At 35.9% G+C, this 142745-nt stretch overlaps 14 protein-coding genes, 1 long non-coding RNA gene and 1 other non-coding gene across 22 annotated transcripts; 7 read left to right on the forward strand and 9 right to left on the reverse strand.

Annotated features, from left to right (window-relative positions):
- Positions 1-657: 657 nt before the first annotated feature.
- Positions 658-1554, reverse strand: LOC131021114 (uncharacterized). Its single transcript, XM_057950203.1, has one exon. It carries the CDS (start codon positions 1552-1554, stop codon positions 658-660), a length of 897 nt encoding a protein of 298 aa, XP_057806186.1.
- A 10901-nt stretch (positions 1555-12455) lies between these two features.
- TRNAI-AAU (transfer RNA isoleucine (anticodon AAU)) lies at positions 12456-12529 on the forward strand. Its single transcript has one exon. It is a non-coding gene; the product is annotated as a tRNA-Ile (tRNA).
- A 4279-nt stretch (positions 12530-16808) lies between these two features.
- On the forward strand, positions 16809-21686 carry LOC131022139 (phragmoplastin DRP1E-like). Its single transcript, XM_057951549.1, has 15 exons — positions 16809-17308; positions 17541-17604; positions 17733-17840; positions 18237-18338; positions 18463-18513; positions 18599-18660; positions 18980-19070; positions 19168-19232; positions 19625-19819; positions 19904-20023; positions 20100-20170; positions 20314-20539; positions 20649-20699; positions 20780-21211; positions 21314-21686. Exons 1-15 carry the CDS (start codon positions 17168-17170, stop codon positions 21440-21442), a joined length of 1908 nt encoding a protein of 635 aa, XP_057807532.1. The 5' UTR covers positions 16809-17167; the 3' UTR covers positions 21443-21686.
- Positions 21669-23544, reverse strand: LOC131022140 (haloacid dehalogenase-like hydrolase domain-containing protein Sgpp). 2 transcript variants are annotated; one of them, XM_057951550.1, is made up of 5 exons: positions 23175-23544; positions 22846-22960; positions 22627-22781; positions 22108-22369; positions 21669-22000 (listed from the first exon to the last, which is right to left on the reverse strand). In XM_057951550.1, exons 1-5 carry the CDS (start codon positions 23285-23287, stop codon positions 21809-21811), a joined length of 837 nt encoding a protein of 278 aa, XP_057807533.1. In that variant the 5' UTR covers positions 23288-23544; the 3' UTR covers positions 21669-21808. The 2 variants fall into 2 exon arrangements, with proteins under 2 accessions (XP_057807533.1, XP_057807534.1); XM_057951551.1 differs by having other exon boundaries at positions 21669-22026; positions 23175-23463.
- A 5266-nt stretch (positions 23545-28810) lies between these two features.
- Positions 28811-34404, reverse strand: LOC131021115 (polyadenylate-binding protein 8-like). Its single transcript, XM_057950204.1, has 8 exons — positions 34191-34404; positions 33331-33449; positions 32602-33246; positions 32415-32492; positions 32184-32273; positions 31912-32082; positions 31752-31837; positions 28811-29324 (listed from the first exon to the last, which is right to left on the reverse strand). The coding sequence occupies exons 1-8, from the start codon at positions 34402-34404 to the stop codon at positions 28811-28813; spliced, it is 1917 nt and encodes a 638-aa protein (XP_057806187.1).
- A 1718-nt stretch (positions 34405-36122) lies between these two features.
- Positions 36123-37274, reverse strand: LOC131021116 (protein FAR1-RELATED SEQUENCE 5-like). Its single transcript, XM_057950206.1, has one exon. It carries the CDS (start codon positions 37272-37274, stop codon positions 36123-36125), a length of 1152 nt encoding a protein of 383 aa, XP_057806189.1.
- Positions 37275-40396: 3122 nt separating this feature from the next.
- Positions 40397-43375, forward strand: LOC131022141 (uncharacterized). Of its 2 annotated transcripts, XM_057951552.1 has the most exons (5): positions 40397-40633; positions 41174-41736; positions 41831-42056; positions 42163-42629; positions 42852-43375. In XM_057951552.1, the coding sequence occupies exons 2-4, from the start codon at positions 41206-41208 to the stop codon at positions 42627-42629; spliced, it is 1224 nt and encodes a 407-aa protein (XP_057807535.1). In that variant the 5' UTR covers positions 40397-40633; positions 41174-41205; the 3' UTR covers positions 42852-43375. The 2 variants fall into 2 exon arrangements, with proteins under 2 accessions (XP_057807535.1, XP_057807536.1); XM_057951553.1 differs by lacking the exon at positions 40397-40633 and having other exon boundaries at positions 40644-41736.
- Positions 43376-43792: 417 nt separating this feature from the next.
- LOC131022142 (uncharacterized) lies at positions 43793-44927 on the forward strand. Its single transcript, XM_057951554.1, has 2 exons — positions 43793-44165; positions 44260-44927. The coding sequence occupies exons 1-2, from the start codon at positions 43827-43829 to the stop codon at positions 44695-44697; spliced, it is 777 nt and encodes a 258-aa protein (XP_057807537.1). The 5' UTR covers positions 43793-43826; the 3' UTR covers positions 44698-44927.
- A 4329-nt stretch (positions 44928-49256) lies between these two features.
- LOC131022143 (UMP-CMP kinase 3-like) lies at positions 49257-53448 on the forward strand. Of its 4 annotated transcripts, none has more exons than XM_057951559.1 (10): positions 49257-49523; positions 50545-50630; positions 50821-50875; positions 51098-51215; positions 51585-51741; positions 51922-52002; positions 52110-52217; positions 52299-52364; positions 52820-52873; positions 53204-53448. In XM_057951559.1, the coding sequence occupies exons 2-9, from the start codon at positions 50601-50603 to the stop codon at positions 52829-52831; spliced, it is 627 nt and encodes a 208-aa protein (XP_057807542.1). In that variant the 5' UTR covers positions 49257-49523; positions 50545-50600; the 3' UTR covers positions 52832-52873; positions 53204-53448. The 4 variants fall into 4 exon arrangements, with proteins under 4 accessions (XP_057807542.1, XP_057807538.1, XP_057807541.1 ...); XM_057951558.1 differs by lacking the exon at positions 49257-49523 and adding an exon at positions 50117-50231; XM_057951555.1 differs by having other exon boundaries at positions 49370-49523; positions 52299-53448.
- Positions 53449-53592: 144 nt separating this feature from the next.
- On the reverse strand, positions 53593-55257 carry LOC131022144 (uncharacterized). Its single transcript, XM_057951560.1, has 2 exons — positions 55028-55257; positions 53593-54336 (listed from the first exon to the last, which is right to left on the reverse strand). The coding sequence occupies exons 1-2, from the start codon at positions 55184-55186 to the stop codon at positions 53938-53940; spliced, it is 558 nt and encodes a 185-aa protein (XP_057807543.1). The 5' UTR covers positions 55187-55257; the 3' UTR covers positions 53593-53937.
- A 1430-nt stretch (positions 55258-56687) lies between these two features.
- Positions 56688-57270, forward strand: LOC131022145 (RING-H2 finger protein ATL63-like). The gene has a single exon (XM_057951561.1). The coding sequence runs from the start codon at positions 56711-56713 to the stop codon at positions 57128-57130; it is 420 nt and encodes a 139-aa protein (XP_057807544.1). The 5' UTR covers positions 56688-56710; the 3' UTR covers positions 57131-57270.
- Positions 57271-58354: 1084 nt separating this feature from the next.
- On the reverse strand, positions 58355-62390 carry LOC131022146 (very-long-chain aldehyde decarbonylase CER1-like). Its single transcript, XM_057951562.1, has 10 exons — positions 62232-62390; positions 61918-62141; positions 61599-61831; positions 60872-61091; positions 60027-60402; positions 59705-59812; positions 59406-59606; positions 59254-59343; positions 58851-59024; positions 58355-58754 (listed from the first exon to the last, which is right to left on the reverse strand). Exons 1-10 carry the CDS (start codon positions 62289-62291, stop codon positions 58590-58592), a joined length of 1851 nt encoding a protein of 616 aa, XP_057807545.1. The 5' UTR covers positions 62292-62390; the 3' UTR covers positions 58355-58589.
- A 1296-nt stretch (positions 62391-63686) lies between these two features.
- On the forward strand, positions 63687-66670 carry LOC131022149 (uncharacterized). Its single transcript, XM_057951565.1, has 2 exons — positions 63687-66088; positions 66167-66670. The coding sequence occupies exons 1-2, from the start codon at positions 65153-65155 to the stop codon at positions 66653-66655; spliced, it is 1425 nt and encodes a 474-aa protein (XP_057807548.1). The 5' UTR covers positions 63687-65152; the 3' UTR covers positions 66656-66670.
- A 30404-nt stretch (positions 66671-97074) lies between these two features.
- Positions 97075-98602, reverse strand: LOC131022150 (uncharacterized). Its single transcript, XR_009101159.1, has 2 exons — positions 98363-98602; positions 97075-97258 (listed from the first exon to the last, which is right to left on the reverse strand). It is a non-coding gene; the product is annotated as an uncharacterized LOC131022150 (long non-coding RNA).
- Positions 98603-115249: 16647 nt separating this feature from the next.
- On the reverse strand, positions 115250-120797 carry LOC131022147 (very-long-chain aldehyde decarbonylase CER1-like). 2 transcript variants are annotated; one of them, XM_057951563.1, is made up of 10 exons: positions 120710-120797; positions 120350-120573; positions 118592-118824; positions 118298-118517; positions 117473-117848; positions 117216-117323; positions 116920-117120; positions 116746-116835; positions 115629-115802; positions 115250-115533 (listed from the first exon to the last, which is right to left on the reverse strand). In XM_057951563.1, exons 1-10 carry the CDS (start codon positions 120767-120769, stop codon positions 115369-115371), a joined length of 1851 nt encoding a protein of 616 aa, XP_057807546.1. In that variant the 5' UTR covers positions 120770-120797; the 3' UTR covers positions 115250-115368. The 2 variants fall into 2 exon arrangements, with proteins under 2 accessions (XP_057807546.1, XP_057807547.1); XM_057951564.1 differs by lacking the exon at positions 116746-116835.
- Positions 120798-130225: 9428 nt separating this feature from the next.
- Positions 130226-133728, reverse strand: LOC131022151 (very-long-chain aldehyde decarbonylase CER1-like). The gene is made up of 9 exons (XM_057951567.1): positions 133364-133728; positions 132814-133270; positions 132523-132742; positions 131606-131981; positions 131417-131524; positions 131134-131334; positions 130949-131047; positions 130705-130878; positions 130226-130604 (listed from the first exon to the last, which is right to left on the reverse strand). Exons 1-9 carry the CDS (start codon positions 133421-133423, stop codon positions 130425-130427), a joined length of 1875 nt encoding a protein of 624 aa, XP_057807550.1. The 5' UTR covers positions 133424-133728; the 3' UTR covers positions 130226-130424.
- Between the last annotated feature and the right edge of the window lie 9017 nt (positions 133729-142745).

Below are 142745 nucleotides of genomic sequence, written 5' to 3' on the forward strand. Positions count from 1 at the left end.
CCAGCAGATCACCTAAATGCATCACTAACTCTAAATTTAGGTTAAAATAATTGAAAATGAGATAAAAAAAATGCATCCAGCAGATCCCCTAAATTAGATGGGGCCCACAAAAAATTTTACACCTACCTAAATTAAATCTTAAATTTACACTCACCCTAAATTTATTTTAAGCTTATAATTAGTAGGGCCCACACATAATTATTGTTTTTATGTAGAAAATAGGAAATATGGCGTATGCATTTATAAAATCGAGATCCTAAAATTAAATAGGGAAGCTTTAGGGAGGAATATAGGAGCATAATTTTGGGATTTCAAAATTAAATAGGGAAGCTTTAGGGAGGAATATAGGAGCATAATTTTGGGATTTCTGTTGGGAGTGCTCTTACTTACCCCTCTGAGGGTATCTTCGTAATTTCAACCCACCCACACACATATATTACGAAAATAAACCATCCCAAAAATATCACTATATTACTGTTTTCCTTTATTTTTCCCATGTCACAGTGACTTTTTTCCAATTTCAAGTGGCAAAAGTTACATACAAAAGAAAAAATGAAAAAGAGAAAAAGGTCACACGAGTGGGGGGCAAAACCGTAAAAGTGGTGGGCGCGTCGCAATCGGCGCGGTCAAATGTCAACGGTCGCCGTGGTAAGTGAATCAATGCCTCGAGTTATACCTCCCAAAATCGGCCAGCTTCCGCGACCGGTTCTTGCAAAACGACGCCGCTGCGGACAAGTGCGGCTTCGCCGGAGCCCTCGATTCGCCGGGAAGCACCGCCTCCGGCGGCATCCCCTTCTGATTCCAGTGCCGGTTCGGGCTGGCCCGAACCAAAGGGCTCAGGCAAAACGCCAATCCCGAAATGTTCCGATTCTGGCCGCCTCCCCTCCGCCGCGTCGCCGCCGGGGTCCTCCGCGGCGTCTGCCTCCACCCCTGCGACGATTCCGACGAGTAGCCACTCGATCCGCCGTGGCAATGCTCGTCGTCGTCGTCGTCGGAGCATCTCGCCGGCGACATTCCGCGATCTCGATTCCGGCAGGCTCTCTGCTGCGCTCCGATCGAGCTCTCGTCCACCGATAACGACAGAATCTGCTTTCTCCGGCGACCGGGGATCATGTTGGAGAACCAAAGCGGAGAGGCGGAGCAGGACTCGCCCGAAACCCCATGATCCAAACGCGAATTCAAATCGTGCTTGTCAGATTTCGATCTGAACAGACCTAAAAACAGAGCGGAGAATCTGCCGCCGCCGTGGCCCTTCCTGTTCTTAACCTCATCCGCGGCGGGCACCAGCTGCGGCGTGCTGTAGAGGCTCCGCTGGTTGCCGTGGATATGCCAGGCGGCGGCGCCGGCGTCCGTCGCCCGCCGCGAGATGTAAGGGGAGACCGATCGCGGAAACGAGAGAGGCGGAGGCTGCTGCTGCTGCGCGTCCGATTTGCGGAGGAGCTGCGACTGTTTCAGCGCCTGCGCCTCCATTATAGCAACGAGGCGGTCGCGGAGGCAGGAGGCGCAGACGCCGACACCGCTGCTGAGGTCCGCGGCGTGCTTCTTGCACCTCATTTATATATATATATATATATATATATATTTACACCTAGAAACCAAAAAAACGCTCTCTCTCTCTCTCTCTCTCTCTATGAATCTAACTATCTACAGCTACAGGTCTACAGTCTACTCCTGCGTGATTTTTGAGTGGAGGAAATTAGGGCCCTCGCATTTTTGTTGTATATATCATGCGCGCGCGTGTGTAAATTGGGAGGATCTTTGATGAGCAGAGGGATTTGTCTTCTTCCTCTTTCTTCCTCTTCTACACTTTTGTGTCTTTTTAGAGAGAGAAAGGGAGATGCAGACACAGAATGAGGGAAGCAAATTGGGTTGTCTTTAAGAGAGAGAGAGAGAGAGAGTCAGTACACCGTACTAGCATTAGTGCGGGGTTAGTGGTGAAATTGTCAAATTGTATCCCAAGATTTTATTATTTATTTAATTCATTAACAAAATAATTAAAGAGGTCTCTAAATCTCATCCAGGAATATTTATTTGAAAAATGCAAAAAACATAGATTTTGGGTCCGAATATTGTGGTGTTGGTGGTCTACGCGGATCAATCCAATATATTGGCATCAAAATCAGCATTTCCTTCTTTGGGAAATACCAAAACTACCGTGACAAAATTCAATTTTATACTATATTTTTTATATGAAGTGGTCTTAAAGCATCCGCAATGAGCTTACTTGATAGCCGACTTGATAGTGGAGGATGACATTGAGTAAGTAGTGTTGCATTAAAGTTACTTGATAGCGTACTTGATTTTTTAATTTTGATTTTTATATTTTTCATTTAAATTAATTTCACTCAAATTTAAATAACACATTTTTCTAATAATTAAAACTCCATTAAATTAAAAATCCTAAAAATTACATAAAAATAAAAACCACCTAAAAACATCATTAAAATTACATAAATAAAAACCTAGTCTAGACCACGACGTTTGAACACTTCGGCGACCATGGACGCGTGCAACGCCATTTGTGCGTCCGACATGTGCGTTGTATCCGCGTTGAGAGACCGAATTCCAAGAAAATGCAACAGCCAAATTTTTTTTCAAAATTCAAAATTTTCAATTTTTTTTTTAATTCAGGCGCATGCTTTGCACGCGCCAATTCTCTCTCTCGCTTGTGTATACTCGAAGACTCGAGCAGGCCTCGAGTAAGCTCTCCCCGCAACGCCTTACTCGAGTGCAACGCTCTACTCGAGTAAGCGCTCGAGTAGGAGCGTTGCGGGTGCTCTTAGGTAATCGGATTGTACTCTTATTTAAACCTTGATTCGTACTATGATTCGAACTCGTATTCTGACTCAAATTTTTTAAATAACACTATTATGGGTGCAGATTAATTCGTTATACAGTACACCCGATCTTATCCAATTTTTTCTATTTTTCAATTCGATAGTGTAATTCACAATCATCGCCAATTTTAGAACAAATTTACCGAGTCAAAATTGTTAGGGAATATCAAAGATGTCATGCTACTAAAGAAAAATCTCTTTATATCAAGTGAAGGGCTCAATCGCATGCTATTATTTGTTGAACAATGATGAAAAGAATCCCTCTCTCTATAATGAATGAATTACCTGGAAGCAACTGGTATATTTGGCTCCCTCAATGTAGAGAGAGAGCCGAAATTTTTAGCCAAATAAATTGAAAAGTTAGACTTGTAATAAATACAAAGTGTATACGTGGACTGGTTCAAAGAATCAAAATAACAATTGAGAAAAAAAGAGAGAGAAACGTATTTGCCTTATCTCACATTAATATGACCCAAACTTAAGCTTATTCATACTTCTAGCTAAGTTCATGGAATAGGAATTGTAAAGTAAATCGACGAAGAAATTGTGATGAACACATATATTTACGTGATTCGGGCTGAAATTCTATATTCACGGGACCAAGAACGGAGCTCTTTGTTATTGATTCACAAACTGAGAATTTACAAATGATACAAGTGTTGTAGCATCAAACACTCGATTGCTCATTATATAGCAAGCTTTGAAAATAACGAACAAAACAGACATCAAAAAATCGTTGTGCAAAACAGATCTGAATTCTAGCTCTGCAAAAGGAACTTTGACTCTGACTCTGGTGTGTTGACTCTGCCTTGGCTACTCTGACTCTGATACGCCTTGGCTACTCTGACTCTGCCCAGACCATGCAGCTCTGAACCTTAGCTCTGACTCTGAAAGGTTAACTCTGACTCTGGCTTCCGGAGTTAGCTCTGACTCTGAAGACTCCACCAGAGCATACTTCACACACTCTGGCTCTGGAATTATCTCTGCTCTGTCAACTCCACCAGAGTAAACTTTACGCTCTGCTCTAGCGAGTTAGCTCTGCTCTGACAATTCCACCAAAGTATATAAAATAGATTATGAACTTATGAAATCACAAACAACAGTAATTATTACTCTCTCCATCCCATTTATCTTGACACATTTACTTTGAACACATATATTATTCTTATATTAAAAATAAATGATTAATAATGTAAAATAGACAGAGTCCACTTATTTTATGTGTGTAGAGAAGATAGGGACCACATACTTTATTTGGAAAGTGTCATTATAAATGAGACAAACTAAAAAGGAAAGTGTGACAAGATAAGTGGGATGAAGGAAGTTTTTTTTTTTGTCAGGAAAAAGAGGATGATATTATTGCTCGGTACCAGAGGTACCAAAGGGAGAGAGTACAACATAAAAAAAAACAGGAGAAAGAAAAACAGCAGGGACAGAAGGGAAGAACATCTGCAAGAGGGGGCTCAAGATCAACCGAAAATATTTGGGTTCCTCAGCCATGAGTGGAAATCCGAGGACGGGATCTCCATCTTATAAACTTTTGTCCAGCTCCAAAGTGGGATGAAGGAAGTATTCTTTTATTTTTTATTTCTTATTTAAAAAAAATTATTATTACTCAAAGAAAGGAAAAATACACTCGCACTCTAACTCTTTAGGTAACTCGAACTCCCGGCCTATTGGTTGGATGAGAAGCGTCTTACCAACAAACTGCGCTTCATCGTATACTAATTGTTATTATTTCAACAATTCTCTAATTTGTTCATTAACTTTTTCTTATGAAGTTATATCTGTTTTGCTATAAACACAAATGTAAGATTATTATTGAAACATTTTATATGGTCTATCACATTTTAAATCAAAATTGAATTGAAATTATCGAAAATCAACCCTTAATTGTAACATCAGAGAGGGATGTGAGATAAGCTTTGAAGTTTGAACTCAGTTGAGCGTGAGTGACAATCATGTTTCTTCGCATGAAGGGCACTCTACGGCGAACTTTCAAATTAAGGAATGAAAGCGAAAAGTAAAATTTTCATATTATTATTACTATAAGTCAATTAGAAGTACCCTAATTAATATTAAAATCTTGATGTCTCCTTCGAAAAATGGATAATTTTACCATGTAGACATGGATAATCTCGAGGGGGTCTCATATGTAATTTTATTTAGATGAAAGAAGACTATGTATTAATATCGGAATGACCAATATCTAGAAGTCACGATAAAAAATCGTACTTTCAAATCATTACTAGCCCTTTTAGTACCTCGTGTGCAGCCGTATTAACTTCACGACGCACATGAAAAAAACCAAAAATAATATGCTTCTTTGCGTGTTCGAAAACTTCCCAGAGATCGTTCAAGAGGGTCTCGTATGTATTAATCGACTAAAATAGCAACTCATAACTTATTATAATTTGTTGTGCATAATCCTCGGTTCGTTTATTGGACTAAGAGTTTTCCCATTTAATTGAAAGATATTATAAGAAACTATTTGAATTAAATAAATAATCTATTCCTATCTCAAATATATATATATATATATATATATATATATTCTCTCTCTCTCTCTATATATATATATATATATATACACTTTACTCTAAAAAATTGAATAAGTTTTACTCGCTGTTTTTTTCTTTTCTTTTCAAGTTTTTACTTGTTATGCAAAATAAATTTATTTGGTCAAGGTCACGAGATTATTAATACAAGCAAAAAATATGGAAGGTGAATATTCAAATCTCTTTCTTTCTAGAGCTATATTGGCTAGGTCTAAATTCCGAGCTCCATGAAAGCATCTTGACACTTCATATTTGAGCTCGTCAAATGATAATGGTAAATTTGCATAATTTTGTAACAACACCTTTACATAATTATTAAATTTGCACAATTTTCTCACAAAGGCACCATTTTTTTTCGAAGTATAGAAAAACTAAATTACCCTCTCTGTCTCATTCTAATAAGCTCGTTTTTCTTTTTGGGATGTCCGGCCCACTAGAATAGACTCGTTTTCGATTTTAAGTAAAAAAAAATGTACTTAATTAGTGTGAACCACATCAATTTTCTCCTAAAACGTAAGTTTCTTAATCTTCGCATTCAAAAGAAGTGAATTTATTAAAGTGAGACGGATAGAGTACTATTCTTTACATGGGTACTAGACAGTCTAGACCTGCTTGCAATGAACAGGTCGTACGCGTACCACTATTCGGAAGGAGTATGATTTAAAAAAAAATTATAGTAGTTCCAAAATTTTGGAAAAATAATTTAGATCTTAATTAATTATAATTAACAGCTAGGATAATCGAAGTTTCTAACAAAATCGAAGATTTAATTCAGGGTAGTTCTGACGTTGAGCAGATTTAAGTATTTAACGCTGACATTCAAGCTTAATTATTAAAAAGTTATTCCCCATTGGATCTGAGCCCTCTATTCTTACTTATTTTTAATTTTATTATAATATAATATGCATGGTTATTATGCATAAGCGTATGATCTCTTTTCTTGTGGAATAAATCACGGAATTAATCTGTTGCTCAACATGGGCTTCTATGTTATTGCCATATATACTTCATAATTAATTACTCTCCCCATCCACCAATTAAAGGCCTATATGAAAAAACACGAGTTTTAAGAAAAATTGTATTTTTATTAGTTGAGTGGATAAAGGGTCCCACTTTTTAAGAAAAAGTGTATTTTTATTAGTTGAGTGGAGAAAGGGTCCCACTTTTTTATAAAGAATCTTTGACTTTTTTGATTAAATAATGAATAAAAACTTACCAGGCCTTGTTTTTGTGGACGGACCAAAAAGACAAGTAGACCTTGAATTGGTGGACGGAGGAAGTAATTATTATGTAAGGGGCGTTTATTATTGAGATTAGTTTAGATGGATAGCTCAACATGGGCTTTTATGTCACTGCAATATATAATTATGTAATGGGTATTTAGTATTAAGATTAGTCTGGATAGATAAAAATATATGTCCAGTTAAAAATATAATAGAAATAGTCTCGTATTTATAAAGATGGATTGAATTTTTGAAATATCCAAACATCCCAATTACACATCAGTTGACCACTTTATCTCATCCGATGTCATCAACGCATATTCATTAGCTTACCGATTCAGCTGACTCACAAATCGATAAGTAACTTAAAAGTATTTAAACAACGCGACTAGCGTGATCACCACTTTCTGCATGTACATCGATTATCTATCCAATTAATAACCATTATGTTGTCAGTAAGTTAGCTAACTGATATCACTTATACAAGATATTTATAAAAAATGTACTCAAATAAAATAATAATGCTCAATAAAATCAAGAAGGAACCATTAAATGGATTGTAGTCTTTGTCTCTTACTACAACAAAATAAAAAACGATTTTCAAACGAAGTTTTGCTGCATTACAAAATTACGCTGCGGCAAACAAGGACAACTTTTACATGTCAATAGGTAGAAGGCAATTAAATATATAGACAATCATTTTTAATTTTCAATAGTCTTGTATGGAATCGAAATAGAGGCACTACCCCACTATGATGGCTGGCTATACATGAAATTGAATACTATAAAATAGAAAAATGAAATTGATGATTGATGAAAATAGGAAAGGGGGAGGCATTAGTTAGTAATTAAAACCTAGTCAATGTGTTGCGCCTTGATTTCCACAACATCACAAATTTCCAATATGCATGCAATGTGTACTTCTCCCACATTTTAGTATCTATTTCTATTCTTAGTAAAAATGGATGAGATTCTTACTCCACTTTACTTATTTTAAGTTTTTAATACTCACATAAAAGATGATAGTCTTATTCCACTCACAATACACCCAATTATTTTATTAAAACTCGTGTCACTCTGAAGTGGATACTAAAAGTTGAGACGGGGAGAGAGTAGGGATGACAGTGGATCTTGGACTCGGTCCAGATCCGTAAAAACGGATCTGGATCTCAATTTTTTGGACCCGACGGATCTGGATCTGGATCTGGATCTCAGTTTTGAAAACGGATCTGGATCTGGATCTTAAAATTTTAGATCCAGATCCGGCCCAGATCCGACCCGTGGATCCGTTTTATTTTATATATATTTTTTATATTTTATATTTAGTTTACTAATAATATTAACTAAATTAAAAATAATAAATAAATTATATTCAAAAGAATAAAAACTAAAAGTAATTAGATAAAAATATTTTGTGTTATATTTTTGGGTTAATTGCCGCTAAATTCAAAAGCTTTTTAAAAATTCGCGATATTCTCACCAACTTCAAAATCGGCCTACGAATACATGAATTGAGAATCCGTTCTTAATGTTCCCAAAATCAAAAAATACCCCCAAATTGAAGGTGATGTGGACTACCGTAAATACAGCGTGGCATAGTCGGCGGTGCAAGAAAACGACGTCGTTTTTTTTAAAACAATACGACGTCGTTTTAATTTCCAACTAAAAGAAAAAAAAAGAAAAAAAAAAGAAAAAGAAAATGGGGCTGCTGAAATCGCCGCCACCGCCGTTACCCCTCACCAGAACCAGGTCAGTGGCCTCACCCCGCCACCACCGTTGCTCCTTCCACAACCAGATCGCCGGTGGTGGACAACGGAGGATCGCACTCGTCTCGAAGAAATCACTAGACTCGAAGCCACGCCCAGCATCGCACTCCTCCCTAAATCGCTGCCACCATCTGCAAATCAGACTCTCACTCCTCGCCTTACCCTAGGACGACCGCCATCTGCAAATCGCCACCCCCAAATTAGACTCTCACTCCTCGTCGTGCCCTAGGACCCAAATCAGACACCACCGCACTAAGCCACCGCCTCCCTCGTTTTCCGACCACCCTCCTTCTTCCCTCTGCAAATAAGACAGCCACTGACCACCTCCGCCTTTCTCCTTTCGATTTTGACCGCCTCTCTCCTCAAAATTAGACACCACCAATTCACGCAGCCTCCCTCGATTTTCGGCCTCCCTATCGCCTAAATCGCTCCCTCCTCATCGCCGTGCCCTAGGTCTTCTTCTTTGATTTTGGCGGCGGCAACTCAGGAGGTGGCGAAGGGGGTTTGGGCTTCGGCTGCTGTGTTTGGGAGGTGGTGGTCGGGGTGGCGTTTTCAGAAAGGTGGCGCTGGGGGTTTGGGGAGGTGGTGGTCGGGGTAGCCTTGTTCCGGCAGATCGAGGAGAGGGATGAGAGATGGGAGAGATGGGGTAGGTTTTTTTTTTTGTTTTTTTGTAAATTAATTTATTAATAAATTATTATATTTTATTAAAATAAGATTATTAAAAAATTAAAAAATGACATGTAATACCTAATTTCCATGTATTTGACACATAATCAGTGATTGCCACCTCATCTCGCCGGAGTTAATAATTTTGGGAACATTAAGAACGGATTCTCAATTCATATATTTGTAGGCCGATTTTGAAGTTGGTGAGAATATCACGAATTTTTAAAAAGCTTTTGAATTTAGCGGCAATTAACCCTATATTTTTCATGATGGAAATTAGATGTTATTGATTTTGTGATTTTTTTTTAAATTTAATTTAAAAATAGTAGATCCATGGATCTGGACCCGTGGACCCGCGGATCTGACGGATCTCGATCTGGATCCAAAATTTTCAGATCCATGGATCTAGATCTGGTATATGAAAACAGATCTGGATCTAGTATTGGCCAGACCCGATCCAGATCCGGCCCGTTGCCATCCCTAGGAGAGAGTATATGAATATAGAAAATAATTTATTGCGAAATAGTTCATATCTTACAAGCATTGTATTTCAGTAGTATTGATTTTTCACTCATATAAAAAAAGAGAAAGAAATTAAGTTACAAATTATAATCCCTCTCCCTCTATTTCCAACTCAAAAGAATGAGGTATCAATTCCATATAGGTAACTATAGTTAATGTGACCTATAATTTTGAACCTTACAATCCTAGTTTTGCAGTTAAGGATTTAACCATTTTTTTTTTTATTATTATCGTTATAATTATACATGTATATATGTTTGGATATTTCATAGTAGGTAGAGGATTATGAACTGCACCATGGAGTCCAAACGAAGATTTTGAGTTTGATGGTGAAAAAGAATTTGTTTGTACATATGTTAGACGTGTTATATTAATCCAAGATTCATGATGAAATACAAACTTATTTACAACTCCACTTTGTGCTATTACTAAATTATTGAGCCCTTTAATTTAACATTTTTTCTTTGCGTGAATGTGAAATTGAAAAAGAAAGAGTAAAATTTGAGTGACGAAATTATGTATGTGGCTCACCTACACAATGAAACTTTGGACTTAATATCAGTTTGTTAGTAGTTGGTTGGTCCCCCTATTTATCATAGGGATAAAATGTCCATAAATATAAAATGAAATATATATATAGGGGTGGGTTAAAATAAAAACACATCTTAAAATATAAAATAGAAACTATCTTCAGCCCTTGGATTATCATGACCTACGATTAATTCATCACTTTGTTGGATGAATTCATGGTCTCGTGTTAAGCACTTTTCCTTCGTGACACGTTATTTTTATTTTTTGACTGGGCAGAAATAATTTATTTACAATGATTTTAGATGAACACAACTTTTTAAAACAATAAATCTATGCAGCCACATTGTGGCCACCCACACACTAGTATAATAAGGAAAATCTGGATTGATTTAATTTATTTTTTAAAATAAAAATAGGATTTATTTATTTTACTATATTCTCTACATTGTACTTATGTTTTTTAATTTAATTTTTAATAAAAATAAAAAAATTATAAAAAAATAATTACAATGTAGAGAATATGATAAAATAACTAAATTTTATTTTTATTTTAAAAAATAAATTAAATAAATTAAATTATTTTTTATTTAATTAAATTGTGAGTGGCCACAATGTGACTGTTTACCATTATTCTTTTTAAAATGTACAAACATGCTCTGATATCCATATCACCAAAGAAAATTGGTTTAAGATATGAAAACATGACCCAAAATTTGACGACTTCAAAGTTCAGAGCATTTTTTTTTGTATTTTTTTTAAAGTTTATATTATTTTTATAAACGACTCTAAAATTTATGTCATTTTTTAAAGTTCAAATCAATTTTATAAACAACTTCAAAATTCAAATTATTTTTTTATATTAATATTTTAAAGCTTCGGTCATTTTTATAAATGACTCTAAAATTCGGACCATAAACTACCATCAACCCTTTATTAATTAATTCAAGTGGTACAACTTCCCCCAAATTTCGCAATTTTCATTTGTTCCAAAAGTTGATTCGATTTAATTTTATGTAAAAAGATTAAAATCTTTTACTTATAATTTTTTCTAGTACAATCCTTTATTTTTTTTAAACAATTACATTGACCTACTTTTCCACTCTAGAAATCGTAAGTTATAATTTGGTATTTTAAGTGTATGTTTTATTCAATTCGTATTATCATATACAGTATACACATCGTTGAAATATTACAAAGGGTTATCTATAGTTTATATTCCTATCTTTGATAATTTTTTCAAAATATACTCGATCTTTTGAATATTATAGAGTCTATCACGGAATTAAATTTCTAGCTATAGGACATGTCGTAGGTTAGGGTTATGTGTTAAATTAATTATCTCGAAAAAAACTAAACTAAAAAATACCCATAGATAATATAACTCAATGTTCAATCTAGATTATTAATGCGAAGCACAAACTAAACAATATAACCAAATTTTTAGGGAATTTGTGGTTGATGTATTATATAATGTGGAAAAAATGGGGTGCATTTATTTTGGAATGTATTAAACTAAATAAGTCTTCGTCAAATTATATATTGCACTCGTGTGTGCCCAGCTGTTGCACTTGTCAAAAGATGGAAAATTACACCAAAGAAGAAGGTAAGCCATGCACACTGCATCGCACCGCACGGATGCAAAATTGAACCTAAACCTTTGAGTAAGAAGAGTCTTTGGGTGCTTCAATTTTGCCACTTAAGTTAAGTCTCATCGATAATTTTTAAAGATTTTATTATTTTAATATGTCTTATATGTAATTATATTTAAATTAATTCACTTTTTTACTTTTGAAATGATATTCTAAAATTGATTCTTATTGTAGTCAATTTTTTAAGCTCATTAATTATTAAATGTTTTATGCATTTTCATTAGGGTTAATAGGGTTTTGTGTCCCGAACTTTCAGCGTTTTTCACAAAATGTCCCGAACTTTCATTTCCTTCTAAAAAACCCTGAACTTTCAGTTTTTTTTTTTTGCATAAAATGTCCCATTATATAAAATTCGGTGACAAAAAGATGAATTATCTAGCCGAAAGAAATATTTTGGGGACCACCATTATTGGAAAATCATATTGGGAACTACCATTGTTGGAAAACGCTGAATGTTCGGGGCTTTTTATTATCTTTCCGTCATCGAATTTTGTATAACGGGACATTTTATGAAAAAAATTGAAAGTTCAGGATTTTTTAGGAGAAAATGAAAGTTCGGGACATTTTATGAAAAACGCTGAAAGTTCGGAATATAAAACACTATTAACCCTTTCCATTACTAGTTTGTTATTAAGGTGGTTTTTGTGTTGTGGTTTTTGCTTATGTTTATTATAGAATATCATCAAATTATAATAACAAAAATGGCCTATTAGCTCAGTTGGTTAGAGCGTCGTGCTAATAACGCGAAGGTCGCAGGTTCGAAACCTGCATGGGCCATTATTTTTTCCATCTCATACATTAATTATTTTTATACAATTTTAAATTACACTTGAATTGTTTTTTTATAAAATATTTTTGTGTATGGATTAAGTTAATACAAAATTAAATTTTATTTTTAGTGTTTTTAATAAAATATTTTGTTTCTACCTATACAATTTTTTTTATATTTTTGTACAATTTTAAATTACACTTGAATTGTTTTTTTATAAAATATTTTTGTGTATGGATTAAGTTAATACAAAATTAAATTTTATTTTTAGTGTTTTTAATAAAATATTTTGTTTCTACCTATACAATTTTTTTTAATAAAAAAAATCTATATATCTCGCTGATTTTACCATTGTCTGTATATTAAGTTAAGGAATTATTGTCGGAAAATACTCATAATTTGCCAATTTTCTTGTTTATAACATGACCTTATAATATGAGTATAAAATACATCAATTTTAATATGATCGCAATTATAATATGACCTTTTAATTTTACCAAAAAATACGCTAAATTTCAATTTAATCATAATTATAACATGACCTTATAATTTGATTAAAAAATAAACCAAATTTGCATGATGTAAAATGATGTCTTTGATTTCATGTTCATTAGGTATATATGACCCAAATTGAATTGGTTATATATAGATGAATTGAATTAATTATATATAGATGTAAAAAGGATGTCTTTGATTTCATGTTCATTAAGCAAGTTATATCACATGAAGTCCGGAACCTTACTTGTTGGACTTACCTCCTATTGGGCCTATTTCTCGATTTGAAATACGACAACCAACGATAACATTTATAAGTAGTAATTCCAATGTAAAATAGCCCAATCCACTTACCTGATTTCATCCATCGATGTAAATTGATGGGCTTACTCATTTTGGAGAACTAGGTCTCATGTGAGTTATAATTTCACTATCATTTCTCATCTACAATAAAAACATAAAATATGATCCACTTAATATTAAAAGAAATCTATATAATATATAAAAGAGGAGTTTTCTCCCTCCTTTTTTTTTTCCTCTTTTTTTTCTCTCTTCTCCCATCAATTTTTTTACTATTTATTTTCTTTTCTTTTTATAATTTTAATTCTTTTTTAAACATTGTCAAATTTAATTTATAAAAAAAATATTCAATGTTCATCTTAAGTTTAAGTTGGTCAGAAGATCTTTAATGTATGATATAAAAATTATAAAAAATGAATTTAAAATGAATAGGTTATTAAAATTTTAAAATATTTTATTTTCTTTCTCTTTGTTAAAAATTTTCAACTTTTTATTTATGTTTGTCTATCAAAATATTTTATTATTATTATTATTATTATTATTATTATTATTATTATTATTATTATTATTATTATTATTATTATGTGAAATACTCTATAATAATAATCTGTAATATTAATTTGCATTATCAAATAATTTAAAATAATTTAATAACTATAATTATCATTACACTTTATACATAATTGAAAATTACGTTCTTAAATTCGAATTTTTATTGAGTAATTAGTTTATTTTAAAACCATCTTTTGCATTTATTATATTTTGTTTCTATTTAATATTTATATTTATTTATTTAAATATATCATTTAATTTCGATTTCGCCGTGCATCGCACGGATGGTCGTACTAGTATACTCATATAATCATCAATCTCATTCATCCAATCCCCTCCCATAAAAAAAAAGGTTATAATAAACCACCTATGACAATTGCTCGAAGGAGTAGGGAAGAGGAATCGGAGGAGAAATGATATTGAAGTAATTTTTTTTTTATTTTTTTTTTGCCTCACATTGCACTCTTCACAAATATTTTATCCATCCCGCGAAACATGAGCCGTTTTTTTTAGCATGAAATTTAAGAAAATAACCAAACAAACAACCATATAACTCGTGGACATTTAATTGAAACTGAATTCTGATAGCGCCAATATACAGATTTCTGATTTCAAATTAATAGAATAAAAACAAATACAAATACACAATATTTTTTTGAAAACTTTCACTACTGATGATGTGAGAGCTTTAAAAAAAAATCCACGGCAGGAGATTTCGCGGGTCAAGGAAACCGAACTAAACGTATGGTCTGGTCTACTTCTAGAACATCTCCACAAAACATCAACCAACCTTCTAGATTTTACCAATACATACGCAAACATTTGGATTTTGGGAAATAAAATTACGAATTATTTTAAAATTATAATTTTAATTTAATTTTTGAAATGTAATGAATTAAATTATTATATTATATAATTTTATCCCTCTAATTATTTCTGATCGCCAAATTGTTGAATTAGCTAGAACTTACATGTAAGAGTGCATATACAGAATATAGTCCCTTAATTATTTGGGAAAATTTTTAATTAAAATTGTACTAAACAACGTCTTCTTTACTAATTCACGTAAGTTCCAGCTCAGCATTCCGACGATCGAAAAATAATAGGGGGAAGAAATTGCAAAAATGAAAAAATGATTTAACTATCCACACTTTAAAAGTCAAATTAAAATTATAATTTCAAAATAATTTGTGATTTTATTTGTCAAAATTCGTTTATTTTTGTGAAAGAAAATATTTAACGCTTTAATTATGTACTTTTCCCTTCTAAAACCAAAAAAAAGTGTACACCTATCATCTATTCTCTCTTTAATTTGGAGGAAAGGGAGTAACGGGGTTTGAAACTATTAATACGAAATAAAATGGCAAGCTCCAAGCCTTCAAATATTATGAATTTTCACTGGTATTTATCAATTGCAAAATCATTTAAATTTGTGTTAAGATCCAAAATAATATGAATGTAGAGGTATCCAATTTATGCATCATCTGCACCCTACGCACACAAGCAAGGCTCTTCTACATTTTCGTCATTTATTCGCACCATAAGTTAAATAACCATTGAAGATTTTCTAAATACACCGTGTAATCGAACCGAACCGAACCGAATAGTGGTGTGCTCAAGTTTGATTTGTTTAGTATCGAATCGAATCCCGAACTTTACTTACTGAATACTTTGAGGCTCGCGAGCCTAATCGAGCCTATGTGAACTTTCTAAATTTATATTTATATTCAAAATATTGATTATTTTATTTTAAAAATAAATTATTTTATTTTAAATAATAAATATATTAATTATTTTCTTATGACAAATAAAATTAATTAGAGATTTAATACAATTATTATTAATTTTAATGGATAAATATAAGTTGTATATACTAATAATTTATATTTTTCAAGGTGAATTACTTGATGAACATGGTCACGAGCTAATGAGCCGAATACTACTAAGCTCAAGTTTGGTTTGTTTATTTATCGAGCTTCTGTAAACGAACTTGAGCGAACTTTTTTCGAGCCGAGCTCCGAATAGTTCGTGAGCGGCTTGGTTTGTTTACACCCGTAACTGTAATACTGTTTTCCATTAAGTTAATGAAAAAATAATATGATAAAATATGAGGTTAGATAATAACGATGATCCTATTCCTACCAACGAGCTCTTGAAAATTTCCCCTAATAAATACTCTTTAACATAAATTTAAATAGCTAGTAGACAGTGGCCGTAACACTAGAATACGAGGTCCCTCGCTGTCTAAAACCTACAAATTATTTAAATTCATCACAAAGACTTTGTATTATAAGCTATTTCATTCTTCTGCTGCTCTCTTCGTCCCACTCCAATAGGCTCACTTATTTTAGGCACGGAAATTAGGAAAATTTACTTTTTAGTAGGAAAGTGGTAGTAAAGTGGTGTTATCCACACCAGTATAACTTTTTTATCAAAAAAGGAAAATGAGCCTATTGAAGTGAGACGAATGGAGTATTTTTTACTAATAATTTATTTAAAATTAATAGTCATTATAAATCATGCTATAATTTATATTAGCATGAATTTCAAATTAAGCTAGAAATTAGTAAGCTAGTCTATTACTTAGGGAGTTCTACCTATTAAAATTTAAATATTCTATTTACTTAAAAGAATAATTATAAAGTATATGCCAACCTTTACTCATTTGTGGATTATAATTCAATTTTCAAAACTTACCAAATATATTTTAATCTTTTTCAATTTGATCATCAAAACTCTTGATTATGAATTTATACATGAAATAATATTTAGTAATATCCATTGATAATAATAAAATATTAGTGAGTCTTCCAACTCGGAACACACCTAATACATAGTTTGACTTTACAACCTATGCAATTTAGACATTGTTGCATTTTTAATACTATTTTCCAATTTCTTTTTAAGTTAATGGAAAAGCAGTAGAAAAAAAAAATGTACAACACCATTGGACCCTTCCTTTTTCCTTACCAATTTTCCTAAGTAAACAAACACCACCGGCGCATTTTAGCACAACCCCCTCGCAATATTACTATCGCCACACGCCTTTGCATAAAGTTTGAAAATTCCCGGTCCATCCTTCCGTCTCTCTCTCTTTGAATTCTCTCTCCCAGTTTCTGCTCCAATTGTTTCTTCTTCCTATTTCTGTTGCTTATGCTCTAAGTTTCGGTAATTTCCCCAGCTTGAATTTCCTCTTTTTGTGTTTGGAGTTGAACGCTGATCGCGATCGTTCCAACTTTGTTGCTGCTGCTGCTGCCGCCTTTCCTTTGGAAGAAGCAGAGTTGAAATCTAACGTTGAGATGGCGACTATGGGGAGCTTGATTGGACTGGTGAACAGAATACAGAGGGCCTGCACTGCTCTCGAAGACTACGGCGGCGACCAGCAGGCCTTCTCTTCTCTGTGGGACGCTCTCCCCTCCGTCGCCGTCGTTGGTGGTCAGGTTAGCTTATCTCTGTTGTTTTTTGGAGAATTTGTTACGTTCCTTAGTTACAATTCACGCACAGAAGAAATGAAAGCTTAGTTTATTGGTGTTTGTATTTGGAGAAACGAGCATATCGACGCTGATCACGAGGGGAATATTACCTTTTATTTTATTACAACAAGGAGTTTGTTGAATTTAGCCCTAAGATTACTGTTTTTCTTTTTAATGGAGATTCTCGTGAAATTAACAGAGTTCGGGAAAGTCATCCGTGTTGGAGAGCATCGTTGGACGAGATTTTCTTCCTCGAGGCTCCGGTTAGTCATTTCAATTTATGCAATTGCGATTCTCGAGTTAGACTTGCATTTTTTGTGCTAGTATTGGTGTTGATTCGATTGTCAGCCCTCAATATCTGATGCGTCCTTTCCGGATTTGATGAGTTTAGGCATCGTTACGCGGCGACCTCTGGTGTTGCAACTGCAGCATATTGAAGAAGGGCAGGAGGAATATGCAGAGTTTGGGCATTTGCCGCAGAGGCGGTTCACTGATTTCTGTATGTGCAGCATTTCATGCATCGTTTTTAAGGAACGCCTGATTGTGATATTTATTTAGTCTTTGGAAGTTACTTTATCTTCTTTGTTTCTGTATATTGCTTGTGTTGCAAATTGTTAATTTCCATTATAGGACAACGTGAGAATTGATATCTTGGAGGGAAATGACAAATGAATGTATAGTTAACGTTTTAGGATTATGTGAAAGCTTATTCATACATACCTGAGTATTTACGATGATGGTTTCGGATACATTTCCTCTGTTTGCTTCTCATGATTGGCTAACTGTTACATGTATACTGTGTACCATGTCGCATAAGCAATTTCAGCTATGACAATCCCAACACCAGTTTGCTGACAAACTGATAATATGTCTACTATCTCACTTTATGTTGCAGCCTTGGTTCGCAAGGAGATTCAGGATGAAACAGATAGAGTGACCGGGAAAACAAAACAGATTTCTCCTATTCCGATTCATCTAAGCATCTATTCACCCCATGGTATTCTTTCCTGGCGCTGAATAAATGTTTGTTGGGCTAAACATCGTTAAATCTCTGACTACCAGATTTCCTTTTAGTGTAGCTAGTTTTCTACCCACTGATGCCTTTTGAATATTTCTTGCAGTTGTTAACTTAACTCTGATTGATCTTCCTGGTTTGACGAAAGTTGCTGTTGGTAAGTGTATATTTGCACCTCCAACTTCTAGTACAATAATCAATTCATGGGGACTTTGTCCAATGTAAAAACTTTTATCTTGCAGAGGGGCAACCAGACAGTGTAGTTGAGGACATTGAAAATATGGTTCGCTCCTATGTTGAGAAGGTAAAGATAATAATATCTTGTTATATTTTCCTAATATGTTTGCCTTTGTTACCCTCATAATATTGAACCCGATTACACATATAAATGTAGAAGTACTTGTAGCAATAATTTATGAGTATTGATGTAACTTAGTTAGTTTGTAACTACAAAGGCTTGACTAACTTGTCAACTTTTTGACTGAGTAACCGTTTTAGTGAAAGTTCATTTTTGTTATGTACATAGTAGATATGTCCGTTGCATTTATCTACTTCATTTGCTATTCTTTCATTTTGTTTTTTTGTTATTGAATTTTCTTCTTCTTATTTTTGGGTCAATGCAGCCCAATTGCATCATACTGGCAATTTCTCCAGCTAACCAAGATATTGCAACTTCTGATGCTATTAAGCTTTCGAGGGAAGTAGATCCTTCGGGTGAGTTTTGCGTCTCATTTGACAAATCAAGAGTGTATAGGCTGATAGTTTGTCTATGTAACTAGGTATGCCTGTCGACTCATTCAAATTCATGTAGGTGATCGAACATTTGGAGTGCTGACAAAGCTGGATCTGATGGACAAAGGAACTAACGCACTTGAGGTAAACTAACCCCACATTCTCTCTCAAGAAAACTCGTAACTCAGATAATGTTGGAAAAGTTGAAGTATTTGCTCATCTGTTTGGGGCACTATCCTTTTGGAAACGAAGAATAACGATATGGCTGCAGTGAAATTTTTCATTTAAAAATCTGAAATCTGAGATGATGATATTCATTTCCATCAAAGTGGGAATAGTTCCTGTTTGTTACTCCAATATATGTGTCGTTTTATTTTTAGCTTCTGTACAGCTTATGTGGTCATTAGTCAGATTCTACTTTCTTGTCTCATTCAGCTTTGTTTCATCACTGCATCTAGTTACACTTCCTACTTGTTAAAATATGAAGAACACATGAGCATTTTGACTAACACTTTTAGTTATGCATTACCCAATAGGTTCTGGAAGGCAGATCTTATCGCTTACAACAACCCTGGGTTGGTATAGTCAATCGTTCACAAGCAGATATCAATAAGCAAGTTGATATGATGGCTGCTAGGAGAAACGAGCGTGACTATTTTGCTACGAGTCCTGACTATTCACACTTGGCGAGTAGAATGGGCTCTGAGTATCTTGCAAAACTTCTATCCGGGGTACAATTTTGTTTGTGAATTGTAACTGATGTCCTGACTGGATTGCTTGAGTGGAACTCATATGGTTGAATTTTTCTGTTTCAGCACTTGGAATCTGTAATTAGAGCAAGAATTCCAAGTATTACTTCCTTAATAAACAAAAGTGTCGATGAGCTCGAATCTGAGCTAGATCACCTTGGAAGGCCTGTTGCTGTTGATGCTGGGGTGAGTTCTTTCTCGAGTTCTTACATTCCCATCATGATTATTGATCTACACTTTGAGCAACTGAAATGTGTTTCAGGCTCAACTGTACACCATCTTGGAACTTTGTCGAGCTTTTGATAAGATATTCAAGGAGCATCTTGATGGAGGGTAAGTTTCTCTCTAGTTCTTTGTCCTGTACTTCCTATCTGCATAACTTTTCTGAGAAGCCTTCTAAATTGGATGTCTTTGAAGTTGCGTATAGCAGGCACGCATTGTCTAAGATCCTAATCAGCTGATGTTGATTATTTCAGCCGGCCAGGGGGGGATCGAATTTATGGTGTTTTTGACAATCAGCTACCAGCTGCTTTGAAAAAACTTCCATTTGATCGACATCTCTCACTGCAAAACGTTAAAAGAATTGTTTCAGAAGCTGATGGTTATCAGCCACACTTGATTGCTCCTGAGCAAGGTTATAGACGACTTATTGAGGGCTCACTGAATTATTTCAGAGGGCCTGCTGAAGCAACTGTTGATGCTGTAAGTAATTCCTAAATTGGATGCAATATACTACTTTACTATGTATAGTAGCTAGATGTCAAATTCTATACTTCAGCATCAATGAATGACCACAAAAGCCGTTGTTCAGGTTCACTTTGTCTTGAAGGAACTAGTGAGGAAGTCAATTGGGGAGTGTCAGGTAACCTTCTGACATTAGTCAATTCGTGATTCCGTTTTCCGGTTTATTGTGCTGGCGCTGAAATATCTCCAACGGAGCAGGAATTGAGACGATTCCCAAGTCTGCAATCAACTATAGCAGCCGCAACCAATGAATCTCTGGAACGGTTTCGTGAGGAAGGCAAGAAAACAGCCATTAGATTGGTTGATATGGAAGCTTCATATCTGACTGTCGAGTTCTTCCGCAGACTTCCCCAGGAAGTCGAGAGAGCAGGAAACCCGGGTGGGAATCCACGGGGAAACCCAAAGGACAATCCAAGGGAAAATCAACGCGACAACTCAGTAGCTGAGGCGGCTATTGATCGTTATTCAGAGGGGCATTTCAGGACGATAGGATCAAATGTATCATCTTATGTGAAGATGGTATCAGACAATCTGAAGAACACAATACCCAAGGCCGTCGTCCATTGTCAAGTTAAGGAAGCAAAACAGAATTTACTCAGTTACTTCTACACGCAAATTGGGAAAAGAGAGGTACAACGACAAGCTCTATTTTCCATTTTCCATTTTCCATCTTACAATAAACATCTCCCTCCAAATTTCCCAATTTATGATGTCGTTTTGGTCGCGTTACAGGGCAAGCAACTAGGTGACTTACTGGATGAAGATCCGGCCTTGATGGAGAAGAGGCTGCAGATGGTGAAACGGCTTGAACTTTACAAGAAGGCAAGGGACGAGGTCGATTCTGTATCATGGGCAAGATGAACTCGACACGAATCATGGACATAATTTTGTATGTTTATATACTTCACTATAATGACCCATAGCAGAATATAGATTGTTTATTTAAGATCAGAAACCTTCGGTTTTGTAATGTTTATTGATCTATTCTTGCATTATTGTGCTTAGCTAAAGCTTTTTCTTCCCCCCTCTGTAATTTTCCATTGTACAGAACCAAGGTGTGAGTTTGCAGTTTTGAATTTAGTAGTAATTTAGCTACAAGAACAAAGAGTGCACTTTCATTTATATAACTAGCTTCATAAAAAGTTAAAAGTGGAGATTTTCTTTTCTCTTCTATTAGAGCCACAAAAACAACAGGCTAATCAGTGCATCCATGGCATTCTTCCCAGCTCATGTAATAACTTCGAATTCCTGTTTCTTGTTGGCTATTTCTTCTAGAATATTCCAGAGCTTCGACTCGGTATAATCCTCGATCACCATAGCTGCCCCAGCTCCTGTCAACAAGCTTTCAGGATTCCTCAGAGCCAAGCCTACCACTGGCATCCCAGCAGCCATCCCAGCTTTTATTCCAGACACAGAATCCTTAAACAAAACATCGGAATAGAAAGCTAATGAGGGTTTCAGTGCTACACCACATTGTTATCCGTCAAAGTTGATATATATATGTTAGAAAAGCTAGCTAGCCGAACCTCAAAGACAAATGCATGATCAGCAGATACTCCGAGGCCCTGCAGAGCATTCAAGTACGGGTCTGGAAACGGCTTTGGTCGTTCACATTCGTTCCCAATCACGAGCAGCTCGAAGAATTCTTCGAGCCCCAACAAGGAGATCAGCATCTCAGCATTCGCCCTCGGTGCATTGGTGACTGCAGCGCGTCTCAGCCCCTTGTCTTCCACCCATCTGCACAGCGCGTCGAGCCCAGCAACGGGTTCCGTTTGTTCTGCTGCCAGTCTGCTTGTTTCCTTGAGAACGTTAGTTGGCACAGGGTAAATTGTCTACAAGCGTAGCATCAAAGCGTTGAGCTACTGCATTTTCATTAAGAAGAAATTTATACATAGTTCAAGTTGTTGTGACATAATAGGATTAAAGAGCACAATCAAACAGAAAACGTAAAGAAAACATAGGATTTACGTAGTTCACCAATTTAGACAGCGAATTCATACGTGTTCTACATAGAATTCATACATTTTAGCTAGTTCGTATTTTACCTCCGGAACATCGCCTCCTTGTCATCGAAAAATTTCCTCGCTCTTTCGAGATCCCAATCTGGGAAGAGAACGTGGCAGAGTTCCTCATTATGCTTGCCACTAATATTGTTGATGAAGAATTCTTCAGTTATGGGGTCTCCTCCATTGAATCCTAGCTGCAAGGTTGTGACATCAAACCAGCATCATAAATGGGAGAGGAGACGAGGAAAGAGAGAAGACCTCTTGAAGCATTTCTCTAAATGCGTAGTAATGGATAGGATCCGAATCAGCTAGTGTTCCATCAATGTCAAATAGGATTGCTTCGAGCGGAGCAACCGATGCAAGTGAGGAGCACCTAGCATATAATGGAGAATTAGTTCATGCTCATCCAAGAACCCTAATTAAGATGTTTCTGCAATCTTGATTAACATTTCTTCTCATTTTTCACCTGCACCAATTGGCACGACAATCCCATTCGTAACAACTTATCCAACAATGTTACAGAAATTAAACTTCAACTAAAAGCCTGAATAAAGAAACACTAAAGGCGAGAGAGAGAGAGAGGATACCTTGGCGTGGAGGAAGACATCCGAAAAGAAAAGGCGGGAGGAGCAGAAAGATTTAGTGTGCAGAAAAATGGAAGCTTTGGGAGAAAAGGGGAGAAAAGCTGAAGCGCCGGCATAACTATGCAGCCAAATGGTATTCGAATGTTTAGTGTGTGAGGTGTGTGAAGGAGCAGAGCAGAGAATCGAAGTCGATGCAATGAAGGATTAGGGAAGGCAGATGAGATCCTCAAGGAATTCCCGTGGTCTACAATGTCGCAGTTTCAACCAACGTTAATGTCACATCACCCCGCCCATCTAAATATTGGAATTGGAATATTAATTTTTTTTAGACAGAATTAGAATATATTCTTTTTAGACAGGATTGGAATATTATTATTCGCACAAGGATGTTTTGGTTCCGGATATAAAACATGATGGTTAAATAATCTTAGGGTGCCTCCAACAATCCCAAAAGCTAGTTTCCGAAATTTAAAGCTACCATTGAAGAAAAGTAAAATTAGTTTCTAAAAAACAAAGTAGAAATCAGCTCCCAATTGGGAACTAGTTTTTGGCTGAAAGGCAGGTCTCATTTGCTCAATTTTATTGATTTTCAGCCGATAGTGTAGGGGTCCATTGCATCAATTTTTTGTTTTCAACCGATGCCCAAGATTTTCTTTGTATTTGTTTTTTTTTTCCCTTTGAAATATATATGGAAACAAAAAATTGATGCAATGACCCCCTCCACTATCGGCCGAAAATCAATAAAATTGAGCAAATGGGACCCGCATGTCAGCTAAAAACTAGTTCCCAATTGAGAGCCGATTTCTACTTTGTTTTTTGGAAACTAGTTTTACTTTTCTCCAATGGTAGCTTTAAATTTAGGAAACTAGTTTTTGGGACCGTTGGACGGTAAAGTCTATCATGGGTGCTTCGCACTTGTGCGTCGCCCTAGGATGGAACACGTGTCGCTGGTCATAAAGCGCCCGGTTTAATACAAACTCACCGAACTCATCGAATCGGTTGGGTTTTCTTGTTTCCAATTAATGTCTGACTTTATTTGTTTTTGACATGCACATATTATTTTAGTAGGTTTTTTATAGGTTTACTAAAGATTTGTAGGACACGTTTCGATCATCTGTTGCTTAGATTTGAAAACAAGAATTTTTTGAACCGTCTAATTACCTTTGTGTTTTTTAGGAAGAGCTTAAGGTTTCATTTTCTTACAAACACGATCTTTTTTTTGTTTCAATGAAGCTATTTATGTTGTTAAAATTTTCGGTGGTTTTTGACGTTGGTGAAACGAGAAACCAACACCTAAACTAGAAAGCAGTAAACGACACCGGATTTACGTGGTTCGGTCGAGAAGACCTATGTCCACGGGGTGTTTGGGGTTTTTTCACTATACTTCGAGAGAATTACATTTTACAAGAGATGAATGAAGAAAATGAGATGATCCTCTTCTAACCCACTACTAAGTCTCTATTTATAAGCATGTAAATAAGCCTTAGGGCCTCAAGCCCATTCCCTAAGATAATTGGGCTTAAGCCCCTTTAATACATTGACCTTGGTCTGAGTCGCCTATGCTTGCTTGACTACGCCGGAAGCTCTATTATTTCTTTTATTATCCCAAGTCTTCAATTAAACCTGCACTGATTAGCTTAATAATAATAATACTAATCATAAGCATAAATAGAAATGTTCCCATTATATAGTGCACAGCGCTGGTGCATATTTCAGTCCTCATCAGCTACTCCCCTCCTGGTCTGGTTGAACCGGGTATTCTTCGTGTTCAGCCAGCCAAGTATTGTTAAAGTCAGCGCTGTGCTGTTTTCCTTAATCCCTGCAAATCATGAAGACATAAGAGTTTTAATATTATAAGAAGGCAGAGATAAGCATTTTCCCCTTGACTTTGGAATTGTAGTTCCAAATTAGATTTCCTTCTTGTTTATTAAATGTTGACAAAGATAAATAATTTCCATTTCTTTGGGCGCATAAGAAGACCAGCGCTGAGAATACCCCATATTGAATACTTTGCATAGATAGGCAATATAAATGCTTTGTGTTGGATGAACCAGAAGACTGCTGCAAGAATACCCAAATAACATAGGAAGACCCATGTCAAAGTTGAGAAATATGATACTCTGATCATGTGAGAAAACCCGTCACAAATATTTGTCGAGTCTGAACAATATACCTTGTTGAGCGCGTAAGAAATCCAGCGCGTGAAAAGACCAATAGATGACAATAGCACGCCAAAAGGCGGCTTATTTCTCGCTGAGCAGCGATTAAAATAGATCAAAGCAGCCCATAGAGCAAAGGCGCAAAACAGTGTAGCCCGTAGAGTAGAGCAGAGAAATACCCGGTCAGAGCAGAGAAATTGCTATCAGATCAGAGAAATGCTCGTCAGAGCAGCCCGATCAGAGCAGAGAAATGCCCTTTCAGAGCAAAGAAATGTCCCTCAGAGCAGCCCGGTCAGAGCAGAGAAATACCCTTTCAGAGCAGAGAAATGTCCCTCAGAGCAGCCCGGTCAGAGCAGAGAAATACCCTTTCAGAGCAGAGAAATGTCCCTCAGAGCAGCCCGGTCAGAGCAGAGAAATACCCTTTCAGAGCAGAGAAATGTCCCTCAGAGCAGCCCGGTCAGAGCAGAGAAATGCCCTTTCAGAGCTGAGAAATGTCCCTCAGAGCAGCCCGGTCAGAGCAGAGAAATGCCCTTTCAGAGTAGAGAAATGTCCCTCAGAGCAGCCCGGTCAGGGCAGAGAAAGGCCCTTTCAGAGCAGAGAAATCCCAGCAGAGGATTGAAATCCCGGCAGAGCATTGAAATCCCGGCAGAGCATTGAAATCATGCCAGAGCATTGAAGTCACGGACGGCGGCAGAGCATTGGGGTCCCGGACGGCGGCAGAGCATTGGGGTCACGGCAGAGCATTGGGATCACTACAGAGCAGTGAAATCACGGTAGAGCAGTGAAATCACGGCAGAGCAGTGAAATCACAGTAGAGCAGTGAAATCACGGTAGAGCAGTGAAATCACGGTAGAACAGTGAAATCACGGCAGAGCAGTGAAATCATGGCGGGGCATTCCTCAGCTGCTTCCCTCCTTTGTATGCATTCCTTTGCTGCTTCCCTCCTTTGCTGCTTCCCTCCAAGCTTGAACACTCTGCGCGGAGCATGGAGGACCCGGGGGGTGCAACCAACTTTCGCTGCTTACGATTAAATAGTAACCCTCTGCGCGGAGCATGGAGGACCCGGGGGGTGCAACCAACTTTCGCGGCTTACGATTAAAGAGTAACCCTCTGCGCGGAGTTTGGATCATCCGGGGGATGCATCCGACTTTCGCGGCTTACGATTGAACAGTAACCCTCTGCGCGGAGTTTGGATCATCCGGGGGATGCATCCGACTTTCGCGGCTTACGATTGAACAGTAACCCTCTGCGCGGAGTTTGGATCATCCGGGGGATGCATCCGACTTTCGCGGCTTACGATTGAATCAGTAACCCTCTGCGCGGAGTTTGGATCATCCGGGGGATGCATCCGACTTTCGCGGCTTACGATTGAACAGTAACCCTCTGCGCGGAGTTTGGATCATCCAGGGGATGCATCCGACTTTCGCGGCTTACGATTGAACAGTAACCCTCTGTGCGGAGTTTGGATCATCCGGGGGATGCATCCGACTTTCGCGGCTTACGATTGAATCAGTAACCCTCTGCGCGGAGTTTGGATCATCCGGGGGATGCATCCGACTTTCGCGGCTTACGATTGAACAGTAACCCTCTGCGCGGAGTTTGGATCATCCGGGGGATGCATCCGACTTTCGCGGCTTACGATTGAATCAGTAACCCTCTGCGCGGAGTTTGGATCATCCGGGGGATGCATCCGACTTTCGCGGCTTACGATTGAAATGATTCCTCTGGTCTGCCCTTGACGTTTGCTTTTCCCTTGGCTTGCTAAGAAGCAATTGTTTTCCCCTTAACTCGCTGAGCAGCAATTTTGAATTTGTAAATTGTGGATTATGGGTATACACCCTACTCCCTCCTCTGGTGATATGTGCAATGCTCTGCATGAACATGTTAAGTGTGTGTGTTTGGTGCTCATGCTTGTGATGATTGTGAGAGAGTTAACATAACTACAATTCCCAAGTAACATAATTCAAGTTGTATTTCAAGCCCTAGCACATATGCAGAAGGTGTGCAGCTTCCAAGATGATGTTGTGATTACATAAATCCCATCAAAGATCATATAAGTCATGATTTTTCCCAAGTAAAGAAGTAGAAAATTTCCCAAATCCCTATCATGCTTACATGTTCCCATAAAATACCTTAAGATCATAATTTTGCCTAGTGATAAAGCATAATACTCCCCCATCATGCTCACATGCTTCCACGAGATAAAGTTTAGCGAAGTACCTGAATTACCACATAAAGTTTTGCAAGTGGTTTACCGTTTTCATGTTATGGCGGTTCCCATATTTTGTTCAAAGCTTTTCCAAATTTAATTGCCCTGTGCTACAAGATCTCTTAGGCACAGATATTAGTACAAATATGAAAGCCCCTTGAGACGGGGCTGCAAAGAGAATTCGGACCCTAGATTATATAATCCATTGCCACAACTTGATTCCCATATTCATATACCGATAAATTCATTCAAATTTTCAAATCCCCTCAAAGATCATATAAATCATGATTTTGCCCAAGTGATAAAATATCACATATCCCAATCATGCTCCTCTCATTGATAGAGTTCAGCGAAGTACCTGAATTATCACTTATTAGTGGGTTACCCTGTTTTACATTATGGTATTTACCATAATTGTTCAAATCATTCACCAAATTTGCTTATCATGTGCTGCAAAAATTCTTAAGCACATATATTAATAAAATATGAGGGCCCCTTGAGATAGGGCTGTAAACGAATGATGCAAATAGTTGAACCCTTGAATCCCATAATTCATAAACATCATAATGTTGGCAAGCATACTCTTGATAAAATGAAACCCCAGTTCTCAGCCATTAAAGGCCTTAGCACTTGATAAATTTCACGCCAACAACATTCAAGTATCTCGACAACAAATAAATTTACAAAATCTATTAGTTTGGAATACCACCTAATATTTTATAGCTCCATTAACAGTAGGCATGCACTGTCACATAATTTACAAAAATCCCCATTTGCAAACAACACTAAGATAACTAAATAAAATCAAGGTAGCAGCACAATCACATATATTATCCCGGGAGTTTAAGTCTCAATACCAAGTTCTCATACGAATCCAATAGAAACACCCAGTAATTCTTCCCCGATTAATTTGCAGAAGCGGACAATAGCGAATGTCAATCAGACAATGACAAATCCCTCAAACAGATTTAAAATTTTAGCAAGAAACAAACACCATTGATGTATAATAATAAAAAAAAAGCAGGCTAAGCAGCTCCCTTGCTGGTATCGTGCTTCGACGATATTTCACCGGAGTCTACTTTCTCCCCCAGCAATTCCCTCTATCAATCAACTCCTACAAGATTTTCGAACATTGATATCCCCTTGCATCAAGAATTGCACATAATTAGTAGAGATTATAAGAAAAGTAAGCAAATAAGGTTAAGGAATCAAGTTTGTTGTGAAATTAATTGAAGAAAATCCCTAAGAAAAATGAAAATCTCCCCATCAAATTAGGAAAACCCCTCAACGGAGATCGGCGTGGATATGGAATCGGCAGCGGCGACGTGGTCGCAGAGCGAGTCCTCGACCGCCGCGGAGAGCCCTTCGATGGTCAGCTGTAGGTGAGCTGTAATTCCTTGGCTACAGAGGAGCGGCGGTTCCCTAGCTGCCGAGGAGCGGCGATTCCCTAGTTGTAGAGGAGCAGCGATCCGCTGACTGCGGAGAATCGGTGATTCGGTGGCCGCGGAGAGGCGGCGATACGCTCGACGGATTTGTTGGGAATTTTTTGTTCTGGGGAATCGAGTGAAAGAGAAAACCGAGATCGCGCAACTGCGCTGCAATACTTTCCTCCGCTCGGCTTCGACGGATCCCCACAAAAGAAGTCTGATCGGGAGGTGAATTCTTGGGATTATTTTCTGGATTCTTACGCGAGAGAGAGAGCTGAAGTCGAGATTAACCGGCCCTTGTCGCCGGAAACTGGAAACACTGGAACAAACGATGCTTGCCGGAAACTCCAATCGGAATCTGGAAATTTTTTGGAAAACCCCTAATCGAGATCTGGAATTTTTTTTTGACCGATGAACAGTAAACCGATGAACAGTAACTTCGATGAACAATGAATCTCACGCCTTAGCTCGATTTTCCCACAGACGGCGCCAGTTGGTGAAACGAGAAACCAACACCTAAACTGATTTTCCCACAGACGGCGCCAGTTGGTGAAACGAGAAACCAACACCTAAACTAGAAAACAGTAAACGACACCGGATTTACGTGGTTCAGTCGAGAAGACCTACGTCCACGGAGTGTTTGGGGTTTTTTCACTATACTTCGAGAGAATTACATTTTACAAGAGATGAATGAAGAAAATGAGATGATCCTCTTCTAACCCACTACTAAGTCTCTATTTTATAAGCATGTAAATAAGCCTTAGGGCCTCAAGCCCATTCCCTAAGATAATTGGGCTTAAGCCCCTTTAATACATTGACCTTGGTCTGAGTCGCCTATGCTTGCTTGACTACGCCGGAAGCTCTATTATTTCTTTTATTATCCCAAGTCTTCAACTGTACTGATTAGCTTAATAATAATAATACTAATCATAAGCATAAATAGAAATGTTCCCATTATATAGTGCACAGCGCTGGTGCATATTTCAATCCTCATCAGACGTTGCCATGGAGACAAACTCGTTGAAAGCCAACTCGTGGAAAGAAGATGGTATGTATCGTTATGTTTTTTTTTCATTCTCAATTTTACTTATGTTTTCCCCCATACGTTATGTTAAAGCGGTGGAGAAATCAATTATGATATTTGGCATAATTTAGATACTTGAAAGAATTGTCCAGCTTGTGTGTGCGAAGATATTAAATAATCGGCGCGATATTTTTGTTGGTTATCTTCATTTTCATTTACCATGTCATGTGCAAGTTTTCCTTCATTACAGTCTAAATTTTGATGATGATAGAGTCTTATGTTTTTTGTAATTGAATTTGTCTAAATTTATGCGTTGAAGCGTTTTTTTATTTTAAGCAGTCATGACTTCGGCTTGATTTATGATTTTGTTTATTATTGAAAATAGGGGTTGAGTTGAGCGCCGTTTCCTAGATTTGGTATTTGGAAGAAATTTGCGAACTTTTATCGGAGGCAAATATGTTTAATTTGCGAACATCATGCTTTGGTCATTTATTTGACATTGGGGAGATTATGTTTCAAGGCGAGTTGATGAAACTATTGTGTAGAAGACTACATTCTAATAACATTGAAAATAATACCTTGACCTTCACTTTTGGCCAACACGTTATCGACTTTGGTTGTGCCGATTTTTGTTTGATGACTGGTTTAAAGTGTAATGGTAGCTCTCCCAAAGTTTTCTAAATCCCATGGTCATGTATTTCCCTCTCGTAGAGAATTGCTATTTGCTGACATTGAAAATGAATTTCGAAAGGAATGTGCCGGTACGGGAGGTAATTCAATGAAGAGTTTGAAACTTGCTTACTTATTCATTATTTACGGAATGCTTGTTAATAGTAATCATGATAATGGGACAGTCGAAATGGGTTACATGCATTTGTTGGAGAAGGTGAAGAATGTTAACGATTTCCCTTGGGGTGTTGTTGCATATGAGTATCTTGTTAGTTCGATACATCGTTTGAAGAGGGAATTGGCAAGCATCGCCGATGATAACCAGTGTCATACATTGCAAGCGTATGGTTTTTTATATGGTTTACAATGTTGGTCTTATGAAGTACTTCCGGTACTTGGAACATTTTGTGGATCGTTGAATCCCCAACATTTATCGAGTTTTCCTAGAATGTTGAAATGGTGTGGGTGTCGAGTATTGACTTCAAAAGATGACGAACTCCTTAACTTTTTTTTGACTGAACATGGATGCAACCCCGTAAGTACATTTCATGTGTATTGAAACATATACTTAATGATATCTTATTTATGTAGAATGTATTTTTGTTCAAACTCTTACTAACGGATATATACTTTTGGCTTGTATGTGTAGGTGCGAATTTCTTTGTCTTCTGATGAAGTAAAAAAATTAGGGAGTCTTGTTATAAGTTCTTCGATGTATGTTGCATCGCCACTTCCAGTCGTTGACGATAGAAAGCAAGTTGGACGGAGACTTGATTTTAGGAGTGTTCAACGTGACGATTCTTGTACGAAGAAGCATCCACGTAAGAGGAACGCTTCACCGTTTGCTAGGTCGCCCATGCATAGTAGATCTGCAAAATCGAAGGAGTTGGTGGATTGTTCTATAATCGAGCCCAGGGAGTTCCAAAAAACCGCTACAAAGACGAACAATAAGCGTAAAGGTGGTTGCCCTATACCCAGTGTAACTTCGGGCAATCATAGCTACTCAAATATGAATTTTGTCAATCCGAACGTTGGCATTCGCGTGGGAGATGCAATGTACAAAGTAAGTTATTTATTTTAAAGTATACTAACATTATTACTGTGTTGTGCATTGGCATGACTGCACGAGTTCCTTGTGAAGTGGTGACATTAGAGCTTCCTAATCCCCTTAAAGGCATCTATTTTGTAGTAACAAAGTGATTAGCGATGGAAAGTTTAAGGAGAATATGCGACAGCTGAAAATAGCACTAACCTGCTGGTGCATCGGGCGTTGCATCATGGGAAACATGAAATTTGGAATCAGAGGTACAAACCTCTGCGGATAGACGAATTCAGGTTGTGCAACATTGCCATAGAAAATCGGACGAGGAGGTACCACTGAAGGCACCATCATGGTCGGGTGCATGCTGCTGGAAAACATAGACTGGTAAAGAAAATCACAAACTCTTAGTCCTAGTCCTTGAGGTCACTATTGCATACATAAATTAGAATGAAAATCCGAAAATAGACTATAGAGAAAAGCACCTGCAACCGTTGATGTCTAACTTCCTTTCTTTCTGCAATGCTAACATAGATAGGCTTGTTGCCTATCATCTTTCCATTCATCTCTGAAATCTACAAAAATACAAAAAAAAAAAAACAATTATTTCCTTTTTGCTTATCTCGAGTAGAATGAAATAATAATAATAATAACAATAATAATAATAATAATAATAATAATAATAATAATAATAATAATAATAATAATAAATTTACTGCTCTTGAAGCCTCTTGGCCGGTAGAGAATGCGACAAAGCCATAGCCTCTGTTTATCCCTCTCAGATCAGTCATAACCTTGAAGATACAAAATCTAAGATCAGCCATAACCTTGAAGATATAAATTCAAGAATGAGCTACAAACACAACAAAAAAGTATTGAATGCATAAGAAGTTTCCAACTAACCTTGCACGACGTTATGATGCCAAATGGAGAAAACATTTCCTTGAGCTTGTCATTGTCAACATCATCATCTATATTCTTGATGTAGACATTGTTCATCCCCAACGACCTTTCAAGAATCTCTTTTGCAGTCGTCCTGCGCTTGAGCTTCATTTCTAGCTCCCTCTCAGCTTTCTTCTGAGCTCTACCAACATACCATTCCTTCCCACTAAATTCTCGGCCATTAAGAGCTTCAACAGACCTGGCTGCATCCTCTGCATTGTAGAAGTTGACAAATCCAAAACATTTTGAGTTTCCTGCTTCGTCGCGCATCACTGCCACACTGGTCATTGATCCAAACTCTCCAAATACCGACTTCAAATCTCCCTCAGTTGTGGATGCCGAAATATTCTTCACAAATACGTTGGTGAATTTTGCCACCCTCTCCTGCTTGCTGACATAAGGCACTACATGTAGCTCTTTCCCGTGCAACAACACACCATGCAGATATTGAATAGCTCTGCCAGCATATACCTCCTCCTTGTACTGCACATAACCGTACCCCTTTGATTGACCACACGAATCTGTCTCAACTTTGCATGACAAGATCTTTCCAAATGGACTAAAAATATCGTGTAAACCTTTGTGGTCGATTGTTTTATCCAAATTCTGCAAGAGATGACTAATTTAGTTAGGATTATAAGCCTAACTCAAATTAATAACGACAAATATTGTTGCAAATTGACCAAATACCTTAACAAATAAGTTGCCCTGACCACTTTTACGATGACTTCCCTCTTTGTTTGAATATGCAATCCGAATGCATTTGCCATTGAGACGAGTGAAGTTCAGAACATTCAACGCTTTTTCAGCTATCAAAAACACACAACTTAGAAGCAATGTCATGAAAAGGCATTTAAGATCCTCTATTGGAAATTTACGTGACATTATCTATTTCATACATAGATAACAACATGTGTGAATCCTAACCGTTTAAGATTGTCAAATGTTAGGGAGTATATTTTTCTTATATAAACCTTAAATCCTAAACCTTATTGTTGTCAAATGTCAATCATCCACGAATGCAATTGAAATATCACACTAGACTAGAAGGTAATAGAGGGTCCGAATTGATGTAAATTAAGGGGGAGACAAAATTCAAAAGGACCGCTGCTGTCTTCAAATAAGCAGGATATATATATGTTGACAGTTTATACATCAGGTAAATCATGTGCTTGAGATAGAGAGAGTATTATTCTTGTAAATTTCTGTTTGAGAAACAACTTTATCATGAAACTTCAAGCGCCTAACAACTCACAAGATCAAAATAAAGTCAATATATATGCTAAATTAATTTAAGATACGCTAGTTAGACCTAGATTGTTTCTCTAGTATTGAATAAATTTGGCCCTCGTAATCATACTTAAAATAGATCATATATAGTAGGTTCAACTCGAGTAAATTTTCATCAGAAATAAATAATAATTCAACTCGGACTTAATTACAAATCCAAGTTGAGAAATAGAAGGAAACATTTATCTGGAAAATAATCAATTCAGTCGATTAATAAATTGTTTGTGCATGATGAGAGAGAAAATCAGCAATATTGGTACCTTCATCAGGATTCCTATAGTTTACATAACCGTATCCAAGTGAGCGCTGATTGATTTCATCCATGCATATCTTAACGGAGACGACGTCGCCTGCTTGATTGAACAATCGAAGCAGCTCTTCCTCCGTCACGCTGTCGTCAAGGTCGCCAACATAAAGCGCGGTCAAAATCGGCGCCAGCTGCCCCGGCACAACATTCGCTTCTGTCGCCGCCATATTCGCCTATAGGATATGATCACCTTGTGCACTGATAATCTAATTTTCTCTATTATCAGAATCAGTAAAACAGTAATGAGAAACAATTCGAAAAAACGAAGAAGCGACGAGTAAAACAATAAAAAGGAACCGGTTAAAAATCCGAAATTTAACTTCACATGGAAAACGAGTGTTGCCGATTGCATGAATTCGCTTCTCTTTTCAGGATTTTCTGGTAACTGAAAAAAAATATGGGAGAAGGAAGTAAGAGAGGCCGAGGCGCGCGGCTTCGGCGGCGCGTGGCCGGAGAGAAGCAGCGGAGCGCAAGTCACCTTGAGTTACGCGGAGAGAAGCAGGCGGGTGCGGGTTATTTATATAGTTGACGACGTGTTCGTTTTTTATTTTTTTATTCCTTTTTTTCAACAAAATTCTCACGGTCTAATGCAACACTGAATTCTATCCCATTAAAGTGTTTAAGCACAGCACGACCCATACAATCGGATTTGAGCTAATCCAATTATATTACGATACTTTAAAAAAGTATATCAATTATTATTCATTTTAAATTATATTGTATAATTTTATTTATTATTCATAAATTATTACTTATTGTTAGTAAACGTGTTATTTATAATACTATATAACCGATGAAGCAAAGCGGGATAAGTGGCGCGCAAAACCTCAATCGGCACGCTCAGTTCAGTTGGTAAGGTAATCCGAAAGAGGGTTTCTTTATAGGACGAACCAAAGGCTCTTTGAAAACTTTCTCATGTGCGGCATCTGTGCTGTTGGCCGTTGTGTCAACTCTCATAGTTTTCACCTTAGCTATCAGCTCCCGAATACTCTCATTTAAAAAACCTCTAGAACTACTATCATCCTTACATTCGGCTAATAGGTCGTAAACAGCTTTGGTGTTGTGGTTAACGAATACCATATTCGTGAACTTGTTTGGCGCGGAAGAACCAGATAACCTATTCGATACAGATATCCGCTGCTTGGAATCTTTCCTCCACCTATTCAATAGCATCTCATCAGGAACTTTGTGCTGGTTAAAGTGGAGATATATAGACTCTAAAAATGCGCCGACATATAATGTCGTCCGTCTCCCACAAATGACAAGAGCAAGATGCAAATTTAGTAAACTGATTATATCTCACAACACAATAACCTGTCACAGCGGAATTAGACGACAACTTGAACTGCAATACGTCCGCATTCAAATAAAGGGTTTCTTCAATCAAATCCGCCGAAATAGTGTTCAATGCTTCAAACTCAAACAACTTGAAAACACTCCTCGTACATACCTCACCAACCTGAAGTAGAATACCTGTTCTTTGCACAAACATCCTGAGCATGCCTCGACAAAGAGCATCTTCTTCGAACTCTCTTGTGCGCCAAGAATTCCGCATCTTCTCAAAGCCAACAACAAATTCATGCAAAGTGGATGTTGTCGAGCATAACTCTTTCAAAACTTTGTTCGTCACTTCGCTTCGAGATGTGGCATGCAAACCACCAGAAAATTTGTCACGTGTGAATGCCGAAGACCAACGTTTCCTCATTTTATGCATAGTATAAAACCATTTGTTCTCAACCAAATTGTGATCCTCAATCATCCTTTTCCAGGTAATATCAAACTACTCCCCACTCTCGCAACCATTCATACACCTATACCACTGTTTTTTAAAATTTGTATCATGACTAAGATTCCCAAAGTGCCTCACGGCGTTCTTGTTGATATGTCATTGACAAAGCCTATGTGATGCTTGCCGAAAAGTCGAGTCCATAGCATTCACAACAGCCATGTCTTGGTCGGAGAATACAATGGAGGGCTCTTTGTGATACATTGCTTGCAGAAAGGTACTAAATAACCACTCATACGACACTGCTTTCTCATTTGACAAGAAAGAAAGTCCAAACAATACATTCATACGATGATGATTGATGTCGACCATTGGAACACATATCAAGTTGTACTTGTTCGTCTTGTAAGTTGCATCAACGGATAAAACATCATCAAAATGCTGACAGTCGATCAAACACCAGGTATCGCGAAAGAAGAGATTTTTAAGCCTCCCATCGTCCTTTAACTTTACCTTCCAATAGAAGGAATGGTCGCTCAATCCCCTATCGATCAAAATCTCCAACAATTTATTAGCATCTGCATTGTCAACCTTCGACGCATTTCGGCTATCCGAATGTAATTCGTTGTACACATATTTTCGTATGAATCCTATGTTTTGTCGGCTTTCTGCTTCATTTTCCAAAAAAAGATAGGCCCGGCTAACACCAATCCCACTTGCCCGCATAGAAATAAGCAACCTCTTCTGCTGCCGTGACATGTTATGGGCCGATCGCAACAAGTAACTCTGGGAAGGATTAACCAACTTGTGGTTATGTTGCTTCACAAATGTCGTAATTATCCACGGTGCCTCAACATTGACATGTGCAACACGGAGCATTGCATTACAATTACTCCTATACGTCTGTTTTTTGTACGCGGCTAATCTACCCTCGGACGACTTGTTATCTGGGGGTCCTGCGCATGAACAAAGATACATCTTCATTCGAAGGTTGATAGTCGGCTTGAAATAACCTTGAGTACCTTTGCGCACTGAAAATCCCATCAAAATGGCATAATCACAATATAGCTTATGCACCTCATGCAAACTGCCTATAGCAGTACCTTCAAGAAGCCTATTTTCATAACTTCTCTGCAGTGCTTCAAGCCCATCCAAGGCATCATTCGTATTGGATCGTGTATTATTGCTACCCATCTCCGTAGTCGCATCAGTTTCATCCTCGATAACAGCTTCAATTCTATCGTCACAGCCTTCTCTGTAGCACGTATCACTGCCCTCACCTCCTGATTCATCACCGATAAAATCCCGCATGTTGAAATTATCGCTAAATGTATTACCATGTCCCTCACTATCATAGAATGTGTTCAAATCGAAATTTATGACACTATTCATACGTGAACCGCAATATGCAAGAATTGATAGAAAACCATGGCATCTTTCTTTCAGTAAAACAAGTCGAAAAAAAAAACTTATGGGAATGTGAAGAAAAAAAATGAGTCCACAGAACAATTATTCAACAAAAGCAACAACACCACTATAAATTCACCCTCCTTCTACATTTAACATTTCATATTCGAGTAAAAGAACAAATATTTGCACAAAAACCAAATAAAAAATTATCATGTTTATCAACAAACGAATACATGGGCAAAAAAATTAAGCAAAAAACAAAATGATACATACCATCTCCTTTCGATGAGTTTCTCTCCATGGAACGTAAAAAAAAATCGAAAATTATTCGATCGTCAATAGCTTCATTGAAACAAAAAAATCGAGTCCTACAAAAGAGGTAATCAGATGATCGAAACCTTAAGCAACAGATCGAAACCTTAAACAAAAAAAAGATCACGTCTGTAAAAAAATGAAACCTTAAGCTCTTCCTAATAAACACAGAGGTAATCAGATAGTTCAAAAAATTCTTGTTTTCAAATCTAAGTAACAGATGATCGAAACTTGTCCTACAAATCTTTAGTAAACCTATTAGTAAACCTATAAAAAACCTACTAAAATAATATGTGCATGACAAAAACAAATAAAGTCAAACATTCATTGGAAAAAGGAAAACCCAACCGGTTCGATGAGTTTAAGTATTAAACCGGACGCTTTATGACTAGTGACACGTGTTCGCATCCTAGGGCGATGTGCAGGTGCAAAGCACGTAGGATAGACTTTACCCTTTAACGGTCCCAAAAGCTAGTTTCCTAAATTTAAAGCTACCATTGGAGAAAAGTAAAATTAGTTTCCAAAAAATAAAGTAGAAACCAGCTCCCAACTGGGAACCAGTTTTTGGCTGAAATGCGAGTCTCATTTGCTCAATTTTATTGATTTTCAGCGGATAGTGGAGGGGCCCATTGCATCAATTTCTTGTTTCCAACTGATACCCAAGATTTTCATTGTATTTGTTTTGCTTTTTTTTTCTTTGAAATATATATGTTAAAATACATATGCACCTTTTTAATTTTGACATATATATAAGTTGTATTTATTATTATTTGGAATTATAAAGTCATTTTATTTTATTATATTAGATAATTTAAATATAAATTTGAATATAAAATTTAAATTAAATATATCGTTAAAACATGTAATTAATAATATACAAATTATAATTGAAATAAAATTAATGTACATATATAGATATATAAATCATGTATTAAAGTGGAACCCTTCAAAAGTAAAAATCTGGTTTATTGTTGGAGGAAATATAAGAGAAAAAATAGGTGAGTTTCTAAAGCTGATGTGGTAATGATGTGACACTTTGAAAACTGGAAATGTAGTTTATGGTTGGAGGCACCCTTATCTTATTTTGAGTGTTTGGTAACTTTGGTAACTGATACTTCCTCCGTTTTATTAATAATGACTCACTTTTCATTTTTATTAATTTGTATCATTAATAATGACTTAATCGAAATAAGGAAATAACTTTCTCTCATAAAAAAATGTGGGATTTACTCATTTATATCAATTTTATCATTTAATTAATTTTCTTATTAATATATGTGTCGAACAGTAATGAGCTGTTATTAAATGAGATGAATGGAGTATTATTTAATAAGACGGTCCGTGATAATTGAGAGGCCCGATCTTATTCTATTGTTCCATTTCGAAAATTAATATCTTCTCCCCCTTCGAATTATTTATCCGACGTCACATTACAAGCTTCTTTCACCAACATACCAAGCTTCTTTCACCAACATACCCCTCGATAATTCTGCAAGATTGGGAAGGGGGATCGGGGAGAGAGATTGGGGATAGTCGCGTTGTCCTGGGGGGGTCTTTCCAAATATCGGGGGCGCTCTGTCACGAGTGGTCGCACTGCCCAGGGGAGTCTTTGCAAAAATCGGGGGCGCTCTGTCGAGAAGTTGGGTGGGGGTGGGCGCAGTGGTACAAGTTTTGTTCAAGAATCTTTAATTTTTTGGTGGAGGGAAGGGTGCTCTACCAAGAATATGGGTCGTGTGGGGAGGGGAGAGAGAGGGATAGATCTGTGGAAGAATTTTTGTTTTTCGGGGCACCGACGGAGCCTTGGGTCGTGCGGGGGGAGAGGGGAGGGGGCAGAAGGGGGTAGTTTTGCTGAGAACTGGATGAAGATGATAGAAATTAGTATTTTTTTTATAATTATATAAAATTAAAATTTGCTCGTTTAATCTATAGTTATATTTTTTTTCTGTCAAACAAGAATATTAATTATTTTAGAATTTTATCTTACTTACCAAACACATAAATATGAATATCCTATATTATTTATTTTAATTTTATTAATACACTATTTTCAAACATGCACTAAGTATTTAGGTTTCTTTTTAATTAAATTCGTGTATTTTAATTTTATTAATACAATCAGTTATGTTAAATGTGCGTCAAATCTTTATATCTCATAAAATTTCTTATTAGCTATTATTGCAAGTTGATATTTTTTTTTGAGGCGTATTGCAAGTTGATATTGAAATTGAAAGTTTGTTGCTTTTGCAAACCTAGAAATGTTGGATAGAATGTTAGAACAACCAATCCAATACAAACCGTACGGAAAGCAGTAAAGTACGCACAATCAAATGATTACACTGCAATGTTAATTAATTGCAATTGTGAATCCACTCTAAAAATCTATTTTACAATGAATTACACGAAACTACTCTATAGAATCCCTCTTATTGAGTAGTATTGATAATGGAAGAAATATCTTCTAATTCTATCAACTATGCTAGCAACAACTAGACTTTAATGAAACTAATATTTAGATCACAAACATACAAACCTATCAGCTAGTCATTGACATATGAGTCTTCCTCTCAAGGTATGCTAGACATACGTGTCTCTCACTCAAGGTATGATAGACTAAGGCCTAGTTTGGTTCGAAAGAATGCGCTGGATTAGCGCACTAATCTTGCATATTACGGGAATTTGGTTTCCATTACAATCACCAAGTCTGGCCCTGGAAAATCATGAGGCCCGGTGATAAATCACTATTCACTCCTTTTTATGCATCCGACCACTCCCCCCTGATGCGGTTGCTAGAATTTTTGGCTGGTAAGGCTCTCCCCTATTTGCCCTTCCTCGTTTTTCGTGATTCAAAATACACAAGAGGAGTTTATGCTCCGCCCATCTTCACAACTTCTGCTCCTGGTTCATTCTCTCACCACGACTTCAGGCTCGGCCATAGAAGAAAAAATACGGTAAGGCAGTTGCTAGGTTTTCGATCTACTGAAGTGCATCACATTTTTTTCTTTTTTTCTTTTTTTGATGCGTATCTAATTTCTAGGGTTTAGTTTTATTTTTTTTTGGATATTTGCGTATCTGGATCTGTGAATTGTCAAAATATCAGATCTTTAAATTTCCTCTGGAATCGATTGAAAATTTGGAACATTCGCTGGATCTGCGAATAATTCGAATCTCGATTCTATACTGCAATTTCTTCTGGAATCGATTGAAAATTTGGAACATTCTTCTAGCATTTCTGTTGAGATGTATTTAAATTTTTTATATCTTGATTTTCCAGATTACCCATCTACTTTGTGTCATTTTAATATTTGAGTTGCTAATTCCCTCGTTTCTTCTACATGTCTATTGATGGGGATGAGACCGAGCATGATCATTTTTGTACAAAGGCTTATTGAAATATGTGATTGTGATTGCTATAACGTCATTGATGTATTTGTATAATTAAATTGAGGTTGTTCTTATGGATTTATGAATCTATCCTACATACTCTGCAGAATTGTTTAAAATTTCTCAAAATCTGTGGCTAATGGCTGGTGGAGGACGTCTTCGGGACAGTGACATCACATACTTGTTGTTGCAAGAAGTACTTGTGCTTTATATTATACAGTTGACGTTATTAGTTGCATGTTTAGCTAAATTTAACACGAAAAAGAGAAAGCGTGGGCTAGGGACTATAAAATATGACATTATCAGTAGGATCCCTGATCAAGAAAAGCATTTAGCGCGCATAATAGGTACGAATGATATGGATTGCATTGCAAACTTGCGTATGGATCGTAGAACTTTTAGGCGACTGTGTCGGGTACTACGTGAACGAGGTGGTTTGGTTGATAGGAAATACGTAACTGTTGAGGAACAACTTGCTATGTTCTTGTCCGTCCTAGCCCATCATAAAAAGAACAAAGTAGTTCGATTTGATTTTTGGAGGTCCGGTCAAACCATTTCGCGCTATATACATGTGGTTTTAGGAGCGATAATGCGTTTACATGAGCTTTTCTTACCAAAACCAGTGGCTGTTACCGAAGAATGCACGGACCCTCGTTGGCAATGGTTTAAGGTAGGATAATTTGTTTCTTTTTATATGCTTGATGGGAATAATATTTGTGTTCTATATTTTCTAATGTCCTGTTCCGAACTTCTATTGTCTCTAGGGCTGTCTGGGTGCCTTAGATGGCACCTATATCGATGTAATGGTTGGAAGTAGTGATCAACCACGGTATCGGACAAGAAAAGGCCAGATTTCAACGAATGTATTAGGCGTGTGCGATAGGAATTTGAGATTTACATATGTGTTATCTGGATGGGAAGGCTCGGCAGCAGATTCCCGAATTTTAAGAGACGCTATACGTAGGCCTCATGGATTGAAAGTTCCAAAGGGTATCAAATATACTTAAAATTCTTTATTGTTGATTTCTGACTTTCTTTATGTGAACTGGCAGTTTATATATTAATGTTGTCTTATTTGTTGTTGGGAAATTGTTAGGATATTACTATTTGTGTGACAATGGTTACGCAAATAGTGATGGGTTTCTAACACCTTTCAAAGGTGTTAGATACCATCTCAAAGAGTGGGGTCCCAACTCCGGCAGGCCCCAAAACAAAGAAGAACTCTACAACTTGAGACATAGCAAAGCGCGCAATGTGATTGAAAGGGCATTCGGCATATTGAAGATGAGGTGGGGCATACTCCGTTCCCCAACGTTCTATCCGATTAAAACACAAAATAGGCTTATCATGGCTGCCTTTCTACTTCACAATTTCATCCGCACGGAAATGCCTATTGACCCTGTGGAGCTACAATTTGATGATTTGGTGCAAGAAAATCAAGGTTTTGGCAATGAGTTAGAACATGAGGAATACATTGACACCGTTGTGAATTCTCCTCAATGGAATGCATCGAGAGACGCATTGGCTGAGGCCATGTGGCTCCAATATTCCAATGGGGCGTAGGTGAATACTTCTTTATAATTCTATGAGCTTGATTTATGAATCTTTGGCTGCTTTGGTATTGTTGGTATATTAATGTATGTCTTATCTTGTGTTTCTCCTGCTGTCCTAATATATCAATTGGTGCAACTTATTCGCTGCCATATCATCTTATTTTGGATTTATAATATGGTTAAGTAATTTGTGTGTTATTTGAATATAAGCTTATGAGCTTATGATGTGTAGGATGGCTGTCGCCCATGAGATGTCAACGCCCCATCCCCATGTAGCTGTGGCAATGGATTTATGAAGTTAATGTGTGGGGACATCTAGTCGAGCAAGCCACACATTCTAGTCGAGCAAGTCAACGCCTCATCTAGTCGAGCAAGCCATTTACGGTCTGTTCCGTACCAGCATACCAGATCAAATTATTTTGAGGCCGAATCAGCAACGAACACTCGGGACAACGGATTACAATCACCCCGTGGTTATCTACAATTTCAGACCGCAATCTTGTGCATGTCGATGGCTGTGTTAATCGTAGGGATTGTAATTGGCAGGTTCATGTGAGGGGAGGGTGGTGATGTCGAAGATGGGCAGAATACTCTTTAATTTTTTTTTATTTTTTTTTAAAACTTTGCGTTTGAAGTAGTGATCTCCTAGACTTTGAAGACTATGTTTTCTTGTGTTTGCTAATTATGTATTTTGGAATGGCTTATTTTGGACATATGTAATATTTTATGATGATGTGGGCGCTATATTTTGTAATATCTATGAAGATCTCCTATGTAATATTATGAAGATGTGGCTTGTGTTTTGGAATTGCTATGAGCAGGTGCATATTGCTTATTTTATATCTATATCAAATTTTTGTGGCTATCTTGATAGATCCAGAACCATTGCTCTGATTCCCTAATTAATTCAGGTTGTGTTGGTTGAATTTTGCTGATCATTCATTGGATAACAAGTGAGATGCAATTTAATTCCAATGTGATTGGACCAGATAGAGTATACAATATTCTTGGAATTTACTTCAAGCTTTATAATACGGCAGGTGTTATTATTAGACAAGACAAATATCCTCCTATCTTCCACCCAACAACCACAATTAATGTTACTCCTACTCCATGAAGGCCGAGCTTTGTGCTATATAATTATGGAGGCCAAGCAAGAATCTGAACACCTCAATTTTTCAGTCTGCAAAAATCTCCAAACCTCGAGATGGCACTCTTCAAAGTAAGATCGCAAGATTGGTTTCTCTATGTTGAGAACTGGGATGCACAGAAGGACAACTTGCTAATGAATTGTTTGATCGAAAAAATCGATGAATGCTCACCGACACCCCCACAACTGTCGCCGCACGTGCTGATTTATGCCATGAACGCGCTCAACTCACAACTAAACGCTAAGGTGAAACTACTCTCTGTGGAGGCGCGTTGTGATTTTCTCCGGGATCGCTACATGTGCTTCAAACATTTGTGTAATTTACCGGAGACTGACTGGGACCGATCGACTAACAAGATTCACGCGAAGGACGAGGTGTGGGCGAGGCTCTTTCAGGTAGCAGTTTATTCTACCTTCGTAGTTATGTTTTCCGGCTCCATTCGTTTTCCCCAGCCAACATGTTACTTACGAACATGTTTACATTTTTTAGGAAAACAAATTCAACCAAGCTTACTATTACGAGGGAGAACCCTTGTATTTTCAAATGATTAAGTTATTCGGGCTTGCTTCCGTGAAGACCGAGCTCTCCCACACGGTGATCCTGATCGAGGACTCGTCGCCCAACAAGGAACAAATTCCTTACGAGATATGCGATGATACATCATCGGATGACGAGGTAAACTCTCCTCTACTAAAGCCAAAGAAAGAAGTTTCCCGTAAACTCAACTTTCCTGATGATGCATGTTCGGGAATATCACCGGCATTCCCAATCACTTACAAGAGCAGTGTGTTCGTCCCATGGTCACCGATCGAGGAGAAGTTCGCATGTCCATCGAGTAATGCTTTCCCCGGGAAGCTCAAAGAAAACATGAGCGCTGACCCCGGATACGGGGGGAGTTCTTGCGCTTCGTCGTCACCTTTTAAGTAGCTACTGTTTGGGTCTTAGCTATTTTGTGTTGTTTGTGTATTAGGAATTTTATGTTGTTATGTTGTTGGGTCTTAGCTATGTTATGTTGTTTGGGTCTGCCTTTGAATTGGTACTTGTGTAACTCCTTCCCAATTTTTGCTGATCAACGGCTGCTAGAGCCTATGTGGGAGTACAAGTCTTTTTTTGCTATGTTATGTAATGGTTGGCTTTGAAAAGCTTGGGCTGTTAGGGATGTTTCTCTCTTCTGCATTTACTTTATGATATGCATTATTACAAGCTGTAAGAAGTTATGCTGTGCAGGTGGTTAAAATTGCTGATTTTAGTGTTGCTTGAGTACTAGTTCAGTCGAGAGTTATGACTGCAGAAACTGGAGGTATGCTTATCTTAATTTTTCAGTAGAGCGTTAGATATTATCTCTCACTTCTGCTTGTTTTTTATTGATTGAAAGGTTATTGAGCAGAAGCCATATAATCACAAACATAGCAAACAATAGAGCATCATAAGTTTACAAAAAAAGCATCATATCTTGGTTTTCATAAACATAGCAAACAATAGAGCATCATAAGTTTACGCCGCTAGATCAAAATCAAAAGCCAACGTAGTCTAGTTATATCTACAGCATCATCTTCGTAGCAAATATTAAAGCAATTCATGTCATAATAAACTTTGAAGACTCGCAACGACCCAGGCCTTCTTGCATCGTTGCTCAATTCTCCTTAGATTTCAGCTGAAGGAGGTATTCAACATACGCAGCTCTCGCTTCCTCCGGTAGACTTGAAAACACATCTAGACGCTCCACCTCCTTCGCGAGCAAGTCGGTGACCTCGAATTTTTCTTTCAAGGTCAACCCCGGGATAGCACCAAGCTGTGCGAAGACCTCCTTCCGTGCCTTTGAGATGTCGAAATCATAGCCCATCCTACCAGCTATCGTTCCGAGTCTTTGTGATGCTTCACGGGTGACCTCTGTAACTGTTTCAAGCATCAGCGGAAGACTCACATCTTTCTTCCTTTTCTTACCAGTTGAACGCTCTTCCTCGACAAGTTTATGAGTTTGACTAACACTATCATCCACATCTTTCTTCCTTTTCTTACCAGTTGAACGCTCTTCCTCGACAGGTTTATGAGAGTTACTAGCACTATCATCCACATCAACGGTATCAAATATGTCGTCGAGCGACACATGATAATCGCCATCGACCTTTTCTTGACTGAGGTCGATGTTCCGATACATTTGATGGGCAGCCTCCATCGGGTCGACCGATTCTTCACCCGTGGCCCTATCCTTTCCAAAAATAACTCCCCAATCATCAAAGTAAGGCCATCCCTTGTAGCGCATATTTCCGGCATTATTGTCAAGCTGTAAATCATTCAAGTTTGATTAGTAACCACGCTAACAATGTACACATATATAAGTTAAATCACAGCCACTAACCGCTAAAATTTCACTCCATTGCTCGTTGGTACAATCGACCATGTGAGTTCCGTCCTTATTGAAACCAACCCCGCTCACTTTCAACATGCCACATATAGAGTTGTAGGTTTTCTTCCACGTCGTCACCTTCGAATTAATATGTGGCATACCCTTCAAATCCGTTGTAGGGAAATCCTTTTTCATAGCATCCTCCAATTTTTTTAAGTATCCAGCGCGAAATCCGTTGTCGGATTTCCAGCCTTGGGCTACTAGTTCTTTCAAAGCAACCAAGAGCACCCCCTCTTCCCGTGTAGACCAAGTGCGCCGTGTCTTATCGGTCTTGTTCACGCGCCCGCCCCGCACGAAACCGCAGCTACCTACCATATCTAAACATCCATAGCAACCAACAATAATGCGCGTGAAACAATGCTCACCCAAGCAAATATGAGACAAATAGCTCCACATTCATGACGAACATCAACAGTATGCTTCTCATCAAAAACAAAAAACTGCATTCACTATATTGCATAAACCCACAAATAAAGAACGAGAGGCGCACATAACATTCCTCGCTCGATGAATCACCCAGATGAATTCAAATAGAATATGTAAATATATGCACGCGTTGAGATTTTTTGCATTCAAGTTTCATTTATGCTATGGCGTCATTAGAGTAGCATCCAAAGATCATTCAGGTCCATGAATTTTTTTGGGGAAAAGTTAGGGATTTTGAGATAGCAAACCTTGATTTGCAGAACTCATGGTGCTGCACAGTTCGATTCTCCTTGCGCTTCGAAGAAATGGTGAACGACGATCAGTATTCTGCAAGCCCTGATTTTTGGCGCGCGAAATGTACTCAGCTTCACCTTCGCAGACATATATATCATTCTCTTGAAATTGGGGGCAATCTCGTATATGTGTAAATAATAGAGGGATAGAAATGTCATTTTAACAATAGAGGTAAAGAATGCAATGTATACCAAACACAATTAAAACGCATCTAACTACAATACCAAATACTCATTTTTTTTATTAATCTTGTTAATCAGTGAAAGGCATCCAACATTTAATCTATGCTGTATAAACCATTCTTTCGAACCAAACTAGGCCTAAATGTTGGAACAATGTAGCTTCACAATCCTACGACTCAACATTTGTGTTTTGCGTTGAATGTAGTGGTCTTCGACCCTTTTTTAAAGATGCAAAGTATGCTTGGAAAGCAAGAATATGAAGGCTGAAAACATGGGTATAGATCGTGGCACCTTAAATGTTCTTGGAGCCAAAATTTACTTGTTGATTAAGCATATAACCAACATTCCTGCATTCATGGAAGACTTAGTCTTCGGATGATTTGTTTACTCTCTTTCCTTCTTTAATAAATCTGAAAATATCTATAATAATTCTCTTAATTAATCAATAAATGAAGAAGATAAAATAAATAATTATTAGAGTTATAAATTAACTCTATAAATAAAAAAATTAGAGTTAGAATAAAAAAAATAACTCAAAATCTATAATCTATTAAAAAGGCAACTTCCAATTTCAAAACAATTTTAAAATTGAGTGGCAATTTTGTAGTTACAATAAAATTGAAAATTTATTTGTAAACTGTACTTTTTATTTCTTTTTCTTTTTTTTATTTCTTTCTAAAATTATGAAATTCGACTAATTATAAAATACTTAATATGCATTTCAAATTAAAGATCATGATAAGATCTTTAAGTTGATATATTTTATGTAAATTTTTAATGCAAAAATATAAAAGTTATATTTATTTAAAGACTGAAATTTTCAAAAAATATTCTCTCTCCCTCATCTTTTTTTGAACAATTTTTTAAAATTATTTTTTATTTTTATTTTTTAACTTATTATTTTTTCTTTTTAATAATATCAATTTTTGTTATTATGAATTCTTCTTGAATTTTTTATATTTTTAATATTCAGTTAAAATTAATTTTTGTATTATATTTATAATATAATAATTAATTTGATATTAATTTTATATAAATATAAAAATATTTCACGTACATTAGACAGGGCACAAATGCTAGTATAAAAAAAATGCCAAATAATTTAAATTGAAAATAGACTAAAATCGAGTAGGTTGATCAAATTGGCGTGCTAGTGATAGCTTGTTCACCAATAAAATAATTGCTGCAAAAATTCAAGTATGCGCCTTTACCAGCTATTCACGAATCACACGACAACAAGCCATTCGAAAAAAGATTTTTTTTAGTTTACATTGAAAAAAATCTAAAATTGGCAGTGAAACTATAGCCCAACTTCAATATCACGCAAAGTACCTCTCAAAAATAAAAATACTCCATCCGTCCACGAAAGAACTTCCTATCTTTTCTTTTTAGGACGTCCACAAAAGAACTTTCTACCTATTTTTGGACTATACCCCACCATTTATAATCCTCTTACTTTTCACTTTTCACAACTCTCAATATTAATTATAATACATTTTCACCAATCCCAATACACTCAACTACCTTTTATTCACTCTCAATACACTCAACAATATTTTTTCTTAAAATCCGTGCCACTCCCTCTTAGGAAGTTCTTTCATGGACGGAGGTGAAAGATATTATGGACTAGATTAGGATATATTTGATATATTCTAATAACACTTAATTAATTGGGAATTAGTTGGACTATTGGACCTATTAATTAGAGTAGGATTGACTTCCTTAGTAAGACAACTCTTTGACTTATAAGAGAAGCCAACTCTTTGGCTTACAAGATAAGCCAATGCTTTTGGCCTATAAGTAAGAGTTCTTGGTGTTACTAGTTAGAGCTTTTGCTTGCTAAACACTAAGAGAGCACTATAGTTTCAATCGAAGATTTCCTAGCTGTCGACGATTGAATCGTGCACTTGGAATCGTTCCTGCATCGAATCGACATACACGTGGATACCTTAGTAGTGGATTCACGGCACGAATCGAGACGTACGCGTACCACACAACGAGTAAGTTATTCCTTTTGTTGTGTGCCTATCTCTACACATGATGCTTGTAAATCTAGATCTAATCCTTGAATGTATATTCCGCTGCGTATCATTAGATGATGTCAAGGATAACCAACAGGAGGGAGTATCACGCAAAGTATACATTTAAATTTGTTGCCCAGCCCACCCAAAAGCCTCACTCAACAATCAGGAAAGGAAACTACAAAACGTTAAAACGCAACAATAAAGTATTATTAGAATGGATTTGTAATACTAATATGATTAGAATAACAATAAATTAATATTATTTGCATTACTATTATTTAATTGTGCTGCTAAAGGTTTCAGTTGGTTGCCATTAGCAGCTCTTATAACTCCCTCACACTCTCTATATATTACTGCATACACACGCTCTTCAAATCGCTAGATCTCCCTCTCTTTCTTCCAATTCTTCACAACAATTTGGTGAGTCCCAGATCTTATTCTCTGCCTCCTCCATCCTTTCTTCCTTACCAACTGCTTTAATTTTTATAATATTGCTAATTAGATTACACTACGTAAAGATTTGAAGCAAGTTGGATTAACGGAGTGTGAGATTTCCGTTGATCTTTTCCCTCTTGTTTGAAATCTGCTTCACATTCTCTTTTGCTTGATTTCGAGCTATTTTATCCCTTTCCTTTGGCGTGATAAAGAATTGAACCAATGGCTGATTTGATCTCACAATCTATGATATGATTGGTGAAAACTCCAGATCACGGGAAAATTGATGCTTCTCATTGTCTATCTTTTCAGTTGCTTGGCCGATTTTGGTGAAATTGAATGTTAATTGAAAGATTGGATCTTTTGTTTTTTATTTTCTTTTTATTCTATTAGTGGAACGATTTTCTGTTCGGTTAAGTGGCTTAATTTAGTTTCTGGACTTCATGTGTTGGTATTGTTCTAAATTGGCCATTTTTTTATGTGGATCTGATTCCTCGACGACAGAATATACTTTGATGTGCAATGTCACTGTGTAAAGGTTCCAAATGCTTATTCTGTGCATTCAAGTTTAGTCTTTTGCTGATTTTTGTCTTTGTTGTTTTCATATTTGATAAAAGGATATTTGAACCTATGTTAGATGTAAAACTAGTTTTTTCTATAGATCGGTGCTGCTGATTCAACCCCTTTCATATCGTAAAGATCTTCTGCTGATAATGTTTTCTGAACTTAAGCCTACATATATTAAGTTTTTTTTTTATTATTATTATTATTATCTATAATGCTAAGTTGTGGTAGTATCCCTTGACTGGGATTGAGTTTGCTTGATCTGCATTATGTGTAAAGTTTTTTGTTTGTCCATGATTTCCACTTATGTTATTTCCAGAATTTTATGGAGAACATTATGAAGGGATCACCACATAAATTAGAAAATTTTCCTGCAAGAAAGGGTGTTTGCTTTTATGTGAATTTTAAACTATTAATCTAACTACTTTCAATTTTTCTGCAGTATAAGATTCTTGCATTCTTTGGGTTCTGCTGCGTACCAGAATTTCTGCGGCTGCTATGGGGACTGTTGTAGATGCTGCAAACAAGGTATTTTCTTTCAATCTGGTTGATTGTTATTCTTGAGAATCCTATTTTTCAAATTTAGTTAAACAAATAAATAGATCTCCTTAAACATGTTAAATATCCTTGGACTTTCGAGTTACAACTAATTAACAAGAGCAGTTTTGATAGATAGTTGGATCTCTTATCTTGCACGAAATTCACATTATTTGTTCAGGAAGCAAAGGGAAGTGCACCAACCAACAAGAAGGTCACCGTTGTGTTTGTTCTGGGTGAGTACTTTTCTTTCCAAAAAATTCTGTGCATGTTTTGGTCGTATAAGTTAGTCTTCTCCCATTCAAGCTCGTCAAAGATCATTGGAATGTATGCATTTTTTGTTTTGCTCTAGCTTGGTTTGAATGGTTCTTACGAATGTAAATGCCTTTTCTTCACTGAGAGTTCTCTATCGATGCTATCCTGATACATACATGCTTTTGCTCTTTAAACTTGAGCAGGTGGCCCAGGCAGTGGTAAGGGCACGCAGTGCGCAAACATCGTCGAACATTTTGGTTATACTCACCTGAGTGCAGGTGATCTTCTCCGAGCGGAGATAAAATCTGGTTCTGAAAATGGGTAAAAATTTTTCTAGCGCAAATGCTATTTATTATGTAGTTTGTCTTTTATACAGCGAAAGAAAAAACCCTTTATATGAATAGTGGCTTGGCTTCATCTTTCCTCGTTGCTCTTTTAATCATCTTGATATTGCATGGAGTCCTATTTTCAGGTTTCTGGTACTGTTTAATCATGAACCTTGATATAAGATTGTGGTTGGCTCATAAACACTGTAATGAGCTAATAATACAATCATATCACATTCTTAAAATAATGCATTGCTATTGGTTTCTTACAGTTGAGTAGTTAACTGGCTCAGAGTCACGGATTGGTTTAAAGGTGTAACTGATTTTTTTTTCACCTTCTTACAATCTTTCCGATTACCTGTAGGACTATGATTCAAAACATGATTAAGGAGGGAAAGATTGTACCTTCAGAGGTCACAATCAAGCTTCTTCAACGAGCAATAGAGGAAAACGGAAATGACAAGTTTCTTATTGACGGTTTCCCACGTAATGAGGAAAATCGTGCAGCATTTGAGTCTGTAGTAAGTTTATGTTTTCTATATACATGCATGTCGAGTTCTTTATATGCTTGATGTTTTCCTTGCATTAGGATTTGTCATGCTAATATGAGATGGTTTACAGTATTCCAAAAGCAAAGAATACATCTTATGATCATTCATTGGCTGTAGAATCCATATTTACTTTCTTTTTTCTTTCTGAAGACTGGCATTCAGCCAGAATTTGTGCTTTTCTTCAACTGTTCAGAGGAGGAAATGGAGAAGCGCTTGCTGGGTAGAAACCAGGTTACATAATTGATTAGTCTCCTAATCAATTTTCTACTATCTTTCTGTCTTCTCTAGTTGTGTATGTATTCATCTTCACTCCTTTTTATATTTCTCTTCATGCGTAGGGTAGGGAAGATGATAATATAGAGACAATAAGGAAGAGATTTAAGGTCTACATGGAATCTAGTCTCCCAGTTATTGAATATTACAGTGCAAAAGGCAAGGTTAAGAAGGTAATTTAATCACCATTTGTACCTTCTATTTGTATATTCAAAAGAAGTTGAATATGATACTTGATGTTTCCTTGGATTTAGATTGATGCCGCGAAACCAATTGGAGAAGTTTTTGAGGCAGTCAAAGCAATTTTCACCCCACCCAAGGTATGCACTATTATGCTTCCAGGGATTGATGCATAAAAGTGTATGCACTATACGCCTTGATGATAACAGCACTTAGTGTAGCATAGAGTGGAATGCTCCGATTACGGTGTTCTAACGAAGTAGGTTTTAGTTACGAAAAACTTTATATTACCTGCCACTTCCAGTCATGACCACAAACTGACTACACTGGTATTACAAATGAATTTCAAATTTTAATTGTTTATAGATTCGGAAAACATGCGAGTGAGAGTTTAGATGCTAGGATTTTTGTATACCACTTTAATCCAATATCTCTCATTATGAAGATGAGTCATGGTGGTGTACACAAAATTCAAATTTCAGTAACTGATACTTGAAATTGTTGAGTGACAGAACTTTTTTTGTAATAAGATCAAGATGCACATTCTTTGCTGTCATATACTCCTATATAATAGATTTTCTTTTGCGTGACGCAGGTTGCTGCTTAATTCTGCTACTTCACTATCATTTTACACCAGATATAAGTGTAGGTAATGATCATCTACTAACTGCTTGATATCCTGGATTTTGTGATTACATCTAATGTCAGAAAACAGCAGTCAAACATAGCAAGTGATATAAATTGAACAGACACTACACTAATGTACCTTAGTTTTAAAGGTTCACGCCGTTCATGGAATCATATTTTTAATACTGGGTATGAGTTTCACACTACTTGAAGTATGCTTTCCAATTTATTTGCATAAAAGTGTAATATTCTCGACTTGGCAGCTCGTATAAACCGTGTATTTGCAGAAATTGCGTATTCATATTGTTATATTGCTTGCCTTGCTCAATGTTTTATTGGTCATCTTGGGCAGGCAGTTCTGAAATATATGGCTTGAGGAAGTTTGTGTGTTGTCAGTGGATTTCTTCCCCTGAGATGGAGGGGTTACATTTTACTTTTCTTTCGATTGTAATGTTATGAGGTTTTTTGCCTCTATATTGTTTTACCATAGTGTCTCGACGAGGTTATTGCCTCTATATATATATATCTAATATACGAGGACTGAATTCATTTATGTTTTCATATTTCTTAGTAATAAGATTGCTACACCTTCATTTAGCCTATATTTGTTTGCTCCAAATTTGGAAATGTCACATTTAGCAGAGCAATGGAGAAAAAATGTTTAAATAAGCAAACCAAATAAAGGGATTTTTTAGCTCAATACTTGAAGGATCTACTAAGTGTTTAAGAAGAGAGAAGTTCCAAATAACTGTGAATGTCTGATAAGAGAATCAAGCATTTTACAGATTACAATTACCTGAATCTGAGGAAGATGCATTTAAGCCATAAGAGAAATAAACACAAATGCATAACTGAAACTCGTCTCCGCACCACATCGATCGCAACAACACAAACTGGCCCATCAACAACATTTCCTCTGCTAAAGATTTGTATGCTGAATTTCTCATGAGTAATGGGGCCGACGGGGCCTTTGATGCTTCCAAGATTTCGACATTTAGAGAGATTCGAGGAACGAGAAACCTATTCCTTCAGAATGTTGCAGCCATCAGACACCAAAGAAGCAGCACTAGCAGCCATGTTGAAGTTCTAGTCAACGAATATGATGCCATTCTCTTGTATGGTGTCGAGAATAATGGCAAGTCTGCCCTCAATACGTTCGTTCTTCTTTGGCTCAAACGCAACTGCATATACATCAGCTTCCTTGGATCTCTCAGCAATCAGATTTCCTATAACTCTGCACGCATTGTTGTCGGTGAGGGATGGCAGCGCGTTCCTGAGATCCTTGGCATTTGTGGTGGCAACAGATACCACTTTACTGGTTCCTCGATGCATCACTTTCGCATGGATAAATCGTTTTGAAAAGAACACATTCAGCAGAAATGGTCTCATATACATATCTGTCCTCTGTTTCCATGACTTCCTGTTAGGCCTCTTAGCAGCTTCACTACGAGATCTCCGCGTCCAAGCAGCTTGGACAACGAAGCCCTTCGAACATTCGTAAAAGATCAGATACATGCCATAGAAAAGAATGCAGCAAGAAGGTGGACAAACAAAGGCAACAAATAAGGTAAAATGCCATTGACAGTTCCAAACATGGATTTAATTCGAGCATGTGAGATGTAATTATGAATTTTTGAACTTCCTAGCCCTTGCAGTCTATAGATCAATAACATGGAAAATTTGCAATTTCCTATCAAAGAATGACAAAAGTTTAATGCATCAGCATCATATCTAATATCACTAAGCAGCAATCAGTAGCCACTTAAACGATAGTTGCTAACCCCTTTTTCATGGAAACCTCTCCATTGTTATATATATATATTCCAAACCTAATTTACAGAACTAGGATTGTTTCAGCTGCAAGAAACAATCTTTTTCCGCAGAAAACTGCAATTTTAATTCACTCAAACAAGAGGAAATTCCATGTTTTACCTAATTTCATTTTGCATCTAAAAAACATGAGATTGATCTAACTTCAATAATTTTCCTGCTCTGTTTCAGCAAAATATGTCTTCTATCTACTGACAGCGGAATATTCGAAGCTACAACGCAGTTCTACTAGGAATTTGCACATAATGCATGCGACTATGTGCGCGATTATCCAAAAGTAATGATTCTGAAAAAATAAAAAGTGGATAAATAATCGAAAAGGCAATTCAGTGGAAAAAAAAAATACCTGTCTCGTAGTGCGGGTTGAAGAGGGGAGAATTGAGCTAGTTGTGGAAATTTTAATGTTAGGGAAAGAAGATGACCATGAGAGAGAAGCGCAGCCATCTCTTTTGGCGGAGGAGAGAGAGAGAGATACAGGCGGAATTACTGATATGCAAGTAGCCATTTCTTCTTCTTTAGGAGTTGAGAAATATGAGCGGCTGGAATTTCTAGATATTTGAGTTTTTATTATTTTCAGAATTAAATATGAAGTGGGCCTACTGTCTGGCCTGTATCAAGGCCCATTTTCAACACCAATCTTTCTACGTCTTATTTACTTTCACTTGCAAGACTGAGATATACAAAAATACAAAATTAAATTACGAGGGATCGAAAATCATGGAATATGCTATTTTTAAATTAAAATTATGTGATTATTTGAGTAGTTTTTTTTGTTTATTCGGGAACCCATCACTAATATAAAAACATAATATAAATATTTTACTAATCACGCATATTAATGTGTGAATGAATTTTCATGATAATGATTTAGATTGGGGAAAAAAACACGAATAGACAAATAAAAAATTCATCAACTAAAATGTAATAAAAATTTAAAAACAAATCTTTTAATATATGCTCTAAACTCTAAAGTAAGCACAGTCCTCTAGTATATAGTTGTAATTGTCGAGCATTTTCAATACTGAATTACTGAAGATGACTTATTATTCGTATCAAGATTATTAAAAAAATAAAAATAGAAATAAAAATAAAAATAAAAAAATAAAAAAACCAAGAAGAAGAAGAAGAAGTTGTAAACATGCAAAATAAGTAGTCTTCAATTAAAATTTGAGGTTATTACTGGAAAATACCTCAAATTTGTTAATTTTCTGGTTTATATTATGATCTTTACTTTTTGTTAGAAAATACATAAATTTAAGATTGATTCTGAATCGTCCCACGGCGGGCAATTTAGCCCAAATTCAATATGATGTCACAGTGAAAATTAACAAATTGTGGGACTATTCAAATTGGATTTGGGCAAAAAACATTGCTCTATTTTACCATATTATTGGTCCGTAGCTTTACTTAAACACCATAATCAGTGGATTATTGAGATTGGATTGAGGTGAAATTACTCGCCGTTGGATTATTCAGAATTAATATTAAATTCATATATTTTTTTAGCAAAAAATAAAAATCATGACATAAATCAGAAAATTGGCAAACTTTGAGTATTTTTCGACAATCACCCTTTAAATTTCATATAGTATATTGCAATTAGGGCGTTGCCAATTGACCACACTAGTAAAATATAAGGAAAAGGTCATAAATCTTGAAACAGTCCCAGCACGGCCCTCTATTTAATTTCTATCAAATTCCAAAGAAAAACATAGCTGACTTCCTCTTTGACTATCCCATTCCCTCCTATCCACATTGACTAAACATTTGACTTCTATTTTCTCATCTCCCATTCCCAAAATCACCATTCTTTTCCCAAATAATTCACCACTAATCACCATTCCAATTCAACATCCATGACTTTTACCTCTGAATTAATTCTTCTCCACTCACAATCTCAACCCAATGCACCCCCCATAACTATATAACCAAATCATGATCAATCTCCATTCTCAACCACAAGCAATTAACCAATAATAATAATTAAAAAAAAAAAGAGGTTTTTACACTTTCATACACAAAGAAAGGCATGGCATCATTCGCAGCGCACGTGGCCGCCACTTCTCTAACCTTCCTCAAGATATTCTCCGGGCAAGAGGAGCGGCTGGCGGCGGCGGCGGCGGCGGCCGTCTTCGACGAGAGCTCGGAGGCCGAGCAGTACTGTTCCATATGCCTAAACGACGTGCGCGGCGGCGACGGCTACCGGAAGCTGGCGGAGTGCGGCCACGGCTTCCACGCGAGGTGCATTGATGTGTGGCTGCGATCACACTCGACGTGCCCTCTCTGCAGAGCTCAGCTCCCTCAAATTATCTCACTCAATCAGAATCAATGCGAGTGGAATGATCTCGTGTCCGCGTTTTTGGCGGTGATTAACGATTTTCTGCACAGAATGTGCAATCCTCCTCTTAATGATGAGCTCTCCTCCATGCTCTGCGCCGCCGCCATTTAATTCTTGGATCATTTTGATTTGTTTCTTGTTTTTCTTTTGAATTCTTTGTATTTAATTACATTTTGGTGATTAATGGATTTATTGTATACATACATTTGAGCTGTTCATCTTTGGATAATCCATCTCCAACTATCCATGCCTGCAACCGTTGTAGTTGAGCTCTTAATGACTAAATTAAATAATTAAATATGTAAATGACTAAATTATATATTTATATCAATAAAATTATATTTTATTATTTTTTAAGTTAATTTAATCAATTATCGGGTATATCTAATGTAGAGTATGAATTCATAATTGCAGTTAGTTAGTTAAGTAAAGGGCTTGAAAGCAAATGACAACAGTTGGAGGGCTTATGTGCAAAGTAAAAGTTAGTTTGTTTTAACAAACTAACAGATCTTCACGCAGAGCTTCTTGCAGCTTGATTTGTGAGCTCGTTACTTGATCATTTGGTGAGTTTAAATATTTTCTGTAATCCTCTTAGATCAGGTTAGAAGTTAGAAGAATTCTCTGAGAAGAAGAGCGAAAAGAGAGTGAGGAAAAGTAGTCTTGTTTTAGACTTGAGAGCTGTCATCTCTAGCTCTTTGTTGTGTAATTCTTTGTAACTTTTTTATCGTGATAGTGAAAGTTCTTGGGTGATCTTCCGTGGATGTAGGTTTAACAACCGAACCACGTAAAATCTGGTGTCTTCTTTCTTTGTTTTCTTGTTCAATTCTCATCACAAACTTGAGTGTTAGAGTTGGGAGTTGAGAGAGTTCGTTGCTGTGAATCTGTGTTGCTGCGTTGAATTGATTTGCTGCAGTTGTAGTAAGATCAATTCCTAACATCTAATAATCGAAAAATCTCATTGCCCATGCTTGTTAACCGCACCATCGAGCCAAATATCGGTTACCCGATAACCTTATGTGTTTTGGTTCGATTCGAATATAACTGATAACCAAGTAACCAACTACAGAACCAATAAATGGTGAGGAAGGGCTTAACCCCCCCCCCCCCCCCACCAACCTTAAAATATCTATGTTTTATTTTTGTTAAAATTATCAATTTTAATTTGTATAAAGTTTATGCAAAAGCCTCTATCATCAAATAAAATTATAGAAAAATTGTTTTGATTTAATTTCAAATTCAAAATTTTAAAGTGTATATCCAAAGAAGTAGGCTTAGTTAGATGAAATCCTCTTCTATGCGCAAATGGTCAAGGAATATTAGGAGATATATATAACAAGGATTCCAAAAAGAAATGAAAGGAACACATTAATTTGTTGATGAAGTTTACACTCCCGATACAAACATTAATGGATTTATACATTATGTTACCAAATTACCAATGGCATCTTCTATAATTGCGCTAAGTAGTGAGTGAAACTTAAAATTGAGAGTCAAGTCCAAACACGATATATGTAGTGAGAAACAGAAATTGCACAAGAACAATATATAGCTTGATATGTAAGTGGTGGAACTATTTGGAAATGGTTGTAGGGCGAAAGCCATGTCTGATGGCAGCCTCCCAAATCTTGTCGACGTCGAAAACGGAGGCGCCGCACTCGTGCACATCCCATCCTTCGAGGGCGTGCAGTATTCCGGCAACGCGCGCAGCGCTCATCGCTCTTCTCGGCAGCCAATTCTACACCCACATGCATGATATATGATGAACAATATCCTTAGAAACGTCGAAAAACAGAGCAGCGTTGCTGTCGAAAACGAGCAGTAATGCACTAACCTCGCAGGAATGCAGGTTTCGAAGGGAAGGAGGGGCGATCATGGAAGGCGTGTGGCAATACAAGGCGTCGTCGCGCGCCTTCTTTGGCGGGAAATGAGAGAACGGAATGAAGAGAGTCCCCTTTGGTGCCTTGAGCTGTTCATCTTTCGATAATCCATCTCCAACTATCCATACCTGCAACCATTATTTTGTATTGTGAATTTCTCTTCTTTCTTGAATTTTTTAAATAGTACTACCTTCGTCCCATTATAAGCTGCTCAAAACTTTTCGACACGAAAATTATGAAGAAAGTATAAATTCGTTAAAAGTGGTAGGACCTACACTTTTTTAAAATTTAAAATTTTCCATTCATAAAAACAGACCACTTTTAATGAAACGGAGGGAATAGTAATTAAATGCTCACATTCTGAGTGTAACTTTTGGACACAACGACTTCACCCTCCTCAGTAGTTGCAGATAGTTTAAGCATCTCAGTTTCATAAAATGTTGCAACCTAAAACAAAATCAGATCAAAATTCTTGTATTAATTCGAGATTTTTGTGGTGAGAGAGAGACCTGAATGCCGTGGTGGGACAAAGCAGATACAATAGCAAAAGCAAGTTTGGAGAGAGCGCCTCTGAAGAGGATTTCTGTTGTTCCTTTAGGAATGCTGTTTAGGACAATAGCTACTGCTAAACTGCTTCCATCAACAACTTTTGTTTTCAATTTCGGGTATCTTTCAATAAATATTCCTCCACTTCTGTTCAGTTCCTCACTCTGAAAAATCACCAAACACATTAATTAGTGAATCATTTATCATTATCATGGGAAATTAATTAAGATTGTGAAGTTGTTATAATGCAGATGAGTCTTGCCTGATTGAGCAATCCTAGGCTTATAACCTTGGAACCTCGCACATCAGCTTCGATTATGGCTTCCTCGATTAAGGTATTGATACCTTGCCCTTGCCATTTTAGGGCATACTAAATGTGAACAATTGATAAGCAGTTGGTGATGATACTTTCAAACAGAAACATAACATGGGAATATATATATATATATATATATATATATATATATATATATATATATATATAATGTGAACAATTGATAAGCAGTTGGTGATGATACTTTCAAACAGAAACATAACATGGGAATATATATATATATATATATATATATATATATAGCTTTTACCTGAATGCTGTAACGTGGGACTGTCCACGTCTGTAGCTTGAGTTTCCCCAACAGATTTCTCTCTACAAGAAAGGTGCCGTCATAGATGACGCTGAGCATAACAGACAGCCACGACAGAGGCCACATGAAACACGTGCTCCATTTGGACTCCTGAGGCCTCGAAGCGAAGGAGGCGAATCCCACCGGGAGGTGGAAGACGGACTCTGGCGTGGTGAGGTGAGTCAGGTGCACCACGTCGGGGGACTCCGGCCGCCTCTCCAGCGAGCTCTCGTACAACGCGTCCGTGGACTTGTCGGTGGTGCCGTGGATGTAGTCGTACAGCGGCATGAACAGCGAGTAGTTGCTCCGGAACTGAGTGTGGTGCAGCGAGTGGAACCTGCGGTATATGGTAAGAAATTTAAGGGTGTAATCGAACCGAGCCGAACCGAATAGTGGCGTGCTCAAATTTGTTTAGTATCGAATCAAATTCCGAACTTTGTTTACCGAATACTTTGAGGCTCGCGAGCTTAATCGAGTCTGTACGAACTTTCTAAATTTATATTTATATTCATATTCAAAATATTGATTATTTTCTTATACTATTATTAATTTTAATGGATAAATATAAATTTATATTTTTCAAGTTGAATCACTTAACGAACTTGCTCACGAGCTAATGAGCTGAATACTACCAATCACAAATTTAATTTATTTATTTATCGAACTTCTCTAAACGAATTGAACGAGCTTTTTTGAAGCCGAGCTCCGAATAGTTCGCGAGCGGCTTGATTTGTTTACTGATCTAGTAACAATAAATATATAAAATCACATGTAAGAATTTGTAGTGATTGTAGATGCAGACTTACGAGGGCGTATACATGAAGTATTTGAGAGGAGGGAAGATGGAAAAGGGCCATTTAGGGATGAACTCGAAGTTGCAGTGCCCCATATTGTTCATGAGATCAATGTAGGTTATGTATCCAAACAGAGATGCCAACGACGCCGTGCCGTTAAACAGCGTTCCGAGAAGTGGAATCGCAAACAGCAGGAAATAGGCTATGTGCTCTGCAAATGGATGAATCACAGCTGCCATATCACAAACGCCGTTAATTAATTTTTTTTTTTTCCCCACAAAAAACACACACACAAACCAGGGGCGGATCTACATGGGTGCAAGACCCCCAATTTTTTTTCTTGTATATATATATACAAGAAAAACTATATTACAGTATTTTAATAATTATAGTATCCACGTTAATTGTTTAATAATTTACAATTATTTGTCTATTAATTTGTGTTATTTTTGTCTTATTTTCCTTTCTAATTAATTAATTTTTAATATTGAATTTGAGTCGGTCCTCGAGTTAAAGTAAATTATGAACTATTAATATATGCTTTTAATGCTTTTAAACCCATTAAGATTCTACTTTGATATAGAAAGGAACTGACGGAATGCTTAAAAAAATTTTGGCTCCGGAGCTTCCCCCGAATCCGCATGTAGAAATTTTCAAACGTCGGATTTCAATAAAATTTCTTCCCCTCTAATAACAAATCCTGCATTCGTCATTGACACAAACACACATATATGCTTACACGAAATGGGCTCGGTGACGATGGAGGAATGGTGGTGAGAGTGGTATCTGGAGTAGAGGTAATGGTGGTGCAGAGCTCTGTGCAGCCAGTAGTAGAGGTACTCGACGGGGCCGGCGTGGAGCAGCGCCGTTATAACGGCCCCGTCAGTCCTCCACGCCGGCAGGGTAGAGGTGGCGGACACCGTGGAGCTGATAACGTAGGAGAGGATTCCGGTTAGCAGAATCTGATCGTCCCTGCAAGAAACGCATCAAATCATTGAAATTGAATGGAGATTTGTTAAGGCTGGTTAAGAAGAGAAAGAGTGTGAAAACAAACAAACCAGTTGGATTCTCTGTCAACTTGTTCGAATTCAATGCCTCTGTCGACGATCCTGTTTTTGCCTTGAGCAGTTCTGTGTCGAGAGATGGATATCCAAATCTGGTTGTGGAGAGCTCTTGATAGTAGAAATGGCAGAATGAGGAGATTGGTGAAATCCAACTCATTTTTCCCTTTTGTTGCAAGAGAGTAGAAGCTGTGCATTGCCCATGGAGCTAAGATGATATACTGCCAAAGAGAAGTTTCATTTAATTCTTTTTAATCTACAAAATAAAGATTAAAAAAAAAAAACTGTGGTGAGAAGTAGATTAAGAATACCTTGAAGCTTCCGAGAGGCTTCCATGGCCAATCAGTAAGCAACCCTGGTTTTGTAGCCATTTTTAGATGTTTTTTTTTGTCTGAGTATCAGCCTGTTATATAGGGAAAAATGCAACGCAGATATTTTAAAAATATTGAAAAAGAAAATCAAGGACAAATTATATATATGGTATTGCATGTATGCAACTAACGAATAAATACTGTGAATTTTTGAATTCGGTCGATTAATTTAATTATTTTCCCATCGATTCTAGCTCCTTGAAGTAGTAAATACGATATAGGTATTAGATAATTTTTGAAAAGTAGCACAGTAGGGGTAATTGTTATGAAAGAATTTTTGGGCAATGACATTCCATGTTAAAAATAAAAAGCAAACATATATCTAAATATCCATTGTCTACGTCAACAAGGTCTTGCTCTAATAGTAAAACTGAGACACTTAAAGACTCTCTTTTGTAAGAGGTCTTGTGATGTTAATGATATTCAAAATTTCAGATACTTCTTGTAATTCTAAGTTTTTTTTTTTTTAAATATCCACTATTTACAACTTCCTCCATGTTTTAAGAATGTGCGTCACTCGTCACGAATTATATATATATATAACTCTACCCTATTTTGTCAAGGTGTGTACCAAAAATATCCCCTTTTCAAAATTGCTATACTACATATACCCATTTTTTGCCATTTTATTAATTCTAATTGATTAATTGTAAAGTTTTAATTATATCATGCAATTGGAAATAATACGAAACAATTCATTATTCATTCCAATAAATACAAAAAAAAATGCACATAAATTAACATGCACACAAATTCCAATTAAAATTACCTCTTCTCTTTGCAATATGCTCCAAAAGGCAATTTTGACGATGAGAGATTTTTGGTTGTGTAACTCTTTAAGAAAAACTAGCGTCTAATCCGTCGAAATTCGACGGGAATTATTTTATGTCATCATTTATAATTATTTTATGTTATTTTTATTATTATAATATATGAAATAGTTTATACATAAATTATTTCTTTAATTAATTTGATATGATCAAATTAAATTAGTTATACAATATTTGAAATAATATTAATCTTAATCACTTTCGTCAATTAAATGTAAGTTGTGATAATAGAAATACATTTTTATATAAAGGGTTAAGTATCAATTTCACCCCTAACGTAGAGGCCCCTGTAGCTATTAACACCCTATGGGCAAGGGTGTGTCAACTAAACCCCGAAAGTACCTATTTTCCTCCAATTAAGCCCTCCAACTTAACGGAGAGTTAACACCGTTAACTATTGTTATTTTTTTTTGGTGGTGGGACCCACACCTTCTTCACCACCAAATTCGCCGGAAACACGCCGGAAATTTATTTCAACCTCAAGAGAATGGAGCTCGTCAATCGTCTGAGCCTTCATCGGCTCGTGTGGTGATTGGGCGTATTTATACGCATTTATTTGGGGGATTTTGGTATGGTTTCTATGTTTAATTCGTGTTAAATATCGTCTTTGGATATGAATTATGGTCTTATATAAATGTTTATGGTATTTGATAGGTTTTGGAGAAAAGTATTGATTTAGAGAAGAGTTTTGAAGTCGTGAAGCTGTGTGAAGAGGAAGTTGTGCACGTCTGCCGTGCGGTGTGCCCATTCTGCCTGGGCGTGAATTGATTGCATGGATTGAAGGCTAAAGTGCCGAAAAGAAAGACATGCTGAGCCACCATGTTTGATTTGGACTGATTTTAAGTTAGTTAATTAGCTAGTAGTCCACTAGTTTGTTTTTGTGGACTTTATATTATTTTTTTTAGTTGCCTATTTAGACTAGGTTAGTAGGTTTTGATTTTTCCTTAGTTATATATATATTAGCTAGAGATCAATTTGAGGGAGACTTTGTTTTTTTGAGATATCATACATATTCCAGACGGCAACTTTGAAGCAAATTTGTGGATGCAAATTTGGAGTTCTAAATTCAAGTTTTATTCCTTCATCTTTCCTTTGCAATTAATTATTTATTTTGTTTGATTTATTTTTATTATGAGTTCTAGCTAAATTTCTATATTCCGGCATTGATTAGGGAAGCACTAGCGAAATTATTCTGTGAGATCTAATTGTTCTTATACTTTATTTTTATGCTTGCATCTGCGATTCTTCATGTTTAATGATATTAATTGTTTTAATCCATTAGATAGTTGCAAATATTTATTGGGTTAGAATTAATTATATAGCCAATTGAACCGGCCATCCGTAATTGTGGTTTAGGTTTGATTAGTGGTAAATTGACACATCAGGGTCAAGGGAAAAGCAGTCTTAATTCAATAATCCTGCGTCAGAGTTTATTGGTTTTGAATCGGGTTTCTCTAGATATTAATGCTATCGGCTCATTAAATCTATAGAGCGTCTCTTACGGTTGTCAGTCGATTAGGGTAGTAATTAGTGAAGCGTCTTCCTGGTTACCGAATAATTAAGGAGAAATAAGATCACGTCAGAAGCGTCTTCGGTGATTATAACTGGTTTGTTTGCATGATTTAAAGTTATTTTTGCATCGATGATCGGAATAATTGAGCTAGGGTGGACTTAATTGATTGCTGGAATTCTTTTATTAATTGTTGGAATTTTTATTCATCTTTTGATTAATTGGAAAAATTGGTTTATTCGGATTTTATTTATTTAATTTTAAGTTTAGTAATTTCCATATTTTCTTCTCAAAATTTCGTGGTTACTTTGCAGACTTTAATTGGAGAAATTCTCGCCAGTCCCTTGGGAGACGATTTTGCTTACTGCTGTCTGCGCAGTGTGGGCATACCGGCTGACTGCCGGATATTTTTGGTGTAAAACGACGCACCAAATTTTGGCGCCGTTGCCGGGGATTGGTTTTAAGCAGGATTTTACTGATTTCAGTCTGTCTTTTATTTTAAGTTATTTTATTTTTAGTTTATGCCCCGTTCTTCTCGTACAGGCGTATTAGTTTTTGATCCAGAAATCGAGAAAACCGCACGAAAGTTGAAGAAGCAAGCTAAGGAGTGGAAAAAGAAATCCAATTCTGCTCCACCGAGTCTTGAGGATCAAAAAGAAATTGAAGATCCAATGGGTGACCGTAACAATAGGGATGAGGAGAACGATAGAGAGATCGTTGATCCTCGACAGGAACCACCTCAACTGATCAGAGAGTTAGGCCGTCATAGAAGCAATCGCCCTTTGTGCATTGTCCTTCCTGCCATTAATGGCAACGCTGAAATACGGCCTGGTTTCATTCAAGTGCTACCCAAATTCGGTGATTTACCTGGAGAGAGTGCACACAAGCATCTGGCTGAATTTGATCTAGTTTGCTCAACTCTACGCCCTCATGGTTTTACTGAAAATAATTTGAGGCTATTGACTTTTTCTCATACTTTGCAAGGTAGAGCGAGAGATTGGCTTTTTGATCTTCCTCCTGGTTCGATTAGAACTTGGGGAGATTTAGAAGAACAATTCTTGCGAAAATTCTTTCCTGAGTCCAGAGCTGCAAATTTGAGAATGGCCATTAGCAGCATTAAACAGAAGAAGGCGGAGAGTTTAGCCGATTATTGGGAGAGATTCCAACAGCTGTGTCGCAAGTGTCCTGATCATGGATTTTCTGACTACCAATTGCTTACTAACTATTTTTATCGTGGTATGTCTTCTTTTGATAGGAAAATTGTTGACGCTGCTTGTGGTGGAAGCTTGACCAATAAAACTTTGGACGAAGCAAAGCAACTCATCGTTGACATGGTTTCAAATGGCCAACAATATGAGGATGAGGATGATGATCGTTATAGGCCAGTGCAGAAAGTAGAAGATTCCAACATGAACGAGAGAATTGATGCTCTCACCTCTTTAGTTAGAGGACTTGCTGTCTCTAAAACTCAACACGTTCAATGTGGAATTTGCTTTGAAAATAATCATCCTACTGATGCATGTCCATCTCTGCAGGATAATAATACTGAGCAAGCGTGCATGGGATCCGCTGATGAGCAAGAGATGAACGCACAAAGGCAAAGGCGAAACGACCCTTTTTCCAACACCTACAATCCAGGGTGGAGAAATCACCCAAATTTTAGGTGGAGACAGCAGGAACCAGGGATGTACGCGCCGAATCCGCCGCAGGCTGGACAGTATGCCCATACCGCACGTCCTGCACCGAGTTCTGCACCCAATATGAGCGATATCATGAAGAGCCTCGCCCAGAGCAGTGAAATTGTGAAGAATTTGGTGCAAAGTCAGCAGGCATTCCAGCATGAAACCCAGGCAGCGTTGAGTAATATGGGCACACAAATCACGCAGTTAGCCACTCAGGTGAACAAGCTGCAGGCGAATCAAGGCCGACTTCCTTCTGTCACGGAGATGAATCCCAAGGAAAATGCAAGTGCTGTAAATACAAGAAGTGGGAGAATTCTAGCTGAGCCACAGCCTAAGCAGTAGGACAAAGAAAAGCCCGATGAAGCCAAGGACGATGCAATTAGTGAAAAGTCACCAGAATCCACCGAGCCTATCTCTTCTAAGGTAAGTGGAAAACCTAAGGTTTCAATTCCTCAATCACTGATTGCACCACCTTTTCCTTCTAGGTTGGCTCAGAACAAGAGAATTGAAGAAGAGAAGGATATTCTGGAAATCTTCAAGAAGGTAGAAATAAACTTGCCCTTGCTTGATGCAATTAAGCAAGTTCCCAGGTACGCAAAGTTTTTAAAAGAGTTATGCTCTAAGAAAATGAAGTTTGGGAATGATGCGAGAATTCGAGTGAGTGAGAATGTTTCTGCTGTTCTTCAAAGAAAATTACCCCAAAAATGTCGAGATCCTGGTATGTTCACCATTCCATGCATTATAGGTAATAAGACTGTTGAGAGAGCCATGCTAGATTTAGGAGCATCCATAAATGTCATGCCTTATTCTGTGTATAAGGATTTGCAATTAGGACCTTTGAAAGACACTCGTGTTATCATTCAGTTAGCTGATAGGTCTACTGCATATCCCGAAGGTGTTGTTGAGGATGTCCTTGTCAAGGTCAATGATTTGATTTTTCCTGTGGATTTTTATATTGTTGATATGGATGATTCTGCTAAGCAATCCTTGATTCTTTTAGGGAGACCATTCATGAAAACTGCTAAGGCAAAAATTGATGTGGATAGTGGAATGCTTAGCCTTGAATTTGATGGAGATATTGTCACATTTAATATTTTTGAGGCTATGAAGCATGTTGAGGATCCTGAATCTGTGTTCATGATTGATGTTATTGACCCTTTGGTTGAGGAATTTGTTAAGAATTTCAGGGAGGATGAGCTTGAGCAGGTTATTTTCAGTTCCCTAACTGAAGAGAACACCAAAACTGAGGAGAATGAAGCCATTAGAGAGATCATCATGCAGCTGTACTCAACGGAGGAAATTCCAATTCGGCACCTGTCGAGCAGGATGCCCATACCGACCAGCACAGAACCGATTTTGCCCTCTGTTGTGAAGCCACCGAAGCTGGACTTGAAGGTACTGCCCCAGCATCTGAAATATGTGTTTTTAGGAGAGGATGACACGCTACCAGTGATCATCAACAATGAACTCAGTGCAGAACAAGAGGTAAGGTTGGTAAGTCTTCTTAAGATGCATAAATCTGCCATTGGATGGACTATAGCCGATATCAAAGGTATTAGTCCCTCTACTTGCATGCATAGAATCTTACTTGAGCCTAATAGTAAGCCGTCTAGGGATCCTCAACGAAAATTGAACCCTGTCATGAAAGAAGTTGTGCTTAAAGAAATTCTTAAATTGCTTGATCTAGGGATTATTTATCCGATTTCTGATAGTACATGGGTCAGTCCTGTTCATGTGGTTCCTAAGAAGTCTGGTTTTCAATTGGTTAAGAATGAGAAGAATGAGTTGATTCCCATGAGGTTGCAAACTGGTTGGCGTATGTGCATTGATTTTAGGAAGTTGAATAATGCTACTAGGAAAGATCATTTTCCATTACCTTTCATTGATGAGATGCTTGAGCGATTGGCTGGTAAGGAATTCTTTTGTTTTCTTGATGGCTACTCTGGATATTTTCAAATTTTTGTAGCTCAGGAAGATCAAGAGAAAACCACTTTTACTTGTCCTTTTGGCACTTTTGCATGGCGTCGTATGCCGTTTGGATTATGTAATGCTCCTGGTACTTTTCAGCGTTGTATGATGAGTCTATTTTCTGACATGATTGAGAGTTGCATAGAAATTTTCATGGATGATTTTACTGTGCATGGAGACTCTTTTGACCATTGTTTGACTAATCTTGAACAAGTTTTGCAGAGATGTGTCGACACTAATTTGGTGTTGAACTTTGAGAAATGTCATTTCATGGTGAGAGAGGGGATTGTTCTTGGGCATGTGATTTCTACAAGAGGAGTAGAAGTTGATAAGGCGAAAATTGATTTGATTGTTAAGTTACCTTATCCTTCTAATGTGAAAGAGATTCGTGCTTTCTTAGGCCATGCAGGTTTTTATAGGCGCTTCATAAAAGACTTCGCAAAGATTGCTCAACCTCTCACTAGGTTGCTTCATCAAGATGTGTCTTTTGTGTTCGATGACAAGTGCAAGGAGGCCTTTGATTTGTTGAAGAGTAGACTCACTTCTGCCCCCATCATTCAGCCACCAATTTGGGGAGAACCTTTTGAAATCATGTGCGATGCAAGCGACTACGCCGTTGGAGCAGTGCTAGGGCAGAAAGTTGGGAAAGAGAGCCATGTGATTTACTATGCTTCCAAAACTCTCAACCCGGCTCAATGCAATTACACAACCACGGAGAAGGAGCTTTTAGCCATCGTTTTTGCTTGTGAAAAATTTAGATCATATTTGATTGGTTCTAAAGTTGTTGTGTACTCTGACCATGCAGCTCTTAAGTATTTGCTCTCTAAGAAAGAATCTAAGCCTCGCTTGATCCGTTGGATTCTACTTTTGCAGGAATTTGACTTGGAGATTAAAGATAAAAAGGGAGCCGAGAACTTGGTAGCTGACCATCTGAGCAGACTGCAGACTGTGTCGGACGGTATGCCCATACCAGACGACTTCCCAGACGAACAGCTGCTGCACATCGACGGTAACACTCCCTGGTATGCTGATTTGGTTAATTTTCTAACTGCTGGAGTTTTTCCTAAGGGAATGGAGACAGCCCGTAAGAATAAGTTGAGGAGCCAAGCAAAATACTTCATATGGGATGATCCTTATTTGTGGAAGACTTGTGCGGATCAAGTGATACGACGTTGCATCCCTGATGAGGAGATTCATTCCATTTTGAATTTTTGCCATGCTCATGCTTGTGGAGGTCACTTTGGTCCCAAAAGAACGGCACGTAAGATTCTTGATTGTGGTTTTTATTGGGAAACTATTTTTAAAGATTCTTACAATTTCTGCAAAAATTGTGACAAGTGCCAAAGAACAGGTAATATCTCTTCTCGCAATGAAATGCCTCAAGTCCCTATTTTGGTTTGTGAAATCTTTGACGTTTGGGGGATGGATTTTATGGGGCCGTTTCCTAGTTCTTTTGGAAATTCTTACATCCTTTTGGCTGTTGATTATGTTTCGAAGTGGGTGGAAGTGAAGGCCACCCGCACTAATGACTCTAAAGTTGTTGCAGGGTTCCTTAAGGCTAATATTTTTAACAGATTTGGAGTGCCACGTGCCATCATTAGCGATCAAGGAACTCACTTTTGCAACCGCACTTTGGAAGCACTTTTCAAGAAATATGGAGTCCACCATCGAGTTGCCACGGCATATCATCCACAATCCAACGGTCAGGCTGAAGTTTCTAACCGAGAAATCAAGAGCATCCTTGAAAAAACAGTCAACCCGAGACGAAAGGATTGGAGTTTGAGACTGGACGATGCGGTATGGGCATACCGCACTGCATTCAAGTCACCGATTGGTATGTCTCCGTACAGGCTGATTTTTGGGAAGCAATGTCATCTACCTGTTGAGATAGAGCATAAAGCCTTTTGGGCCGTGAAGGAATTCTGTTTGGATGAGAAAGCCGTTGGCAAAGAGCGAAAATTTCAACTGCAAGAATTGGAGGAGATTCGATTGGAGGCGTATGACCATGCAAGTCGCTACAAGGAACGAACCAAATTTCTACATGACAAATACATTCGAAGGAAATCCTTTGAAGTTGGGCAGAAGGTTCTCTTGTTTAACGCACGCTTAAGGATTATGCCAGGAAAATTGAAATCTCGTTGGTTGGGCCCGTTTGAGGTTGTTAGTGTGAGTCCTCATGGAGCTGTGGAAATCCAAAGCCTCGAAACACAAAAGTGTTTTAAGGTTAATGGACAATTACTCAAGCCATACTATGCTGGAGTCGAGATGGAGTCGTTCAATGCGCTCAGCCTGACGTCTCCAACCATTGTCTAAGGAATTTTGAACTTCTTTTCTGTCCAGCCAAGGACGTTAAATAAAGGCGCTCATCGGGAGGCAACCCGATTTTTCTTGCCCTTGTTTTGTTTATTTTTGTTTTTTTTTCTCTCTTAAAAAAAATTATTAAAAAAAATTATTATTAAAAAAAAAAATTATTTAAAAAAAAAAAAATTGGGTGTGTTTTGATCATTTTCGCAGGTTTGGGGGCTATTCTGAAAAAATATATGAAGCTGGGGGCCGCATTGAAGTTACTTAAGAGTTGGGGGACCAATGTACAAAATCTGGAACTAGGGTTTTATTTTGAACGCCCTCCAACTCTCCCCACGTTTCCCCCTCCCTTCCCGCTGCTGCAGTTCCGAACGCCCACCACCGCCTGCTGCCAGTTCCTCCCTCAGCCGCGCGTCACCAGTTTTAGCGCCGCAGAACACCACCAGAACACCATCGTGCCACTCCTTTCTCCTTCATCTCCGGTGACCCATTCCTCATCGCCAGAAGCTTCAGCCTCCTCATCCACCTACATGATTCCAGTTCAGGGAAGTTTCTTTTTTTTTGCTTTTCATTTTTGAAACTTCTATTTCTTTTAGTTGTCTGCTGTTGTTTCTGTTTTGGTCTGTCATACTCTCACACAATGAGGACATTGTGTTGTCCAAGTGTGGGGGGGTGTCTTTGTTTTGTGTGTCTTTGCTTTGTTGCTATGTTGGTTTTCTTGTCAGTTTCGAGTCCTTTGGCAATTTTTATGATGGATGATGTGAAGAGTTAAGATTAGGATATTGGATTTGGTATGATAGACTGTTGCTCTTGTGATGGAATTATGCATATGTTTGTAGGTGTTCTTGTATGAGAAAAACGTGCAAAATTTGATCAAAATTACTTGAAACCTACTAAATTGTGAGGATTGAGCCCTAATGAGCACACATGACTAGCTCTAATTGTTTCTTTGATGAGTGATTGATTCGAACTTCAATGCCGAATTTCTGGTTTGCCTTGTTGCCATAGTCAAGACTGAGTTTGAGAATTTAATGCATGAAAATGATTAAGGCATTTAGGAATAACCATTGTTTGGCCTGAACATATTATCCGAAACTTCACTATTCCCTTAGTGAGCCCGTTTGTGCCTAATTTGCTCCTTTTTGTTTGATGAAAACTCACATATATTGAGCCTTAGCCTGTTTTAGCCTGCTTTTGTCCCTTGAAAACATGTGAATGCACTAGATTATGACGAGATGAGAAGATGAGTACTCCTATAATTTTAGTGTGTTGAGAGATAGTTCATTGATTCTATGGGATATATATGCTGTTAAAAAAAAAAAAAATTGAAAACAAAAAAAAAAAATAAAAAAATAAAAAAGAAAAGAAAAGAAAAATAGAGTTCTATAATAAAATGCATACGTTTAGAGGATTGTGGATATGTTGAGGAGTTACTCTAGAGTTTTATTGATGGAAGGTCTGGTGTGTTGCATGTTTTCAATCATATATTGAGCCTATTTGATCCCCTTTTTCTTGTTTTATCCCACCTGTACGTACCATAGCCCCATTACAACCAAAGTGCAAGACCTTTTGATTTGTGCATTGGTTCCATATTTTGGTGGAGATAGTGACATAACGGCAAGCTATGTTTGAAGGCATAAAGTTGTGAATTGTGTGAATCTATTCTGTCCATATTTGTCTTTTGAGAGAAATTGAGTGAACTTGGTGAGACATGATTGAATTTGCACAATTTTGACTTGAATGAAGATCATGTCATAATTTTCTGAGCAAGAGCATGATTAGTGGTTTGTGGATGATTGTATCTTGATCAAGACTTTGAGTATTATCTATCATATTGTTGCCAAAGCTTTGTTTTTGCTGTTTTGAGTCTTCTTTTGTTCCTTCCATGTCGTTTTGTTCTTTTTGGTGCTCGAGGGCGAGCTTTGTTTAAGTGTGGGGGGATTTGATTGGGCGTATTTATACGCATTTATTTGGGGGATTTTGGTATGGTTTCTATGTTTAATTCGTGTTAAATATCGTCTTTGGATATGAATTATGGTCTTATATAAATGTTTATGGTATTTGATAGGTTTTGGAGAAAAGTATTGATTTAGAGAAGAGTTTTGAAGTCGTGAAGCTGTGTGAAGAGGAAGTTGTGCACGTCTGCCGTGCGGTGTGCCCATTCTGCCTGGGCGTGAATTGATTGCATGGATTGAAGGCTAAAGTGCCGAAAAGAAAGACATGCTGAGCCACCATGTTTGATTTGGACTGATTTTAAGTTAGTTAATTAGCTAGTAGTCCACTAGTTTGTTTTTGTGGACTTTATATTATTTTTTTTAGTTGCCTATTTAGACTAGGTTAGTAGGTTTTGATTTTTCCTTAGTTATATATATATTAGCTAGAGATCAATTTGAGGGAGACTTTGTTTTTTTGAGATATCATACATATTCCAGACGGCAACTTTGAAGCAAATTTGTGGATGCAAATTTGGAGTTCTAAATTCAAGTTTTATTCCTTCATCTTTCCTTTGCAATTAATTATTTATTTTGTTTGATTTATTTTTATTATGAGTTCTAGCTAAATTTCTATATTCCGGCATTGATTAGGGAAGCACTAGCGAAATTATTCTGTGAGATCTAATTGTTCTTATACTTTATTTTTATGCTTGCATCTGCGATTCTTCATGTTTAATGATATTAATTGTTTTAATCCATTAGATAGTTGCAAATATTTATTGGGTTAGAATTAATTATATAGCCAATTGAACCGGCCATCCGTAATTGTGGTTTAGGTTTGATTAGTGGTAAATTGACACATCAGGGTCAAGGGAAAAGCAGTCTTAATTCAATAATCCTGCGTCAGAGTTTATTGGTTTTGAATCGGGTTTCTCTAGATATTAATGCTATCGGCTCATTAAATCTATAGAGCGTCTCTTACGGTTGTCAGTCGATTAGGGTAGTAATTAGTGAAGCGTCTTCCTGGTTACCGAATAATTAAGGAGAAATAAGATCACGTCAGAAGCGTCTTCGGTGATTATAACTGGTTTGTTTGCATGATTTAAAGTTATTTTTGCATCGATGATCGGAATAATTGAGCTAGGGTGGACTTAATTGATTGCTGGAATTCTTTTATTAATTGTTGGAATTTTTATTCATCTTTTGATTAATTGGAAAAATTGGTTTATTCGGATTTTATTTATTTAATTTTAAGTTTAGTAATTTCCATATTTTCTTCTCAAAATTTCGTGGTTACTTTGCAGACTTTAATTGGAGAAATTCTCGCCAGTCCCTTGGGAGACGATTTTGCTTACTGCTGTCTGCGCAGTGTGGGCATACCGGCTGACTGCCGGATATTTTTGGTGTAAAACGACGCACCATGTGGGTATAAGAAGCTCTACAGCCAGGGGTACGGCACGAACACCGCCGCGCTAAGCACGGGCCTGTTCAACAGCGGCCTCAACTGTGTCTCCTGCCACGAGATCCGGTGCGCCGACGAGAAGCGGTGCCTCACCAGTTCAATCACCGTGACCGCCACCAACTTCGCTCAGTACAAAGCCGGAATCGTCCCCGTTTCTTGCCGGAGGTTCTTCCCCAAACCTTAGATTTCAGTTTCCCCCAATTTCAATTTCAATTTCCCCCAAAACAAAACCTAATTTTCTGCAAAATTGGAATTATGGAAACGCAGGGTGGCCTGCAACAGGAAGAGCGGGATCAGGTTCACCAACACCGTGCCTTCGCCTCCAGTTTCGACCTCCGGCAACAACAGCAAAAGTCGTCGCCGCTCTCCCTCTCTCTTCACGACTCTCTCTCTCACCTCTCCTAACAGATCGAAACAGGGGGGTCAAGGTCGAAAATAGCCGGTAACCTCGCCAGAAATCGCGTGGCTGGGGAAGAAGAGAAGAGGGCCACAGAATAAAATTAAAAAAAAATATAAAACGGATGGAGTTAACGCTCCGTTAGGGTGAGGGGCCAAGTTGACGAAAATTATAGACTTTAGGGGTTTAGTTGACACACCCCGGCCCATAGGGTGTTAATAGCTACCGGGGCCTCTACGTTAGGGGCCAAATTGATACTTAACCCTTATATAAATATCCATTTGATGAAGTTTATAAAAAGTTGATGTGGGATTGAAGATTTTAGAAGAAAAAAATAAGAAAATTTAAAGTATGATATGATGTACGATTGATGTGTCGCATATGTTGTTAATCTTATATCGATAATATTTACTCTCTCCGTCCCTCAAACATCTTTTTTTTTTTCTATTTTGGTTCGTCCCCAAAACATCTTCCTAACCTATTTTTGAAAACAATTTCACTAATTATTATTCTTACAATTTTGCTTTTTGTGGGACTCGTTCTCCACTTTCACTAACTATCACTGTTATAATTTCACTTTTTGTGGGACTCATTCTCCACTTATCAAATGTACATAACTAACTTTTATTAAAACCCGTGTCATCCTCTCTTAGGAAGATGTTTGGGGGACGGGGGGAGTATTAAGTTTGTTCAAATTCTTTAAATTTCATGGATAAGAAATAATTTAATTAAACATATGTCATCTGAGTATCATCTCATATGGACCTAATAAGACCAGATAATCATATGAAGCTCTAAAGACCACATATGACATTTGAACGTCAAAATTTTGAAAATCATATTCTTTGGAGTTTGAAATACCACATCTAAATTTTGAGCATCATCCTGTATGGAGCTTGAAGATTATAACTTGTGAGTATCATTTTGTCTAGAATTTGTGAAACTATGATTAAGTTATGAGAATAATCTCGTCTCAACCTTTAAACAACATCGTGAAATTTGAAATCATATTCAATCATATATATATATATATATATATATATATATATATATATATATATATATATATATATAGTTAATTATTTAAGTAAATACATCTATATATAAACGTATTATATATATACATATTAATTTGTGAGTATGATGTGATAAACTTAAACTAATATTATATAATAAAATAAAATACAAATATATATCTTTTTTAGATATGGAAATTGATTAAAAATTTAGAAAAAAAAATATGAATGAATGAAGATTGAAGAAAATTAAAATAGAGTGATTATATGGCGCCACGTAGGATATGATTTATTTTGCTATTATGTATATATAGATAGATTGGGCACAGGCATGTATTTTATTTATTTATAATATTTAGTTGAAGAATATCTTTTCTAAAAAATGAATTGACATTTGAATTGATTTCTTTTCGTGAATTAATTTATTGGTATATTTAGTTGAAGAATATCTTTTCTAAAAAATGAATTGACATTTGAATTGATTGCTTTTCGTGAATTAATTTATTGGTATACTTTATTTAAGTTTTAGTCACACTTGGAACAATCTCAATTAAGTGGGTATAAGGGTTCCTATTCTGGATGCCATCATTTTATTAAGTTAAATTTTTCGAGTGAAAAAAGGTGAATTGTGAGGTATGATAAGTTCTTGTTGGTCATTGAGTTTATATATATAAGAAAAGTTGGTATGAGGTTGAGAGAGATTTCAGGCGTTTGAAAACAGACGAATGGATTCTCGAAGTGCTAATGTGTTTTAATTTGGCTGGGTTCCGATAATCAAATGGATATGTAGGATTTATAATTAAATGGATATGTTGGATTTATCTAATAGTTTTATACAATTATTTAATAGTACAGACTTTATCTAATAGTTTTATACGATTATTTAATAGTATAGAATTTATCTATAAATTTATATGATTATTTAATAGTTTTTAAATGTAAAAATTGATTAGAAATGTATAAATAAATAAGAATGAATGAGAATTGAGGAAAATCAGAATGAAGTGATTATACGATGCCACGTAGGATAATATTTATTTTGATATAATGTAAAATTTGATTAGAAATATATAAATAAATAAGAATGAATGAGAATTGAGGAAAATTAGAATGAAGTGATTATACGATGCCACGTAAGATAAGATTTATTTTGCTATAATATATAGGATTATTATTGTGATGTTCTATTTCGTTGCTAACCAATAACATCCAATATATACTTCTATTTTTTTTTTTTTTCAATTATTGAGTGTAACGTGAAAATATTGTTTCAATTTTTCAAAACGTTGTTTGATGATCGTACTATATCTGACAATTCATTCACATCCACATTTTAGTACAAATTTATCTAAAATATATGTATATCACGTGAAATCTAATTTTCTATAGCGTGGAATCAATTAGAATCTCTCATTCCGAATAAAAAATTGTGGACGGAAACATAAGAGTTAGTGGGAAATTAAAGAATGAAAGTAAGAAAAAGAAGTACAAATAAAAAAACAGTACATATCAAAATCCTATGACTGCATGAAAGTGTGCCCCTAATTTGACACGGGTCCTAACAAATATACTCCATTCGTCGTTACAAATTGGGACACGATGTGACACGAATTTTAAGAAAAAATGTGATAGTTATATCTAAATGAAGATTGGATTTTTCATCTTTTTGTAAATAGTGAGAAAAAAATTTGTGAAATTATTTTTAAATAAGAAAAAAATCACAATTTTCAGAGACATCTCAATACAATAATAAATCACAATTTTCAAGAACGAAGAAAATATTAAAAAATAAGAATAGGCATGTAGCGTAGCAAAAATTAAAAGTGGATAGTGGGAGTATTTAGTTTTACAAACTTGGGCATTTAAGCAAATCCCCCTAGAATACTTAATTTATATATATAAAAAAAAGATATTTTTTATATATAACTTACTCCTTCCGCCCCACGAATCTTAACACGTACTCCCTCCGTCCACAATTTAAAGCCCTATTTTGGTGTGGGCACAGAGACTAAGAAAGCTGAAAAATGTGATGTAGATGAAATATAAGAGTAGTTGACTAAAGTGATAAAAATAGTTGACTAAAATGATAAAGGTGTTGTGAGTGGGTCCACTAATGATAAAGTATAGTAAATATAGAATATAAAAATGATAAAAATATTTTAAGGTGGGTCCATTAGCGGCAAAGGGTAGTAAAATATAGGAAAAAAAGAAGAGTAAAATAGTATAAAAAGCAAAATAGAGCTTTAATTTGTGGACAAAAATTTAAATGAAAGTAGGGCTTTAAATTGTGGACGGAGGGAGTATTTCTTTTTGAGTCGTCCCACGAATCTTGACACATTTCTAAATAAAGTAATAATTATTACATTTGAATTCTCTCTCCTACTTTATCACTTTTATACTTTATTAACTGCACACTTAAAACAATAATCTACAATTCCTTAATTTTCGTGCCGAAATCAAACGTGTCAAGATTCGTTGGACGGAGGGAGTAAAAAATAAGGCATATTTTAAATTTTTATTCTTTATAATTTGTTGGAAAAATATTTAGGAGATCATCAAACATACATAGGCCGACAATTGGTTAGGAATAAAGAAGACGAACAACCTGTCAACTGAGAAAATTAAACAGAAACTTACTAAAAAATGAGTATCAGTAGTACTTGGAGGTTTAAATATTCGAAAGCTGATATGATATCTTTCTTCTTATGTGCGAATATCACTATTGCCGTTTAAATAAAATATTATTGTTACTATTACTAATGAGCTTTTTCTAAGGGTATAAGGAATGTGATAGTTGATATGCACAAATGAATTTAAATAAAAATTGAATGAATTTGAGAATCGAGTGATCAATGGAAATGGATGGAATAAATATTGAGCTCTTGTGGCTGTTATAAAAGGAATGAATGGACTAAAAATGAAATGGTTAATGACCGATAATATAAACATAGATTTTCTACGAGTAATTAATGACAGATAAACATAGATTTTTTTACGTATTTTAAGATGTAATTGTGTTATATTTACTTGAGAAAATCGTATTTGAAACAACTTCATGTTAAATTTAACTATTTTTTGAAAATTCATACTTGTATACACTTTATTGATAGTAAAAAAGAGCTATTTTTATGCGTTTTTTTTAAAAAAAAAAAATTGTTCAATTTTCTATAAAAATAGTTATTATTATTATTATTATTATTATTATTATTATTATTATTATTATTATTATTATTATTATTATTATTATTATTATTATTATTATTATTATTGTTGTTGTTGTTGTTGTTGTTGTTGTTGTTGTTGTTGTTGTTGTTGTTAACTCATAATATTATAACTTTAACTGAAGGGTTAGCTCAAACTCAATAATAAAAATTAACTGAAAAAACGAAAGGAAACAATAATATTAAGGGAAAAAGTGCAGATAATCTCTCCTAGGTGTAGCCCTTATAGCGTATACCTCCCCATTCTCACTGTGCGTGCAACTAAACCCCCAACTCAAGAAAAAGGGTGCAAATACCCCCCTCGCCCTAACCTCCGTTTTCTCACCGTTAGTCAACATTATTTTTTTTTAAAATTTTCTGTGGGGCCCATCTTCTTCACCTTCTTGAACAGCCAAACCCCTGCCCTCAACCTCGCCGGCCACTGCAACCCCGACGCCGGCACCTGCACTGGCAGACAGAATCCTACAGCAAGAAAGCTGGCGCGAACACACACACGCAGTAACTGAGCTTGACACAATTAGACACAAACTGAGCTGGATTATTACTACGAGTGTTCAAAACTATATCCCTTAATCAAATGAAATATTACCTGCGCGTGCGTATCTCCTAATCATGATAACATAAGTATCGAAATTAGGTCTTTCGCTGGGATCTCCTTCAATCTGATCAAGTATAACGCACCAAGCTGAGTCGAATTCTCAGGCTTTGCCGAGAGAATCAACCATGGCATTGAAAACATCGATGGAGAATTCGTAATCGGGCCGCTTTCGGACCCAATTGAAGAGCGTGAACATGGGTTTCGGACTGGAATCAAATTTTTTGAAGATTCCGAGTAAAAGAGCCGGAGTTGGATTGATTTTCGCCTCGGAGAGGGCCTTTTCGAGGTCGGGGCCGGGCTGTAGGGCTGGATTGTGGAGGAGTTCGGAAATGCGGGCGAAGGTTGGGTCGTCGGCGACCTGGGTGGCGTTGTTGGCGGAGGCGAGGGAGTAGGTGCCGATTTGGCCGCCGAGGGAGAGGAGCACCTTGATGCCGAGGGACTGGCAGGTCCGGATGTCGTCGCTGATGCCAGTGCAGGTGCCGGCGTTGGGGTTGCAGTGGCCGGCGAGGTTGAGGGCAGGGGTTTGGCCGTTCAAGAAGATGGGCCCCACAGAAAATTTAAAAAAAATAATGTTGACTAACGGTGAGAAAACAGATGTTAGGGCGAGGGGGGTATTTGCACCATTTTTCTTGAGTTGGGGGGTTTAGTTGCACGCACAGTGAGAATGGAGAGGTATACGCTATAAGGGCTACACCTAGGAGGGCTTATCTGCACCTTTTCCCTAATATTAATATAAACTTATTAGAAAGTAAACAAACTTTCTGTTTGAGATATAAAAAGTACACAAACTTTATTGTTATAGTAATTTTACCACAATTTGTTTTTTTTTTTAATTTAGAATTACAAGAGGTATCTGAATATAATCAATTATGTGTGCGGACCTCAACACCACACAATTGTGGGAAAACTACACCGCACGTAGGCGAGAATAACAACATCACCTAAAGTGGGAAAACTTCACCGCACGCAGGCGGGAATAACAACACCACCTAAAGTGAAGGCACAATTGTGGGAAAACTATACCGCACGTAGGCGGGAATAATAACACCACCTAAAGTGAAGGCACAATTGTGGGAAAACTATACCGCACGTAGGCGGGAATAACAACACCACCTAAAGTGGAAAAACTTCACCGCACGCAGGCGGGAATAACAACACCACCTAAAGTGAAGGCACAATTGTGGGAAAACTTCACCGCACACAGGCGTGATTGGCGGGAATAACAACACCACCTAAAGTGGGAAAACTTCACAGCACACAGGCATGATGAACTCAAGACCCCTCACAAAAGAGAGTTTTTGGGGCCTCAACTTTGCCACTAGAGCAATGCCTCGTTAGCTAATTTTACCACAATTTAAGTTCTCAGTAAATTGAAACTAACACGACATCTTGAATAATAGAAATTAAATAAATTGATAACGATGTGGAAAAAAATTAAAATGGGATGAAAAAAATTATACTACTATATTATTATGGAAATCAAACAAAATACAAAAAACTTAAATAATCAAAACGCACAAAACACATGCTCACAAAAAATATACAAAACTTATTAAATAAACAACACATACACGCAGAACATGCACACACGAAGTGACAAAACACGCACACACAAAACACACAGAAGAAGCCACTAGAGATGAATGGTTAATTTCATAAGATGGGTTGAGTTCGACGATGTCGTTTTCATTTTTAATTTTTGAACAGTTTGGTTCCACGATGAGGACTTTCACGCATGATTCCAATCTTCTAATAAATAAATATGAGAAAAATCATCAGGATAATATAACATTAATTGAAAAAAAAAAGTCCAACATCAAATTAAAATCAGAGAGAGATACATGGAATGAAAATATTAATTTTGTTAGGTTCGTGTATACTTCATTTAAAATAAAATAAAAATTACAACATAAATGTGGGAAAATAATCACACGCTATCCACACAAAAGTGAGAAAAAACTGAACTAAAAAGAGTTTTTGGGTGCCTTAACTTTGTCATTTGAACTAAGCTTAATTGGATGTATGCTTCATTTTAAACTTTAATTTATTAAAAAACTTAAAACATGTACATTTTAAGATAAGGTTAGAAAAATACACATTCAAATTAAACAATCATAGTTCATTTTAACCACTTTTAATCAAATTTAAATATTAGAACTACTTTCTAGCATTTAAATAGGCAAAAAAAGAACTCAAATTTACTGTTGAAAAATTCTCTCGATGGCAATTAATTGCTTAATCCGATAATAGATCAAATTCAGATTCGACTACTAAAAGTTTGAGTTCTTTTCAGTTACGGATACCCATTTCTGATTGTTTTTATATGTTAATCATATAAATTTGTGTGTGATTGGGTCTAGGTTTAGATTTGAATTCAATTATATATTATCGATATTAAGAGACAATAACTTATATAAATTATCACAAATACTTCTGTGCAACTAGTTTCCAAAATGACACTACTTCATTCGAGAAATGACACTTGAACATTTTCGAATGACACTTCTTCAACATACAAATGACACTTGAAGATCTTCAAGTGTCATTTGTATGTTGAAGAAGTGTCATTCAGAAACTAGTTGCACGATGCAACCGATTGCACAGGAGAGTGCCTCATAAATTATTGAATTTTGACTAAATTTTGATTTTCACATGACTTAGAGGGTGTTTGGCTAAGCTTATTTTAATGAGCTTATAAGCTCTTGGAGCTTATAAGATGTTTCAAGAGCTTATAAGATGTAGTTTTTTAGAGCTTATAAATTGTCAAAGTGTTTGGATAATTGAGCTTATAAGCTAGAGAGAGAAAATATTTTTTTAGAGAGAGAAAATCGAAGAGAAATGAACTTGAATGATATATGATGAAAATTATAAATTATAGTTGAAAAATATTTGTAAAATAATTATTACATATGAGATTATAAAAAAATAAGTTGGGGTAGAGGAACTTATTTTTTTGGGAGCTTATAAGCTCTTGGAGCTTAAATTTGGAGCTTAGAGCATTGGCAACGCTCTACTCGATGGCTTACTCGAGTAAAGCGTTGCCATCGTGTAGCAGCGTTGCGGGGGGGAGGGGTACTCGAGTGCTCGTGTAGCACTCGAGCGGCGCGTGCTGCGCACGCGCCTCAAATAAAAAAAAATTCCAACAGAGGGATACAATTCTCCGAGATAGACATCTACATGCTCAGCTCCGAAATGATTTGGTGGAGCACCTTTGGGCACGTTTCGAACCTCTAAGGCCAGAGTAGTTAATTTTTAGGAATTGTTTTTATTTTATTTAAGTTTTATGTAATATTTAGGATTTTATAATTAATGCAATTTAAATTTGAAATAAATTGTGTTATTTAAATTTGAGCAATTAAATTTAAATGAAAAACATAAAAATCAAAACTAATGTTATCAAGTAGGCTATCAAGTAACACCAATGCAGCACTACTTATTCAATAACACAACCCACTATCAAGTAGGCTATCAAGTAAGCCCATTGCGGATGCTCTTATAAGCTGTTTAAGAGCTTATTTTGCCAAACACTTTGAATGAGCTTATAAGCTCCTGAACAACTTATAAGCTGTTTTGAAGAGCTCATAAGCTCAGCCAAACACCCTCTTAACTAACATAAAAGTTTGTCTCGCAATTATTGAATTTTTCGTTTAATCTGATTTTGTTAAAAAGGTCGGATTTCAGCCAAAAATGACATGTGATTAAGATCTGTCCCACAATATTGTGTGTACCACGTGTACCACTCTTCATTTCTTTATTTTATAAATTGTTTTTTATAAAAATAAAAATTATTATATTATTATAAACTCTAATTAGTATTTATCATGGAAAAATTAAAATTTAAAAAATTATATACCCTAACTTTGAATTAATGAACCCAAATAATCTATTATTAATTCAAATAAATTTAAAAAAATAATTATAAACCCTAAATGGATGAGTGAACCCTTATTAATTATCTTTATAATATATAAAAGCATAATAAATTAAAATGGAATAAAAAATAATTTATAAATATAAAGAAATGAAGAGTGGTACACGTGGTACACACTATATTTTGGGACAGAGGATCCCATTTGGATTCGGATGGCATAACTAGAAATGTGTGACATATATGCGTGTCATTAAATGTATGGATAATTGGACGCCAACTTAAAAATATGCGACAATAATTGAACTTTTAATTCAATTTAATCTATTTTTATTAATAAAATTTGGGTCACATTAGAAAATGACATGTTGGTAATGTAACATGATTATGGATGTATGCCACACATGTGGTATTAAATATTGTTACTATATAACTAGTTAATATTTAGAGTTAATAGGCCAAATTAGACATTCTCATTTAGTAAAAGAAAAAAATATCCATGAGGATAAAATATAGAGAAAATTAGTCTTTTTTTTATGTGAATATTACACACTTTTGTAAAAGTGTGTAATAGTAAATTGTGTAATAATTGCGAAAATTGTGTAATAGTGTGTAATAATTGCGAAAATTGTAATTGTGAAAAAGTGTGTAACAATTTAATTCAGCTTCAATTCAATGGAATTTAGCTTTCTCACCTTCGTGTTCTACTTTTAATTAATTTGATTTATTTTCCAACTTGGGCCAAAATTCTTATTTAATTAAGATTAAAAATCAAAATTTGAAACACCTTGTTTTCGGTTAGAACGATGTTATTTCATTAACGATTTTAAGTGTGAAAACGACGTGGTTTATTTTCAAGCTATAATTCAGCCAAGACAATGGTGACAAAATTCAATCGAATTGCATGCAAAAGATTTAAGAGTTAGAGATATATATGTCAAGTTTGCAAGCTAGAAAAAGGACACAACTTTCCTATAATGAAGAAACAAAAATAAAGGAGTCCACATGCAACAATCGTACATTATTGTCCAATAGTTTTCCTTATGGAAAGGGCTTCGAAAATCGAAAATCGAGTTAATTAAGCTCCAATAGTCACATATAATTAATACATTAATATTATACTATATATATACAGTGAAACTAAACATACATGTATGTAAGAACAACAATCAATACGTCAACATGCTGTATATATATATATATCCATTTACATGCAAGTAACTAAAAAGAGATTGCTCAATATTCAATTCAACACCTAAATTTGTACAATATATATTAAATATAATATATAGTACATATATAGGGCCGTGTTGGCTTTATCGCAACCAATGTACGTGTGCTGACCTAGTGGTAGGAGGTTAATGTCTAAGACCTGAGGTCCTGTGTTCGAGTTCGAGTCATATGTCGCGCGATCTTTAAATGTTTTTTATTTACTTGTGTAATTTATCAAAAAAAATAAAAACTTATCGCAACTTTGCTTGGTTGATTTTGTTAGGTTCGGGGGGGTCTCGAATAGGTGTATGGGGGGAGGGAATACACCTATAGGCTATTTTTATGACTATCTACAAACCTCAATCAGAGGGACCTCAGTCAGAGATAGAAGCGAAACTTTACACGCAAACAAGACACCTGTTTAACCGAAATAAGTGTTGACCAACAGGGTTGACGACTGAGGTTTCCCTACCTACACACCTCGCGCAGGATTTCAGCACCTACACAGCTCGCGCAGGATTTCCTTGCTAAGCACACCTCGTGCTCAGACTTCCCTATCAGAGTTCAGAACACCTTCTGAAACTCCGAGTCACTCAAACACTCTTATGGGGGAGAGGTTTAAACGAGTGCCAACTATACTTACAAAGAACGAGTTCTTTGAAGCAAGTTTGACCTTTGGCTTCTGGGTACACAGAATATATGCCTAGGGTCTAAGAGAATGTATGTAATCAGCAGTGACTGATTTTGGCTTTGGAATTCTCTTCTTCGATTCAAGCTTTGGGCGGTTTAAGCTTTAGGCTGAGTAGCTATTTCGGCAGAGCTTCAGCTTATGTCGTTGAATCGGTGAAGATTGAAGTGATCCTCGAGCGCTATTTGTAGGAGAACTCTTGAATAGATCCGTTGGCGTAAATCGTCCTCAAGATTTCTTCCGTTGGAGAGCAATTCGAATTTGGGCTGAGGCTTCAATCTTCGAGGTTCCTTGTCTGTGTGGAAACGGCTCTCTTTGATGGACAGGAGATGTGACATCTCTGAAAAGTAACCACCAGATAGGAATGACCTCTGCAGAGATAAGATATTGAGATATCTCTGCATTTAATGCGGCTGTACTTGAGCGTACGTGGCTTCCTCTGAACGTTGGAAGATCAGTTCTAGGAGGAATGTTCAACTGATACTTGACTTTAGTATCAGTCCATGGCGCGCATTAAATAATCAGTCTTCAACTGATTCTTCAACTGATACTTCAGTTGGTAACTGCAGTCTTCAGTCTTCAGTCTTCGTTCTTCAGTCTTCAGTCTTCAGTCTTTGACACCGCAACTAAACTAGAAACGAACTCTAACACTTGAGTTCAAAAACGATTCTAGTCTATTACATTTAAGTCCTATGAATTTTGGTATCATCAAAACAAGGGTTAGGATATTCCACAAGGTTCCCAACAATTTCCCCCTTTTTGATGATGCCAAAACCACACAGCAGTTCTAGACAGCAAAAAGACTGAGCTCACAGTACAAGTTCTAGACAAGGGGTGAAAGTTGTTCCCCCTTAACAACAGAACCTAAATAACTTGTACTCAGAGCAAGAACGAAAACAGTTCTAAACACAGAACAGCAAGAAGACAGAAAAATAACCATAAATCAGAGCCTGGACAAAGAGTCATTGTCTTCAGGGTGAGATCAATAAGAAGTTCATTTCATTAAACGGACTGATAAGTCATCAGTCTAGGTACAGAGCAAGACTTACATTGGAGTAAAAAGTAAAACAAAAACATCATGGATAAACCATGGACTCTAGCAGTCTGCTTGGCTGCGCCTTGAACTTCTTGATCTTCATCTTCTGTCTTCGTGTCTTCAATGTTCCTAAGCTTGTTCCACTCTCACTTGTTTTCCGTTAAATTGAGGTTTCTTCCTCTTGGTGTATCTTCCTCATGATCATCCTGATGAAATAGGACGATCATTTTGCTTGATCGTCTTCAGTCTTTTGAGAATAAGTCTCTTAAGAATTTCCCCCTTTTTGGCAACATCAAAAAGGTGGGATTTTGACTGAAGGATGAAGATAAGACCACTGCGTGGAAACTGAATCGCAGAATGGTCCAGAGAAAGATGCTGAGGGTCAGAGGTATACGGAGAAGGCGGAGGGTTTAGAAAAGAAAAATGAAAGATGGGTGAGGAGACAGGGAAGGAGACGAAGAAAGGGGTGGGTTTAGGTTTGCATGGCTCTCGAAACTGGGAAGAAGAGAGCAGCAATCATGCAAACCAAAGGAGGTTGAGAGGAGGGTTGATGGTGAAGAGAAAGAAGCAAATGAGGAGAGTTGTGTGGGGAAGGAAAATCGAATCAGCGGCTATCGTGAGGATATACGCTGTCGATCTTGCACCGGTTGACAACGAGCTCCTGCTCATTGTTGTTGCTTGGCATCGAAGCTTCACAGTGGGCAAGAGGCCTCCATGTGAAGACGATGAAGTCTGTCCTATTTCAGACAGGTACTTCAAACCGATGCACCGGGCATGAGGATGGAAGACGCTCGCTTCGCTGGATACAAGTGAGGGTAGAGCAAACTTTGACGCCGGAGAGACGTTGTGATCCAGTGGAAGGGTCCGGTGAAGACCAAGACTATGAGCGTCATTCTTCCACTCCATGACTTTGCAGTCATAGATTTCTCCGTTAGTCGGAACAATTTTTCTGCAACTTTGGAAACAATTGAAACTTTTTCTCACAGTGAAAGCTGTGGAGAGTTGTTAGTTGATGCAGAAATACTATGAAGACAACATGGTATAAATAGACAAGATGTGAACCATGTAGAAGATGAAAAGGTTTTTCGAAAACTGTGCCTTAAATGCAATTGAAGAAAAAATTTCGCGTCCGCCGTCACTGCGAGGGACTTCAAAAGGCATCATTACATATGTCATGTCAATGAGCGTTTCAAGAAATTTTATTGCAGAGGCAAAAAGGTTGGAAGGATTTTTGGCAAAAAGATCAGGACAAGTTCAATCAAAACAGATTTTCACTTTATAAAAATCTTGTCCTATTTCGGATATTCCAATTCCAACAATTCCAATAATCAGTTAAAGTTTTTGAAAGAAACTGATCAGTTAGAGAAAAGATTTTGAACTAAAAACTTAAAGCTCTAAACTGAAATAACTGATTTTGAAAAGGTAAGCATTTTAAAATACTTACTGATCAACTGAACATAGTAGTCAGTTGATACCACGTGATCCTGGATGATTCATCAGGATGACTTCCTCTTCAGATGAGCACTTGGACTTTATTGCTTTTTACGTCGACGATCGTAGAAGCAGCAGTTGGTTGACCACCAGTCAGCATGACTGTTTGAGAAAATCTTCAAACACAGCATCACTCTTCAGGGTTGATGAGGCCAATCTTTGGACAAAGATCGTTGAACCTCTCTTCTGGAAGAGCCTTGGTCAGCAGGTCCGCTCTCTGAATAGCAGTGGGAATCCATTCCACAGAGACATTCTTCTTTTCGACATGATCACGAATGAAGTGATGTCGAATCTCAATATGTTTGACTCTGGTGTGATGAACTGGATTCTGGGAGATTGCAATAGCACTGGAGCTGTCGCAATAGATAGGAACTTCCTTTTCCTCGATCCCATAGTCCTTTAGTTGATGGACTAACCACAGGATTTGTGAGCAGCAGCTTCCGGCAGCAACATATTCAGCTTCAGTTGTAGAGGTGGCGACTGAAGTCTGTTTCTTAGAAAACCAAGTGATGAGCTTGTTGCCTAGGAATTGACATGTTCCGGAGGTTGATTTGCGATCAAGCTTGCATCCACCGAAGTCGGAGTCTGAAAATCCGGTGAGCTTGATGTCGTCCTCTGCTGGGTACCACAATCCTAAATTGGGTGTGCCCTTGAGATATCTCAGAATCCGCTTAGCTGCATCTAAATGAGCTTCCTTAGGATCTGATTGATATCTTGCACAAACCCCGACTGCAAATGCGATATCTGGTCTGCTCGCAGTCAAATACAGCAAAGATCCAATGATTTCTCTGTACTTCTTCGAAGAGACAGAGCTTCCTTCTGAACCTGGATCAACTTTCCAGTTTGTGTTCATTGGGATCTTGACTGACTTCATGTGCTGAATACCGAACTTAGCTATCAGCTCCTTGGCATACTTGGATTGGCTGATCAGTATTCCTTCTTTGGTCTGCTTGACTTGCAATCCGAGAAAGAAATTCATTTCTCCCATCATGGACATTTGGAATTTGTTCTTCATGATGTCAGCAAACTTATTGCACATGTGTTCGGATTTGGATCCGAAGATTATGTCATCGACATAAATTTGAACAAGCAAGAGATCTTCTCCTTCTTTGAGAGTGAACAACGTTCTGTCCACAGATCCCTTTTTGAAGCCTTGTTCAACTAGATACTCCGAGAGAGTATCATACCACGCTCTTGGTGCTTGCTTCAACCCATAGAGCGCTTTCTTCAGCTTGTGCACCTTTTCTGGTCCAGCAGCCTCAAATCCTGGAGGTTGTTCTACATAGACTTCATCTGTGAGCACTCCATTGAGAAATGCACACTTGACATCCATTTGGTGTACCTTGAAACCTTTGTGAGGTGCAAAAGCTAAGAAGAGTCTGACTGCTTCCAATCTGGCAACTGGGGCAAATGTCTCGTCGTAGTCGATTCCTTCTTCTTGACTGTATCCTTTAGCCACAAGCCTTGCTTTGTTTCTCACAATGTTTCCTTCTTCGTCTTTCTTGTTCTTGAAAATCCATTTCAAGCCAATCACCTTTGCATCGTCTGGTCGATCCACAAGCTCCCAAACAGAATTCCGGTTGAATTCATTGAGTTCTTCTAGCATTGCGATGACCCATTCTGTGGACTTCAGAGCTTCTTCAATATCCTTCGGCTCTGTAGTTGATAAGAAACAGCTGAAATTCTTATCTTCGTTGATGCAGTTCTGATTGATGTCGAAGACGAGGTTGCACATAGATCTCCGAGTCTTGACGCCATCTGATGGTTCTCCAATGATGTTCTCCTTAGAGTGGAGTTCAAACCATCTTCGATATTTCTTGATTTCTTCAGGAGATGGTGGAGCTTCTTCAGTTAAAATAGCTCTGGGATGTTGAGCACTTTCTGGAGCAGGGGAGAGTTGAGCTGGGGCGGCTTCTGCGCGTTCAACTTGAACTTCAGCAATTGGAGTTCCCCCTTGACTATTGCCATCTGTATTGGCTCCAGTTTGAACTTCAGACCGTTGGTTGATCTTCTGATACTGAATCATCTCAGTATCTTCATCCTTACCAGGTCCCCATACCAAGACAGTAGAGGGCTCGTCAGTATGGATTTCAGCTTTGGAACCTTCAGTGATCTGAACATTCTTTTCAGCATCTTGTTCCCTGAAACCATCTGTAGACTCATCAAAGATCACATGAGGTGTTTCTTCTACACATAGAGTTTGAGTATTGAACACTCGATAGGTTTTGCTTGAACGTTCTGTTCCGGAGTATCCAAGGAAGACTCCTGGATCAGCCTTGCAATCGAAGGTGTTCAACCTCTTCTTATCGTTGTTGTGTATGAAACACTTAGAACCGAAAGCATGAAAGTGGGCAATCGATGGCTTTCTGTTCTTCCATAACTCGTATGGAGTTCTTCCATGTCTCTGAGTGAGGAAGGAGCGATTCTGCGTGTAGCATGCGTTGTTGACTGCTTCGGCCCAAAACTTCAAGGGGAGTTTTGACTCGGCTAGCATCGTCCTTGCTGCTTCCTTTAGAGACCGGTTTCTTCTCTCTGCAACTCCATTATGCTGTGGAGTTCTTGCTGCAGAAGTTTGATGACTGATTCCTTGTTCATCACAATACTCACGAATGACAGTATTGAGGAACTCAGTCCCACGATCTGATCTGATGCTGATGATGTTGACTTCCTTTTCAATGCTCAGTCTCTTCAACAGCTTTGGCAGTTCCTCCAGTGTCTCATTCTTTTTGAAAAGAAAGATAACCCAGGTATATCGTGAATAATCATCCACAACTACCAAGGTGTACTTCCTACCGTTGTAGCTTCTTGGAGTGATCGGGCCAAACAGATCCATGTGAAGTAGATGCAGAATCCTTTCAGAGGAGTGTCCTGTCTTTGACTTGAATGATGTCCGCGTCTGCTTTCCTCTGAGGCATGCTTCACATTCTTGCTTCTTCTGGAATACAATAGAAGGGAGTCCTTCTACCAGTTGATGTTTAGCAAGTTTGTTGATCGTCTTGAAGTTGAGATGGTTGAGTCTCTTGTGCCATAGCCAATTGAGCTCTGAGCTGCTTTTACTGATGAGGCACGTTTCTGGTGGGCTGTTTTCCCAAGAAACGACGTAGAGACTTCCTTGTCTGAATCCCTTCAGAACCACCTTCTTCTGATTGTTTCTAACAGTGAATTCATCCTTTTTTATTTTCACTGTGAAACCACTGTCACAAAATTGACTCACAGACAACAGATTATGTTTAAGACCAGAAACAAAGCTAACATTACTGATACTGGCGTTACCCATGTTGAGCACACCATAGCCTTTTGTTTCTCCAATCGAGTTGTCTCCGAATGCAACTTTGGATCCAGCTTTCTCAACATACTGGGATAGATATTCTTTGTAGCCCGTCATATGCTTCGAGCAGCCACTGTCCAGATACCACGTTCTGATTGAAGCTTTGGCCTCTTCCTTCTTTTTATGTTTCCTGACATTGACCTGCAAGAAAGAGTTGCTTCAGGCACCCAATCAAGCTTTGGGTCCTTCAATGTTAGTTCGAGTTCCCTTTGGAACCCAAATCTGCTTCAGAATTGGTCTGGCTGATTTCTTGCGCATTGTTGGATGTCTGATCGGTGTCGTTGGCGCTTCAGGTGGCATATGAGCATTTTTCCGTTGAGAAATCCTTTTGAAGGCCTCACTCTTGTAGCAGTTCTGTCTGGTGAGTGATTGAGGTCTTCTTTGCTCGCCGAAGTATCTTCCGTGAGATACTTTAGTCTTTGCAGACTTATGGAGATTTGTCTGACGTCCAGTGGCTTGTCGTCGAGGAAGTGGCATGGCTCGACTGGACTCAGTGCTTGATCTCCATGGATGTTGTTCTTTCTGAAACTGAACTGAGGATGTCAGTTTCTGACTGATGTGGCCTTTCTTCCCCCTGGGTTGATGAGAAAGATTCTTCTTGGCTCCTGATGTTCCTTCCCGGATCTTTGACTGAAATCTGCTTTCCAGCCTTTTCAATATGATGATCTGGTTGGGAGCCTCCTTAGCTCGTCTGTAGCTTCGTGGAGGTGGAACATTTGATCTGGCCATCAGTCTGCGCTTGTGAACTTCATCCATATCATGATCTCTTGATTCTTCTGAGGTTGTGATTTCAGAAGGATCATTCTTAGAGATGATCATGATATCCTTTCCTTTGGCAGCTGCAACCTTTCCTCCGATGCTGTTGACCAGTCCTTTCGATGGAAAGTTGCTCATCATGGGAGACTGCATCATGCAGTTCTTGACTGTTTCTTCCAGCTTGTGATTAAGCCTTTTGATTTCATGAGAAGCTCTTTCACATTCTGAGTTGGAGATTCTGAGCTCTTCTTCCAGTCGGCTATTCTCCATGATTAGCTGATCAAGACATGTTTCATCCGGAAAGTAGATGATTGTCTGATGTTTAGCTCGTTCATCATCGATCTCCTTGTCCTTTTTCTGATTCTGCTTGAGGAGATCTTCGAACATTTTCCTCAGCTGACAGTGATCAGTCAGGAGCTGATCAAACTCGTCAGTTTCAACGGATGAGCTATCTCCAGATTCTGAGTGGTCTCCTGAAAGCATCAGGAAGTTATCAGTATATGGAGTTTTCGTGAGAGATTTTACCTCTGGGCCATTCATTCCATTGTCGTAGCTGTTGTCAGCTACACTTTCTGATTCGTTGGCCATCAGGGCTCGGCTCTCATCATCTGAGCTGGAACTGTCGAAGTCGGATGATTCTGATGTGTCGTTGGAAGAGTCAGCATCATCAGCAACCATCGCTTTCTTCTTCAAAGATCTGCGATCTTTCTTTGCTTTCAGTTCCCTGCGCTCAGCTGGAGTCAGATCAGGACATTCATGCTTAAAGTGTCCTTTCTTTCTACATCCATAACATTCCAATTCTTTGATGTCGTAAGCGGCTGACTTCCTTTCTCCGCTTCGATCTGTGGAATGACTGGAGTCCATTTCTCTTTCTTTTCCCTTGTAGTGCTGCTTGTGGAACCTTCTGTACTTCCGGAACTTGGACTCCATCTTGTTGAATCTGTCAGTCAACAAGGCATATTGACTGAAGAAGTCCTCAGGGTTGAGTTCCGTTGGCTCCATGATCTGCTTCTTGCCTTCTCTGGTTGAGGCCTTCAGTGCAACTCCTCTTGAGGTTGATGGACCATCTTCGTCTGATCCTCCAGCCTTCTTGTTACCAAGATTTCTCAGAAGATCGAACTCATTTGCCATGAGATCGAAGAAAAGCTTGTTTGTCGGGAGCTGACTGAATCCTGGCTTATGCTGATGAGCGACTGAGTAGATCTGCCATTCTCCTCGTGGCAGTGCTCGAAGAATCTTCAAGTTGATTTCTCGTTGAGTGTATTTGTCTTTGGAAATGGATTGAACTTCATTCAATATGAGATTGAATCTTTGTTCCATTTCCTCGACAGATTCATTCTTGAGCATGAGGAAGGAGTCGAATTTCTGACAAGCTATGGAAAGCTTATTCTCCTTGATCTCCTCAGAACCTACGCACATTCTTTCCAGAATATCCCACATCTCCTTTGCTGTCCTGCACTTGATAATCTTCATGACATACTTGTCAGGAACGGTGCCGGAGATGATGCTTTTGGCGAGGTTGTCTAGCTCATCTTGCTTCCTTTATTCTGTGGTGAAGTCTGCCTTTGACTTGGGCTGGTCCTCATCGTAAGGTTCCTGACGGATGTCAGTAGGAACCCTTTTTACAGTTTCGGTGATAATGATTGGACCGCTGGTGATGACTTCCCACATTCTACAATGTTGGGCAATGAGGAAGCTTTCAAGCCGAAACTTCCATATGTCGTATTTTTCAATACAAAACATAGGTAGAGAAGATAATCTGCTGTGGTTAGTCTCCATCAAAAAAGAGAGAACAGGTAACAGCAGATAATGCAAGTAGCAAGCACAAAACAATAAGAAAGAGTAAAACTTTTTCGAGACCTTTAATAAGGATCTAGTTCAAGTAGAACTAGTCAGAGACAGATAGTTCTTGCGAACAACCTGCTCTGATACCAATTGTTTCCCTACCTACACACCTCGCGTAGGATTTCAGCACCTACACAGCTCGCGCAGGATTTCCTTGCTAAGCACACCTCGTGCTCAGACTTCCCTATCAGAGTTCAGAACACCTTCTGAAACTCCGAGTCACTCAAACACTCTTATGGGGGAGAGGTTTAAACGAGTGCCAACTATACTTACAAAGAACGAGTTCTTTGAAGCAAGTTTGACCTTTGGCTTCTGGGTACACAGAATATATGCCTAGGGTCTAAGAGAATGTATGTAATCAGCAGTGACTGATTTTGGCTTTGGAATTCTCTTCTTCGATTCAAGCTTTGGGCGGTTTAAGCTTTAGGCTGAGTAGCTATTTCGGCAGAGCTTCAGCTTATGTCGTTGAATCGGTGAAGATTGAAGTGATCCTCGAGCGCTATTTGTAGGAGAACTCTTGAATAGATCCGTTGGCGTAAATCGTCCTCAAGATTTCTTCCGTTGGAGAGCAATTCGAATTTGGGCTGAGGCTTCAATCTTCGAGGTTCCTTGTCTGTGTGGAAACGGCTCTCTTTGATGGACAGGAGATGTGACATCTCTGAAAAGTAACCACCAGATAGGAATGACCTCTGCAGAGATAAGATATTGAGATATCTCTGCATTTAATGCGGCTGTACTTGAGCGTACGTGGCTTCCTCTGAACGTTGGAAGATCAGTCCTAGGAGGAATGTTCAACTGATACTTGACTTTAGTATCAGTCCATGGCGCGCATTAAATAATCAGTCTTCAACTGATTCTTCAACTGATACTTCAGTTGGTAACTGCAGTCTTCAGTCTTCAGTCTTCGTTCTTCAGTCTTCAGTCTTCAGTCTTTGACACCGCAACTAAACTAGAAACGAACTCTAACACTTGAGTTCAAAAACGATTCTAGTCTATTACATTTAAGTCCTATGAATTTTGGTATCATCAAAACAAGGGTTAGGATATTCCACAAGGTTCCCAACAGATTTTGAATTGTTACACAAATATACAAGAGGTTAATATATCAAACAGCCACTTTCATAATTGATAAGGCGTTTTATACGTATTTTTTTGGTGAAATTTAATACTTAGTTTGTATTTAATATTATCTTTTGGAGTTAATTACAAAATTAATGAACCTTTTTTTATGGTTTAGACAGATTCTTAAGAAAGTAGCATGATTTTAAAAGATTTTTTGAAAGTATAAAGGAGGAGCAGGTAAGTATAAACACAATATGACAATAGAGTTTGAGAAATCTGAAGTTGAAGTTTGGCTTACGAATTCATCTTTTGTGGGTGTTGGAGCTTGGAAGTTCTTATTATTAGAAAATTTATGTTATATTACCTTACTTTTATTAGAAATTAATTTTATATTACCTTACTTTTATTTTGCTACTTTTCGGCTAATTAGATTAGATTAGACTAGTGTGTAACCCGTCGAATTTCGACTGGTATCATTTGTTGTTATAATTTATATAAATTATGGAGATTATTCACTAAAAAAACTGTTAATAATAATAATAAAAAAAAAAGGTTTTCATACATATGAAGCTAAAATAGAAATGTTTCTTAAAAATAACTTTCATCCACTCTTTTAATTCCACCTATTTTACCTGCTAAAAGATCCATAAAAATAAACAATATTTTTAAAATTTAATAGTAAAGTTATTTGAATAATAATCATAGAAAGTATATTAAATATCTATAAAATGACATAAAAAATTAAATCAAAAATAATATTCAAAATTACCTCACAGCTTATCGAAAATTGACGAATGTATTATTAAATCTTTCATGAATCTTCACATGCACCTAATTGTATTCAACTTTCCAATTTCTTGTTGAAAATAATATATGCTTGATAATATATACTTATTCCTTAAGGATGGCAATCGAGTATGACGGGTATGGATAGTGATTATCCATACCCATACCTGCAAACTAAATGGATAGTAGATTTTAACCACGAAACTATCTATGGATATCAAATGCTATCCAAACCCGCCATCCGCGGATACCCGCTACCCGTCGGGTATTCGCCATCCACTATTTGTCGGATACCCGCCACCCGCTATCCAACAGATACCCGCGAAATAGAATTTAAATATAAATTTGTAACAAATTTAATACAAAAAAAAAAATCACCACAAGTTATATAGTTCAAATCCACATCTTTCATCCATGTTGAATTAGGGTTTAAGTAGTGTTTGGGACGTAGGGATTAGGTTGTGTTTGGGCCGTTTTTCATATATGATATGTTGGTCCATATCTGAAATGTATATTCAAGCCCATATTTTTAGAATATTTTTTGGGTATTTCACGGGTAATTGGCGGATATTTTCGCGGATATTTTTTGCGGGTAAACGGGTTTCGCGAGTATGGATAGTAAGTATCCAAACTCATACCCACGAACTAAATGGATAGTGAATTGTATCCACGAAACTATCCGTGGATATCAAATACCTCTCAAACCCACCTTATTAGGGCTGGATTTTCGCAGATATCCGTTACCCACGAATAAATTGCCATAATACTTATTACTAATTAGTTTTGATTAGTAATGCTTAGATGTGTATACTTGTAAGCCATTGACGTGGCATTTTTCAATGACATGATAAGAATAAGATCATAGTAAATGGGTGTCTTTTTTTATTAAAATATTGAGATTTAATTTTGGTATATAAATTTGCAGAATATTCTATGCCCTTAAATCAAGTTTTGAGGCTGCCAAAAATATTCTATAATATGCCAACCATAATTAATATTTATAACTAAAAATTGAAATTGAAAAAGTATTAATTACCTCTAATATTTAATTACTTACTTAAGTAAATGCAAAAAATATTTATAATTTCTAATTAGATTAGTGATTCCTAATTAATTAATTCAAAATTATTTTAAAATATTATAAATTATAACTATTTTTTATTTTATTTTTTTATTTGTATATATTTCATAACGCATGCTATTTTTTAAGGTTAAAAAACTTAATATTATGGGTTATAGCTTGAATTCACCAAATTTATTTTCTAACCTCCACCCACGAGCATATTTATCAATATAATTTCAGCATGGATTTGCTATGACCGGGCAACCAATTCAGAATAATATCGATTAAAAGAATTATGGGGTAGATTGTAGTCTTATAGATGAGTATGGGGACCAAATGCTAGGGAGAAGGCATTAATTTACAGTATTTTACCAATAATCTGTCGCTGTAAGAAAACAAAAAATAATTACTCATTGTTTTAATACATGGTCCATCATCCTCCGAAAAAAAGTGCACAATTTGCAACAGATTCACATTGTTCAACAGATTTTCTTTAGCTAAAGTAAAACGCATTTTATTCTTTCCTAGCTTTTATGCAGTCGCAATAATAATCCACCAGACCAATTCCTGCCTATTACAGTAGAATTCTTGTTCTATATTTCCAAGGTCGAATTTCAAATGACCCGCGCGTAAGTTCCATAATAAAAATAATCTTGAAATGCTATCAGATGTGCAATGTCATACAACAGCAACATTCAAATATAAATAAAAGGTAACTAAGACACATTTTCTAATTCAGGAACACAAATGCTTATGTTATATCTTCACCTCTAATTGAGGTTTTAATGCAATTACAACACACATGATACATATTTTTTCTGATAGGACAATACCCTAACACATAATCTAAATACCTGAAAATAAAGGCAAAAAGAAGGAAAAATATTGGTGCTGCAATATGGAGAAATACCTGAAAACAAAGGAGAAACTAATAAATTTAAATAACTTTGTAATATTAATGAAAACATAATAAAACTAATAGAATTGTTGCTTTCAAGAAGCATAATTTTTTAGGCAATAGAATTGTTCTACACCATTTTAAAAATTCCACAAAAAGAAAAATGATAATAAAAGCTTACCTCAAGAATAAGTGTCTTTTCATGTAACATATGAAACATACTCCCTCCGTCCCAGCTTTTTGTAAAGTGGATACAAAAAGCTGGGACGGAGGGAGTATATGATTATAAGAGCACCGAGTACAAATATAGTATCATTTATATATCAAAATGTGTTTGTTACATATGAAACTCCTTTCACAATTTACTCTGAACCACTCCTTTAATATTCAGAAATAAGTGTCTTTTCATGTAGGCATAAGCAGCAGTTAACCATTATAAAATCTAAGTATTTGCATATCATAGTTCATGTTAAATCGCCTATAACATACTCTTCAGGCCTTTACACTCAAAATACACAGAGTCACCCCCGAAGGTAGAGAACTGCTAAAGAATGGCTTGATATGTGGAACTAACAGATGCAAATACCCCACACGAGAAGCCAATTCTGTAACCCAAGATTAAAAAAAAAATTATCTAACATCAGCAACAACAAAACTGAACAGGTTACCACTAAAAAATAGGTCACCACAAAAAAATCAAACTTAACCAAAAGATGTGCTGGCCATATTCTAACAGCTAACATTCTCTTCTTCGCTAGAACATAAAACCTAAGAACCAAAACAGTGTAAGCATCGAAAACAACTGTAATTTGTATTATTCATGTAAATCCATGAACTATAATTCAGATTCAAATACAAAAGCATATGCGAAAGAAAAGCGAAGCAATGAACAAAGAAGAAAAAACGCAGCAAAAGAAGAAGAAATACCTTGCCTTGGCTGTTAAAACACGATGCGACCTAAATCATTTTAACTAAGCAATTTATATCTAAAAATCTAGGTCATAAGTTTCCATTGTTAAAATTCTTTTCAAAATTTGTTCTTTCTAAAATAATAATCATTCTATATTTACAATAGTCAAACGCGTTATTAAATTAGGAAACTAATTTAATACTTACCATAGTTGTGTAGAAAGAATCACGGCATATCACGGAGGGTGTCGGTGGGGCGAATCGCGGGGGAATGGAGGTGGCAGACCGCGGCGGTGGTCGGCGCGGCGAATCGCGACTGTCACGGTCGAAGGCGGCGGTGGCGGTGGGAGTTGCAACGAATTGCGGTGAGGGCGACGGGTTTTCAGTTCTGATTCGAAAGGAGGTGGAAGATCGGGGAGAATGGAGGTGGCGGACGGTGGTGGAGGTCTCGATGGCGAGAGGGAGAATCGATTCTCGTCATCGGAGGAGCTGGTGGTGTCGGATCCCTCGTCATTCAGATTGCAAAGCAAGTGTTTGGTGCTTCAAAGGTTGCTGCAACTGCCAGCACTGCAAAATTGGATCTTTTGAAGAGTTTGGGCGCAGATTTGGCTATTGATTACACCAAACAGAACTTCGAGGATTTGCCCGACAAATACGACGTCGTTTATGACACTATTGGGCAAGTGGATAAGGCCGTGAAGGTTCTAAAGGAAGGAGGCTCGGCCGTAGTCGTAGCAGTCGGAATTCCTGTCGCACCGCCGGCATTTGCATATTCACTAAATGCTAGTGGAGAATATCTGACAAAATTGAATCCGTATTTGGAAAGCGGGAAGGTGAAGGCTGTGCTCTGATACCATGATTTCACATGATATTGACATTGATAAAGAAAAGATAGGTAAAGATTGTTTAGCTTGTATTGCTTCTAATTATATTTCTTGGATTTACAATCATTCATTTATACTACAAAATGTAAGATCATAGTCGTACAAAAATCCCTATGATTAAGGGATTTTTGTTCATTCCTGACTTTGCATGCTCCATTTATTGCTTTGTTCATTTTTGACTTTGTAGACTCCTTTTCTTGACTTTTGTATGTTCAACAGAGAAATGGGCACGGCGAATCACGGCTGTTATGGTCGAAGGCGACGGTGGCAGTGGGAGTTGCGGCGAATTGCTGTGGGATGCGATGGTCGGCGCGGCAATTCGCGGCTGTCATGGTCGAAGGCGGCGGTGGGAGTTGCGGTGGGGCGATGGGTTTAATTTGAGATTTTGAGTTTTTAGATTTTGAGTTCTACCGAAAGAGATGGCTTGATATTGGGATATTAAATGTAAAATAAAAATAAAATAGTATATGTGGAATTAATTTGCCACGCAGGATGAATGATATTAAGGTAAAAGCTCTAGAATTGCAGAGATTTTGAATGGTAAATTCTTACATATGCCACGTAGGACCTCGGATTAAGGAGAGCGCATGATTCATTAACCGTATTATATATTTGATTAGGTTGGTATTTTTAGGTTAGTTCCTTTGTTAAAAGGACAACATGACGTTAACTCTTCGGCGTGAATCAACACAAGTTCCTTTTCTATATATATATTTTTTTGAAATTACAAGAGGTATATGAATATGATTAATTATGCAACTCGCACGCAGGCGGGACCTCACCATCACCCAACAGTGGGAAAACATCACCGCACGCATGTGAGAAATACCCTGCGTGTGGGAACCTCAACACCAAACAATACAACACCGCACGTAGACAAAAATACAATACCACCTAAAATGGAAAAACATCACCAAAACCTTTCACGAAGGAGAGTCTTTGGGTGCTTCCGCTCTGTCACTAGAGCAAGGCCTTTTCTCCATCTTTATCCTCGTTGTTTTCTTTTGAGAATTCATTTATTTGTGTTTTATGTTATTACAAGTTTTGACTTATTTTCCTTATTTCGATAATGATAAGGAAGCATTCGCACGATCATTCGGTGAGATCTAATATATGCGATTCTCTGTATTTAAAGTTATTAATCGTTTCAATCTTGGGAGTTAGTGAAGCGTCTTTCTAATTAACGATTAAATAAGAAGGAATTAGATCATATCGTTAGAAGCCACTACAAGAATTTGGATTTTCAACCACACACGTAAACGTGGGTAAAAATAAGATTATGTGTGGGTATAGATATAACTGATTTGTTTGCGTGGACTCGAGTCATTTTTGCATCAAGGATCATAATAATCAAGTTTAGGTGGACTTAGGGGGTATTTGACTAAGCTTATTTTAAAGAGCTATTGGAGGTTATAAGATATAGTTTCTTAAGAGCTTATAAGTTGTCAAACTGTTTGGATAATTGGGCTTATAAGCTAGAGATATATTTTTTAGTTAGAGAGAGAAAATAGAAGAGAAATGAAATTAGAATGATATATGATGAAAATAAAAAATCATAATTGCATTAATTTTGTAAAATGAGTATTGTTTATAAGATAATGAGAAAATAAGTTGGGGTGGAACAACTTTTTTTTTTGGAGAACTTATAAACTCTTAAAGTTTATTTTTACAACTTATAAGCTCGTTAGGAGCTTATTTTGTCAAACACTTTAAATAAGTTTCTAAATTGCTAAGCAGCCAAACACCTTCTTAATTGGACCCCGAAATTTGTAAATAATCTTTGTTAAATTCTTAATCGGTTGTTACCATTTAAATCATTCTTTTTACGCTATATCTAATTTATTTTCTCAAGTTTTTAATTTTATAATTTTTTTTAAAAATTTCGTGGATTACTTTACTGGTTGAAAATTTTGTGAATTTTTTGAGAGACGATTTTGCTTGTGGCTGCGCAGATTAGACATTCCGATTAAGTATCGGATTTACTTTGCTGAAAAATGATGCACCAATAAAAGTCCTAAAAAAACGACTGAAAATGTGTTTTATCTTACATGCCCCTTATAAAAGTTTATTATTTTAAAATACTAAATTTAATATATTGTGAATATAAATTGAATGTCTTTTCAATTTTCTAGGCCATAAATTAAGTTCATGAACATATGCACTTAAATCAATACATTGAACATATATAGGATACATAAAATTCGGTGCTATGTAAAATTGAACATGTAAAATTGAACATTTCATTTAATTTTTTTTATAAAAAATTAAACATTTCATAATTCGTAGCATTTCTTATTTAAGAAAATAATTAGTTTGGTATGTATAAATAACTTGTTTTTTTAATATGTTTTTATGTTTTATCTGACTTTTTTTTGTAACATTTTTTTATTTAAACACCCCCAATCACTATAAAAAGTATTTCAATTTAAAAATTTAAATATTTATATATTATTATTATTATTATGTTGGATAATATATCTAAATTAAATTTCTTTACATAAATCATTAATGAGTATTGTAACATTTTTATTATTATTATTTATCAAGTTTGTAACATTATTTATCAAGATTATAAAAGTTTGTAACATTTTTTATTTAAACACCCCCAATTATTATTATTATTATTATTATTATTATTATTATTATTATTATTATTATTATTATTATTATTATTATTATTATTATTATTATTATTATTATTATTATTATTATTTATCAAGTATTGTGTATTTTTCAACATCATCTTGATTTTAGTATTTTCCATGAGATCGTAATTATTCGAAACACAACCAACAATATAAAAAGTCATAAAATGTAATATAATATATATTCTAATTTAGGATTGTATATATGTATATGTATATCACATACTTAATAAAATTAGAATATTTTGTACAAGTAATTATTTTTAGTATGAAAAAAAAATTGTGTGAGATTGAGCCTATTGTAATCTCCAATGAAACCATGAATAAATTACGAAGAATTTGAGTTTACTAATTTTAATGTGTGTGAGATTGAACCTATCGTAGATCTTGATGATCTAACGGGTGAAAATAGTTTAGAATATAAAATACTAAAAATAATTACTTGTACAAAATATTCTAATTTATTAAGTATGTGATATACATATACATATAAATATATACACACACACACACATATATATATGTATATATACATATAAATACACACACACACACACACACACACACACATATATATATATATAGGAGGGCTATCGTGAGAGCACCTCTTAAAATAAAAAATAACAACTAGAAATAATGTATGAATTTTATGTAGAACACATATCAATTCGCTGTATAAAGGTATGAATTGCGAAAAATAAAATTTTGCTACTTTTGGGATTCGAACTCAGGACCATGAATTCATCCAACAGGATGTTGAATCAACCGTAGATCTTGATGATCTAAGGGCTGAAAATGATTCTTATTTTACATTTTAAGAAGTGTACTTATTTTAGCCCGCCCTATACATACATACATACATACTTACATACATACATTTGTAAATAAATCATATATATATATATATATGAAAGCTCAACCAATTACATAAATAGTAACATATTACCTAAGTTTATAATATTATGAAAAAATTTCATATTGCGTAAATTAAATTATTAGTTAATTTTTTTAACTTTTTAATATTTTATATTTGTTAGTCTTACGGATAAATGTAAATAAATTGTTCAACCAAAGTTTATAATATTATGAAAATTTATATTGGTAATATATATTATTAAAATAGACTTTAAATGAAATAATAACATATTTTTGTATTAAATGATCACACATGTTCAGTAAATGTAAATAAAATATTTAGTAAGTATATGTATTAGAGATTTAACAAATGGTGGTGTTAATGATTGTTATGCACCTATCGATCTCCTTTAGTGTACATTGGCATTGCTTAATGCATCTAAAGTTTCAATAATAGACATCATTTCAAACATTTACACGTCCTATTCTAACAACATCTGCGATCATTTTTATTTTGATATAACGAGCAATAATTGTTCCTACCCGTTTCTTGTATAACATAAAATTTTAACATTCATATAATATTATTTTCATAATTTAAATATAAAAAAAATACTTTAAAATAATAGTTATTGGTAAATATAAAACGCTTCTCAAACAATCTTAAAGTCAGTGGATTGACTCATGTGTGCATGTGTTTTTGAAATTTAAAAAAATGTATATATGCGAGGGCGATGTACGAAATTGTAAACCCTCTACGGACACTATGATCGGCCAACCCGCTAGATGACTCACGATCACAAGGTGTACACTAATTCCGAAGGGATTTGCGGTCCCATCCAGAATCCGAATTCGATTAACATCAGATATGCAATTAATAATAAAACATAAAGCATTTAGGCATTGACAATATCATTTAAATTCATAAGCATAAAGTCTTAACAATTCTAATATATAATTTTAGTTTATACGTAGAAAGCCCACCTGAATAGCAGACTCACGGTTTAGCTCTAACTCTGGTGCTTGACCTTTAATCCGAGAAAATAAAATAAGATTCTAATTGTAACACCCCGCCTATTTATATTAAATTTAGAATTATTTTGAACTTAGATTAAGACGATTTATGCCGGAGAAATGAAAATGAGTTTATTCCAACAAAATTATTTTCAAAAGCTTTTATAAAATTTGGTCTTTTGAATTTATGTGCATTGCATAAATTGAATTATATGAATGTGATTAATTCTATATGCTAATATTATTTTTAATACTACATGATTTAATTTAAGTCTAAGTTAGGCTTTAATTATTTTGAATGTGTTGAGCCTCGACAAATATTATTTTGGGCCCTAGTTTTAATTAAGCCTTCCTTGTTAATAATTAAGCCCAAGAGTCATTTTTCCTAAAAGAGAAGCCCAACCCACCACCTCCATTGCTGCCAAGAACAGCATCTACCAGTTATTGCTACACTATTCACCCCCATGCGCCACTCCTCCAAAGTCATCCAAAATCCCTATGATTAAGGGATTTTGGTTATTTTTTTAAATCTTCACGTCTCAGTCTCATTCACTCCTTCACTTCTTCATCACATTCAACAAATCTCTTCATCACCATTTTCGCAGACGTTGACAGACCAATAAACAAACACCCCATTTCATTGAAGGTTTCAGCTTCAAACTCCCATTATTCATTCAACGCTTTCACCATTTCACTTTCCGTAAGATTTGATTTTTTTTCACAAGCAGCAAATTTTTGATTTCTTTCACATTCAAATCTTTGACGAAATCAATCTATTTAAACCTCAATTCCTCATCCCCAACTCACCTCTTCATATGTTATTTAACTAAAATCTGCAGATTCTCCCTACGAATCCCAGCTGGTAAATTTTAATTATTTTTTTTTTTTGCAAAGTTTCTTTTCATTCATGATTTCTCATTTCTGCCAAAAATACATATGCATACACTGTCATACATATATACAAAGCATGACTGTTGTTAAAAGAAAATAAGAGTAGAAGGATGATTTGAAGCATGCTGAAAAATGGAGTCTTGAGTCTTGAGTCATGTTGGCTTTTGTGGAAGTAATTTCTGTTTCTGGTATGAGTCGAGTCGGGGATGGAGGCTGACTGAGGAGGGTGAGAGAGAATCGAGGAAGGCGGCGGCGGCTCATCGCTGCTGTCCGTCCGGCGGTGGTGGTCTACCACTGACCGAGGAGAGAGAGAGATTACGAGGGAGGCCAGAGGGCGGCGGCCCTGCTGTTGGCGCTCGGCCACGGACGGAGAGAGGGGAGAGCAGTGGGTGACGGCGGCTTATCGCCGCTGCTTCCCGGCGAGCTTCCGCAGCGGCGGAGCTTTGTGAGAGAGAGAGGAAGGTTGAGGGGAGAGAGGGCGGCTCGACGGCGATGTCGCCGGAGTTGAGGGCGATGTCGCGCTGCTGCGTTGCGCGTGTCGTGAGCTTTGAGAGAGAGGGAGAGTTCTGCGTTGTGTGGGGGTGTCAGGCGGAGGAGGAAGAGGCGAGGGGTGTTCCCGGTGACTGGTGTGTGTGCGAGACGTGTGAGGAGGAGCCTCGCCGGCGGAAGTTCGAGGAAGAGGGAGGGCGATGGATAGAGAAGGGAAGAGAGGGAGAGATGTGAGTAGCATGTGTTTTCTTGTGAATGGAGAGAGAGATAAAAAAAAAATATTGCGAGAGAGAGAGAGAGAGGTCTTGAGCGGTGATTGAAAGAGAGAGTGAGATGAGAGTGAGAGATGTTGCAGCATTCTTTTCTTGTTTTTGAAGAGAGAGAATCGGTTTGATGATTAAAAAAAAAAAAAAAATGAATAAAGAGAGACAAAGATATAGACAAAGATTTGATAAAGATATAGATAGAGGGAATCGAGAACTTTAATAAAGATAGACAAAAATTTAATAATTAAATGTGAAAGTGTGTATGCAGGGATGGCAGTGGATCCTGGACCCGGTCCAGATCCGTGGATCCAGATCCGATTTGACGGATCTGGATCTCAATTTTTTGGATCCGCGGATCTGGATCCGGATCTGGATCTCATTTTCTAAAACGGATCTGGATCTGGATCTTGACATTTCAGATCCGGATCCGACCCAGATCCGACCCGTGGATCCGATTTAATTAAAATTATATTATATATTATTTATTTTTTATATTTATTTTATTAATAATATTAGATATATTAAAAAATAAAAAAAATAGAATTAACTTTTGAAAACCTAATTCATCTACTGATTCTCATCTCCCTCTCGGTTTCTCACAATCCCGCCGCACCACCTCCATCTCTGCCATCCCTAGCGACTCACTCCCATCTCCCATCTCACCTCCATCGCCCCATCTCACCTCCATCGCCGAAAACAACGAGGGCACTGCAGCGAGGATCCTGCTGGAGTCGGCGTGCCTCACCTCCATCGCCGATCTCTGCTTCGCTCGCCCTCCCTGCTTCGCTCGCCGTCCCTGCCTCGCTCCCTGCTTCTCTCCCTCCATCGGCCGCCGTCACGCCGCGCTCGCTCGCCCGCCAGCAGCAGCGGCAGTGCAGCCTCCAGTTCCAGTTCGGCTCGCCGCACTCCATCGCCCGCCGTCGTTCCAGTTCGGCTCGCCGCACTCCACCGCCGTCGTCGTCTCTGTCACTTCAGTCCGGCTCGCCGCACTCCACCGCCGCCGTCGTTCAGCCATGAGTTTGTCTACCACAGGATGCTCTAAATCAAAGGTTAGATTTTGATTTTGAGCATGTTTATATTCGAAAATTATATTCTGATTTGAGCATTGTTGTTTGTTTAATATCAAATGAGGATTGAAAGTGAAAAAAATAATGAACTTTGGAAAGGAAAAGAAGTAGGTGGTGATGAGTGTGGCGATGAGGAGGATACTTATGCTCAAGCCAAGAGAACAAAGAAAAGAAAGGTGCATGTGAGGGGTGAAGTTGAACACTACTTAGATGATGATCCTATACCCGAGAATGATGCCTTTGACGTTCTTGATTGGTGGAAAAGGGATCAAATGTATCCTACTTTGCAGAAAATTGCCAAGGATATTCTTGCTATTCCCGTATCTTCAGTGGCCTCGGAAAGTGCTTTTAGCACGGGTGGGCGAGTTGTTAGTGCTCATCGTTCTCGACTTCACTCTCGAACCGTGGAGGCATTGATGTGTTTACAAAATTGGATGATTGATGATGTCAAAGGTTATATTTTATTTATTTTTATCTTACTTTACATTTCATTTGTCAATATTCCTTATTCATAATAATTTTCATTTTTTGGCTTAGGTGAATTGGATGACACAAGTGCTTGTTCCACAGTTAATGAAGATTATGATGAAGATGGAGAAGAACAAATTGATATTATTGATATGGTAATTAATTTACATATGTTTTAAACTTCTATTATTGAGATCATTTTGTTTTGCTCTAAATATTTTTTTCTTCATTTTTTTAGGATGTCGATGATGTTGAAAGTAGCTGTGCCATGGATGATGACTTTTATTCGTAGGAAATGTAATTTGGATTGGAGAAGACTTGTTCTCGTAGACTCATGCATTGAGATTTGTTTATTTTGATATTTTGATGATTTGATTTTCATGATGGATATTAAATGTATTTATTTTCATGGATATTGTGAATTTATTTTTGAATTTAATTTGAAAACACTAGATCCATGGATCTGGACCCGTGGATCCGCGGATCTGACGGATCTGGATCTGGATCCAAAATTTTCAGATCCGCGGATCTGGATCCGGATCTGGATCTGGTATATGCAAACGGATCTGGATCTGGTATTGGCCAGACCCGGTCCAGATCCGGCCCGTTGCCATCCCTATGTGTATGCATGTGTTTTGTTTTGAGAAGAGAGAGAGAGATTAAAAAAGTGTGTGTGCGTGTGTTTTGTTGTGAGAAGAGAGAGAGATAAAAAAATGTGTGTGCATGTGATTTGCTTTATAAAAAGGATAAAGGAACCATGATAGTGGAGATAAAAGGGAGAGAAAGAGAAGAATTGTCGGTAAAGAGAGAGATGGAGAGGCGTGAGAGATGATAGAGAGAGAACCGAGAGTGAAGATTTTGGGCCGGGTTTGGGCCGAAATTTTGGGCCGGGTTGGACCGAATTTTTGGGCTTTCTCAATTGGGCCTAGTTCATTTAATTGATGTTGGGCTTAATGTTATTTATGCATTGGGCTTTGAATTTATTCATTTGGGCTCAAATTAAATTCCTATTGGGCCTTGATTATTTATTTAGGCCTTCATAATTATTCTATTAAGTTTAATTAGAGAAGATTTTAAAACTTACTAATTATTAATTAGTAAGTGAATTTGATTATTTTAAGATGAGTAGATTATTAAAGATTAATAATCCGACCTCATAAGACGAGCTTTAATTCCTTAAATAGGATTAGCATCTCATAATTTAATTAAAGGAATATGAGTCATGCATAATCATTTCACGCATCCTCATTTATTGAGATTTTTCGAGAATTAGAATCTTATTTTATTCTCTCGGATTAAAGGTCAAGCACCAGAGTTAGAGCTAAACCGTGAGTCTGCTATTCAGGTGGGCTTTCTACGTATAAACTAAAATTATATATTAGAATTGTTAAGACTTTATGCTTATGAATTTAAATGATATTGTCAATGCCTAAATGCTTTATGTTTTATTATTAATTGCCTATCTGATGTTAATCGAATTCAGATTCTGGATGGGACCGCAAATCCCTTCGGAATTAGTGTACACCTTGTGATCGTGAGTCATCTAGCGGGTTGGCCGATCATAGTGTCCGTAGAGGGAGGCCTCCCTCTCGGCACGAGTTACTGATATGGTAATTAATGATATAAAATACCTGCGCGGGTTATTGATGAAAGAAATGATATTATGTTTGGTAAATACGAGTCTTTAAAGGAAAACCCTCGTATCTTACTACTGTGAAAGGCTTGACAATAAAATATTATGCATGTATGTAAATTTCGGCAAGTGTCCACTAAGTACTTTTGTACTTAGCCCTGCATGTATTTTTAAATATGCAGGTTGAGCTGTGGTCGAGGATGTAGTGTGCACGCGGAGCTTTTGTCAATTTAGGACGAGAACCTCAGAGTGGAGTATATGTCTTCATACATATACTCAAGTTATTGTTATTCCGCTGCGAACACTGATTATGTTAAGATATTATGTCATTTGTCAAACAATATGTATTATTTAATAATGTACTAAAACCATTGAGTACCCCGTTTGGGATAATATTATGTACGGTCCCCTTGTGGCCTTCGTTGATATCTAGATATTTCGATTGATTTCTTTATACAAGTCGAGTCATCAAGAAAACGAATATGCCCTTTCTAAATCCCGCTCCTAAATTCCCTCCCTTAGTCGCGGTTTTCCCGAATTTGCTATCCTTAGCAAGTGCGGTCGTGACACTAATTCTCGAAAAATCTCAATAAATGAGGATGCGTGAAATGATTATGCATGACTCATATTCCTTTAATTAAATTATGAGATGCTAATCCTATTTAAGGAATTAAAGCTCGTCTTATGAGGACGGATTATTAATCTTTAATAATATACTCATCTTAAAATAATCTAATTTACTTACTAATTAATGATTAGTAAGTCTTAAAAATTTATCACTAATTAAAAATAATTAGGATTAATAATGGGGCCTAAATTAATAAATCTCATTGGGCTTAACTAAATAAATTTCATTGAACTTAATCAATTAAATAGTAGGAGTTCAATTAATAAAAATAATAAATTCATTATTAACAATTAATAGAAGCCCAATCAAAATAAATAATAAGAGCCCATTTATAGAAATAATAGAGTCCAAACAATATATATATTAGCCCAATGAAAATAAAATAAGCAAAGCCCAATTGAATTAATCTCCGGCCCAACAAATAAAATAAACTAGACCCAAAGAGAAAGCCCAAAAATCCGGCCCAAACCGGCTCAAAATCGGCCCAAATGAAAATAAAACAAGGCCCAAAATCCTCCCTTAAGTCTTCACTCTCGGTTCTCTCTATCTTCTCTCACGTCTCATATATATTTTCATTTTAGTCTCTTTTATCATAAAAATAATGAATCATGTTGTTTACTGCATAAATCTTATCTTTGTTTCACAAGTAGTTGGTGTGATGCCTTTTTCTTCGTTTTCGATGTGGACAAGTTGAACTAAATCAGATTATGTTTGAATTAATAAGTGCTTTATCTCTCTTTTATCTTATTAAAGAATAACACTCCCCCTCTCTCTTAATTATCGAGACTCCCCTTTTTTTTAAAAAAGCAAAACATGTTCTCTCTCTCTCTAATTATCAATAATTCACACCACTCAACATCTCCCTTTTCTTTATTAAAGTAGAACATTCCCCCTCTCTCTTATCTTCTCTCACGCCTCTCTATCTCTCTCACTCGATTTTTCTCTCAAAAATCAAGAAAATAAACGCTGCAACATCTCTCTCTTTCTCTCGATTCAGGCGTCGCGCCGCCGCGCCGTTCCGCCTGCAATCGCCCGCTGAAGTCGTCGTTGGAGTTGCTGCTGCTCGCCCGGAGTCGCGGCTGCTGTTGCAGAGCTCCGAAATCCGGCGAATCAGCCTCTATCGCGCCGAGGTCCGGCGCCTCCTTCTCTCTTCCTCAATCTCGCTCCGCCTTCAATCGCCCACCGAAGTCGCCGCCGTCTGGAGTTGCCGCCACCGTCGCCAGCTGGAGCCTCGGCAGCCGCTGCCTCTCCTGGAATTGCTGCCGTTGCTGCTGCTCTGGATTTGGCGAGAGACGGCAGAACAGCCGCTGCCGACAGAGGCCAGCTCGCCGGCTGTCTTCCTCCGAAGTTGGCGCCGCTGTCGTTGGGAGATCGGCGAACGCCTGCTGCTTCACCCGCGAGTCGCCAACTGCTCGTCGTTGCTACCGCTGTAGTAGGGAGGTCGACGAACAGCCGGGGTCTCGATCGCTTATCGCCGCTGACTCGAAGCCGAGTCGAGCAGAGCAGTCAGTTGTTTCCTTGGACTCGACTGAACAGGGCGGTTAGCCATTACTCTTCTAACAAGCTAAGTTATCTACTTTCATTCTTCTTCTACTTAGTTTCTAGTTGTTAAGCGTGGGGGTTCTCATGATTCGCTGTTCTAAGGTGTAGAGTATAACAATGTATGAATCCTCGACTTGTTGAGAAAAGTTATCGATCAAGTATGCATATGTGGTTCGCTATATCTTTCTGTAATATTTCTCATCCTATGTTTCGAATTTCTTTTATATGAAGTGAGGGAAGTGAAATGCATATATGAAGATAGTGAACTGAAAATACCTTGAATGGTTTTGTTGGTTGGTTATTGTTTGAATGAACTGATACTTGAAAATGCTTTGGCAGAGAATGATGAAGAGCAGTTCAGTCTTTCCTCTTTTTGCTAGGAACGTTTGTGGAATGGGAATGAGGAGATTATGCTTGGTGATTTCTCGATGGAAGGAGTAGATTTGTTGCTGTGATGAAGAGGGTGAATGAAGATGGCTTTATACTGAACTTATGGAGAGCTGATTAGTGTGAAAAGATGATGAATAGTGCGGCTAAATTGAGGCGTGGTTGAAGAATTTAATGTCATTAGATTTGCTGCTGACAAATTAGATTTGTCTGTTGAATACTTGAGATTTTGCTTGCTGCAATTTTTTGACTACGTAGGAGTGAAATAAAAACTAAGCACGGGTGAGAATAGAGTGGCTGAGGGAGCATGGCGTGCTAGATTTAATACACGGAATAATATCTAAATTAATATCGTAGATTTAATTCTTCACAAGCCGGAATAAATTCACGACTCAAGAAATAAAAAAAATAGAAAATTAATTCTATTGTGATTAATAATTAACATGACTTAACTAAGTCAGTTATGAATCTGAACTGAATAATTATTGGCTTACTCAATAATTCTCATCGTGGTTTTACTCCCGCGAAGCTAACTGGCTTAGAAATAAAATAATAATCATGCTTCAATTAGAAAAAAATTCAGTGTCATAAGCTGAATTTAAATCATAAATAATTACTGAGCTTGATTTACTGAAAGATGAAATAATAATTATCGTATTACTGGATTTAAATATAATAAAAGAGCGGGTTGTTACAAGAGGTGACAATTTCATTTACATGTATTTATTTTTAAAATATAAAATTTCGACCTTTATTTTTAGTTAATAAATATAAAAATTAATTATATTTCATATAATATATATAATTTATGAATTATGTATATATTTAAATCACTTTACATATTATCAATCAAATGCGTACGAAAACTTTAGCTTAAAATGTATCCATTGAATTTAGTCTTTATATTTTCATGTCCTAAAATTATGAATTAATAGACTAAAGCATGTTAATAGACTAAATTTTTGCAAACATATATGAATCAAATATGTAAGTTAAATTTTGGCTTTAAAATAAAATAAACTAAAGCATGTTAATTAACAAAAAAAAAAATAACAGATTCATGCATGTCATGAAAATAATAGATTCATGAACTTAATTTAATTTATACACTCAAAAATAAACATTTCTTTTCATGAATATTTTATGAAGATTTTAAGTTTTAACTGGGGGAATATAATTCTATCAAAAAAACTAGAGAAGACTATTAACAGAGACGTATTTTTTATTTTTTTTTGGACATGGAATAGTACATACGTATTAATACAACTTTAGTATACTTACTTTGATATCTATGTTTTTATGTTTTGTTTCATATTTTTGTTTTTGTAATATTTTTTATTTAAATAAAGGGTGTGTTTACAAAAAAGAAAAACATACATAACAAAAATAAAAGTAAAGAAACACTTCAGGAAAATAAAAGTAAAATATGTTAACAAAAAAAATAAAAAAACGTCAGATACATAAAGAATAAAAGAATATCAAAGCATGATAACAAATGCATGATTGAGTAATTAAATACATTCATGTTGGTTTACAAAATATATTATAAATTAGTCAAACTTCTCATTGAAAATACAAAAGTATTTATTGAAAATAATGTTCCCAATAATATATATACATATTTCATTAACATTAAAATGAAAAATACATAAAGGGTAAATATGTCTTTTTATGTTGAACATTAATTATTTTTTGGATTTGATCCGGATCAAATTGATCCAAATAGCAAGGTCCAAATAAAAAATAGCACTAAAGTACTGCTTTGTCTTTATTGCAAATTTATGACTACTACGGAAGTTTAGAAGTTGGTGGTTGTGAATTAATATTAGTTTTAGCTTAATTCATGATTATGAATTGCTTCTTCTTGGTCATGAATTAAATAATACTCGTAAAAATGATGATCTTTTATCCTTTTTATGTTAGTGGCCTGTTCGAATCCGACTAGCTCCATTTAAGCTAGGGATGTAAATGAAGCAAATAATTTTGATTCGGTTCGGTATTCGATTCGAATTTTTGATATTCGAATATCAAATTTTATGATTCGAATACGAATACAAATATTTTTTTTGATTCGTTTAGTTATCAAATACTATTCGAGAATCACGATATTCGATTCGATATGATTCGGTATTCGAAAATATATATATATATATATATATAGGGTGCGGTTATCGTGAGAACATAAGAACCATTAAAATCAATGCATCTACTATATAAATTAATGCATTCGCTATTAAATTTAATGCATCCGAAAATAATAAATTTTTTGCTCCCTTCAGGATTCGAACCCAGGATCTGCATTCATCCACCAAGATGATGCATCCACCGTAGATCTTGATGATCGAATGGTTTAAAATGGTTCTCTGTTCTAATTTTATTTAGTGGTTCTTATTTGAACCTCTCCCTATATATATATATATATATATATATATATATATAATATATAAATAATAAAATTTTATTTTTGGAGTTGGATTTTGAAATAGAAGAAAATATTTTTAGTATATATTATTGAGTTTTTTAAGTAAATTTTGAAATATTATTTTACATTTTTTTTCTCTATTAAAATCGTGGATTGAATATATTCGAATTAAATTAATAATAGGAATTTTTCGAACCGAATATTCGATTTATATTGTGTTACATACATTTTTAAAAAAAGACAAACGAATATTCGATTCGGTTCGAGTATTCGCGAATAGTATACGAATCGAATACAAATAGCGAAATATGATTCGAAATGTATTCGAATACCGATTCGAATATGTAATTAATTTTACGAATATGAATCGAATACAATGATATTCGATTCGATTCGATTCGTTTACATCCCTAATTTAAGCCACGTGAACAACTGCTATATATTTCCATTTTCCAATCACAACTAACAAACAATTAATTATGAATGTATCATTTCTTTTGTCATGGACATAAATCCCCCTTTTCTTTTACCTCTCCTATCTATTTCCATATATACGACAAGTCCTAATTATTTGTTTAAGGACAAATAAGCAAGTTTGCCAATATTTGGTTGCTAATCTATATATAGAATTAATCATGTTTTGTTCATATTTTGTATCTCAATTTTTAATATTTTTCAAAAATTATTCAGTTATTTGGCAACTCGGAGGAGAAGTGTGGAGTCGTCAGAGTAGCTCGAGCGAACCACCATTGATAGCGCATTACTGCTTCTACATGGTTTATTGGAATTAGGGTTGCCACTGAAATTAGAGAAGGAAAGAATTGATGAAGATGATGATAACGTCATTATCGCCTTAAATTTTCTCTGTTGTCAACTGTATTTTAGAACATATTCAAGTCTGTAGTGTGCATGTGTTGGTCTAACGGTAGGTGATTAATGTCCGATCAAAGTCTGAAGTCCTGAGTTCGAGTCCACAGTCATGCAGTTTTTAAATTTCTTTATTTATTTATGTAATTTATAATTAAAAAATAAAAAAAAAGATTTAAGTTCGTATTTTAATTTTTACGGTTGCAATGACTGCGACATAAGCCCACCTGACTTCTGTACCACACTGCAAATATTTTAATATTTTATTTGCCAAAACCCCTTAAATAATAAACTATTTACATAAAATATCTTGTCTTTAGAGAGGGATGAGGCACGAAAAATTAGGGTATGAATAGATGGGGTGACTTCCACCAATGCATAGATGCATAGATGCATTGGAGGTCTCAATTTACTAATTCCCATGCAATAATCACCACTCTTGTCCAATCTTTTTAAAATAAAAAAAAAAATGGGTGGGTTATGTGGCTGAATTGGGCTGATTTTAACTAAATAATAGGGCCTAAAATAGGCCCAAGGGATAACATTTACTTTTAAAAAAATAAACAGGTACAAAACTAGTTATAGTTAGCTTTGGGATTTAGGAATTTTATTAATTTAGAAAGATATTAATATAATGATAAATTCTAAATTTACAATTTATTAATTTATATAGTATTTTTTTTTAATTTAAGAAATTATAAAAGTTAAATTATTGTAAAAGCGAAAGATAGATAATATTTTAATATATTCAAAGAGAAGCATTGAAAGTAGCTAATACCCAAAACCTGAGTTCATTGGTTCGAGTGCACCGTTTGTCTTTAAATTTTTTTATTTACCTTTGCATTGACCAAAGTTGGGAACAATTTTTTTTTCTTTTTTTATCAATGAACAATTAAATAAAAGTGGCGAACGATGAATTTGAATTTGTGACATTTAATCTCAACGCATTAATTTATATTAGTATATTACTAAATCAACACACTGACAAGAAATTTATTAATTTATTGACTTTTATTTAAAGAGGTTAACTTTAGTGTAACAGAAACCAAAATGATTGAACTTAATTAGGAATAATTAGTCCAAACACGATATATGCAGTGAGAAACAGAAATTGCACAAGAACAATATATATAGTTTGATATGTAAGTGGTGGAACTATTTGGAAATGGTTGTAGGGCGAAAGCCATGTTTGATAGCAGCCTCCCAAATCTTGTCGGCGTCGAAAACGGAGGCGCCGCACTCGTGCACATCCCATCCTTCGAGGGCGTGCAGTATTCCGGCAACGCGCGCAGCGCTCATCGCTCTTCTCGGCAGCCAATTCTACACCCACATGCATGATATATGATGAGCAATATCCTTAGAAACGTCGAAAAACAGAGCAGCGTTGCTGTCGAAACGAGTAGTAATGCACTAACCTCGCAGGAATGCAGGTTTTGAAGGGAAGGAGGGGCGATCATGGAAGGCGTGTGGCAGTAGAAGACGTCGTCGCGCGCCTTCTTTGGCGGGAAATGAGAGAAAGGAATGAAGAGAGTCCCCTTTGGTGCCTTGAGCTGTTCATCTTTCGATAATCCATCTCCAACTAGCCATACCTGCACCCATTATTTTGTAGTGTGGATTTCTCTTCTTTCTTGAATTTTCTTTAAAAATGATTCCAACAACCAAGTACTCCCTCCGTCCCACGAAATATGAGTCGTATTCCTTTTTAGGTTGTTCCACGAAACTTGTTACATTTCTTTATAGGGTAAATTGCATGAAAATACCCGACCTTATACCAAAATCTGGTTTTTTGACAAACTTTTTAATTGTAGCAAAAAAATATAACGACCTTTCAATCGATTGCAATATCGGTTCGGAGACATTTTTCGACTAAATTCAATTAGGGTTTACTACTTACGTGTGGGCTTCATACGATGTGGCAAAAATTAGTTGTATTCGTGGCCTGGTACACGTGCAAAACGACACCATTTTCGAATCCCTAATCCTATGGTAAATCATCTTTAGCACTAAACATTTTTTTTTTTATCGGATAAAGTTATGTTAGATGTTAACAATTTCTGGAAAAATTCTGTTGAAGGAGAGAGGAGAACGATTGCGAGAAGAGATGGTGAGATTTCATCTGATTGAAGCCCTAATCCTTACATGTATTGCTTCAGATTTATTTCTTGCTAAAACGACGTCGTTTTATGTAAATGGAAACAACACTGTTTCATTAGCCGGCCCGACTAGTCATCTCAGCTTTCCGAAGATCCATCTCGGCATTGATTAATTCCTAAAAATGCCTCAGGATCCGGACCGATTGAAAGGTCGTTATATTTTTTTGCTACAATTAAAAAATTTGTCAAAAAATCAGATTTTGGTACAAGGTTGGGTATTTTCATGCAATTTACCCTTCTTTATATGGCAAAAGTTTTTCCTTTATTCACTTTTTCATCTACCACATTTAACACACTAAATCCTACTTTTTAAAATCTCGTCCCCAAAAGAAACAACTCATGTTTTTTGGGACGGAGTGAGTAATAATTAAATGCTCACCTTCTGAGTGTAACTTTTGGACACTGCAACTGCACCCTCCTCAGTTGTTGCAGATAGTTTAAGCATCTCAGTTTTATAGAATGTCGCAACCTGAAACAAAATCACATCAATTTTCTTGTATGAATTCTAGATGTTTCTGGAGAGAGAGAGAGAGAGAGAGAGAGAGAGAGAGACCTGAATGCCGTTGTGGGACAAAGCAGATACAATAGCTAAAGCAAGTTTGGAGAGAGCGCCTCTGAAGAGGATTTCTGTTGTTCCTTTAGGAATTCTGTTTAGGACAATAGCTACTGCTAAACTGCTTCCATCAACAACTTTTGTTTTCAGTTTTGGGTATCTTTCAATAAATATTCCTCCACTTCTGTTCAGTTCCTCACTCTGAAAAAATTACCAAACACATTAGTGAATCATTTATCATTATCATGGAAAATTAATTAAGATTGTGAAGTTGTTATAATGCAGATGAGTCTTGCCTGATTGAGCAATCCTAGGCTTATAACCTTGGAACCTCGTGCATCAGCTTCGATTATGGCTTCCTCGATCAAAACATTGATACCTTGTCGTTGCCATTTCAGGGCATACTACATACATGTAAACAATTAACAAGATCATATATTCAATCTACTTTTGGTAAGTTTTCCACTCACAATAAAATGAGACCTTTACTCCATTCACAACGTATTCAACTACTTTATTAAAATCCGTGCCATTTACAAATGATTAAGTTTACCTGTATGGTGTAACGTGGGATGGTCCACGTGTGCAGCTTGAGTTTCCCTAACAGATTTCTCTCTACAAGAAACGTGCGGCCATACACGAAGTTGAGCGCAGCAGACAGCCACGAGAGAGGCCACATGAACCACGTGCTCGATTTGGATTCCTGAGGCCTCGAAGCGAAGGAGGCGAATCCCACCGGGAGGTGGAAGACGGACTCCGGCGTGGTGAGGTGAGTCAGGTGCACCACGTCGGGGGACTCCGGCCGCCTCTCCAGCGAGCTCTCGTACAACGCGTCCGTGGACTTGTCGGTGGTGCCGTGGATGTAGTCGTACAGCGGCATGAACAGCGAGTAGTTGCTCCGGAACTGAGTGTGGTGCAGCGAGTGGAACCTACGGTATATGGTAACGAAGTAGGGTTTGCGTTTACTTTGATGGAAAATGAAAGAAAATGTATATTTGTACTCATTTTCTATCATTTTTCACATGTTTACTATGAAAAAAAAAAAAAAAAAAAATCTCCGACAATCAGGGTGGAATTTTTTTTCGGACGGCTCATTTTCACTTATTTTCATCCCAATGTTGAATAATATTATCTTAAGATAGGAGCTTGAAAATATTTTCCTCTCTTTTTATTTCTGTAAACATATGAGAAAAATATACTCATTTGTTCCACTAGGCCCTACCACTTTTAACCACTTTATACATTCTCCTCATTTTACGTGCAATAAAGTAACCCGCGATTTTTAGCTGGACGGAGGGAGTATTATTTTCTCATCTTTTCTTATCCATTATTTTCCAATGAAATTTTACAATCAAAGTAAACGTAGATATAGACTTACGAGGGCGTATACATGAAGTATTTGAGAGGAGGGAAGATGGAAAAGGGCCATTTAGGGATGAACTCGAAGTTGCAGTGCCCCATGTTGTTCATCAGATCAATGTAGGTTATGTATCCAAACAGAGACGCCAGCGACGCCGTGCCGTTAAACAGCGTGCCGAGAAGTGGAATCGCAAACAGCAGGAAATAGGCTATGTGCTCTGCAAAAGGATGAATCACGGCTGCCACATCACAAACGCCGTTAATTAATTTCTTTCCCCACAAAAAACACACACAAACACACATATATGCTTACATGAGATGGGCTCGGTGACGATGGATGAATGGTGGTGAGAGTGGTATCTGGAGTAGAGGTAATGGTGGTGCAGAGCTCTGTGCAGCCAGTAGTAGATGTACTCGACGGGGCCGGCGTGGAGCAGCGCCGTTATGATCACGCCATCGGTCCTCCACGCCGGCGAGAAAGAGGCGGCCGACAATGTGTAGTTAAAAATGTACAACATGATTCCGCTTAGCAGAATCTGATCATCCCTGCAAGAAACACATCAACCATTTAAATTGAATGGAGATTTGTTAAGGCTGGTTAAGAAGAGAATCGTGAGGGTGTTTGGCTAAGCTTATTTTAAAGAGTTTATAAGTTTTTGGAACTTATAAGATGTTTCAAAAGCTTATATAAGATGTATAGTTTTTTAAAAACTTAATAAGTGTGGATTGCCTATTTTACCGAGTCAGAGGATTTTTTAGGACACTAACTTATGTTGATTTGGAAATTAGGACAGAAACTTTCGGACTTGTAAAAATAGGACACTTATTTTTTTTTTAGAATAAAATAGGCCATTAATTAATAAGCATCGTAAAAATAGGACATATCTCGGCCGATAATTGGCCGAGAAATGTCCTGCGAGTGCAACACTTATTAATTAGTGTCCTATTTTATTCTAAAAAAATTAGTGTCCTATTTTTACAAGTTCAAAAATTTTTGTCATAATTTCCAAATCAGCCTAAGTTACTGTCCTAAAAAACCCTCGAACTCCTATTTTACCCCTATTAGAGCACTCCCAGCAGATTACCTAAATACATCACTAACTCTAAATTTAGGCTAAAACAATTAAAAATGAGATAAAAAATGCATCCAGCAGATCCCCTAAATTGAATGGGGCCCACAAAAAATTTTACACCTACCTAAATTCAATCTTAAATTTACACCCACCCTAAATTTATTTTAAGCTTATAATTAGTAGGGCCCACACATAATTATTATTTTTATGTAGAAAATAGGAGATCTGGTGTATGCATTTATAAAATCGAGATCCTAAAATTAAATAGGGAAGCTTTAGGGAGGAATATAGGAGCATAATTTTGAGATTTCTGCTGGGAGTGCTTACATGTTTTATTTTAAGGTTATTTTACATATTATATATTTATAAAGAATATATTAATTCATAAGATATTACACTATATCTATGTGATATATATCTATAGCTATTGATAAGGCTTATAGATAAATATATCCATTCAATAAATTATCTAATAAAAGTAATGAATTAATAGATTTTCTAAAATAATAGATTATCAAATAAAATAACATTAATTACACTTACAACGTACGTTCTTTCTGCTAGTATATGATTAAAATAAAAAATCATAATTGAGTTATTTTTGTAAAATGAGTGTTGCTTTATAAGATAATGAAGAATAAGTTGGGATAGAGAAACTTATTTTTGGGGAACTTATAAGCTTTTAGAGTTAATTTTTACAATTTATAAGCTCTTTATGAACTTATTTTGACAAACACTTTGAAGGAACTTATAAACTCCTCTCATTATAACAACGAAGCGTAGTCTCTTGGTAAGAAGTTTCCTCTCCTATTGAAGCGTAATCTCTTGGGAAGAAGTTTCCTCTAGCTCCAACCAATAGGTCAGAGTTTCGAGTCACTTGGAGAGTGTGTTTTTATTTCTTAGGGTAATCATAATTTTGTTTTTCTTCTTCTTCTTCTTCTTTTGAGGAAAATTTTGTTTTTCTTCTTTATAAAAGAAGAAGAGAGAGAGTATAAAACCAGTTGGATTCTCTGTCAACTTGTTCGAATTCAATGCCTCTATCGACGATCCTGTTTTTGCCTTGAGCAGTTCTGTGTCGAGAGATGGATATCCAAATCTGGTTGTGGAGAGCTCTTGATAGTAAAAATGGCAGAATGAGGAGATTGGTGTAGTCCAACTCATTTTTCCCTTTTGTTGCAAGAGAGTAGAGGCTGTGCATTGCCCATGGAGCCAAGATGATATACTACCAAAGGGAAGTTTCATCAAAATATAATAGTACAAGAATATTGAAAATCAATTCTTTTTAATCTAGAAAATCAAGATTAAAACTAAGATAATACACACTAAAAAATGTGTGTTGAGAAAGAGATTAAGAGTACCTTGAAACTTCCAAGAGCCTTCCATGGCCACTCCGTAAGCAATCCTGGTTTTGTAGCCATTTTCTAAATGGTTTTTTCCTATCTGTATATCAACCCCTTATATAGGGGGAAAAAAAAAAAAAAAGAAGAAGAAGAAAAAAGTGCAATTCTTAAAAGATATTTAAAAAAAAAAAATTGAAGGCTATATGTATAGTAGGGTTAGGCTATATATAAATTAATTTTAAAATATACATTACTATTACTAACAATGAATTGGATATCGGGTGGATGTGATCATTTGTCCCACACTTTAGCGTGTCTCGTCGTGTTCCACTTTTAATTTGTTAATTATTAATTAGTATTTTTTTTCAACTTTAATTTATTATGTTTTAATATACTAGCTCCTAATAAAAAGATATTAGCTCTGTCCCACGAAACATGAGTTTTAGGCTGTTCCATGAAACTTGATACGTTTTCTTATGTGCCAAAAGCTTTTTTCCTTTATTCACATTTTCACTTTTTCATCTATAACACTTAACAAACTAAGGGCTCGTTTGGTTTTCAATAAAGGATTATGTAGGATAATTTGTAACCAGGATATTTAGCGTGGATAATGACAAATTATTAATACTAAGTTGGTGTTTGCTATCATGGCTAAATACGGAATATCCTGGTTTAAGTTAATCCTAGGGGGGAGGTGGTATTATTAATCCTAAGAAATCTGGATTAATAATATTGGGTCGTGGGATTAAACCGGGTCATCCGCATTATTACTAAATAATACCAAACACTAGACTGATCTATACTAAATTAATTAATACAGTGTATTAGTCAATATCAAACACGCCCTAAAGAAATTTATTGTTTTTCGCAAGGGAGAGAGACAATACTTGGAATCTCTTATGGGGATGTGAGATTTGTTCAGAAATTTTATATTTATATACTAGAGCACTAAAATCCTCCAAAATCCATGACATATTAGAATCCTTGGAAATTTCAATATCACTAGATTTAGATGGATGTTTAAAAGTTATAATTGAATACCAACATATATTTTTAGGACTTTTTTAAATTTGAATTGCATACCTATGGATATTTCATATTTGACATACAAAAAAAATCGTATAGAATCTGATCATCGGAATTCATCAAACAAAGTGATGAATCAATCGTAGATCTTAGAATGTGTTTTATTTTAACTCATTCATATCACTGGCCACCGGGTCCTCACTTAAGTGAAGTGACCCGGGTTCGATCCCTCTTGGGAGCGAATTGGAGATTGGAGATATAAGGTGGATTTGGTGAATGGAGAGATAAGGTGGTTCTTGGAGTGGATGGAGAACTAATTACTAACATCTAAAAAATTTTAACTCATTCATATATATATATATATATATATATATATATATATATATATATATATATAGGGGTGCGCTCCAATGAGACCCTTATTTTTAATGAATAAGACATATATATTGATGAATAAGGCAGTATGTATACTGATGAATAACGAAATTTAAAAAATTGGTAATGAATAAGACATATAAACTGATGAACAAGGCAGTATATACTGATGAACAACGAAATTTAAAATATTTCGTTTCCTCCAGGATTCGAATCCTGAGAAAAAAATTGCCCTCTAAGTACAATATCAGTCATAGAATTGATAAAATAAATGCACGAGATCGTGTCTAACATCTCACTAAAAATAAGGGTCTCATTAGAGCGCTATATATATGAAAATATTAGGCTACAAATTTCTTTCAGAATACAATTACAAATTCAATTCTATGTGAAATATGTTCAAATTTGTTACATAATTATATATGAATTTAAAATTTAAAATTTCGACTTTTTATGAGATTCGAACTCAAGACCTTCAATTCATTCAATAAAATGGTGAATCCACCAGATATCTTTATAATTTAAATATTGAAAATAATTCCTAAATTATATTTTAAGGCACCCTTATTTATAAATGTGTTAATAGGGAGTAGTTCAAATAATTATATGTCACTCTATATAGAGAGATGATAAAAATCAATGAGTTATATTTTAACACATCCCTATTTATAAATAGGGAGTAGTTCAAATAATTACATGTCGCTATATATATAGAGCTAAATATAATACACACTAGTGACACCCTCCCTACTGAATACTGAATAGTACTATTATTACATTAGTTAATAAATCAGAATTACGAAAATATTTAAGAACTGCAGACACATACTACGCCAAAAACGCGCATACATAACAGATTTTATCCCTTATCTATGTAGAAAAACTTTTATTGTCATCTCCTATCGATTTGCATATATAGGACAAGTCGTAATTTCTTGAAGGACAAATAAGCAATTTACCAATACTTGCTACTAATTGATTATATACAATTACAACCCCACACACTTTGATTACCCTCGATCAACAATCTTTATATTATTATAGAAAAATCTAATTAAGATTTCTATCTAGCTCTTACCCTTCCAAAACTACTAGGGCAGTAAATGAACAAAATCGCTCGCGAATTATTCGAGGCTCAGCTCGAAAAAGACTCATTCAAAATTCGTTGGACTCGAGTCCGAATCCGAGCTCGATAAAATTACCAAGCTAGACTCGAGCTTGTACATGTTCGGCTCGGGAGCTCGCGAACATGCTCGGCTCGGGAGCTCGCGAACATGCTCGGCTCGTACCTTAGCGAGCCTATTCGCGAAGATGTTCGCGACTATGTTCATTAAATAATAATTTTATATATTTCATTTGTTAAATATTTTTTAAATAATAAAAATTATTCTCATAATTAAAAAATAGTAATTTACAACTAACTTGACAAAGTATCTATTTGTTAAAAATAAATTATACTCCCTCCACCCCGGGAATCTTGAATCACTTCTTTTCAGCATGGAAATTAAGGAGTTGAAGATTAGTGTTTTAAGTGTACAGGTAATAAAGTAGAAAAGTGATAAAATAGAAAAATACACAATTAATTAAGATAAATTTAATTAGAACCCCTTATTTTTTTCCCTGATTCTTACTGTACATAGAAATGACTCAAAGATTCGTGAGACGGAGGGAGTAAATTATAACTCATAAATAATTTAGATATATAATCTTAATAATGTACTCTTTATAATATTAACAAAACTTAATAATAAAGATCTAGACTTATATTATAAATTTAAAAATGTTACTTTGGAAAAATAAGGTATTATATATTATTATTATTATTATTATTTATTTCCATATTTTTTCTTACATCTATTCATATATTCTTAATTCTAAATTTTTCTATATGCTATTGTAAAGGATGACACTCAAGACATCAAATAATTCAAAATGTCTTAAAGAGTTTTGTAAAGAACACTGGTAAAGTTATTTCTTTTGAATTTGTCTAATTTGGGTATTACTTATTTGTAGTTTTTATGTTATTTGAATTTTTTCGGTATTAGTACGATGAGATTTGCAAGGAGCTTCAAGATCAAATGCCATGTTTTATGAAATTAAGTTTATTATGTAATTTTGATAATTTTTGTGGATTTATTTTGTGATTTTGTTTTGTGGAATGAACTACATAATAATATGTTTTATTTATTATTAATTCACGAACCGAGCTCGAATTTGAGCCTGAGCTCCAAAATCGAGCCGAGCTCGAGCTCGAGATAAATGAATAATTAACGAATCGAATTTGAACCGAACTCGATCTTAATATTATATAGTTGGTGGACGTCGTTTTCCACCAAATAATTCCTGCAATCTCACCAAGAATTAAATAAGTATAGTAACAAGCAGGGTCAAACCACAGGGAGCAGGTAAAATCATTCAATTCCATAAAATCTATATTTTTGGTGATGCCACCACGCCTTAATTTGAGAAAAATATTAATTAACTAAGAAAGCAAATTAAATCAAATAAAATAACACTAGAAAATAATCAAAGAAAATGTAACTCGACTCGAATAAATCCATACCAATTTAACAAATCCGATCATCGACGCAAAGATTAATTAATCCCTATCAACCAACCAGTTATAGGATACCGTGAAACGCAACGGACGTACCCCAATTCCTACTTACTGTGTCGATAAACAGCTGGAGACGCCAGACCTGCTTATTTCCCTTATTAAAATATAACCTAGCTGGAGACGCCAGACCTAGATTTAATATTCTAATAGCATTAAGAGGAAGGAACCCAATTTAGACCAATTATCCTAGATACGCTAGTAATAATTAATCCACCAATTTATTGCTACTACGAACACGGTAGCTTTATCACTAATCAGCCCTATTCCAACAATTACGGATTGGAGGTGCTAATTGACTGTAATCCAATTTAACCTAAGTTGATCAGGCTTAAATTAAATCAGAACTATCTTTAAACACAAGGAACAAATCGAAATCATTAGGAATCAATTATATGAACAATTAGGTCTCACAGGTTATTAAATCAATACTTCATTATTCTCGCCGAATTAAAGATTTAGCTACTCATAATTAAAACTAGAACAATCAAATAAATAAAATCAAACATAAAACAAGAATAATAAATTGCAATTGAATAACAAACCAAACACCACACTTGGAATTGGTGGAACACGTCTCTGCCAAAAATTCTCCTTAATAAAAGTCAAAGCTAAAACTACAACCTAAGCAAAAATTAAAAACCTAATTAACTCTTAGTCTAGAAAAAGAAAAAGAAAAACGTGTTGTCCAAATATAATCAACTAACTAATATATATAACCTAACCTATCTCTAAATAAGAATGCGGCTGAGTGGGGAATCAAAATAAACATAGGGGATTAAATCCCTAATAGCCGATCCCTAACTCCACTAAAGGGCTTTTTCGGCCCTCACCAACATAAGCCCAAAAAAAATAATCAAAACAAGAGTATTAGGTTTTAATTAAATATAAAATAATTAACTTCAAGCTCAATCTCTAATTCTCTTCTAAAAGCATTCAACTTGATCCAAAATTCTCGACTTTCATCATCTCTCGACATCTGTCATCTTCATTCTCCATCCACGCAATTTCTGCGCAAAATGCCAACGAACTTGGGTAATATCAAAGAAAAAACACACGATAAAAAACATAATCTAGACAACTAAATCACACACATCAATAGTCGAGCCGAGCTCGAACTCATTTTAAAGCTCGAATTCGAGCCTAACTAAATTTTCACCAGCCGAGCCCGAGCCTAGAAGTATTCAGCTCGATTCATATACAACCCTATCCAAAACACAGCCCTCAATTTTATGAATTCCTTTTTTAGTCTTTATTGGTTACAGTCGATTTACGAGCTTATATCCATATACATATATTTGAACCCCTCAAGGGGTGAATTTTCTTATTTTCCCAAATGCAATTAATTTAAGAGTAAATACAGTAACTTTATATATATGTTCTCTGCAATATTTTTATTTTTTATAATAAAATATTATTTTTACGTTAACTAGCCCTATATATGTATATTGCTTTATTTTCTTTTGCTACTTATTATTATCTTAATGTTGATGAATTGGGGGCTATTAATTACCAGAGGTGCATGGCTAATTGGCTAAAGATAGAGGTTGTAGGTTATTAAAATATGTAAGTTATAGTTCAATTGGTAGGACTAGAGAAGATTAATTTTCTAATAATATATTTGATTTGACATATAGCCCGATATTTAATTTCAATAATGTCATGTGAATCTATATATCTATATATTATATATGAAAATGCAGTTTTAATAATTTTTTGACACCAAATGTTTCTCTCCTTTTTGTTCTTCCTATTTTTAGGTATTTTCTAAAAATCATTACATTTGATTTAAGAAAAATATTTAGTATGCAATATTAAATGAAAGATAATGACAAGATCTTTTATTTGATATAAAAATCATAAAAGATAAATTTGATATGAATAAATTATGATCGTTTAAAGGTTGAAATTAATTAAAAACTGTTTTTTTCCATTTTCTATCATTTCTCTCTCCTCATATCCATGTTTTTTTTGCTTCTTCTTCTTTTCTATTTTGATTTTATTTCACTTTCAATATTTCTATTTGTGTTTATTTTTTATGCTCTTTTATGTATATGATTTATTTAAATGTTACTTTTTAATGCATTTGAAGTGTAAGAAATAATATTGATTCATTTTAAAACTCTTTACTATTATAAAAATTTATAGATGAATAATTAGTTATATATATTTAAAATAAAATTTCAAATATGAATTAGATTATTAAATTTCTATTTATGTTTGAGTAGGAAATTTCTAATTTATTTGTATTAATATACTTGTTATTATGTTTTTTCAATTAAATGCAATATTAGATTGGCATTTATATATATATTAAAAACAAAATTTTAAATATGATTTAAATTTATTTATTATTTTATCATGTGCCGCCTTAATCTATAGTTATAATGTATAATGTTAATTACAATTACTAAATAAATTAATATTTTAAAAATGATAGTATATAAATTTGTAAATTTAAATTGCATATTTTTTGTAATTAATGTTTGATATCATGTTGTCATTGTTATTTTATTATAATGTATGTTGCTATATCAAGAGCTTGAAATTACAATTGAAAAATATTTCGATTTATGATAATACTCATTCTATCCCATTACAAATGTTCCACTTTCCATAATGAGAAGTCCCATTACAAATGTCTCATTCCTCTTTTGACAATATATTATCTCTCTATACCTAATATTTAAACAATTTCCACCAACTCACTTTATCTACTTTATATACATTTCTTAATCTCCATGCCCAAAAGTAATGAAACATTTGTAATGAGACAGATGGAGTAATAAAAATGACGGTAGTACTACCACAAATGTATACGAAAGTATTCCATAATATACAATATTATGTATTTATTTTTCTCTTTGTTGAATCTATTGATAATTTGATTTACAAATAATGTTTAATATTTATGTTTACTTATTGACCAATTGACGTGGATTATTTTATTTTATTTTATTTTTAAAAAATATTTTTCATTTGCTTATATTTTGATTTTGTTTAATATTTATATTTATTTATTCAAACATATTATTTAAGGGGGGTGTATTAGTTTAAGACTTTAATAGATTTATGTAGACTTCTGAAATATGGGTGTATTCGTTCAAGACTTTTAAAAGTTTATAAAAAAATATTGGTGTATTCGTTCAAGACTTTTAAAAGTCTATGAAATCTAGAGGTATTTAAAAATTTGCAGACTTTAAAGTTGGAATGACTTTCATTGATTTCGTTGAAAAATACACATGAACAAATCCGATCTCAGACCACGAGAATTCGAAAATCTTGAGAGTTTCCAGCGCTCGCTGGGTGCCAGCGGACGCGGTTCAAAAAGCTAGCGCCGACTGGCACCTAGCGGTCGCTGGCCGAGGATACAACGATGGCTGGGCTCTACTCGAGGCATCCAACGATCTAAATGAATATTTTAAATCATGTGGCTATACTTAATTCAATGGTGCACGTACACATGCCTTATAATATATGCTTGGTCTTCTTTTAACATGCTTGAATCAATGGTGCACGTACACAGCGAATGACATTCAGCTTATTTGCTGCCAAGTGGTCGTTGAGCTCCCAGCGGGCGCTGGGACTCATCCATCGCTCGTTGAGCGCCGCGCGGCCACTTGCTTTGTGGATTTCAACTCCGAGAAAATCACGACAATTCTCGATAATTCATTAAAAATCCGATCAAGAATTTATTCAAAATCATGAAGAATTCGTGTGAATTCTATAGATTTTTAAAATCCACAAATATTAAAAATCTACATATTAGTTTCGATGCTCCCCATATATCCCACGGACATGTGTACTAATTAGTCATGATTTATTAGTCTTAATCTACTCTTGTGATAGTATTAATCTGAAATAATTTCAGACTAACTCAAACTCAATTTCTAATAATCTTGGAATAATTCAATTTCAAACAATCGTACGTCTCTTAAAGAAATGGGCACACACTTACGTTTTAGAATGTACATATACAATATATTTTAATATTACGATAATGGGAATAATTTGTTAATATTAGACTTGTTTTCAAAGGGATCCAACTCGAAAACGCATGGGCAGCATGGCTCCACGAATCGATGATTATCTTTATACAAAAAGTTTTATGTTATATAGTCCTTCCGTTCCAATTTAATAGGCCATAAAGATTGTAGATGAATGTTAAGAAACGAATAATTTATAATAAAATATAAAAGAGAACTTTTTTTAAAGATATGTTTATCCAAAAAAATATGAGAAAGAAATAAAGAAGAGATAATTATGTGTGAGGTACATTAATGACATTTGGTGTAAATAATGAGTTATGTGAAGATATTTGTTATATGTTGACTTTCTATTTTAGGAAGTGACCTACCTATTGAATTGTAACATTCAAATAAGGAAATATGATCTATTGAATTGGTCCGTCAATAATATCTGACGAGGACAAAGTATGCAACCCTAAGGATCAAAGTTGAAGCTGATAAAATATGCGGGATTTGATGTTATCTTGAAGTTGTTAGATGTTCGATAAAATGGGGATCAACTTGATGACTAAAGATTGGCTTGAAGAGTTCTAACTCTATTAGGACACAGATAAAGTTCTATTGTTACTATAATTCTTAATAATTTAAGCCTATAAATACGTATAAAGTCTCATGGTAAGATACACGCCACACATTATGCACGCGCAAATTATTCGCTATCAATATACAAAGTCTTAAAAGTTGTAATCATCTTTACGTTTTACTTGTTTTCTTTAATGTTAATATTCTTGTCACTTCCATTTATAGTAGTAGGATCCACAAACTCCACTCACAATAATATCTCCTACTATCAACTATTATTCATTACTTTCTCCAAATTCATGTCGTCCACAAAGTGACAACAATATTATAGACTGAAGGAGTATTAAATATGAATCTATACAAATTTTATATTATGATCTTACTTTGTTAATGGGCCTGGTCCATTAATTGAAAATTAATATTATTGGGAAGGTATATCAGAAATGAATATTCGAATTAATTATCGATGAGGCATAATATTAAGTTTCAATTAATGGGCCCGGCCCATTAGCACATTATACGAATCAATGCAACAGAGTTAAAGCCCAGCAAAATATATGAAGATCTAGACGAAGATCAGACGCGACACTTGTTGAAAAACATTCATGTTTTCTCTGGTTTTTCTCTCCCAAAACCTTAACCCAAAACCTCCATTCATCGTGCTGATTTAAGCATTAGAGTCTCGGATCATACCTCTGAGTCACGAACACTGCAATTAGGGCTGTGTTCACTTAGATCTCGCTATAATATCATGAACTAAATTGAAAGTTTATGAGGCAAGGCAAGGAGTTAGAGCTTGGAAGAATCATAGTATTTTTTTATTTTTTAAGTTAACGGATATGCATGTGAATATTTGCGTTTTCTGAAGATGCTTAATTTACGCATTTGGATATGTTTGAGCAAAAGTGTTGTGGTGAATTTTTGCGTTTTCTGAAGTTTGATGAGTAACAAATGCTTGATGGCGAGAACTGAAGTGCGAATGCGATAGTTATATTATTATCAACTGTGTATTACTGAAGCACAGGGAAATGCTCCAAAGTTATCTTTGATATAGGCTGGATAAATATTTTAAGAGTTTGATCATTTCAATAAATATAAAATGCAGGCTGCAGCATATATACCATATCTAATTTCTTCTTCTTTTTTTTCAATGATCTCAGAATGCAGCCTAGTTGAGGTTTGATTCAGCAGACGCCGTGAGGGGGCGGAATCCATGCTCAAGGCTGGCCTTCCAAATCTTTTCAATATTGAACATCACGTTTCCACACTCGTGTGAATTCCATTCTTCTGCAGCGTGCACGATTCCTGCTACACGCCACGCGCTCATCACTCTTCTTGGTAACCAGTTCTGTCATCAATGATAAGAAACTTTTATGTTTATTTATATGTTCAAATGGATTGAGATGAGATGATGTGTAGTTCCCCTAGATTTGTAACTGTTAATTTACCTCACAAGAGTCAACATTCTCGATATTCTTTGGAGCCAACATTGCTGGTGTAGTGTTATACAAGCAGTCTTTGCGCGTTTTCTTTGGGGGGAACTGAGAGAAGGGAATGAACATGGTTCCTTTGGATGCTTTTTGTTGATCTGTCTGGCTTAGTCCATCTCCCACCAACCATATCTGCAGACAGAGTAAACATAAGTGTAGTTCAAAATGTATATGAAAAGGTGGAGAGAGCTGAGCTGCCAACCTTGGAAGGGCTGCTTTTGGAGAGAATCAGATTACTTGCAGCCTCGCTGTTGAGCTTTGCTTTGATCTTCTTGTAGTCGTCTTCGTTCAATGTGAAGACCTATTGGCAGTTACAGCTCAAGTCATATAAATATGTATAGATGGTAAATGCATTGAGTTAGTTTGTTGATATATGGTAAAGCTCACCTGCATTCCCCCTTGGCATAAGGCAAGCGCGATGGAATAAGCAACCTTGGTTGGGTTGCCTCGGAGCACCACCTGAGTTGTTCCTTTTGGAATGCTGTTGAGAACTATGGCAACTGCTAAGCTACTCCCATCTACCAGTTTCACTCTCAGCAGAGGATGTCTCCTCAAGAAAAGATCGCCGTTTCTGTTAAGCCCCTCCTCCTGGATTAAGATTGGATAAGTTAGATGCTCTGTTGAAGCTAAACTGAACAGAACACGGCCGCGTTTTAGAGCTTCAACTTGCCTGATTAAGTAGGCCGAGGCTCAGCACCTTCACTCCACTTTCATCAGCTTCGAGTATTGCATCCTCAATCAGGTTGTTGATCCACTCTCTCTGCCAGTGCATGTAGTACTGTATATAAAAACTGAAGTCAGTAGTAGTTTGTTTCACTCTTATTATTGAACTAATGTTTGTAGTTTCTCTGTTTTTTACTTGGATGCTATACTTGGGCACAGCCCATGTCTGCAGTTTTAGGTTCTTGAAGGCGTTCCTCTCGACAACGAATGTGCGGCCGTATATCCAAGTGATCATCATAGACCATATTGTGACAGGCCACATTAGCCACAGATACCACCTGGATTTGTGAGGCTCGGAAGCCAAGCTCGCGAATCCAATGCGAAGATGATATATGGACTCTGGCGTCGTTAGATGAGTGAGATGCACCAGGTCAGGTACGTCGTCCTTCCTCACTAGCGAGCTTTCGTACAATGAATCAGAGGACTTGTCCATGGTGCCGTAGACGTAGTCATAGAACGGCATGAAGAGTGAATAATTGGTCCGAAATTGAGTGTGGTGCAGGGAGTGGTACCTGCAGTATAATCAAATCTTATATTAATTTCTAGACAAGTAAAAATTTTGGTGTGGAGCCATTCTTCATATTTACTATGTAGGTCAATCATATATATTTCCGTATAGAAAAGTATATCTAGATCTAGCATGCTGCGAGGTGCAATGTGACACATAAATCTTGAAATTTATGAGGCTCAACTGCTTGAATTTCTAGGTACCTTTGTAGGATGGGATATGGAATGTGACAGACTTAGATCTTTTCTATAACCGGCCTAAAGTTAGATAAGAAATAAAATTGTATGAAACCCCAATAGAAGAATTGGTATAAGAGGATAGCATAGTAGCTTGAGGAGATGTACACATATCACATTATTTCCAGCAATTATTAAATTTTGAAGGGCCCCTAGTAAGTTATTATTGAGAGGCATTAATCACATGGAGATGAACATATAGGTAGATCATCTTAAAAAAGATCAGTTGGGGACCCGACCCTACCCCCATCATGCTCACTTAATCTCACACACATTGTTGAAGAAATGAAGATAGATCGGAGTACTCACGAAGGCGTGTAGACGAGGTACTTGAGGGGCGGGAAGACGGAGAAGATGCGTTTTGGTATGTGCTCGAAGTTGCAGTGTCCCATGTTGTTCATGAAGTCGATGTAGGTGATGTAACCTGCAAATGAGACCATGGAGGCTGTCTTCGTCCACAGCGTTGTGAGCAGCGGTATAGCAAACAGAACGAAGTAGGCTATGTGCTCCCCGAATGGATGGATCACAGCTGCCAAATACCAAGAACATGGATGGTTAAGTCTATCAAAAACTTCACCTAATCTTGGTATATAATCTTACACGTGATGGGCTCGGTGGCGATGGAGGAGTGGTGGTGGGAATGGTAGCGCGAGTAGAGGAAGTGGTGGTGCAGCGCTCTGTGCAGCCAGTAGTAGAGGAACTCGACGGGCCCTGCATGAAGCAGGATTGTCCAGATCACGCCGTCGGTTCGCCACCACGGCAGGTTATGAGACTCCTTGACGTAGTTATAACCAATATAGAACAAAATCCCATTGAATATGATCTGATCATCCCAGTTTCTCTCCCGATCGACCTGCTCGAACTCGATGTTCTTGTCGACTATCCGGTTGCTCCCCTTGGCCGTTCGATAGCGAGAGTAGGAAATCCACAGCTGGTTGTGCAGCATTCTTGTTAGCAAGAAAGGGAATATGATTAGGTGCCCCAAATCCCTTTCATTTTCATCCTTCACCATGTATGAGTATGTTGAGTGTATTGCCCATGGCGCTATTACCACATACTACAACACCAAAACACTTGTATTAATCCAACGTAAATTGTAGTGAATCATCCAACTATATGAAACAAAAGTAGGAATGTTAAGAAATACTACCTTGTAGTCTCCGAGCCACGTCCATGGCCACTCAGTGAGAATTCCTGGTTTAGACGCCATTCTCTTTTCCCCCTCTTAGGTTTCTAATGTTTCTCTACCTTTACGTCCATATATTACCTTTATAGTGAAGATAATGTGTGGACTCATCACTTTTCCATTATGGCATTCCATTGATTCTGCCTAATAACCACCCCTACACGTGTTTCCTCTTGTTCGGTTTGTTTCTCTCCCTTGCTCTAAGAGTTACTGTCGGCATCCATGAAAGTACTATTGAGATATTATAATCGTCACATTCTTTTGGACAAATTCAATTTAAACTAACAATTTTCACTCATAACCTCACTCGGTGGATCTCGTAAAATGAAGAGGTGGTCTTGGATACAAAGTGTACCGTACAATCGTATCCAGATCATGACCCGCATTCTGATCCAAATCGTGTGAATGACACTATTCGGTTATACAAATGACACTATAACATTGTAAATGACACTGTGTATAACTGACATTATTCAGAAATATAAATGACATTTTCTGTAATTGACACTATAAGATTGAAAATGACGATATATCGCTTTAAAAATGTTTTAGTGTCATTTATATAATCGAATAGTGTTATTTACACGATTTGGGTCAGAATGCAGGTTCGGATCAAGATGCGGATCATGATCTGAGTGCAGATTAACGCGATCGCTACCATATACCCGTTATACTTGAGTTTTTGTGTAAAATGAATTACTGTGTGGTCAAATCCAGCCCAATATAATGTCCCAAACCCAAGCAAGGCAGAGGCAGATGCAGCCACCCTTAGCTGTCCTTTAAAACAGCATGACTTATAAATGGCGCATTTATTAGTCCCAACTGCCCAATCAATTGCGGGATTGAGTAATTGAGACTAACCGCTCATTACTTCTAATTTAGTGAAACAGCAGAGTTCCTATGCGGATTCATCTGTTTCATGCTCCTTCATTTCTGGTATAATTTGGCCTACAAACCAATCCCAAACTTCTTGCTTTTTTTCTCTCTTCTTCCTCTCCTCCATCGATAATTTAAATAAACTCATTTAGGCAAATTTTTGAAACCACCTCGAAAGATTGAATTATTTATGCTGGATGTGATTGTTTATTATTCTTAATTTTAAATGTGTTTTTTTTTTTTTTTGGACGTATAGTTTGGGAATGGGGAAGGCCACGGTATCAGTTGACGATTTGTTTAATAAAATCAGACATTATTAAGGGCATTTAATTAATTCGTGGATGTAGACGAATGGCTTTGAATATTATAGTATACTTGATAATGCAAAACTATGATCTTTGTCACACTTCACAATCTAGTTTCATTTTGTCTCATTTTAGTCAACTTGTTTAGCTGGAACACGAAGCGCGTCGGGTCGACGCGCATACTGCCATTAACAGCTCTCCTATGTTGCAAACTGAGCTGTGGAAAAAAATATTGCCACTAGCAACTCCTATGTTGCAGACTTTTCATTAGATTTCTGAGTTACTGATGGATGTGTGATGTGTCTCCTATGTTGCAAACCAGATGTGGGTTAATTTAATTTGTCTCAGTGTGATGGTAAAAGGAAAAGAAAAGGTGAAGGTGAATGTAGTGGTCACTAGAGTCGCTCCGTCCCGCTTCAAATGACTCAATTTTTATTTTGGATCGTCCCACTTTAAATGACTCAACCCAAATTTAAAAATAAAATTAGGCATTTAACACTATTTTTTGGGTTGTCCCATCACCACTTTACACCTTTATCACACATTTCTTAATCTTCGTGCCCAATTTTTTGAGTCATTTGAAGCGAGACGGAGGAAATACTATATTGAAAGCACTTAGCGAAAAATATCAGTGAAAGATTATGACAGTGAATCCACGAATATTCACTTCGCTATGGCGTATGTCTGTTGTTTGTAAACTATGAATGACTCGTGCCTCCATTTTTTACTTGTCTCGTGCACTTTAATTCTCCAGTTCAATCTATCTTTACGGTGAATTATCTGGCAACGCGCACCCTATGCAAATTAATCATCTTAACTAATCACATCAGATTAGATGATCACATGACGGTGGACTCGACTTTGAAATTTTTGACCTTAGGCACTATATTATCTTATCACTGTGTCAACATACGCACCCATTGTATGAAAAATTTTTGGTAGAAAAAATAAATACTTTAAAAGATTGTGTAACGGTGAACTTGAACTTTAGATCTTTAGTCTCAAACATTATAATTTATAATCACACTATTATTAGGCCAACACATGTAAATTTATAGTCAACTTCAATCATTTACAACCTAAATAAACAGTTCAACATTGTTTACATTTTACAAATTTCAAACCAACATCCGAGTCATAATTTTAATTTCCTTATAAATGGGCAGTGAACCGGCGATCCGAACTAAACCGAACTGAAACCGTCGGTTCATAATTTGAACAAAGACCGTATAACTTTCCTCGCGGCCCGATTTTAATTCGATTCAAACCGAAACTGTGAACACATGTGCATGCTATTGAATGTGGATGATCCGGTGAGAAAAAGCACATATTAATGCAACAGGCGAGTAAGCACCGAACAGTAACCGACCATTACACAAACTTTATTACAGAAATGTCTTTTATGGGAATTGTGCTGTCTAGGCCACGCCACGAGAAAAAGAAACCCCATATTTAAATTTTGCATATGCTTTCAATTCTAAACTAAAATCTTCAAGACCAGTCCAGGTCCGTAGCTACAGCAACTCAAATCAATCTTTATTTATTTATTTATTTATTGGAATATGGTTCATCTTCATCTAAATAGTCCTTAACTCCTTAATTAGCGATATAAGTATTAATTACTGTTCAGTTAAGGCGCTTACCAAGTTCTGTGACTAATTGATATTGCAATTAAATGAATGAAATATAGGTATTAGGCGTCCGATTATATTTATTTTGGTCGACTTTCTTTATTTCTTATTTAAATGAATCAGTACTCTTTTGCTTCTTAACTTTACTAACGTAAGACTATAAACAAATAAAAATAAAAAATAACGCAAGCCTGTAAACTAGTACTGGTACTTGAGGCATCAAAAGATTCTCTTTCTTTCAAGAGGTCATTGGTTCAAGTCTCATCGAAAGAGTGTGTGTTGTGTTTTATTTGGTTTATTGAGATGTACTTGATTGAATAATTTGTAATAGTGTACTTGTCATTTGATTAATTCATTGATGTAATATACAATTTCATGATAGTAAATTAGTAGTAATATATATCTGCCAATACGCATGTATTGCTTCATTTGCTTGATAGTATTTAGTTTGTCTTCGAGTTCATTATGCTTGGATACGATTCATTCCGACGAACTTTGAACATGTATTTGCGATCTCAATAAAATTTTGAATTAATTTGGATTGTGTAATGTGTTTGATTCTCCTTTGTGACATTTATTAGACGGTGTATTAACTATTAAGCTTTACATGAATAATTATTGTTTCTTTAATACGCGTAAAGCCTAGCTATATACAGATTCCAGATAAATGTGCACGTGCCCACCGTGGGAACAGTTACCCCCAAATTTAATTTTTTACTTTTACTAAGTACACCATAGTCCATACGTCCGCCAATCAATTTTTTATTTGTCTCTAAAATTTTGTCCACCAATTAACTTCCTATTATGCTTTATGGACATATATACCTTCTTTTACTTTTTAAATTACTACACTTTACCAATTGGATTATTTTTCATTTTATTTATTTTCGAATTTTCAGTTTATTTATTTTCTGCAAATTTTATTTCTAGTTTATTTATTTTCCAGTTTATTTATTTATTTTCGGAATTTTCAGTTTATTTATTTATTTTCAAATTTTCAATTTATTTATTTTCTGAAAAATTTATTTCTAGTTTATTTATTTATTTTCTGAAAATTTTATTTCTAGTTTATTTATTTTCCAGTTTATTTATTTATTTTCTCAATTTTCAGTTTATTTATTTATTTATTTGTGAATTTTCAATTTATTTTTTTCTGAAAAATTTATTTCTAGTTTATTTATTTTCTGAACTTTCAGTTTATTTATTTATTTATTTTCAAATTTTCGGTTTATTTATTTTCTGAAAAATTTATTTCTAGTTTATTTATTTATTTATTTTCAAATTTTCAGTTTATTTATTTATTTTTGAATTATCAGTTTATTTATTTTCTAAAAAAATTATTTCCAGTTTATTTATTTATTTATTTTCTGAATTTTCATTTTATTTATTAATTTATTTTCGAATTTTCAGTTTATTTATTTCCAATTTATTTATTTTCGTGTTTATTTATTTATTTATTTTCTGAATTTTCAGTTTATTTATTAATTTATTTTCGAATTTTCAGTTTATTTATTTCCAATTTATTTATTTTCGTGTTTATTTATTTATTTATTTTCTGAATTTTCAGTTTATTTATTAATGTCAAAGAGCTAGTCAAAGATTAGTAAAAGTAATCACAATACATTAGCACTACCATTTTAGTCTTTTATACCACATTTTTTAGCTTTCTTAATTTCCGTGCCGAACACCAAACAGGAAATTTATTGGTGGACAGAGGGAGTATATTTATAAAAATTTCATTGAAAATTGATAATTGAGAATGCGTGTGAACTCTCGGGAACAAGTGAATCATTTTTATGAACAAGCATTTTGGTATGCGTTCAAATTTTGGAGGGTGATGTGCATATTTTAGTTGTTCATATTTTTGGATTATTGTGTGCTTTAATTGAATTTAATATATGCACTTAAGATGATTTTTAGTGTAGAAATTAAAGAGGTCGATGTTGATGGAGTCAAAGAGAAGCAAGTAGAGAAGAAGCAATATTTGTGGAATTTATTGGAAGATTTCGATGCATGCAAAATTAAGAGTTGGAGGAGAAAGCCTGAAAAGAATAAAGCTTATGTTTTATGATTATAAATTGAAAACGAGTTTCATTGTAATTTTATTAAATATTATTTTATGTCATAGTTAATGAGCTAATAGTCATAGTATTAATTTACTATTTCTTAAGTTAAGCCCATTAACTAGAAAGTGGCGGTTAGGTATATATGATTATTAGAATAGCTTTTGTTTAGGAATGAACATCTTTCGGCAATACATTTTGGTGGCGGCTGGAGTTTGGGAACTTTGGCAGAAGAGACATTGGCGGCGGAGTAGATTATTTGTTTTTTAGTTATAGAGTATTTCTTTTGTGCACGAGTTTCAAGAACAATTCGGTAACCAGTATCAATTGAATTCTTATTGCTTTTATTTTCTTATGATTTCTTATTTATTTATTATATTTTATTTTAATAGTATGAGTAGCTATTTTCTAGTTCGGCGAGAATAATGAAGTATTGATTTAATAATCTGCGAGACCTAATTGAGCATATAATTGATTCATGTTGATTCCGATTTGTTCCTTGTGTTTAAGGCCAGTTCTGATTTAATTTAAACGTGATCAACTCAGGTTAAATTGGATTACAGTCAATTGGTTCCCCAATCCGTAATTGTTGGAATAAGACTGATTAGTGATAAAGCTACCGTGTTCGTAGTATGAATAAATTGGTGGATTAATTATTATTAGCGTATCTAGGATAATCTGTCTAAACTGGGTTCCTTCATCTTAATGCTATTAGAATATTAAATTTAGGTCTGACGTCTCCAGCTAGGTTATATTTTAATAAGGGAAATAAGCAGGTCTGGCGTCTCCAGCTGTTTATCGACATAGTAAGTAGGAATTGGGGTACGTCCGTTACGTTTACGGTATCTTATAACTGGTTGGTTGATAGAGATTAATTCATCTTTGAGTCAATGAACAGAGTATTAAAATTGATATGGATTTACTGGAGTCGAGTTACCTTTCATTAGTTGCTTTCTAGAATATTTTCGTGCTTTATTTGTTTTCTTAGTTGATAATTATTTATGGGGTAATTGCCCCTAAATACATTACATTTCCCCATTTTCTGGTATTGCACATCACCTTTGAAATCCGCTTCACAATACATCACCTTTCCTTTTTCTTTTTTTTTTTTCCTGAAATTGCACATGGTCAGCCAACCACCAAACGTGAAAATGATGTGGAAGCCGGAAACGCCACGTATACACACCGAAAAATTAGTTTAATTGACATGGTAGCCATGTAGGCAAAACTACGTAGTTTTGAGTTCTATTTTTTTTTATTTTTTTTTCTTTCGAAAATACAAAAAATATCAATAATTCTAAAATGTGAAATTAAGCTAATGTCCTAATTTTCGCACCATACTTCTTCTCAAAAGAACAAAGCGGTACTCATCCAGATAGTGTCGTTGGGCGCCATTGACATTCGTGAAGCTCGATTTCGGGAATCCGTCGGCGGAGATGAAGATAAGGTATCTGGATTACAAGATTGAGATGAAGGAGAGCTCTCTCATCAAACGTTATCCGATGGATCATCCCGTGCTCAGAGATCCGATGTCGATACACAGGCATGGATGGAGTAAGTTAAGAGATGTCTACTTGAATAATCAGAATGTCACCATTGATGAACGGAGATTTAGAGCTACTTTGGCTAAGCCGCTCAAGCTTTTGCGTCGTTGATTTGTGTCAGAATCATTCTTTCATCTTTGTTTTGTAATCATTTTTCGCATTTCATCTTTAGTTTTTTTTCATATCTTTGAATATAATTTTTTTTTAAATGTTCCATCTTTTCAATGTGGAGTTAATTACAGATTATATCACCTGAGCTTTTTTTATGTTAATTATTATTATTATTATGGTGCGAAAGCTTTGTTCATTTGAGAAGAAGTGTGGTGTGAAAATTATGGTATTAGCTTAATTTCATATTTTAGAATTATTGATATTTTTTGTATTTTTTTTTAAATAGAACTCAAAATTACGTAGTTTTGCCTACATGGCTGCCACGTCAATTAAAATAATTTTCCGGCGTGTATACGTGGTGTTTCCGGCTTCCACGTCATTTTCACGTTTGGTAGTTGGCTGATCATGTGCAATTTCAGAAAAAAAAAAAGGAAAGGTGATGTATTCTGAGGCGGATTTCAAAGGTGATGTGCAATACCAGAAAAATGAGAAAAGGTAATGTATTTAGGGGCAATTACCCCATTATTTTTCTCAAATTTAAGGCGTGGTGGCTACACCAAAATTTAGGTCTTTAGGAAATTGGATGATTTTACCTGCTCTCTGTGGTTCGATCCTGCTTATCATTATACTCACTTAATTCTTGATAGTATAACATGAATTATTTGGTGGTATACGACGACCACGAGAGGGGGCGAAATTTTCACCATATTAAATATATAGGTTTGTTCGTCACTTTTATTAGTTTATTCGTAGAATTTATTGATTTATTCATTATTGTCATTTCTGACGAAAAATAAAATTATCAATAGAATTCATGGTGTGGAGTTCGAATCTCATAAGTACTGATAATTTTATTTTTCGTAATTTAAACATTTACACAACGAATTTATACGTGTTCTACATAGAATTCATACATTTACATATAGTTTCTCTAAAATTAAATCTCAACCGTTAGATTAGTAGATCAATTATTTAAATTTATCTCTAATAGCCAAGCCTTCGAGATGTTCAAGAAAGAACCACTAAATAAAAGAATGGAGAACCATTTTCAATCATTCGATCATCAAGATCTAAGGTGGGTGCATCATCTTGTTGGATGAATGCAGATCCTAGGTTCAAATCCTGAATGCAGATCATAGGTTCGAATCTTGAAGGAAGCAATTTTTTTATTTTTTTGAGTGCATTAATTTTTATAGTGGATGCATTAGGTTTGATAGTTCTCACGTTCTCACAAATAATGTAGTTCTCTCCAGAACCACAGACACACACACACACACACATATATATATATATATATAATTATTTAAAATGAAATGAAAAATCAATCTCAGTCCTTCGATCATGAATATTTATGATAGATGCATTTATATTGTTGGATGAATGTAGCACTTGGATTCAAATATTGCAGAGAAGAAAAAAATTATTTTATTTTGTTCGAATACAGTTAATTTGACGACGTATACACATGCCAGTGCAATATTTTGACAATTCTTATTTTAAATTGTGATAGTTTCCCAATAACCAATTCTACATGTGTGTGTATGTTTGAGTAAAAGAATATACGAATCGAAGTAGTAAAAACACACAAAACTAGATAAGTAGTCTCTTGGTACGATGTTTATCTTCTAATTAATAGGTCGGGAGTTTGAGTCACCTAAAATGTTAGAGTGTAAATGTGTTTTTTCTTTATTTGGATGTAACAAATAATACTTTATTGCCAAGTGTGTGAGAGAGAGAGATAAATACAACTAATAGAGTCATATCATATGTGTTGAAAAATAAATTAGACCTCATCATCATTGTGTCAAGTCAGCTTCATATTTGTTAATGCGGCGAACTTCAACTTGGTTACCAATATCTCAAACTTTAATTAATGAACAGGTCGGTCAAGAAAAGAAATAAATTTCCATTCAAGAAATTTCATTTCATTAAAACAATAATAATGGAGTTTTTATGAGCTCGAAACGCAATAAAAGCATTGGCAACTATAATAAAATATCTCCATCTACCACCTCAATCCATTCATTACTATAGATTCCAATATACGTATGAGGGGTATACGGAATCAACAAATCTTTCCAAAACGATATGTATAATATGCGCGCGAGAATGTGAACAAATTGGGAAAAGAATATGACTACACTCCAAACAACATCCAACGTGGAAGACGAATCATTTTCCGGCACCTCCTCTTAGTATTTGTATCTCGTGCAATGTACCGAGGACGTTTTGATATTCCTATATTTATATAAAATTGACGGATTCTTGAATGTATGATGTGATTTTAACCTTGAGACCTAGTGGAGATATGTGAATCATAGGAAACTATTCTTATGCGCTTTTGAGAGTTAGTAAATTTTCTTGAGATCTAGCAGAGATAGAAAATATACTGATCTACATTCGTTGCTGCTCTAGCGAGAGTAATTGATTAATTAAGTGATCTCTCATCATAACTGGATTAAACTGGTACATAGGATTAATAGATTAATTGTGTAGATTTAGTTAATGAACTAATTACTACCCTAGGATCAGTTGTCTTTATTTATTTGATTTAGATATTTACATTGTCTTCTATTCTTTTGTTTGCATTTTATTTTGAGTGATTCGACCTCTATTTCCTGTTGCCTGTTTACTATTTTTGTTTGTTTAGGAGATAGCTAGAGTAATTTCGATATTTTAATCCCTGTGGAGATGATATTTTACTTGCTATTTAGTATTACAATTGCACCGTGTTAGTTGCGGTTTGGTTGCTATAAAAATAGTACATCAGAAACCAACTTAATCATTTAAAAAAATATGAATACAATAAAAAAATA

Source organism: Salvia miltiorrhiza, chromosome 4, assembly GCF_028751815.1.
Source record: "Salvia miltiorrhiza cultivar Shanhuang (shh) chromosome 4, IMPLAD_Smil_shh, whole genome shotgun sequence".
NCBI classification, from domain to species: domain Eukaryota; kingdom Viridiplantae; phylum Streptophyta; class Magnoliopsida; order Lamiales; family Lamiaceae; genus Salvia; species Salvia miltiorrhiza.

What these genes read in the sequence shown, in the direction of transcription:
- LOC131021114 (XM_057950203.1), bottom strand. Translation starts at nt 1,554, where the DNA reads ATGAGGTGCAAGAAGCACGCCGCGGACCTCAGCAGCGGTGTCGGCGTC.
- LOC131022139 (XM_057951549.1), top strand. Translation starts at nt 17,168, where the DNA reads ATGGCGACTATGGGGAGCTTGATTGGACTGGTGAACAGAATACAGAGG. An exon ending in TCGCCGTCGTTGGTGGTCAG is followed by an intron (nt 17,309 to 17,540) that starts GTTAGCTTATCT and finishes TGAAATTAACAG; the next exon opens with AGTTCGGGAAAGTCATCCGT. An exon ending in AGTCAATTGGGGAGTGTCAG is followed by an intron (nt 20,700 to 20,779) that starts GTAACCTTCTGA and finishes CCAACGGAGCAG; the next exon opens with GAATTGAGACGATTCCCAAG.
- LOC131022140 (XM_057951550.1), bottom strand. Translation starts at nt 23,287, where the DNA reads ATGCCGGCGCTTCAGCTTTTCTCCCCTTTTCTCCCAAAGCTTCCATTT. An exon ending in AAGGAGGCGATGTTCCGGAG is followed by an intron (nt 22,370 to 22,626) that starts GTAAAATACGAA and finishes GGAAACAAGCAG; the next exon opens with ACTGGCAGCAGAACAAACGG. An exon ending in ATCATGCATTTGTCTTTGAG is followed by an intron (nt 22,001 to 22,107) that starts GTTCGGCTAGCT and finishes GTTTTGTTTAAG; the next exon opens with GATTCTGTGTCTGGAATAAA.
- LOC131021115 (XM_057950204.1), bottom strand. Translation starts at nt 34,404, where the DNA reads ATGGCGGCGACAGAAGCGAATGTTGTGCCGGGGCAGCTGGCGCCGATT. An exon ending in CTATAGGAATCCTGATGAAG is followed by an intron (nt 33,450 to 34,190) that starts GTACCAATATTG and finishes TGTTTTTGATAG; the next exon opens with CTGAAAAAGCGTTGAATGTT. An exon ending in GCATCATAACGTCGTGCAAG is followed by an intron (nt 32,493 to 32,601) that starts GTTAGTTGGAAA and finishes TGTATCTTCAAG; the next exon opens with GTTATGACTGATCTGAGAGG.
- LOC131021116 (XM_057950206.1), bottom strand. Translation starts at nt 37,274, where the DNA reads ATGCGGGATTTTATCGGTGATGAATCAGGAGGTGAGGGCAGTGATACG.
- LOC131022141 (XM_057951552.1), top strand. Translation starts at nt 41,206, where the DNA reads ATGGCTGGTGGAGGACGTCTTCGGGACAGTGACATCACATACTTGTTG. An exon ending in CTCGTTGGCAATGGTTTAAG is followed by an intron (nt 41,737 to 41,830) that starts GTAGGATAATTT and finishes TATTGTCTCTAG; the next exon opens with GGCTGTCTGGGTGCCTTAGA. An exon ending in TGGATTGAAAGTTCCAAAGG is followed by an intron (nt 42,057 to 42,162) that starts GTATCAAATATA and finishes GGAAATTGTTAG; the next exon opens with GATATTACTATTTGTGTGAC.
- LOC131022142 (XM_057951554.1), top strand. Translation starts at nt 43,827, where the DNA reads ATGGCACTCTTCAAAGTAAGATCGCAAGATTGGTTTCTCTATGTTGAG. An exon ending in TGTGGGCGAGGCTCTTTCAG is followed by an intron (nt 44,166 to 44,259) that starts GTAGCAGTTTAT and finishes TACATTTTTTAG; the next exon opens with GAAAACAAATTCAACCAAGC.
- LOC131022143 (XM_057951555.1), top strand. Translation starts at nt 50,601, where the DNA reads ATGGGGACTGTTGTAGATGCTGCAAACAAG. An exon ending in AAATCTGGTTCTGAAAATGG is followed by an intron (nt 51,216 to 51,584) that starts GTAAAAATTTTT and finishes GATTACCTGTAG; the next exon opens with GACTATGATTCAAAACATGA. An exon ending in GCTTGCTGGGTAGAAACCAG is followed by an intron (nt 52,003 to 52,109) that starts GTTACATAATTG and finishes CTTCATGCGTAG; the next exon opens with GGTAGGGAAGATGATAATAT.
- LOC131022144 (XM_057951560.1), bottom strand. Translation starts at nt 55,186, where the DNA reads ATGGCTACTTGCATATCAGTAATTCCGCCTGTATCTCTCTCTCTCTCC. An exon ending in CAACCCGCACTACGAGACAG is followed by an intron (nt 54,337 to 55,027) that starts GTATTTTTTTTT and finishes GAATGTTCGAAG; the next exon opens with GGCTTCGTTGTCCAAGCTGC.
- LOC131022145 (XM_057951561.1), top strand. Translation starts at nt 56,711, where the DNA reads ATGGCATCATTCGCAGCGCACGTGGCCGCCACTTCTCTAACCTTCCTC.
- LOC131022146 (XM_057951562.1), bottom strand. Translation starts at nt 62,291, where the DNA reads ATGGCTACAAAACCAGGGTTGCTTACTGATTGGCCATGGAAGCCTCTC. An exon ending in AGCCTCTCGGAAGCTTCAAG is followed by an intron (nt 62,142 to 62,231) that starts GTATTCTTAATC and finishes TCTCTTTGGCAG; the next exon opens with TATATCATCTTAGCTCCATG. An exon ending in GAAACCTGCATTCCTGCGAG is followed by an intron (nt 58,755 to 58,850) that starts GTTAGTGCATTA and finishes ATGTGGGTGTAG; the next exon opens with AATTGGCTGCCGAGAAGAGC.
- LOC131022149 (XM_057951565.1), top strand. Translation starts at nt 65,153, where the DNA reads ATGCCCCGTTCTTCTCGTACAGGCGTATTAGTTTTTGATCCAGAAATC. An exon ending in CTTTAGTTAGAGGACTTGCT is followed by an intron (nt 66,089 to 66,166) that starts GTCTCTAAAACT and finishes CCATCTCTGCAG; the next exon opens with GATAATAATACTGAGCAAGC.
- LOC131022147 (XM_057951563.1), bottom strand. Translation starts at nt 120,769, where the DNA reads ATGGCTACAAAACCAGGATTGCTTACGGAGTGGCCATGGAAGGCTCTT. An exon ending in TACTTCATGTATACGCCCTC is followed by an intron (nt 117,849 to 118,297) that starts GTAAGTCTATAT and finishes CATATACCGTAG; the next exon opens with GTTCCACTCGCTGCACCACA. An exon ending in CCAAAAGTTACACTCAGAAG is followed by an intron (nt 115,803 to 116,745) that starts GTGAGCATTTAA and finishes TAATGGGTGCAG; the next exon opens with GTATGGCTAGTTGGAGATGG.
- LOC131022151 (XM_057951567.1), bottom strand. Translation starts at nt 133,423, where the DNA reads ATGGCGTCTAAACCAGGAATTCTCACTGAGTGGCCATGGACGTGGCTC. An exon ending in TACCTCGTCTACACGCCTTC is followed by an intron (nt 131,982 to 132,522) that starts GTGAGTACTCCG and finishes ATTATACTGCAG; the next exon opens with GTACCACTCCCTGCACCACA. An exon ending in TATGCCAAGGGGGAATGCAG is followed by an intron (nt 131,048 to 131,133) that starts GTGAGCTTTACC and finishes AACTGCCAATAG; the next exon opens with GTCTTCACATTGAACGAAGA.